Genomic DNA, 144179 nt, shown 5'->3' with positions numbered 1-144179 from the left:
AGTATTAGACTGAATAATCTTGGGAAAAACAGAATCTTTTGTATTTGGGAAGAGTAGGGATTATTAGCAAAATCCTTGGAAATTCTTCCCAAGTCCAACTTTAGGAAATTGGTCATGTTAAGTCCATTAGTTCTTCTGAATCTATCTTTCCAAAGAACCATTAGTTCTTCTGAATCTATCTTTCCTTTACCCCGTAGATGGTGGCCACAGGATTGTGTCAGACAGACAACCACGTGGTTACTGGAAACTTTGTCACTCCTCTACCTGCGATCTTAGGCCATGAGGCAGCCGGCATTGTGGAGAGCATTGGAGAAGGGGTGACTACAGTTAAACCAGGTACAGAATTCACACTTGGAGAATGTACCTTTGTTCAGGACCCCAAGATCATCCAGCCTGGATGATGAAACTGAAGCAGTGCAAGATGAAAGACCTTGCTGAGGATGCAGCAGAGCTGGGACTTAAAGAGAGGTGTCTTCCTCTTCTTTCTGCCTCAGGTGTGCGTGCATTCATGCACTCATGGATTCTCTCCTTCAGCAAGCATTTGTTGAATACCTGCTAGATGTCAAGCACCTGGCCATAAAAAAGAGACCCACTGCTTGAGAGTGTTTACAACCAAGTAACCTATTTTAGTGTTGCTGAGAACTGTCTTTTCTCAGGTCCAAGAAGAAATAGAAATAGGACAAGGAAAAAAACTTTCGTCTATGTCCTGGGCCTATAGATCAGTGAATGGAAACTGTTTTTTGCTGACTTTACAGAATAGGGACCTTGAGGCTCTGACTGAATCAACATGATCTCCTCTTAGGTGGGAAGTAAAACTTGTTTACTGATTTTTCTTTTCCAGTGTGACCCCCCTTCTTGAATACAGAATGAAACAGACTACTTAGAAGGAAAGGAGAAACCTACCACCCTGCATGAACTATATCTGTTTAATTATACTTAACCATAGTTACAAAGTACTAGTTTATCTTCAATACTTATTTTGTCTTGATCTTATTGTGTATTAATGTAGATAAATATTTTTAGAGGTAAAGAATGATTAAATACAAAATGTTCATGCTGTCATCTCCATATAAAGTTTATCTAACAGATGTTATAGAGAAAAATGGCCCAACCATTTTTATGGGTTCCATAGATGAGTAGAATAGATCATTTAAAATAAAAATTATATTTAATTATAAAACAAAGCACTGTAGCCAGTAAATTCAATCTCCCCCATTATCAAATACTTAAGTAACCTAAGGACAGAAAATATTAAAATAAGTGGTTTTATTTGAGTTTCAGTTCTTAGTATTTTCTTTAGTTAGAAATAAATTAATAATAAATGATACCCTTATTTTTCACCATGCCTCCCTCCACCACAGCAGGGAAAATAAATAATTCAGCTAAAAACATTTGAAAGTTTGTTCTTATCCTAAAAGAAAGCTCCTAACTCATTAGCGAGGATTGAGATTCCCAAAGAAATTTCTTGAATTCATTTTTCCCATTATTGTTGCTTTTTCTTTAAAAAAAACTAAAATTTAAAAAAATAGGCACTCTGGGATGCTGGGAAGATGGCAACAGAGTAGGACAGAGCAGATTCTAGCTCCTGTATTCATGGGTGAAAATCCCGGCAGATCTATAAAGAAACAGCACAATAAACCATCGGTTACCCAGCATTTATGAAATTAAAAGACCAGAGATTGTGACCAATGCTGAAACACCAGACAGCAGCAGAGTCAGCTACGGGAGCTGGGACACAAGAGGCCCCTATGCCACTGCCATAGCAATGGGCCTGGGAGCCGGGGAGTCAGCTACGGGAGCCGGGACATTCTTGGCCCCTGTGACTGACCTGGTCACCGGGGAGTCAGGTACAGGAGCCGGGACACTCGAGGCCCCTGTGACGGCACCATAGCAAGAGACCTGGGGGCTAGAGAGCCAGCTGCAGGAGCCGGGACACTGGAGGCCCCTGTGATGGGCCTGGGTACCAGAGGAGTCAGCTACGGGAGGTGGGACACTTGAGGCCCCCGTGCTGCTGCCATAGCTACAGGCCGGGTCTCTGGGGAGTCAGCTATGGGAACCGGAACACTCACCAGTAGTACGCAACCAGCGCAGGGACCAGTGCAAGGACCAGCGTGAGAGCAGGTGGACACGGAGAACATCAAGATACCTGAAGGTGTCTGCACCACTGAACTTCACAAGTATCATACCACAGAAGTTCACACCATAAACCCAGAAAGTCAAAACAGATCAATTTTAGAAGCTGAGACTAACAAGAAGAGTCTCAAACAATGGGAAGACAAAGAACCAATCCCCAAATGAAAAAAAAAGCAGAAACTTCAGAAAAAATATTAGATGAAATAGAGGCTAATCAACCATCAGATAGTGAATTCAAAGCACTGGTAGTCACGAAGTTCAAAGAGCTCACAATGAGCTATCAAAAACTACAGGGGAACTACAATGATCTCTCTGCAATCTACGTCAACATGAAAACGGAAATAGAAAATATCAGCAGGGACAAGAGGAAATGAAGAATACAATTTCTGAATTGAAGAACACAGTAGAAAGATTCAAAAGTAGGATAAATGAGGCAAGGAGTCACATCAGTGAGTTGGAGGACAAAGTAGAAATCATCTCACAGAAAGAGCAAGAAAAGGAAAAGAGGCTCAGAAAGAATGAAGAGGGATAAAAAGAAATGCAGGACAATATGAAAAGTAATAATATACAAATAATAGGAATACCAGAAGGAGAAGAAGAAGAACAAGGGATAGAAAGTGTATTCGAAAAAGTAATGAGAGAAAATTTCCCTAATTTGATGAGAGAAAAAGTCACACAAATTCAGGAGTCACAGAGAGTCCCAATCAAGAGGAACCCAACCAAGAAGGCCCACTTCAAGACACATCAGCATCAAAATGGCAAAATTCCAAGACAAAGAAAGAATCTTAAAGGCAGCAAGGGAGAAAAAAGAAGTAACATACAAGGGAGCCCCAATAAGGTTAGCTACTGACTTCTCAATGGAAACACTCCAAGCAAGAAGAGAATGGCAAGAAATATTCCAAGTAATGAGAACCAAAGGCCTACAACCAAGGCTGCTTTACCCAGCAAGGCTCTCAATCAAGATAGAAGGCCAAATAAAGAGCTTCCAAGACAAAAGAAATCTAAAAGAATATGCCTCCAGCAAACCAGCTCTACAAGAAATATTAAAAGGACTGCTTTAAGGAAAGGGAGGAAAAGAGACAGACAAAGAGGAACACAGGTGCAAAAATGGCAATGAATAAGTACCTATCAATAATAACCTTAACTGTAAATGGATTAAATGCTTCAATCAAAAGACACAGAATAGCTGAATGGATAAGAAAGCATGACCCACACATATGCTGCCTACAAGAGACCCACTTCGGGAAAAAAGACCATCACAGACTAAAAGTGAAAGGCTGGAAACAACTTTTCCAAGCAAAAACACAAGATAAAAAAGCTGGGGTAGCAATTCTCTATCGGACAAAATGGACTTCAAAAAAGGGCCATAAAGATGAACCCAGAAGGTCACTTCATTATACTCAAAGGAAGAATCAACCAAGAAGACATTAACATCATAAACATATATGCACCAAACATAGGGACACCAAAATATATCAGGACAATCTTAGAGGACTTCAAGAAAAATATTGACAGCAACACAATTATAGTAGGGGATTTTAACACCCCACTATCAAAAATGGACAGATCTTCCAAACAAAATATCAACAAAGATATTGCAGCATTAAACAACACCCTAGATGAAATGGACTTAACTGATATATATAGAGCCCTTCATCCCAAAGAAGCTAAATACACATTCTTTTCAAATGCCACACGGAACATTTTCAATGATAGACCACATGATAGGACACAAAATGAGCCTCAAAAAGTTCAAGAAAATTGAAATCATACCAAGCATCTTCTCTGACCACAAGGGACTGAAATTGGAAACCAACCCCAGAGGAAAAAACCCAAAGAACCCAAAATCATGGAGACTGAATGGTACGCTATTAAACAACGAATGGGTCAAGAATGAAATTAGGGGAGAAGTCAAAACGTTTCTGGAAACAAATGAAAACGAACTCACAACAAACCAAAACTTATGGGACACAGCGAAGGCAGTCCTGAGAGGGAAGTTTATAGCAATACAGGCCTACCTAAAGAAGATAGAAACATTTCAAACAAACAACCTAACCCTACACCTGCAAGAACTCAAAGAACAACAACAAAGACAGCCCAGAGCAAGCAGAAGGAAGGAAATAACCAAGATTAGAGCAGAACTTAATGACATAGAGATTAAAAGCACAATTCTAAGGATCAACGAATCCAGGAGTTGGTTTTTTTGAGAAGATAAACAAAATAGACAAGCCTTTAAGTAGGCTCATTAAGAAAAGAAGAGAGAGGACTCAAATAAACACAATCAGAAATGAAAGAGGAGAGATTACAACTGATACCACAGAAATAGAAGGGATTGTTAGAAATTACTGTGAAGAACTGTATGCCAAGAAATTTAAAAACCCAGGGGAAATGGACACATTTCTAGAAAAATATAATCTTCCAAAACTTAATGAAAATGAAACAGAAAATCTGAACACACCAATAACAGCAAAAGAAATTGAAGCAGTAATCAAAAACCTCCCATCACACAAAAGCCCTGGACCAGATGGTTTCACAGAAGAATTCTACAAAGCATTTAAGGAAGAGCTAACCCCTATTCTCCACAGACTATTCCAAAACATGCAGAAGGATGGAAAACTCCCAGATTCTTTTTATGAAGCAAGCGTCATCTTAATTCCAAAACCAGATACAGACGCAACAAATAAAGAAAACTTCAGGCCAATATCGCTGATGAACATAGACACTAAAATCCTCAACAAAATATTGGCAAATCGCATCCAACAATATATCAAAAAGATCATACACCATGACCAAGTGGGATTCATCCCAGGGATGCAAGGATGGTTCGATATTCGCAAATCAGTAAATGTAATACATCACATAAACAAAACCAAAGACAAAAACCACATGATCGTATCAGTAGACGCAGAAAAAGCTTTTGATAAAGTACAACACCCAATTTATGATAAAAACACTCAGCAAAGTAGGAATAGAGGGAGCATTCCTCAATATAATAAAGCCATATATGAGAGACCTACAGCCAATATCATACTCAATAGGCAAAAATTAAAACCTTTTCCACTAAGATCAGGAACAAGACAAGGGTGTCCACTTTCACCACTTCTATTCAATATAGTTTTGGAAGTTTTGGCCACAGCGATCAGGCAAGAAAAGGAAATAAAAGGCATCCAAATAGGAAAGGAGGAAGCAAAACTGTCACTGTTTGCAGATGACATGATAGTGTACATGGAAAATCCTATAGACTCTACCCAAAAACTGCTCAAACTAATTAATGAATTTGGCAAAACAGCGGGTTACAAAGTCAATATCTGGAAATCAAAGGCATTTTTTGTGTACCAACAATGAATCAGAAGAAGCAGAAATCAAAGAAAAAATCCCATTTGATATAGCAAAAAGAAAAATAAAATATCTGGGAATAAACCTAACCAAGGAGGTAAAAGACCTGTATGCAGAAAACTACACAGCCCTGAAGAAAGAAATCAGGGAAGATACAAACAAATGGAAACATATACCGTGTTCATGGATTGGAAGAATTAACATCATCAAAATGTCCATACCACCCAAAGCAATATACAGACTCAATGCAATACCTATTAAAGTACCAATGGCATATTTCACAGACATAGAACAAACACTTCAAAAATTTATATGGAACCATAAACGACCCCAAATAGCAGCTGCACTTTTGAGAAAGAAGAACAAAGTAGGATGGATCACAATACCTGATATCAAACTGTATTACAAGGCCACTGTAATCAAAACAGCCTGGTACTGGCATAAAAACAGGCACATAGACCAATGAATGAAACAGAACAGAGAGCCCAGAAATCAACCCAACTCTCTACAGTCAATTAATATTCCACAAAGGGGGCAATAACATAAAATGGAGTAAAGATAGCCTCTTCAACAAATGGTGTTGGGAGAACTGGACAGCTACATGCAAAAAAATAAAACTTGAGCACCAATTTACACCGTACACCAAAATAAATTCAAGGTGGATAAAAGACTTAAATATAAGCAGTTTCCTCTAGAACATTATTAAAGTTCTAGAGGAAAACATCAGAAAGAAAATCTCAGATATTTCACGCAGCAACATTTGTACTGATATGTCCTCTAGAGCAAGGAATATAAAGGAAAGAATAAACAAATGGGATCTCATCAAAGTAAAAAGCTTCTGCATGGCTAAAGAAAACAGTATTAAATTAAAAAGACAACCAACTGTATGGGAAAACATATTTGCCAATGATACCTCAGACAAAGGTTTAATCTCCAAAATATACAAAGAACTTACACGACTCCACTCTAAGAAGACATCTAACCCAATTAAAAAATGGGAAAAGGACTTGAACAGACACTTCTCCAAGGAGGACATACAGAATATCCAGAGACACATGAAGAGATGATCAATATCACTAGCTATCAGAGAGATGCAAATTAAAACCACAATGAGATACCACTTTACACCAGTCAGGATGGCTATCATAAACAAAGCAACAAACAACAAATGTTGGAGAGGTTGTGGAGAAAGGGGGTCCTTAGTTCACTGTTGGTGGGATTGCAGACTGGTACAACCATTATGGAAAACAGTATGGAATTTTCTCAGAAAAAGAAAAATCGACCTGCCTTTTGACCCAGCAATCCCACTGCTAGGATTATATCCTAAGAATCCTAAAACATCATTTTCAAAGAGAGAGAATATAACTAGATGAAAATTTTTTAAAATAGGCACACATTTTATAGTAAAATAAACAGTCACTTTGAAAAACAAAGAAATGTTTATCAAAATCCTTATTTTTACTATATCCCAAACTATTACAAATTGTTGACTAACCCCAACAACTAACGAAACTACAGCTGCCTCTCACAACTAAAATTTATAAATACTTACAGTAAGAATATTTAAGATTTGATTATTTTTAAATTATTTTTTACTTAGTTATTTTCAACTACAGGTTTTTGTCTATTTCTCCCAACCCAGCTGCCCCCCATCCCGTGCTCCCCACCACCCTCTCATCTCCCCCCCAGCTCTCGTCCCTGTGTCCTTCATATTTGTTCCTCCAAATCCTTCCCCCTTTTCCCCCTTAAATTCTCTTCCCTCTCCCCTCTGGTCACTGTCCCCTTGTTCTCTATTTCAGTGTCTTTGTTTTTATTCTGCTTGCTTGTTAGTTTTGTTGTTTAGCTTTCTGTTAAAGGTGAGATCATGTGGTATTTGTCTTTCAACCCCTGGCCTATTTCACTCAGCATAATGCTTTCCAGTTCCATCCATGTCGTTGCAAAGGGTAGTAGCTCCTTCTTTCTCTCTGCTGCATAGAATTTCATTGTGTACGTGTACCACAATTTTTTGATCCATTCATTTACTGACGGGCACCTAGGTTGCTTCCAACTCTTGGCTATTGTAAATTGTGCTGCTATGAACATTGTGGTGCATAGGTGTTTTGACATTGATGTTTTAGGATTCTTAGGATATAATCCTAGCAGTGGGATTGCTGGGTCAAAAGGCAGGTCGATTTTTATTTTTCTGAGAAAATTCCATACTGTTTTCCATAATGGTTGTACCAGTCTGCAGTCCCACCAACAGTGAACTAAGGACCCCCTTTCTCCACAACCTCTCCAACATTTGTTGTTTGTTGCTTTTTTTTATGATAGCCATCCTGACTGGTGTAAAGTGGTATCTCATTGTGGTTTTAATTTGCATCTCTCTGATAGCTAGCGATATTGAGCATCTCTTCATGTGTCTCTGGATATTCTGTATGTCCTCCTTGGAGAAGTGTCTGTTCAAGTCCTTTTCCCATTTTTTAATTGGGTTAGATGTCTTCTTAGAGTGGAGTCGTGTAAGTTCTTTGTATATTTTGGAGATTAAACCTTTGTCTGAGGTATCATTGGCAAATATGTTTTCCCATACAGTTGGTTGTCTTTTTAATTTAATACTGTTTTCTTTAGCCATGCAGAAGCTTTTTACTTTGATGAGATCCCATTTGTTTATTCTTTCCTTTATATTCCTTGCTCTAGAGGACATATCAGTACAAATGTTGCTGCGTGAAATATCTGAGATTTTCTTTCTGATGTTTTCCTCTAGAACTTTAATAATGTTCTAGAGGAAACTGCTTATATTTAAGTCTTTTATCCACCTTGAATTTATTTTGGTGTACGGTGTAAATTGGTGCTCAAGTTTTATTTTTTTGCATGTAGCTGTCCAGTTCTCCCAACACCATTTGTTGAAGAGGCTATCTTTACTCCATTTTATGTTATTGCCCCCCTTTGTGGAATATTAATTGACTGTAGAGAGTTGGGTTTATTTCTGGGCTCTCTGTTCTGTTTCATTCATTGGTCTATGTGCCTGTTTTTATGCCAGTACCAGGCTGTTTTGATTACAGTGGCCTTGTAATACAGTTTGATATCGGTATTGTGATCCATCCTACTTTGTTCTTCTTTCTCAAAAGTGCAGCTGCTATTCGGGGTCATTTATGGTTCCATATAAATTTTTGAAGTGTTTGTTCTATGTCTGTGAAATATGCCATTGGTACTTTAATAGGTATTGCATTGAGTCTGTATATTGCTTTGGGTGGTATGGACATTTTGATGATGTTAATTCTTCCAATCCATGAACACGGTATATGTTTCCATTTGTTTGTATCTTCCCTGATTTCTTTCTTCAGGGCTGTGTAGTTTTCTGCATACAGGTCTTTTACCTCCTTGGTTAGGTTTATTCCCAGATATTTTATTTTTCTTTTTGCTATATCGAATGGGATTTTTTTCTTGATTTCTGCTTCTTCTGATTCATTGTTGGTACACAAAAAAATGCCTTTGATTTCCAGATATTGACTTTGTAACCCGCTGTTTTGCCAAATTCATTAATTAGTTTGAGCAGTTTTTGGGTAGAGTCTATAGGATTTTCCATGTACACTATCATGTCATCTGCAAACAGTGACAGTTTTGCTTCCTCCTTTCCTATTTGGATGCCTTTTATTTCCTTTTCTTGCCTGATCGCTGTGGCCAAAACTTCCAAAACTATATTGAATAGAAGTGGTGAAAGTGGACACCCTTGTCTTGTTCCTGATCTTAGTGGAAAAGGTTTTAATTTTTGCCTATTGAGTATGATATTGGCTGTAGGTCTCTCATATATGGCTTTATTATATTGAGGAATGCTCCCTCTATTCCTACTTTGCTGAGTGTTTTTATCATAAATTGGGTGTTGTACTTTATCAAAAGCTTTTTCTGCGTCTACTGATACGATCATGTGGTTTTTGTCTTTGGTTTTGTTTATGTGATGTATTACATTTACTGATTTGCGAATATCGAACCATCCTTGCATCCCTGGGATGAATCCCACTTGGTCATGGTGTATGATCTTTTTGATATATTGTTGGATGCGATTTGCCAATATTTTGTTGAGGATTTTAGTGTCTATGTTCATCAGCGATATTGGCCTGAAGTTTTCTTTATTTGTTGCGTCTGTATCTGGTTTTGGAATTAAGATGACGCTTGCTTCATAAAAAGAATCTGGGAGTTTTCCATCCTTCTGCATGTTTTGGAATAGTCTGTGGAGAATAGGGGTTAGCTCTTCCTTAAATGCTTTGTAGAATTCTTCTGTGAAACCATCTGGTCCAGGGCTTTTGTGTGATGGGAGGTTTTTGATTACTGCTTCAATTTCTTTTGCTGTTATTGGTGTGTTCAGATTTTCTGTTTCGTTTTCATTAAGTTTTGGAAGATTATATTTTTCTAGAAATGTGTCCATTTCCCCTGGGTTTTTAAATTTCTTGGCATACAGTTCTTCACAGTAATTTCTAACAATCCCTTCTATTTCTGTGGTATCAGTTGTAATCTCTCCTCTTTCATTTCTGATTGTGTTTATTTGAGTCCTCTCTCTTCTTTTCTTAATGAGCCTACTTAAAGGCTTGTCTATTTTGTTTATCTTCTCAAAAAACCAACTCCTGGATTTGTTGATCCTTAGAATTGTGCTTTTAATCTCTATGTCATTAAGTTCTGCTCTAATCTTGGTTATTTCCTTCCTTCTGCTTGCTCTGGGCTGTCTTTGTTGTTGTTCTTTGAGTTCTTGCAGGTGTAGGGTTAGGTTGTTTGTTTGAAATGTTTCTATCTTCTTTAGGTAGGCCTGTATTGCTATAAACTTCCCTCTCAGGACTGCCTTCGCTGTGTCCCATAAGTTTTGGTTTGTTGTGAGTTCGTTTTCATTTGTTTCCAGAAATGTTTTGACTTCTTCCCTAATTTCATTCTTGACCCATTCGTTGTTTAATAGCGTACCATTCAGTCTCCATGATTTTGGGTTCTTTGGGTTTTTTCCTTTGGGGTTGGTTTCCAATTTCAGTCCCTTGTGGTCAGAGAAGATGCTTGGTATGATTTCAATTTTCTTGAACTTTTTGAGGCTCATTTTGTGTCCTATCATGTGGTCTATCATTGAAAATGTTCCATGTGCATTTGAAAAGAATGGGTATTTAGCTTCTTTGGGATGAAGGGCTCTATATATATCAGTTAAGTCCATTTCATCTAGGGTGTTGTTTAATGAGGTTTGATTATTAAGTGTGAAATGAGATATATATAAAACCATGAAGAGAAAAAAACACGGGATAAAAGATAACTATTAATGCATTAAAGACATTTGAAAATGCATGGTGTTTCGTACACATGCATTGCCTTTTGAGCAATCTGCAGGCACTTATAAACCCCAACCAATCACAATGCTGCCAGGCACTGACCAATGGCATCATGGCGACTAGATTGTATTTCTTAGACCCAATTCAAAGGCAACCACCTGTAATACATACCCATTAGCTTTAGGTTCTTGCTATATTAATTCCTGGGCAGAGATTTAACAAGAATTTGTTTTATTTCCCTCCAGGTGATAAAGTCATCCCACTCTTCGTTCCCCAGTGTGGGAAATGCAGTGTCTGTAAACACCCAGAAGGCAACTTGTGCTTGAAAAATGAGTAAGTTTCTGATACTCTCTTTACATAGCCAATGAATTTACACTGTGGTTATACTCTTGTCTCATGCTCTGTGTGTCTCTGTGTTGTACTGGCCAGGTTAATCATGCCTAAGGGGACCATGGAGGATGGTACCAGCAGGTTCACCTGCCGAGGAAAGACCATCAACCACTACCTTAGCACCAGCACCTTCTCCCAGTACACAGTGGTGAACGAGAACTCAGTGGCCAAGATTGATGCAGCCGCACCACTAGAGAAAGTCTGTCTCATTGGCTGTGGATTCACTACCGGTTATGGATCTGCAGTCAAAGTTGCCAAGGTGGGAATGAACAATGCATGATAAAACCAGTTGTACTTGGACAGTCAGGAACCAAAAGGAAAGTGGGTTTTTTTAATTGTTCAAGTACAGTGGTCTCCGTTTTCCTGCCACCACAGGAAAGTGGTTTCTCACAGCAATTAAAGATAATTCTTCATAGATTTACTGGTAGCTTCCCCCTCACTACCACAATAACATTAATATACTCCTTAGAATTTAAGTCGTTGATTATGAGTAGAAAAATGTCTTCAGGGAGAATTAAGAGCATATCCTAGAAAATGTATCTGTTTAGAACAAGTGAAAAACTGTTGACAATTAGTGAAGAAAAAGTAAAGATGCCATTTTCAATCATTATTTGTTTCTATTTGTTCTTTATGAGATTACTAAATTTTCAAGCTGAGACCTCATTTAGTCATTTATTCTCTGATGAGTCAGCAGAAACATAACACCAGGCACAGTAGGTTCTGCTAGTTTTTGAGGCAGCCAAAGTAAATGAAATGAAAGAGTTGCCTTTGAGCAGAATCTAGTCCATGAATCCTCTACTCCCAGAATTAGCATTAACAGTAGATTCCAAAGTCTTATCTGCTACACCTCCAGACCAAGCAGCACCAACATAACTGCTTTGTAGATGGCTATGAGGAAAGCAATGAAGTTTCAGTAATGTGTTTTGCATTTATTCCACTCATTAGGGGATTTCACTGCTGCTACTCCTCCCCTGTCATGAACATGCACACATGCACAAACACACACGCACACACACACTCAGAGGTGGTAGGTTTGAAAAAGAAATTCTTTAAGGTCCCTCTTCCCAAAAGTTTGAAACTCTAGGAGGCCCAGATACCTAAAGCTATTTGCCCAAAATCTTATGGCAGGTTAGAATGAAAGCTGTGACTAGCATCTTTCTCCAAATCCCTGCTGAATCTGAAACCATTACATATTATTACCTACATTTTAAAATTACAATCACAAGCGCCATACTTTTCTAAGTAAAGTAAAAAGTGATGAAGTGCCCCAGAGAATGGCTAGGTACAGAAGGAATATTTTACCCATACTGAAGGCTGACTCCTAAAGCAGAGTAGATATATTAAAGTCATTAGCTGATTTCAACAACTGACAGCACTAAGTCTGTGACTGTAGCACTAAGTCCCTTGTGCAATTGCATCATCTGTTTGAGCAGATGATCTAACTGAGCCTACACACAGAGCAGAAGCCGAGGGCACTCATGATAATGAATTTTAACCATTATTGAAATGTAGAGCAACTTTTTACTAAATTATTATTCATTAGTATATTTTTAAAAAGCAAAGGTAAAAACCTACTAAGATTACACTGGTCTTAAGCGGTATTACCTTAAAGTTTTGAGTTAATTTCCCCAGTCATTAGGTTTGGTTTTAAGCTGAGAATAACTTTTCTACCTCACAGCTAATTTCTGCTCTCATTATACTAGTAATGACTACTGAAAGTTAATGAACCGGGGAGTTAATCATTGTGGGTTTGGTTAGATTAATTTTGGCCTCCTGGAATACCTTTTCCACTTATTTAATTTCTCCAAAATTGTTTTGCGTGTGTACAATTTACTGGAGCCTGTCAATGGATTGCCGTCACTAGGTTCTCTACAAGATAGGAGTCATTGGCATTTAGAGCTCTGAGATCCTCTAGTCCCTGGCTCCCAGCCTCTGCTTCCTATTGGAGTCACCTGGGAACTGTGTCCTACCTGCAGAGATAGAATTGGTTATGGGCTGTGACCTGGGCACTGAGAAGTTTTAAAGCTCCCTAGGTGATTCTAATGTCTGCAAAGTTTGAGAACCACTGATCTAGTTCAAAGCCTTCAATTTAAACATGAACCAGCCCTGGCTGGTGTAGTTCAGTGGATTGAGTGCGGGCCTGTGAACCAGAGTATTGAGGTTCGATTCCCAGTCAGGGCACATGCCTGGGTTGCAGGCCAGTTCCCAGCAGGGGACCCATAAGAGGCAACCACACATTGATGTTTCTCTCCCACTCTTTCTCCTTCCCTTCCCCTCTCTCGAAAAATAAATTAAAAAAAAATATTTTAAACATGAACCAACAGAAGCCAAAAGAGGTTTGAGAGCAAGTTGGACAGAAGAATCTGAATAGTACTGATAATGGATAAGATATGGCACTTCATACAGTTTAGTTACTTTCCAACAATAATTACTTAATCCATCTTCACATTTTCTGAAACATAGGTCACCCCAGGCTCCACCTGTGTGGTGTTTGGCCTCGGAGGAGTCGGCCTATCTGTGATCATGGGCTGTAAAGTGGCTGGAGCGGCCAGGATCATTGGGGTGGACATCAACAAAAGCAAATTTGAGAAGGCAAAGGAATTGGGTGCCACTGAGTGTATCAGCCCACAGGACTTCAAGAAACCCATCGAGGAGGTGCTGAGGGAAATGAGCAATGGAGGTGTAGATTTTTCATTTGAAGTCGTTGGTTTACTTGACACCATGGTATGTACTGTGAAATGCTTTGAAATATGTGTTTCTGCATTCTAGAGTAGGTTTTAGGCAGCAGAATATAGATATTATATGTGCAGAATATTTTTAAACTATGAATGGTGTTTTTTCTATCTCCTATTTGATACCTGGATTGTTTAATTTATTACTATAAGAAAAGTTTCATTTTGTCACCTAAGCAAACTACTTCCACTTTAGAGAGTGAAGACAGGTTTTTTTATTGAGCCATTTTTAACTTTCTTTGTTAATTTTTAGTTTAAAAATTCAAACTCAAATAAATATAAATAATACAAATTCACAAACCATTATCAATTACCATGCAAAAGACATCTCCAGCTATATTTCTTCCAGCTTCTCATGTGGAATTGGATTGTTACTTTAATTAAAGACACCAAATATCTAATAGCCACATGTTCTGGGCTTACCTGGTTTTCCAAATGCCATACTTCATAATCAAAGGACTAATCATTATGTATACTTCTGGGGACCCTAAATTTTTTTTCCTACTACAAAAATATTTAAAACATTGACTGGGTCAGAGATACTCTCTTTCGAAGTTCTAGAATAATAGGTATGGTTTAAAATAAAATCAATGTATATTTTGGGAAGGCAAAAGCACATTTCAAACATGTTCATTTCAGTCCAATAGGTATGTCCATTTGTACTCATCGTCATTAATTATCAGGGCAGTGTAAATCAAAACTATAATGAGATAACACCTCATCACTCCTCTTAAGATGACTGCTATCAAAAGGTCCAAGACATGGCCTTGGCAAGGTTGTGGTGCACTGTCAGAGGGGACGTAAATTGGCTCAACCATTACAAAAAGCATTGTAGAACTATCATATAACCTAGCAATTCTACTTCTAGGTATATATCCAAATAAAGTGAAATCACTACCTCAAGTAGCTATGTGCACCCCTATGTTTACTGAAGCATTATTCGCAGCAGCCAAGATGTGGAAACAAGCTAAGTATCTATCAACTGATGGCCAAATAAAGAAATTTTCACCCTGGCTGGTGTGGCCCAGTGGATTGAGGGCTGGCCTGCAAAACAAGGGGTCGCCAGTTTGATTCCCAGTCAGGGCGCATGCCTGGGTTGCAGGTCAGGCCCCCAGTAGGAGGCTCACAAGAGGCAACCACACATTGATGTTTCTCTTCCTCTCATTCTCCCTCCCTTCCTCTCTAAAAATAAACAGATAAATAAGATCTTTAAAAAAAGAAATTGTGATATGTGTATAGTGGAATATTATTCAACCATAACATCAGAAAAATTCTGCCATTTGCAACAATATAAATAAAACTAGAGGAAAGTATGCTAAGTAAAATAAGCTAGACAGATAAATACTTTGTGATCTCCCTTATATGTGAAGTCTAATAAAGCTGAAGTCTTAGAACCATTGAGTACAATGGTGGTTGGCATAAGTAATGGGGGGATGTTGGTAAAAGGGTACAAACTTTCAGTTATAAAATGAGTAAATTCTGAAAATCTAATCTACAGCACGGTGATTATGGTCATTAATACCATATTCTATACTTCAAGTTTGCTAAGGGAATAAACATCAAGTGTTCTCACCACAAAACAAAAGAAAATGGTAACCATATGAGGGATGTGTTAATTTGACTGTGGTAATCACTTCATATTGCATATGTATATTAAATAATTACATAGTATGCCCTAAGGAAACATATTTTATAACCTGACTATATGCAGATTTTATTTGGTAATTATACCTTAACAAAGCTGGATAAATACATAAATCAGAAAAAGTATCCACATTAGAAATGGACAGTAGTATATGGAACCATTAAAAAGGGAGACCATCAAGTGGACCAGAGACAAATTATGATGATGTAATTACCTTATATCTCACTCACCATCAAAACACCTGGTTCAAAGTACTGAGTTCAAAATATCTATTTAATAAACAAAAAGAAAATAAGTTAACCCACTCAGATTGCCAGTGAGTTGTGTGATGACAAAATATTACTTGTATTTAAGGAATCAGACTTTTTACAGGTATGTTTGTAATGATGTTCGCCTCTTCATTATTTTTAAAAAGAATTATGAATACACAAATTCATTCATCCATTGTCTTATTCAAAACATATTTCCTGGGTTTTTTCTAAAGCCACAGCACTATCCTAGGCATAATGGGGAATGAAGATGCCAAAGATATAACCTCTTCCCTCCACATGTTCACAGTCTAGCTAGATCAATATTACATGATACTGTAGATCGTGAGTGAGGACTATCATAGAATCCACTTTAATGATGCCAAATATTAATTTTATTCCAGGTGGCTGCTTTGTCATGCTGTCAAGATGCATATGGTGTCAGCGTCATTGTAGGAGTACCTCCTAATTCCAAAAATCTCTCCATGGACCCCATGTTGCTATTGACTGGGCGTACCTGGAAAGGAGCATTTTTTGGTGGTATGTGTTTAGGTTCAAGAGCTGAATTTTTTTTAACCTCAGGACTTCTTCCCCTCATCAAGTTCCAAGGCCAGGTTTTAAAGATCAACATGGTTAAAATAAATGTAAAATCCTTTGCATCTATAGGTTCCAAATCAACCACATGTGGAACTAATGCACAAGTTCCCGAGACAGATTTTTCTCGTGTCCCGATAAACTAGGGTATTTCATCACCACTTCTTTTTATACATGTGACTCCACAAGGCACTGAATATACCTACTAGGATCCATGAAATCCAGAGTAACCATCCATGTCTGCTTTCATTACCCAAATTTAGACAATTGTGCAATTTGCTCCTTGACTTTGGAAATAACCATCCATACTATAATTTCTTTGTGAGAGAGCTAATAACTAAGGACCCTTGATTATCTAGGCAGATTTTTTAAGTAAAAAAAAAAAGTCTAACCACTACTAGAGGATATTGAAGCAATCTGTCTCTTATTAACCTCAGTAATAGTACTCTGAGTAGAACTTTCATTTTAACTCTATTAGGAAAGTCTCCTATCCAGTTCTCTTACCCCTAGCTGCATCTAACAATTGTGTCATTTTCTTTTCAGGTTTTAAGAGCAAAGAGTCTGTCCCCAAACTTGTGGCTGACTTTATGGCTAAGAAATTTTCATTTGATCCATTAATAACCCATGTTTTACCTTTTGAAAAAATAAATGAAGGATATGAACTGCTTCGCAGTGGAAAGAGGTAGTTTTTAAGTTTCCTTTTAGAATAGGGTTTTGGTTAACAGAAAGAAGGTGAAAATAGGAGAAAAGCATTGGAGTGCCTTGGTTTTCCATTACTAATTCAGTCTTTTCATGCAAGACCATATTGTAAGAAACTAGGAATAATAGCTTTGCATTTTGTGTTCTGCTGAAATGAAATTACATATGTTGGTTATGGTGAGTCCAAATTATAAAAGCCACTGACCTTTATTTACAAGAGAACACTCACCCTTGCAAGGAAAAAAATCAGAGTCATAATCATAACCTGGAGCTCCTGCAGCCTCTGCCTGGCCACCTAAAAAGATTGACCATTAGTGGCCGTAAATTTAAATTATATATGGGAGTAGGTGGAGCTCCATTGGGATTGTTTTCTATGCAGATATCACAATAATTTCTTTAAAAAACTGTTATCTTTTTTCAATATACAAAGAATTTTTCACAAATAAGAATGGTAGTAAAGAAGAATGTTCTTGTAAATGTTTGTCTTAATTTTTTTCATAGCTTAGCAAAACAAGCCAATTTCACTTCATAGCCCTAAAGTTTAACTCCACAACCACCTACAAAGAAAAAAATTGTTGTTTGCATTATAGATGAGGCACAACTAGCAATAGGCAGTTATACCTAACTTCCACCTTCTAGTTTCATAGCCCAAACTTTTTCTACTACTTCACACTTCTTCTCATGAGGTTTTCAATTTTAAGTTGAAAGTTTAATTATTTCTTAAGTACCCACACACTTAACATATTATACTAGACATTTAGTCTGATAAGTATTATTGAAGAGGGAAAGAAACTAGCATCACAGAGCATCAGATTACACCCTTTCTAGAAAGCAATTTGGTAATTTGTATCAGGGGAAAAAAAACCTGACATGCTTTGTCTGGACAATTCTATTTCTGGGAATCTATTCTAAAAAATAATCAGATAATGCAAATACCTCTATTTAAGCATAGTCATCTGTTATATATAACAACAAAATTGTAACTATCCTAAAAGTTCAACATTACAGAGATGGTTTCAAGAGCTTCCAACATGTACTAAAAACCAAAGAAGTCATTAATAAGAAATGGTTTCATAATATAATTTCAGATTATAGAGTAAAGAATATAAACTTGTATGTACAATATGATCCCAAGTTCTCAACAAGCACAATAAAAAATGTACATATGTCTAGAAAAAAAGTTGATCAAAATGCAAGAAAATATTAACACTGATTATCTCTTAGTTGTGGGATAACAGGCTATTTTAATTATATTTACTCTGTCCTTTAACTTCTAAATTATCTAGATATTTTCTTGTGTATATATATAATATATATGTACACACACACGTGTATGTATATAAAATTATATATGTATAATTTTTGTAGGCATGAAGACCTTCTTTTCCTAAAAGCATTTATACATCAGAAGATGATTTTTAGAAGGAACATTAGTTTCAGTGTAAATGTTATGTTTCTGATCTTTCCAAGAGCAGAGTGTCCCTAAATACAAATCATCTTTTTCTACTTCCAAGGCTCCTTAAGCACTGCTTTATCAAGGCCCCATTAAACCTTCAACATGGTCGTAACTATTACATTATTACTTCTTTTAATGAAGTTACATGTCATCTTGCAATTTGTGTAATTTTGTATTTGGGTTTAAATCCCAGAACTTCACACTAGATATGTGACCTAGGGCACATTACAAATCTCTCCAAACCTCAGTATTTTCATCTCTAAACTAGAAATAACATTAGAACCTGCCTCATAGCATTGTTAAAAATTAGTTTACTCCTCAATAATGCCTAAATGGCAGTCATGTTCAGGCTGTTATGTTTGAGTTTAAGGTTGGAGAAAATACAAGACCAAACTTGGAAAAAGTGAACTGCTGCTCTTTGACTTGAATTTAGTGCAAAGGGTTGTGAATGGAGTGGCAGGAAACACAAAGCTGTTCACTGACACACATCAGATGCTCCTTAGGCTCTCACGCAGAAGAGTGAATCATCTAAACATTAAAACAATTAACACTCTATATTTTCTACTTCAGTATCCGCACCATCCTGACGTTTTGAGACCATGCAAATGCTTCACTTGCAGCAGTCTTCTGGCTCCTTCACCATCTGGCACATCAGCCAAACATCCATTCTTCAGAGATGCTGTGAATAAATTACACATGGGAACTCTTCCAAAGAAACAAAAACTGATGTGAAATCATTTTTCAAGCAAATGTTTAAAGTTTAAGTGACAGCTAGGTGAACCATCAGCTGTGTAACTGACTTCAATAAGCTTTCCTTCTTAATCACTCTACTTGTGTTGAATCATGTCATCTTTCCCATCCAGGAAAAATAATTCTTTTGACTTCTTGCCCTTTTTGTATCTTAGCCACCCTTAGTCACTGAAGCTCAGTGGAAGAGGTCCTCGTTATACTTGCCTCTAACACTCACATGATGGGCTGTTGTGCTTGAAGCCTTGTACTTCTGCCTCCACACTCACTGTCTATACTTTCCTTTTTATGAAATGCACCAATACCTTAAGGTAAGAACTATGTGTGGAAAAAAATATGCTAAGACTCTTAAGGAGAAAAGGTCCGGAGCATCTAAGTGCAGAGGGTTTCTTAGGGAAATGTTGCATACACATTTTTATATGATGCAGTAAAGTCATATTTATTGCTTTTATACTCTTGGCACTGAATATATAATTATTCTTTTAAATAAAAAGTTACCTATGACAAATGTATGGTTCAGATAGTAAATGTGAAAACTATACTATTTCTGGAAACATATTTTAAAAATCTGGAATTTTTACTCATAAAAGTGCTTTATTGGTTAAACCACCTTAATTATTACAATTCACTGAAATGAGTCATAGACAATTAAAAAGTAATATGGTGACTTAAAGTGTAGGGATGAAGCAGATGTGGACACAGCATGTAAAATGGTAACTAAGAAATAGCACAAACATCCAAACCAATGTTTTCTAACTATATATGTATATTTATACATATTTATACATTTTTAAAAATTTATTTATAATCTAGAACTTGTCTTAAGTCAAGACTATAACCCTGGGATTAGTTTTAATTTTTTTAAATATGTGAAAGCCCGTAGTACATTAACACTTTCCCAATCAGGAGAAGATTTGCATTTTGAACTTTATCTCTAAATGAGTAATGAAAAATTTGTTCCTTTAAGGAATTTTAGCTTTCTCCAAAAGTGTATTTGTTTCCGTGTCTATAATTTGTTTAGTAATGTGAAAAGGATCCTATATTTAGAGCAAGTCATCTCCCACTTACTTGTGACCTCCTATAAGTTACACATCCTCTCTGAGCCTATTTGGTCCTTTGATTTAAAAAATTACATACCCATTACTGCTTCAGGATGATTAGATGGGATGATGCTAAGTGAGAAAGCTTTTGTCATCTATGAAGTGCCATGTAAATGTAAGAAGCAGTATAATTGTTTTGTAAGAGGATGAAGAAGATACCGAGAGTCCAGGGGGCTTCAGAATGCTCCTATGAGAACATCATGGAAGACTATGGACCCATGCTGCTGAGTCCTCCAATGTTTTTATATTGATCATGATGATGTGAGACCCAGGGAAGAAGGAGATGGTTCTAAATAACTACATCACAAAAGTCAGCATAAAGTTCTGCTGGTTGCACAGAGGCCTACCTTCCGCTTCATCTCTCCTTCCTCCCAGCTTGTGGGGAGCAGGCAGAGACCAGGGTATAGGTGGGCATGTCAGTGCTCTCACAGAGTGGCACCATCCTCCTCCACGGGGCGGGGGGTGAGGTTGAGGGTACGTGCTTTTTGCATCCAACACTGGCTGTCTATTCACATTGACATCAGTGGGGAAGGAGGTAGGTGTACTCAATACATAAAAATACACCACAGGGTGGTTGGTATCCTGATAGGCCCGTAATGGTGTACATGGTCAGGGTGTCCCATGGGCCTCCAGCATTGAAAATTCTTATCCTAGCATCAAGAGTTTCCATATTTGCTGGTTTTCTTTTTAAAAATGTAGATGGACATGGCTTGCACTCACTTTTAGCTTCATAAAGCTTAGTCAAAATCAAGAAAATTTTCAGTTTGAAGAAAAAGACTTTTATGTTGATAGTTTAGCTAATAGCTCTCATACAATGACTTAGCTTTTTCAGAAACAGTAAATAAACAAAAAGTGGTAATATAATTGAACTCTGAATTAGCCTTTTATTGCTTTACAAATCACACAAGAGTGTCTAAGATCAGAAAGTCATTTTGACATAATCATTAAAAAATTACTCAGAATGTAAAGTAAGAGCAAGTTGTATCTAATAATTACATTCTTAGATACCTGACTACTTAATTTGGTTAGCAAATGATTATTGTACAAGTAATCTCAAAATGTATTCTCTGAAAATTCTAAAGTAATAGTTTTCTTGAAGTATATTATATTCTATTTGTTAAATACCTAGCAATTGTCATGAAATGGGCCATTGCACAAAAAGAGAGACCAATGTTAGTGGGACAAGAATAAAAATAAAATGGGAGCACTTTAGTGGAGGCCAGGCAGTATTCATATGAGATTAATGGGCAGATGTGAGGACTTGGTTTCCTCCTTTCATTCACTTGGGACCTGGGGTCTGGAAAACGATCTACACAGCCTTATCACAATCATCGAGAGAACCCAAAAGTTGCTTAATTACTCACAAACAAAGCTAACTCATGAGAAAGATAGCTAGAGAGAGAAAGCATCTGGTTTCCTTGTCTGGATTTTGCCTTTGAGGTATTGGGTGTGTCAACAAACAAGTTAATAGATTTAATATTAGAGAAAGCAAGTTCAAAGAGCTCGCCAGATAATACTTATCTAACTCTGCTGTTTATACACTACCACTGACCCAGAAACCAATCATTTACAGTGTTTTTGAAGCTTTGAGATGATAAGGAAAATGAGGAACATATGTATGATCAATCGTCCCCATAATTTATGCATATGGGGACCTGTAAATATTGATTTTTCCAATTTACACATTTGCAATCAGCAATAAATCACATTAGTGTAGAGTAATCCAGTTTCATCATGTCCAGTAAAGCTCAGGCCAGTCTTGAAGCCTATGGGTAAATCTTGCTGCTGACCTGGGGTCTATATTACCATTCAGTTCACTGGTTCTCCACACATCATTAATGGTACAATAATTCTTGTGAAATAAACAAACTTTTTTTTCTCCAAGACAGTTGTCAAAAGGAATTACATTTCTGTCTACTTTGATAAGGGAAGAAAAATTGAAGAATTCTAACTAAATGATAGTTTATACACAGAAATTTAGTACTACATAAAGAAGGAATGGTAATATTGAAACTGATTACATTTTTTGTTATGAGCTAGTCTACCATCTGGACAATTGGGAAATTGGAAGATAAAAAAAATGATTCATGAAAGAGTGTTCTGACCAGTGCCAAAATTAAACATGAAATGATAAGTAAATCATAATATGCCTGAAAGATGTTACTAACTATATTCAGCTATTTCCCTGAGATTGGGGGGGGGCAATTTATATAATAGACTTTTGTAATTTGAGAGTTTATAATATCTTGGGACTTTGCTATCATGAATATATAATGTGCATTACTCACAAAAGTGGATATCTCTCTAACTCTCTGGAAGAGCAGATGTCTTGTAGCTTTTCCCACAGGCTGGGAAAGGAAAAAGGAAGAAAGGAAAGAGCTACAATGCTTACCACTGGGACAAAAACTCATGACTCTGACTATTTCCCTTTCCCCTTGCTTAGTCTTTTAGACTGACTGGGGGAATGAGAGGAATAATTGTTGTGCGGCCAAGCATTAATAATCTTTATTTTTTAATTTAGTTGGTATTATATATATTTTTACATTACTTTTTAGTCCCCTATATCACCACAGCAATCACCTCTAGCAATTACCGCACATTTGTCCATGTCCATGAGTCCTTTTTCTTTTTGCTCAATCCCTCCATCCACTAACCTACCACTCAACTAGCTGTCATCCTGCTCTCCATCTCTGGGTCTGTCCCCACTTTCTTTGTTAGTTCAATTTGTTCATTAGATTCCATATTTGAATGAAATCATATTGTATTTGTCTTTCTCTGAAGGACTTATTTCACTTAGCATAATGTTCTCCAGATCTACCCATACTATTGCAAAGGGGAAAAAATTCTTTTTTATGGCCAAGTAGTATTCTATTGTGTAAATGTCCCAGAGTTATTTTATCAACTCATCTACTGATGGACACTTGGGCTGCTTCCATATCTTGGCAATTGTAAATAACTCTTCAATGAACATAGGGGTATTTATGTTCTTCCAAATTAGTGTTTTGGGTTCCTTCTGATAAATTCCCAGAAGTGGGATCACTGATTCAAATAGAAGATTCGCTCTTCATTTTTTGAGGTATCTCCATACTGTTTTCCACATTGGCTGTACCAGTCTGTATTTCCACCAACAGTGCAAAAGAGTTCCCCTTTCTCTACATCCTCAACAGCACCTGTGGTTTCTTGATTTATTGATGATAGCCATTCTGACAGGTGTGAAATGGTACCTTATTGTGGTTTTTATTTGCATTTCTCTAGTGATTAGTGACATTGAGTATCTTTTCATATGTCTATTGGCCATCTGTATGTCCTCTTGGGAGAAGCATGTATTCAGGTCCTTCATCCTTTCTTAAAAGGGTTGTTTATTTGGCGTTGAGTTTTGTAAGTACTTTGTGAATTTTGGATGTTAACCCATTAACAGATGTATAGGTGAATATGTTCTCCCATTATGTGGGTTATCTTTATATTTTGCTCATGATTTCCTTTGCTATGCAAAAATTTTTAGTTTGATGTAGTCCCAATTGTTTATTATTTTCTTGAGTTTCCCCTGCCTGGGGAGATATATCCAATAAAAAATTGCCAGAAGCAATGTCCAAGATTTTGCTGCCAATGTTTCTTAAAGGATTTTTATCGTTTTGGGTCTAACATTTAAGTTTTTGATCCATTTTGAGTTTATTTTTGTATGTGGTGTAAGAAGGTGGCTATTTTCCTTTTTCTTCACATATCTGTCCAATTTTTCCAACACCATTTATCAAATAAACTCTCTTTAGCTCATTGTATTTGCTTCCTTCCTCTGTTGAATATTAATTGAATATAAAAGTGTAGGTTTATTTCTGGGCTCTCTATGCTGTTCCATTGACTTATGTGTCTGTTGTTATGCCAGTACCATGCTGTTTTGATTATTATGACCTTATAATAGAGTTTTATATTAACTAGTGTGATTCCTCCAACTTTGTTTTTCATTCTCAGGATAACTGTTGCTATGTGGAGCCTTTTGTGGTCCCATATAAGTTTTCAAAATATTTGTTCTAGTTCTATGAAATATGTCATTGGATTCTTGATAGGAATTGCACTGAGTCTATAGATTGCTTTGGGTAGTATGGACATTTTAATGATGTTAATTCATCCTATCCATGAACATGGTCTGTGCTTCCACTTACTTGTATCTTCTTCAATTTCCTTTTTTCACTGTTTTATAATTTTCCAAGTACAAGTCTATTACATCCTTGGTTAGGTTTATTCCTAGGTATTTTATTCTTTTTGAAGCAGTTGTGAATGGGATTGTTTTCTTGATTTCCCTTTCAGTTAGTTCATTGTTGGAATATAAAAATTTCTGAGTATTAATTTTATATCCTCCTACTTTGCTAAATTCATTTACCAGTTCTAGTAGTTTCATGGTGGAATATTTGGGGTTCTCTGTGTACAGAATTATTCATTTCGGAATAAAGACAGTTCTACTACTTCTTTCCAATTTGCATAACTTTCATTTCTTCTTCTTGTTTGATTACTGTGGCTAGAATTTTCAGCACTATGTTAAATAAGAGAAGTGGAAGTGGACATCCCATCTTGTTCCCAATCTTAAGGGGAATGCTTGTAGTTTTTGCCTGTCAAGGGTGATGCTGGCCATGGGCTCATTTTACATGGCCTTTATTATGTTTAGGTATTTTTTTACCTGTATTCCCACATTGCTGAGATTTTTAATCATAAATAGATGCTAAATTTTATCAAATGCTTTTTCTGCATCTATTAATATAATAATGTGTTTTTTATCCTTTCTTTTGTTTATGTGGTGAACCATATTTATTGATTTGCAAATGTTGTACTTTCATTCCTGGAATACATTCCACTTGATCATGATGTATGATCTTTTTTAATGAATTTCTGTAATTGGTTTACTAATATTTTGTTGAAGATTTTAGCATCTATGTTCACCAGAGCTATAGTCCTATAATTGTCTTTCTTTGTAGTATCTTTATCTGGTTTTGGAATTAGGATAATGCTACCTTCCCCAAATAAGTTAAGGAGCCTTCCCTCCTCTTGAATTTTATGAAATAGTTTGAGAAGTAGAGGTGTTAGTTCTTCTTGGAATGTTTGTTGAATCTCCCCTGTTAAGCCATCCAGGCTTTGTTTGTTAGGAGTTTTTCTTTTTTTACTGCTGCTTTGTAGGGGACCGGTTTGTCTTGGCCTGGCAAATGTGATTCAGCTCTGTATGGAAAACCTACAGGTGTAGTAAAGTGGTGGGCAGGAGCCAGACCCTCAAACCAAGTTTTCCCATGGGAATCAGGCCTAGAAAATACTTACAGACTGTTATGGCTTGCTCTTGCTAAAACTTCCTCACCCTGGTCTAAAGCAACAAATGTATATTGTCTATTTTCAAAGTAACTTCCAAAGCCTGTGTGAGCTCTCCCAAGGACAGAGCTAATCAGCTCATTGCCACCCCCCTCTGCATGTTATTTTTATTTCCTTGATTGTACCTAGAATGTAGACAATAATGTTCTATGTGATAGATAATAAATCTTTCTATGATGTAAGACCCAAGGAAAACAATAAAAGCCTATCTAGGCAGGGGTTGGGGCGCTCCCCTCTTGAGGGAGTGGCTGAGGCACCATAGGCACTCTCCCCTTGAGAGAGTAGTCGTGCCTGTTCCCTTTTACCACACAGGGTTGTTGTTGCCTGTGCATTGATTCTCATCGTCAACCACAACAGGCAGACTCTGCTGGACAGGATCTGAAACACTGCTTCAGTTTCACTAGGTGTGATGTGTTTATTCACATTCTCTGATTTTTCCACATCTAATTTTGGAAGATTGTATGTTTCTAGGAATTTATCCATTTCATCCAGGTTGTCCAGTTTGTTGGCATATAGTTGTTCACAATATTTTCACACAATCCTTCCTATTTCTTTGGTGTCACTTGCTATTTCTTCTCTTTCATTTCTGATTTTATTTATTTGGGTACTTTCTCTTTTGTTTTTTGAGTAGGCTGGTTGAAGTTTTGTCAATCTTATTTATCTTCTCAAAGAACCAGTTCTTGGATTCATTGATCTTTTTAATTATTTTTTTGGACTCTATTTCATTTATTTCTGCTCTGATCTTAATTATTTCCTTCCTTCTACTCATATTAGGCTTTGTTTGTTGTTCTTTCTCAGTTCCTTTAAGTGTGAATTTAGATTGTTTATTGGAGTTATTTCTTATCTTTTGAGATATGCTCATAATGCTATGAATTTCCCTCTTAGGATTGCTTTCCCAGTGTCTCACAGAATTTGGATTGCTCTGTCCTCACTTTCATTTGTTTCAAGGTATCGTTTGATTTCTTCCTTGATCTTGTTATTGACCCACTCATTAATAAATAACATGTTATTTTGCTTCCATGTCTTTGTGTGTTTTTCAGTGTTCTTGTGTTTGATTTCTAGTTTCATAGCATTGTGGTTAGAGAAGATGCTTGATATGGTTTCAATCTTTGTAAATTTTTGAGACTTGTTTTGTATCCTATCATGTAGTCTATCTTAAATAATATTTTATGTTATAGGAGACCATTTTGTGTGGTGTGGGCCCAGACAGAACCCACTCCCACAGATAGGTTCTCCCATGGGAAATCAGGCCTGCAAGGTACCTAGGCTGCTTTGAGACTTGCTTTTGCTAAAACTCCCTCACCCTGAATTGAAGCACAACTGCTTACTGTCACTTCCTCAAATCTGTGCTAAACCTCCTCAGTATGGAGTATAACCAGTTCAAACACTTTTCCCTTTGCATTTGCAAATATCCTTCTTCTGTGATGTGATTAGCAGCAGCATCTCCTTTGTTTCCAGGAACCACCTGGAACAAAGATAACCACCTAAAGCGAACCTGTGCATAGTAAACAAGGACCATCATGTAATGTGCTCAGAAAAGCAATAAAAGTTTGTCAAGGCACGGGCTGAGGCTTTTTCTCCTCTTGAGAGAGAATTCATGCCATTTTTTTTCCTTCACAGGACTCAGAAGTTCATGTGAATTTCTTGTATCTCATCCACAATGTCAAGGACCCCACAAGCCAGTATCCGTAACACCATGTGTACTTGAAAAGTATGTCTATTCTGCTGCTCTGGAGTAAAATGCTTGAAGGTATTAAGTAAATCCATTGGCTCTGGTGTGTTGGTTAAGGCCACTGTCTCTGTTGATTTTCTGCTTTAGGATATATCTTTTAGAGATATATCCATTGAAGTGAACAGGGTGCTAAAATCCTTAACTATGACTGTATTTCTAGCTCTCCCTTTATGTCCATTAAGATTTGCTTTACATTTTCAGTGTTACTTTGTTAGGTGCATAAATGTTTATTAGGGTTATATCCTCTTGTTGGATTGTTCCCCTTATCATTATGTGCTGTCCTTTTTCTCTTTCCATATAGCTTTGGTTTTACACCGATCAGAATGGCCATCATATAGCCTTGGTTTTAACATCTATTGTCAGATATACGTACTGCTGCTCTAGCTTTTTTTTCTTTTCCATTTCCATGAAATATGTTTTTTCATACCTTTATTTTAGTCCATGTGCATCTTTCAATCTGAAGTGGGTCTCTTGGAGGCAGCATTTATATGGGTTTTGTTTTCTTACACATTCAGCTATCCTAATGACTTTTGTTGGAGCATTTAAGCCATTTACACTTAAGATGATTATTGATAGATACATATGTAGTGCCATTTTATTGTTAGACAGTTTTCCTCTTTATTTCTTTCTCCTCCTCTTCCTCCTCCTTCTTCTCCTTCTCCTTCTTCTAGCAAGCCCTTTAACATTTGTTGCAGTGATGATTTAGTGTTAACAAACTACTTTAGGTTTTTCTCATCTGAGAAGCTCCTTATTTCTCCTTTGAATTTAAAATGATAGCCATGCTGGATAAAGTAGTCTTGGTTGTAGGTCTTTGCTTTACATCACCTTGAATTTTTCATTCCACTTCCTTCTGGCCTTACATGTTTCTGTTCAGTAATCAGATGACAGTTTAATTGGTGCTTCCTTGTATGTAACTACCTGCTTTCCTCTTCTGGCTTTTAGGATTCTCTCCTTGTCTTTAAGCCTTGTCATTTTAATTATCATATCTTAGTGTAGGCCTCTTTGGTTCCAACTTGTTTGGGACTCTCTAAGCTCCCTAAACTAGTGTGTCTTTTTCCTTCACCAGATTAAGGAAGTTTTCTGTCATTATTTCTTCAAATAGGTTCTCGATCCCTTGCTCACTCTCTTCTCCTTCTGGCATTTGCATGATGTGGACATTGTTCTGTTGCACATCCAGAATATTTCTTAATCTCTCCTCATTTCTTAAATTCTTTTTTTTTTCTTCTCAGCCTGATTTTTTTTTTGTACCTTGTCTTCCAAATCACTGATGTGATCCTCTGGTTCAATTAACCTACAGTTTATTCCTTCCAGTGTATTGTTTATTTGAGATATTGCATTCTTTGTTTCTGAATGGTCCTTTTTATAATGGTTTCTATGTCTTTTTTCATGCTTTTGGGTATCTTTATAATCATTACTTTAAACTCTATCTGATAAATTGTTTGCCTCCATTTCATTTAGTCCTTCTTCTGGAAAATTCTCTTTTTCTTTTATTTAGGGTCTGTTTCTTTCTTTTCTAATTTTGGCTGCTTCTTTGTATTTTCTTCCATGGTTATAAAACTGACCAGCTGTTGTACTGATCAGTTTGTTAAACTAATCAAGTTGTAGTCAGCAGCCTGGCTTAAGCTCCACAGGTTGGGGCAGAGTAATTCCTATGAGAATGGCTATTGCGTCCCCTCAGGCTGTTGCCATTCTGAGAGGAGTACCTTGCCTGAGAAAGATGACTTCTTCAGTATGGTCAACGACATAGCACAGGAATTCTGGTGGACATTTCTTCAGAGCCACCAACTCCAGACTCTTCTTAAGCGTCTCTAGTCCACTCTGCCCCCTGGGGTTAGTGGCTGCAAATGAAATTTTGTGCACTGGCCCTATAAGAGGCTCTCTGCATCTCCAGCTGTCACTCTCTGGCAGATAGAAACCCTGCTGCTTTCCACAGCTGGATATTTTCTGGATTCATTTCCAGTTCTGGTGCTGTAGGCTGGGGAACCCACCTTTGGTTTTAGACCTCACACTTCTCAGGGGGAATACCCCAGCCACTGTAATATTCCTCTGGATCTTCATCTTCCACCCATGGGAGCCCAGCCAACCCTCTCACATCTCCACACTCCCTGAAAGTCATGTTGTGGTGAATCAGTTTCTTCTGTCTGCCCGTGGTTATAAGGCTTCACTCCAGCTAGTTTTCAGTTGCTTATTCATGATGCTTTCTCTACAATTTAGTTGTAATTCCATACTGGTCCTGGGAGGAGGTTAGTGTAGCTTCCACTTTCTCCTTCACCATTGTGGCTCTCTCCCATTAATAATCTTTAAAAGGAAGGGACCTCCAGCCCTAATTGTTAATGGAGTCCTTAGGATCTACTTATTACACTTTCAGGACTATAAAAATTGTTGATTAATACTATACTTAAAACTCTTTTATGTATGCATCAGAAGTAGAAATAAATAATTTTAACATTTAGCCAGCATATAAGATTTTCTATATTGTGCTTTTTTCTATTCTTGTATTATAATCTTTTCTATTTTATTGTTTGGGTGCTTTCTATTTTTATTTATTTTTTTACAGGAAACTTTTTTATTTTTTCCATTGCTATTTATTCCCCCTATATCCTCTTCCACCTCCACCATTCCCCCTCCCTCCCACAATAATTTTTTTCTATTTTAACTTAACTTTCTACTAAAAAAGTTGTTTGGCAACAAGTATTCTGCTATCAATTTCTCCTATGTCTTCCTACAAGTCAAAATCTTACACCGAATGACTTTCATATCTCTACTCACATTCTTTCATATCATTCCTAAAGTTCCCAGAACACCCTCTTCTCTCTGAAGCCTGTTTTTACTTTTACTAACTAAAAGAGATCCCATTCTAAACGTCTCCCTTGATTACACATAAAAGGTTACTCTAAATGTGCAAAAATGTACTTAACATGAACACTGATGTATGTGCCTAATAATTACATAAAACATTTTTTCACATGTGTACTAATTTTCTATTGCCCAGTAATAAGTTACCACAAAATCAGTGGCTTGAAAGAATGTCCACTCATTATACCACAGTTTCTGGAGGTCAAAAGTCTGGCCAGGGTTAAACTGGTCTCTCTGCTCAGGGTTCCTCAAAGTTGAAATCCAAGTGTCAGCCAGGCTTCCTTTCTGAAATTTGGGGTCCTCTTCTATGTTCACATTATTGTTGACTGAGTTCAGTTCCCTGTGGTTGGAGGACTAATATTTCTGTTATGTTGAAGGTTGTAGTCTGGGAACAATCTCAGCATGGCTTACTCCATAGCCTCTCACACTTCCAGTCTCCTGACTTCCAATGCCCCTCCAGTCTTATATAACACAGTCATGAGAGTGAGTAACCCATTTGCCATATAACATAACCTAATACACCCTAATCAAGGTAGTGACTAGCCCATTATATTAGAAGGGTCCATCTCCACTTAAGCGTAGATCATAGGAGGCATGTACCCCAGGGGGTGGGAATCTTAAAAATCATCTGGGAATTCTGTCTACCATAACAGGACAATAGAATTCAGAGTTTAAAACTCCCTTCAAGTACTTATAAATTACTAAACAATGTAATTAACTACAGTCCCATTACCATGTATTTCTTCAAGACTTTCCATAATATTGGATAAAGGAATTTTTTATGGGCAAATTGATTAAATAGGTCAAGTGATTATATTTATATATAAACATGTATTTGAGCACAGATGTTATAGACTAGGTCTGTAATCAAGTATTTCCACAGAAAGAAAGCTGAAGTAGGCTGATGTCATAGGTTTTGTAAACAGGACTATATAGAAGAAACAGAGGAATGGGCAAAGAGGATAGAGGACAAAATGTACATGGTATGTGAGAATGCATTGCTTTGTTCCTTCCTTTGACTTCCCATAAAAGATATAAATTCAAATAAGGTGGGAGGTTCACTTTAATAAATTCATGAAAGGGTTTAAAATCAAATTCTTAGCATGAAGAAAAATTTAAATTTTATATTAATAAATCAAATCAAAAAGAAAATAATATAAAGAAAAATACTTGTAACATATGTGATTGACAAAATATTAATATTTCTAATATTTTAGTGTTTATTTAGAAAAACTAACAGCTCAACAGGAAAATTAGAAATAATGAAAATGCATAACAGATGAAATAAAATGGCCAGGAAGTATGTGAAATGGTGCCAAACCTTGATAGTGGCCAGCAAACTATAAAAATTTAAAAATGAGATATTATTATTAACCTATTAGCTTCTGCTGGTAAAATGTGAATTGTTACAGGTTTTTGAAAAGCAATTGGCAATATTTATTACAATTTAAAAACATATATGTGTTTTCCACCACAAATACAACACTTGGAAATAAACTCCATAAAAATAGAGGTATCTGTGTGTAATGATGTAAAGGTAAAGCTATTTGCTGCAGCCTCATATGTAGAAAAAAATCTTTAAACAGTCTGAAACAATAAGAAATGATTAACCCCTACTTTGAATGTTAAATTGATATTTAAAATAACTAATTATATCTCTTACAAAAGATGACTATGATGCATCATTACATGTATAAAGCAAAATACAAAATAATATGCATTGTATAATTCAATATTTGTGAAACACAGAACAAAGCAAAAATATCCCCACTTATTAGTATATAAGTTTATATGAGCTTGGAGGAAGGGCTGGGAATGTACAAAAACAGGCTATTTACCTCAGAAACCTGGGAATGAAGAAAGTTGGAGAACTGAAGTTAACTTTTCACTGGCACTGTTTGGTTGTACTTGTTACTGTGAGATTTATAACTTTATTACCTATAAAGAAACTGTAAAAAAATTAAGATTTCAAGTGCAATATTCATATATAATTGTCAAATAACTTGAAGTTCCCGTGATTTTTATTTTTATTTCAGAAAAATACCTTGGAAAAACAATTGTCAAAATGATATAAATTGTTCTAAAATGTCTTTGAAACCTTCAGGAGATTTCCAAACTCCTTGTCCATTTTTCACATTACTTATAAACTAATAGATGTATTTTGCTCACTCATTCATTTAGGAGCCTGAGATTATCACAGGCAGATATGTAAGGCTACATATAAGGAAATTTTCACAGGCCTTAAAAGGATTCTTCCTCTTAAGGACCTTCATTTGTCCTCTTGGATTCCAGAAAAGTGGCAACTGAGTATGTATCTTCCACACCAAGAACCAGAAGTTCCTTTTCTGAAAAAACTGACCAGCCCAAAGAGGAAAGACCTGGGCATAGGGACATTACAGTTTCCTGAACAATAACACCCATAGTCAACAAATGTCATCCATGTGTTCAAAGATTTCCAACTGAAGCACAAAACCAAGACATCTGAGATGATTCTAGATTTCTAATATGAGAGAGGACAAAGCAAAAAATTTGGAAGAAATAATCAATGGAAAAAAATTTTTAATCTTCAAAAGAGCTGTTACTAATATCCGGAAAGAGACAAGGCATCACATGCATAAAATAAGAATAGGTTGTAATTTAAAAATAAAAAATCTCCTGATAATTAAATATTGTCATAGCAGAAATAAAAATCTAACAGAAACATAACAGGTCTCAAAAAATTATCCCCCCGTGCTCACTTCCGCAACACATATACTAAAATTGGAACGATCAGAGAAGATTAGCATAGCCCCTGCGCAAGAATGACACACAAATTTGTGAAGCATTCCATATTTTAAAAAGAAGAGAGAGGACTCAAATAAACACAATCAGAAATGAAAGAGGAGAGATTACAACCGATACCACAGAAATAGAAGGGATTGTTAGAAATTACTATGAAGAACTGTACGCCAAAAAAATTGAAAACCTAGGGGAAATGGACACATTTCTAGAAAAATACAATCTTTCAAAACTCAATGAAAAAGAAACAGAAAATCTGAACACGCCAATAACAGCAAAAGAAATTGAAGCAGTAATCAAAAACCTCCCATCACAAAAAAGCCCTGGACCAGATGGTTTCACAGGAGAATTCTACAAAACATTTAAGGAAGAGCTAACCCCTATTCTCCACAGACTATTCAAAAATATTCAGAAGGATGGAAAACTCCCAAATTCTTTTTATGAAGCCAGCATCATCCTAATTCCAAAACCAGATACAGACAAAACAAAGAAAGAGAACTTCAGGCCAATATCGCTCATGAACATAGATGCTAAAATCCTCAACAAAATATTGGAAAATCACATCCAACAATATGTCAAAAAGATTATACACCATGACAAAGTGGGATTCATCCCATAGATGCAAGGGTGGTTCAATATTCACAAATCAGTAAATGTAATACATCACATAAACAAAACCAAAGACAAAAACCACATGATCGTATCAGTAGATGCATAAAAAGCTTTTGATAAAGTACAACACCCAATTTATGATAAAAACACTCAGCAAAGTAGGAATAGAGGGAGCATTCCTCAATATAATAAAGCCATATATGAGAGACCTACAGCCAATATCATACTCAATAAGCAAAAATTAAAACCTTTTCCACTAAGATCAGGAACAAGACAAGGATGTCTACTTTCACCACTTCTATTCAATATGCTTTTGGAAGTTTTGGCCACAGCAATTAGGCAAGAAAAGGAAATAAAAGGAATCCAAATAGGAAAAGAGGAAGCAAAACTGTCACTGTTTGCAGATGACATGATAGTGTACATGGAAAATCCTATAGACTCTGCCCCAAAACTGCTCAAACTAATTAATGAATTTGGCAAAACAGCAGGATACAAAGTCAATATCTGGAAATCAAAGGCATTTTTGTATACTAACAATGAATCAGCAGAAGCAGAAATCAAGAAAAAAAATCCCATTCAATATAGCAAAAAGAAAAATAAAATATCTGGGAATAAACCTAACCAAGGAGGTAAAAGACCTGTATGCAGAAAACTACACAGCCCTGAAGAAAGAAATCAGGGAAGATACAAACAAATGGAAATATATACCGTGTTCATGGATTGGAAGAATTAACATCATCAAAATGTCCATACTACCCAAAGCAATATACAGACTCAATGCAATACCTATTAAAGTACCAATGGCATATTTCACAGACATAGAGCAAACACTTCAAAAATTTATATGGAACCATAAATGACCCCAAATAGCAGTTGCAATTTTGAGAAAGAAGAACAAAGTAGGATGGATCACAATACCTGATATCAAACTGTATTACAAGGCCACTGTAACCAAAACAGCCTGGTACTGGCATAAGAACAGACACATAGACCAATGGAACAGAACAGAGAGCCCAGAAATAAACCCAACTCTCTACAGTCAATTAATATTCGACAAAGGGGGCAGTAACATAAAATGGAGTAAAGATAGCCTCTTCAACAAATGGTGTTGGGAGAACTGGACAGCTACATGCAAAAAAATGATACTTGAGCACCAACTTACACCGTACACCAAAATAAATTCAAGGTGGATAAAAGACTTAAATATAAGCAGTGACACCATTAAAGTCCTAGAGGAGAACATCGGCAAGAAAATCTCAGATATTCCAGGCAGCAACATTTTTACTGATATGTCCCCTAGAGCTAGGAATATAAAGGAAAGAATAAACAAATGGAATGTCATCAAAATAAAAAGCTTCTGCATGGCTAAAGAAAACAGTATTAAATTAAAAAGACAACAAACTGTATGGGAAAATATATTTGCCAATGATACTTCAGACAAAGGTTTAATCTCCAAAATATACAAAGAACTTACATGACTCCACTCTAACCAACCCAATTAAAAAATGGGAAAAGGACTTGAACAGACACTTCTCCAAGGAGGACATACAGAGGATCCAGAGACACATGAAGAGATGCTCAATATCGTTAGCTATCAGAGAGATGCAAATTAAAACCACAAGGAGATACCACTTTACACCAGTCAGGATGGCTATCATAAACAAAGCAACAAACAACAAATGTTGGAGAGGTTGTGGAGAAAAGGGGTCCTTAGTTCACTGTTGGTGGGATTGCAGACTGGTACAACCATTATGGAAAACAGTATGAAATTTTCTCAGAAAAAGAAAAATTGACCTGCCTTTTGACCCAGCAATCCCACTGCTAGGATTATATCCTAAGAATCCTAAAACATCAATTTCAAAGAACCTATGCACCACAATGTTCATAGCAGCACAATTTACAATAGCCAAGAGTTGGAAACAACCTAAGTGCCCGACAGTGAATGAATGGATCAAAAAATTGTGGTACGTATACACAATGAAATTCTGTGCAGCAGAGAGAAAGAAGGAGCTACTACCTTTTGCAACAACATGGATGGAACTGGAAAGCATTATGCTGAGTGAAATAGGCCAGGGGTTGAAAGACAAATACCATATGATCTCACATTTATCAGGAAGCTAAACAACAAAACAAACAAGGAAGCAGAATAAAAACAAAGACACTGAAATAGAGAACAAGGGGACAGTGACCAGAAGGGAGAGGGAAGGGAATTTAAGGGGGGAAAAGGGGAGGGATTTGGAGGAACAAATAGGAAGGACACAGGGACAAGAACTAAAGGGGGTGGAAATGGGAGGGAGGTGGGTGGGGAGCATGGGCCAGGGTGGGCTGGGATGGGAGAAATAGACAAAAAACTGTAATTGAAAAATAACTAAATAAATTTATTTTTTTAAAAAAGAATGTCTCCAAAGGCCTCCAGGAACTTTGATTATCTATATCCATATGGACATCTATACAGTATATATATATATATTTCCAATGACATGATTTAAATAGATATCAATTTAAATTTTCAAAAAAAAATTATCCCCCACTGCACCTTTTCCTGAAAAGCCAGGTGTTGAAATTCTCCAACAATTATTTTTAAATATATATTTTATTAATTATGCCATTACAGTTGTTCTAATTCCCCCTTCATTCCCTTCCACCCTGCACACCCCGTCCTCCACCATTCCCTCCTTTTAGTTTATGACCAAATGTCTCAAGTTCTTTAGATTCTATATTTCCCATACTATTCTTGCCCTGCCCCCAACAATGATTAATTTTTTTTTGTTTTGTGTTATTTTTTCATTGTTGTTCAAGCACAATTGTCTCCATTTTCCCCCTACCACTCCCACCCACCCTAGCTACCTCCGCCTCCCACCCTCAATCCTACCTCCCTTTAGCTTTGTCAATGTGTCCTTTATACATGGTCCTTGATGACCCTTCCCCCTTTTCCCCCATTTTCCTCTCCCACCTCCATTCTGGTTACTGTCAGTTTGTTCTTTATATCAATACCTCTGGTTATATTTTGCTTGCTTGTTTTCTTGATTAGGTTCCACTTATAGGTGAAATCATATGATATGTCTTTTTAAAAAAATTTTAATTTCTTTTTTTATTGATTATGCCATTACAGTTGTTCTATTCCCCCCTTCATTCCCCTCTACCCTACCCCCCCTTCCCCACCATTACCCCCCTTTAGTTTATGACCATGTGTCTCAAGTTCTTTAGATTCTATATTTCCCATGCTATTCTTGCCCCCCATCTATTTTCTATCTACTGTCTATGCTACTTATTTTCTGTACCTTCTCCCCCTTTCTCCTCCTCCCACTCCCCTGTTGCTAACCCTCCTTGAGATCTTCATTTCTATGTTTCCACTCCTGATCTAGCTGTCCTTTTAGTTTGCTTTTGTTTTAGGTGTGGTTGTTAATAACTGTGAGTTTGCTGTCCTTTCACTGTTCATGTTTTTTTAACTTTTTTCCCTTAGGTAAGTCCCTTTAACATTTCATATAATAAGGGCTTGGTGATGATGAACTCCTTAAATTGGATCTTATCTGAGAAGCACCTTATCTGTCCTTCCATTCTAAATGAAAGTTTTGCTGGATAGAGCAATCTTGGATGTAGGTCTTTGGATTTTATGACTTGGAATACCTCTTTCCAGCCCCTTCTTGCCTGGAAGGTCTCTTTTGAGAAATCCGCTGACAGTCTGATGGGAACTCCTTTGTAGGTGACTGTCCCCTTATCTCTTGCTGCTTCTAGGATTCTCTCCTTCATTTTAATTTTGGCTAATATAATTATGATGTGCCTTAGTGTGTTTTTCTTGGGTCCAACTTCTTTGGGACTCTCTGAGCTTCCTGGATTTCCTGGAAGTCTATTGCCTTTGCCAGATTGGGGAAATTCTCCTTTATTATTTGTTCAAATAAGTCTTCCACTGGTGGCTGTTCCTTTCCCCCTTCTGGTACCCCTATAATTCGGATGTTGGAGTGTTTAAAGATGTCCTGGAGGTTCCTAAGACTCTCCTCATTTTTTTTTTGAATTCTTTCTTCTTCACTCTTTTCTGTTTGGCCATTATTTGCTTTCTTCTGGTCCACTCCATTGATTTGAGTCCCAGTTTCCTTTTCATTGCTATTGGTTTCTTGTGCAATTCCATTCATTTCAATTAGTTTCGCCTTCATATGTTTGTCTAATTTGTGACTAAAATCAACCAGTTCTGTGAGGATCCTGATCACCAGTGTTTTAAACTGTGGGTCTGAGAGTTTTGCTATTTCTTCATCACTTAGATTTATAGGCTCTGGGGCTTTGAGTTCTTCTTGAGCCATTTTTGGTCTGTTCGCGCCTATTAAGTGTGAGGAGCGGAACCTGGGACTCCTAGGTCGCTGGGTTGTGACACTGTATGTGGGGGTGTGGTCAGAGTGGGGAAATGGCGGCCCCCTCTGCTGCTTCCTGCTACTGCTGGGTGAGAGCAGAACCTTTGGTGGTTCACCAGGGCCGGGCCACTCACAGTTGCTGAGTTATGACATTGTATGTGGAGGTGGGGTCAGAGCAGGGAAATGGAGGTGCCCTCTGCTGCCGCTGGATCCAGGCCCAATGGCCCACTCCCTCACTTGTCTGTCCACGCATGAACGCGCTACCACAGTCAACCTGCAGCTCTGCTCCCTCACTGTTTCCCCGAGGTCGCTGGGTCTCTCACTAGGTCCAACCCTGTCCCTGGAATCCGCGTACCTGAGTCGGTCTGACTGAGTTTTCCTGTGCTAGCTCGCTCCACCAGGGGCCGGTTTTGCCCCTTACCGGTCAGGCTGAAGAATTTGTTGTTAACAGACTTCCGAAAAGTTCAATTTTCTGTTTTCTGTGTTTTCTGTTGCTAATATTTAGTTGTCTTTAAACTTGGTTGTGTGAGAAGGCATGGCACATCCACCTATGTCTCCATCTTGGTGGAAGTCCTCACGATGATTAATTTAATTCAAGAGAAAGCCAGTGCTTTCATCCTGGTGAGAGTGAAGGGATTCCCTGGGACTAGGGTCAAGAAGCAGGAAGGCAGGTATGCTCAGATGCAGAGTACCCCCAGCCAGTTCTGGAGTAAGCCAAAGACTTCAGCAGGGAATGTGTCTAGGGATAAGCGTTCCATTCCTGGCCCTAGCCGGGGTGGCTCAGTTGGTTGGGCCCCTCCCATGAAGCAAAATGTTGCCAGTTTAATTCCTGGTTGGAGCACATGCCTGGGTTCTGAGCCAGGTCCCCACTTGGGGCACATGAGAGAGGCAACCAATCAACCAACTGATGTTTCTCTCCCTCCCTTTCTCCCTACCTTCCCCTGTCTCTAGATAGATAAATAAAATCTTTTTTTTTAAGGTGCTGCATCTCAAGCAACTTAGATGGAATAAAATTGACATTTTGGAATAACATACTATGAAAATCAGAAAGTGACATTAATGATGGCAAAGATATTAATGAAAATATGAAGCTTTAAAACAGGGATAACAGTGAATCTACCACAGAGTTATGGTGAGGATTAAATGTGTTGATAAATGTAAAACACTTAGAACAGTCCCTGGAACATAGGGAGAGTGACAAAGATATTAGCCATTATTATCATTGCTAAGCAGGTTATTAAACTCTGGAATTAGGCCCCACGGAATACTGGCTCTACAGTGCACTAGTGGTTTCACCTGGGGAAGTTTACTCTGTAGGCCTCAGTGACTTCCTCTATAAGATGTTCGTGATTATGATACCCTCACTCATTCATTTAAAGATAGAATTCAATGAGACAAAGTATGTGTGCAAAGTAGCTAGCAAATTAAGCACTCTATGAATATTAGATATTGAAAGTAATAATTTGTGCTTTTCGTGGGAAATAACAATATTTTAAATTTTGAGAAGAAATCTCTCTATCATTAAATAATTAGTTTTAGTTTTTAAGATATTTTCATTTTCTAGCAACCACAGAATTCTGCCATGATAACAATCTCTCTTAGTTTCTTATCAATTATGAGACCTTTAGGTAATAAGGAGACAGTTAGGTCTCTTGTATAGATTCTGGTTCTTTCCTCCTAAGCTTTGCAGTCAGATGCCAGCACTACTTATTATTAGCTCTGTAACTCTGTATTAGAGATTCCAGTCTTTGTTTTCCTGGAAAGAGCCTTAAGTGTTCACCAGGGCAGGGCCACCCAGGTTGCTGATTTGTGAGGCTATATGTGGGGGTGAGGTCAGAGAGGAACAATAGTGGTCCCCTCTGCCACCTCCCACCACTGGGGCCTGCACGGTATGTCTCACCGCTCGCTCCTTCACCAGTTTATCTGCGCGCAAATGTGTGACCGTGGTCAGCGCTCAGTGACACCACCGCCTTGCGCCCTCAGTGGGTCCGCCCACTATTCCACACCTGGGATCCGCCCACGGCTGCCAGTGTGCCTGGGTTGTGCACCTGAGTCGGTCCAGTGGCTCTTTCCTGCCTGACCCCGCTCTGCTGCTGGCTCTGCCCTTCTTACCAGTTTGGCTGAAGGGTTCGTTGTTGTCAGACTTCCATGTAGTTCAATTTTCTGTGGTTTGGCTGCATTTTTGTTGCTAAAACTTTGTTGTTTTTAAACTTGGTTGTGTGAGAAGGCACAGTGCTTCCACCTACGCCTCCATCTTGGCAGAAGTCCGAGAGAGAGCAAATTACTATAATTTTTAACTAGTATATTTTAGTACATCTTGTGAGACTTGCACTGTTCCAAGGTATTTGCATACTTTGTCCCATTTATTCTTCCCATTTTATGAATTAAGTACTAATCCCCACTTTAAAGATTCAACAACTTCATTGTGATTAAGTTAAAGCAATTTGGCTAAGACCTTAAGGGTATGTATGGGGTGACGGAAGAGACTACAACCTATTACTCTCTTCTATAATTTCTTTCTCTCACATAGTGCCCCTGAAAATAGGTTTTAGGATTGTGAGTCAGCTGAGATGCTACTCATACTATTGCTGAAATCAGGTAGAGGCTTTAGAGTCGTGGCCTTAGAGCTATGGAGCATGCATAATTATGGGAGTAGCCCCCAGATGCACAAATCTCCTTTTGCACACAGATCATTAACTCAAGGAGAGCTCTGAAAGGCAGCTTTATGGGAGGTAGGTCTATGATTTCACCCCATCTTTTCCAGAAACCTGGTCATTTTGCACTGTCCTTGGCAAGAAATGGAGGAATGAGAAAGAAAAAAAAAACATTCCTATATGAAAGGAAATAGGAGACATATTAAAATAGTAAAGCATGTCTTTACCCTCCCCACAGGTATTTATTACCTGTTGGGGCAAAAACAGATTAATGTTTTGATATTATTAAGATATAGAATAGGTTCAGGATTCCATTCCCAGGCAGGGCACATACCTAGGTTGCAGGTTCAAGCACCAGCTGGGGCATGTACAAGAAGCAACCAATGGATATTTCTCTGTCACATTTCTCTCTCTCTCTCTCTCTCTCTCTCTCTCTCTCAAACTAATAAATATAACCTTGGGTGAGGATTAAAATACAAAATTAGTCACATTTCAGGGTGCTCGCTGGCACCCAGACAATCCATAATTGGTGGGAAGTCAATGTATATCTCTGGACTGGTCTCCAGCATAGGAAAAGACTAGAAGAAAAGCTCAATGTATTAGTTCTCAATTTTCACCATAACAATCACCCTGACTTGTTATCTAAGAACAAAACAGACCACTCTCTTGTCGTATATTTGAATCTCTTTTCCCTAAACAACAGCTTCAAATCCCTGTCTTGGCATGCTTCACACCCATGCATTCTTCCGGACCAGCACTGACCAAGATTTTCTGCATGTGATAAAAATACTCGAAGCCGTGCTGACCAATCAAATAGCCACAAGCTGTATGTAGCAACTGAACATCTAAAGCATGTCCAGTGCAACTAGAAAACTAACTTCTTTGCTATATTTAATTTTGAGTAGTTTAAATTTAAATAACAACATATGGCTAGTGGATACTTCATTAGACAACACAGTTGTGATTAGCTTATTCTCTGACTTTAGCTAAGAGGCTCAGATAAAATTAATCTGAGGGAACATTGGCCTAGAATAAAAACAAAGGCTTTGTTCTCAGAACACCAGATAGGTGCCTTAGCAATTTATTTAAGCTCAATAATTGCCAATCCTATCATCTGAAAAATAGGTTAAATAATAGTATCTTTCTTACATAATGTTGTGAGAACTAAATGAGAAGGTGCAGGTAAAGTGCCTGGCAAAAAAGCTGACACATAACAGGTACAAATTAATGTTAAACTGTAACAGTAACGAAAATGATGACAGTAGCTTTGGGCCCAGACAAAAGAGGAGGAAGACACATAGAATGCAAAAGATAACTGAAGGGTATTTTGGGGGGGGTTTTTTGCTGTCTTAAAATATCTGGACACTCTTTCCTTCCTTTTTTTATTTAGCTTTTCATGAGTTGATTGAATGTAAATAAAACTGAATTAGCACTTAGACGTCAAATACTAGAAGAAAGTTCTCATTGACCAACCTCCTATTATGAAAGCTTCTTTTTTAGAAAGTCTAAGTGTCTGAATTTTCCAATTTGAATAAATACTCAAGTTAAAAATTGAACTATTTTAAAAGTGAATAGGTGAAGCATAATTGACACTGATCTTTTTTTTCAGCGCTAGTCATCCTCGGCTTCATTGGAGAAATTTATTCCCATTTTCTCACACTCCTCATTAAGTATCTGCTATGTGTCCTTCCTTCCTCACTAAATGCAAACACACTGAGCGAAATCTCACACAATGAAACTCTCATTCTGGATGGAAAAATCTGTGAGTGATGTTTTTTTTTCCTTTTACTTCCCTACTAACAAGTTTCTCAGTGACTCAAAATCCTGCATACCATACCATTCACCTAATACCCAAATATTTTATTACAATTTTTTCTTTAAGAAACAAAAATATCTGACAAAAAATGCCAACTATCAAAAAATACCCTCAACCTTTTTGTTTTTCTAATTATATCTTGGTAGCCTAAATGCAATGTTACATGGCACTTATGAAGAACACAATATCATAGAAATAGAACTCTGCTAGGAACATAAAGACCTGGATTCTGGGTTCAGCTTTGCCCACTTCTAGATGTGAATCAGTGTTTTAAAAGAGTATTTGATTTCATCATATATGGTAAGATGACAGTCACAGAGACAATTGCCTTGAAAGAAGAGTTTATTATGCTTACTTCCTGAGAGAAAGGGACAAGCCACACCATGTGGGCCCCAATGGGGAAGCACGAGGGCCAGTCAGGAGGCAGGAAGAGCTAGGGAAAAGCATGGGCCAGAGACTTATTGTGGTTTTTCATGAGAAGGAACAAGCAAGGTGCATAGGAAAGCTAAGCAAGTTTCAACTGGCTATAGGCTATTAGGGTGGTCCCTAGTTATCAGGTAATTGAGTCTGGGGTGGTTTGGAGTACAGGAATCGTGTTCCAAACTGTTGGGGCCTGATAAAAAGAGGTGAATGGGAAATATGGACTCAAGATTGGTTGGTTTGCCAATCAAAGGTGTACTAAAGTAAGGTGTTTGTCATCTCTAGAAATTGGTGAAACTTGGGACATGAAGTCTCTCCCCAACTCTAAAAGGTCCCAAAATATCAAAGCATCATAAAATATAGGTAGTGAAAAAACATAATAAATACAATCGATGAAAAATATTTAACATCTCTAAACCTCAGTCCCCTCAAAGTTATAAAAATGGGGAAAATAATGCCTGCATCAGCTTCTTCACAGTGATCAAATAGTAAATGGGATCTAGGCAGGGTGCACCAGCATCTTCCACAACTACACTATGAAACTACTCCCCGAAACACTACTAGAGAAGTAGAAAAATTTATTTCTGAGGTTGAAATGTTGTTTTTGAAGAAGATCTATCTAGAGCCTCCGGTGGAGGGAGAATGTGGTAACTGAAACCAAACCAGCTGGGAGGTAAGCAGTTATAAGAAATTACTGATGCCCTGAAGGCAAGAGCACTGTGGTGTGCTGGGCTGTGACCAGGACAGTGCTGGGTCTTTCCCAGAGTCTGTCACAGCCCTGCCACCGTGCTCCCGCAGTGCTGGGTGGTCATGGCACTCCTGAGTGATGGCAGAATTCTGCAGTGGAATAAATCGCTTTACTTTTGATGATTAGGAAAATGATCAGGAGTTAAATGGTTCACTACCTCCCATGAATGCTTTTGCCAGTTTTACACACAAACAATTTTTTGAGCCTTTGGTTAGTTTTTAGTTTTTTTATGTCTCTTTATTATTGTCCTTCCATTTTATGAGTATATAACAAGAGATTGTGTTCCTAAACTTGTAGCTGACTACCTGCAAAAAAATAAAATCAACATAGATCCACTTGTGAACCATATATTCCTTTTTGAAAGAATAAATGGGGCATTTGAAGTAGTCCTAGATGCACCTGGAAAACCAGTATCTCAAAGCTAAAGGGGAGAACAATAACTTGAGGCTTATTTAAAAATGAAAAAGAGCTAGGGACAAATAAGCAGCCTTGGCTTTTTTTCAACTAGACAAAAGTTTTTATTAACCTTTGTTTCAAACTTTATTCCCAGGCTTCTTCAGCTTAATTAGGTACAAAAAATGATTGTGTATAAGTAAAAACTGAAAAGAGCTATAGGATCCAAGGTACTTGGGCTTTAAAATATTAGAGATCTAGATTTTATCAGATGCCAGAACAAAATTTGAAAAACCAGTCATAGTATAAAATAGCTCCCAGTAACTTCTTCAAGTTTTATCTTCTTTAGAAGTTGACTCAATTCAGTTAGCATCATTCTTAGAAGACTCATCAGAATTCTCCACAAGATCTGGAACTTCAGTGTCATCATCCTGTCTGGTAGCAGGTGGTGCTTCACCAGAGGTTTGGGCAGAACTGCAGCCAGTCTCGGTAAAGCAGTCCAACTGCACAGAGCTGGGTGGAGATGCTACACAGCCTTTCTTCTGTCAGCTGCTTTGTCTCTGCCTGGCCTGTAATGATCAAAGTGTTCCCCTCCAGAGATGCCTGAACTTTAGGGCTATTACAGTGAATCAATGTTCCTTGGCTTGTGAACATATTTACCTCTTTGATACCTGAGATATTGTTTACTCCTAACTTCTTTGAGGAGAACTGAAGCTTTTATCATCTGTTGTAGCTTCTCTATGAACCTCCTTCTTTCTGAGAGCAGTTCCTTTCCCATCAATGTGCAGTTGTACCTGTAGTTTGGTGAGTTTCTCCCAATTCATGATAGTTTCTTTTATCTTGTTGGAGAGGAAAGGAGCCATGCATGGGACCCAGGCTGGCGCTCAGGGAGTGTTGAACAGACCAGTTGAGAAGAAGCGCTCAGGTGCAAGGACGCAGGATGGCAGCTCAGGCCTTTCAGGTTTTAATGCTACATCACAGACGAGGATAGAGGAAGAGAAAGGAGCAGATACAGAAACTGGATCCATGTAATTTTAATGTGTCTCACAACTTTTCAATAAGAAAAACTCTGGTAAGTCAACAATGGGTAGATAACATTGGTAAGAAAGAGTGAATCCGAACACAGGCCAAACGGTAGTAAGATAGCAAGTGGCAGGACTGGATGCTACCAAATATCAGCAGGGACACTGAAAGAATGTGTGCTCGTGATTGTTGACAGCTGAGGATGAAGAGAGTTGCCTAAATAAAGGAAATGGACAACTACCACCCCTTTTCTGAAAGGGCAATGGGCTGTCTTGTCTGAGGTCACCTTTCTGCTCACGGAAGAATTAATGTAGCAACAGCGAGCTTGCTCTACATAGAGGCAGGATTAGATCATCTTAGAGGCTCTCTCCCAAATGAGAGGCTGCTAAAAGCCAAACTCCACCAAGAATTTTTTAATTGAGATATAATTGACATGTAACATTGTATTAGTTTCAGGTGTACAACAAAATGATTTATCAATATATGTATATATTGCAAAATGATCACTACAGTAAGTTTAGTCAACATCCGTCACCTTACATAGTTACAATTCTTTTCTTGTGATGAGGGCTTTTCAGTTCTACTCTCTTAGCAACTTTCAAATATACAATATAGTCACCATGCTGTAAATTATATCCCTTGGACTTATTTATTTTATAACTGGAAGTTTGGACCTTTTGACACCTTCACCTATTTTGCCCACTCCCTATGCCCTGCCACTGGCAACCACTAATCTGCTCTCTGTATCTGTGGTATTTGATTTAAGGTGGCACATATAAGTAGGAAGAGTACAAACTAAAATAACAATATAAAGTATAGTATAGAAAAAATATAAACCAGTAACATAGTCATTTATTATCATTACCAATATTATGTGCTGTACATAATTGTATATGCTATAATTTTTCATTAACAGGTTTATTTTATTTTATTAATTATTTTATTGTTGTTCAATTACAGTTGTCTGCATTTTTCCCCTATCACTCCTTACTACCCCAGACAAACCCGCCTCCCTCCCTTGTTTCCACCCTCCCCCTCGGTTTTGTCCATGTGTCCTTTATAGTAGTTCCTGAAAACCCTTCTCCCCACTATCCCCTCCCCTCTGATTATTGTTAGATTGTTCTTAATTTCAATGTCTCTAGTTATATTTTGTTTGCTTTTTTCTTTTGTTGATAATGTTCCAGTTAAAGGGGAGATCATATGGTATTTGTCCCTCACCACCTGGCTTATTTCACTTAGCATAATGCTCTCCAGTTCTATCCATGCTGTTGCAAAGAGCAGGAGCTCCTGCTTTCTCTCTGCTGTGTAAGTATTCCATTGTGTAAATGTATCATAGTTTTTTGATCTCTTCATTTACTGGTGGGCACTTAGGTTGTTTCCAGCACTTGGCTATTGTAAATTGTGCTGCTATGATGTATGTGCTATAATTTTATGTGACTGCAGCACAGTAGGCTTATCTACACCAGCATCACCACAAGTACGTGAAGTCTGTGTTAAGCTATGATATTATGATGGCTACAAAGTCACTAAGCAATGGGAATTATTCAGCTTCTTATAATCTTATAGGAGCACCATCATATATGCAGTCTGTCATTGACAAAAATGCTATACAGCTCATGACTGCATTTCCTAATACAGTCTTGTGTTATCTAACCACAACTATGGGTTAGTGCATGAAGTTCTGTATCTATATTTGGTCAATGAAAAGATGTGTTTGTATAATCTCTATCACCCCCTTACTCAATTGCCTGCTTAGACAAACCAGTCTGTGTTTATTGTTCTGTGTGCTTCCTATTTCCCTGCTTCTCTTTCTCGCTCCTGTCTGACTGAGAAGATTTCTCCTTCACTCTATGTCTCCTCCACTCTTGTTATTCCCTCTCTCCATATCATGAGTGAAGGAATGTTTGTTTGTGTAATTCCCTTGGAATAACCTTGGATTTGGCCTGTACATCCTCTTTGTTGTCTGCTTTATATGTAGAGACTGCTTTCTCAGTTGCATTTGATCCAGAAGTGCAAAAATAAAAAATGCCAAGTAGAATTTTTCTTTTTCTACTTCCCCATTTTCTTCTTCCTCTTCCTCTTTTATGTGGGAGAACTGGGTTTGAATCTGTATCAAAGGCAGTTATTTTTTTTAATATATTTTATTGATTATGCTATTACAGTTGTCCCATTTCTCCCTCTTTATTCCCCTCCACCCTGCACACCCCCTCCCAGCCACATTCCCCCCATTTTAGTTCATGTCCATGAGTCATACATATAAGTTCTTAGGCTTCTACATTTCCTATACTATTCTTAACCTACCTCTGTCTATTTTCTACCTACCATGTATGCTACTTATTTTCTGTACCTTTTCCCCCTCTCTTCCCCTCCTACTCCCCTGTTGATAAGCCTACAGGTGATCTCCATTTCTGTGGTTCTGTTTCTGTTCTAGTTGTTTGCTTAGTTTGCTTTTGTTTTTATTTGAGGTGTGATTGTTAATAACTGTGAGTTTGCTGTCATTTTACTGTTCATATTTTTGATCATCTTCTTTTTCTTAAAGAAATTCCTTTAACATTTTATATAATAATGGCTTGGTGATAATGAACTTCCTTAACTTGACCTTACCTGAGAAGCACTTTTATCTTCCTTTTCATTCTAAATAATAGCTTTGCTGGATAGAGTAATCTTGGATGTAGTTCCTTGCCTTTCACAACTTGGAATACTTCTTTCCAGCCCCTTCTTGCTTGTAAGGTCTCTTTGGAGAAATCAACTGACAGTCTGATGGGAACTCCTTTACAGGTAACTGTCTCCTTATCTCTTTCTGCTTCTAAGATTCTCTCCTTATTTTTTATCTTGGCTAATGTAATTATGATGTGTCTTGGTGTGTTCCTCCTTGGGTCCAACTTCTGTGGGACTCTCTGAGCTTCCTGGACTTACTGAAAGTCTATTTCCTTTGCCAGATTGGGAAAGTTCTTCTTCATTATTTGTTCAAATAAATTTTCAATTTGTTGCTCTTCCTCTGCTCCTTCTGGCACCCCTATAATTTGGATGTTGTAACATTTAAAGATGTCCTAGAGGTTCCTAAGCTTCTCCTCATTTTTTGAATTCTTGTTTCTTCATTATGTTCTTGCTGAATGTTTCTTTCTTTCTTCTGACCCACACCATTGATTTGAGTTCCAGTTTCCCCCCATCACTGTTGGTTCCCTGTACATTTTCCTTTATCCTACTTAGCATAGCCTTCATTTTTCATCTAATCTGTGACCAAATTCAACCAATTCTGTGAGCACCTGATTACCAGTGTTTTGAACTGTGCATCTGATAGATTGGCTATCTCTTCATTGCTTGGTTGTATTTTTTCTGGAGCTTTGATCTGTTCTTTTATTTGGGTCATTTTTTGTCCTGGTGTGCCTGTAATGTAGTAAGGAGCAGAGCCTTAGATGTTCACCAGGGCAGGTTTATCTACATCACTGCAATGTGACTCTGTTTGTGGGGGAGGGGTCTGAGAGGAAACATTGGTGCTTGATCCACTCTCTGACAGTTTTCAGCCACTTCCCCCACTATCCACAAGCAAACTGGGCCCTTCTGGTGCTGATTCCCTGGTGGGTGGCTTTGAGTACACTCTAGGACCCTGTGGGTCTCTTCAACAAACTCTACTGTGAAGCTGGGAGTTTCTCGCACTGCTGCCTCAACCCCCACAGGCATTTTCAATCGGTGGTTTGAAGCTTTATTTCCCCACTGGAATCCTAGTTTTTGAGGTCTGTTTTACTCTCCAGTTGTTCCTCCTGGTTTATCTTGCACGCAAATGTGGGGCCACCCACTCTACCAGCTACTGCCTCTCTTAGTCCCCCAGCTACCACCTTGCCATGAGTCTTCTCCAACCAGCTGCCAGTCTCCGTCCCTCCTACCGGTATGGATGAATCTGTCTTCTTTAACTCCTTGGTTGTTGGACTTCCATGCAGTTCAATTTTCTGTCAGTTCTAGTTGTTTTTTGTTTTTAAATTGTTATTTAAAACATAAATAACATATCATAAGTACCATCCCATCCTTCTTTTGGTTGTGCAAGGAGGCAAAGTGTGTCTACCTATGCCTCCATAGGCATGGCCAGAAACCTGAATCTGTACCAAAGGCAGCTTAAGAATTGTTATTATGAAGGGTCAAATTTGCTTAGCTATTTTAGATATATATCAACCCCTATTTTATTAGTTGTAGAGCTACTACCAGTCAACACATTTCTGTACAGACTGACATATGCTCTAGTGCTCTCCCCTTCTTTACAGCAGAGAAGTCAGATATCAATCAGTCACCACAAAGATACCCACCCATGACTCCAGCATTTCTGCTCCATGCATCACCATTTAGCATAGACTGAGCAGCTCCCTCTTCCAGGATCTCAGCTGGATACAGTGGGGGGCAATGAGAGATCAGAGGCCTCTAACTCTGCCAAGAGGCAGGATGGGGTGGTACTTATGATATGACCTTGGATTGAGGCAGACCCTACCTTACTAGCTGTGGGAACTTGGGCTGATCATTTAAGTTTCCTTATCTGTAAAATGAGGATGAATAATAGCACCACCTCAAAGGGTTATCTAATGAGAAAATGAGATAAGTCTTTTGAAGCACTTTTCAGGGAGCCTGACAGAAAAAAAAAACTTCCAAAAACGTTCACTGCAATAATTACATATAAAAGCAAGTTCACAATCTATGGTACAAAAGAACTACAGTCTTGTTAGCCTATCTAAAGTGTCATAACACAGATGTAAGTTAATGATTTGGAGCAGAGAAGGAGATGCCCTTCTGAATGAAGAACTCACAGGAAGCTTTGTAGATGAGCAGGCATTTAAGGCCAACCTTAAGTAATCCTGGGAAATAGAGAAAAGTCTTCACTGTCATTTCTGGTGTCCTTTGTTCAGTATAACTAGTATGTTTATAGTTTCCAGGAAAGAGGAGTTTGACTTTTCTTCTATCCACATTTGGAGGCCTCCTAAAATCTATTGTAAAGTCAGCTATTTAATTAGATGTAGACTGTCAAAACACCCAATAACAAGGCAGACAAATTAACATAAAGGACTTTTTTCTCTAGAATTGCCAATGGAATATTACATGGCTAGTTCATGTTGCGTCAGTAAGCTTTAATTAAACACAGGGTGAGACAAAGTGGATTTACAGTTGTGAGTTTATGAAACTCAAAGTTTAATTCTTATATTATTATTTATTAATTACTGTATTACTTTTGTCCAACCCTGTACTTACTGAGAAACAACTAAGAACTGAGAAACATTCACCTACCAGAGAGGCCAAGGAGGGCCTATGATTTCCAGTTTGGAAAGTACTGAAGGAAAGAAGAAAGTCCCACATCTCGTATCTGGCAGTCAAGACTCTACATTACCTGACTCTATCTAGCCTTCTCCTCCACCTCAGTTCTCCATATTCCCCAATAAAGGGCCAATGTTCTTTAAAAGCTTGTGTCCACATTCTCCCCCAAATAGAAATAAATCCATTCCTCATTCAGTCCTTGCTCATCATGTTCCTTTTTCCCCTTCTGTCTTCTTGGCCCCTGCAAATCCTGCCTAAACCTTGAGATCCAGGCCATAGTGCCCCACTGTGGAGATGCGTTAGCTCCATCTAATCTATCTCACAGTCAACTCTGTGAGTCAACCTCACAGTAACATATCTCACATCAACGTTAGCTTCATCTCAGTCAACCTTTCAGTGCCCATACGGCTCCTGTGGCATTAGGGACCCACCCTCTTAGCTGCTCTCTGTTTCCAGTGCAGAGATCAATCTCTCAAATTCTATTGGAAGTCCCTGGTTACAGACCTTCTCAAATGCCATTACTGTTCTCAACTGCATGTTGTGCCATGTATACAGTAGGTGTTAATAAGCAGTTGTTGGATTCTTGTGCTCATTTCCCTCAGGGCAGGCACATGCTGACCATGAGGAGTCCCATACTGAACACGATTCAGCACTTCCTCTTTCAGAGCTGGCAGATTAGCAGTGTGGCCAGCACTGGTCAGGTCGACAGGACAGAGAAACTCTCACATGAGGTAGGAAGTGGCCATTGCCCTAGATTTTCCAAGTGGAATTCAAAGGAGGGAGACTCAACTTTGTCTTTTCATTTGTGCATTGTCAGCACCTAACTCAATGCCTGGCACATAATGAATGCTCAGATAATTGGCAATGGAACCAAGGAGTGACTTCTACTTACAGAGTAGAGAGAAACTTTTAAAGAAAGATATTTTATTAAAACTTATTTGGAAAGATGAGTCAGAATGTAGATGTATAGATGGAACTAACAACATGGAGAAATAACCTTAAAAATGATTTTCTCTTAACATCCACTTTTACACATTTTTCCATTTACTCATCTTCCACATCCAATGACCTAGAATTTGAGGGGATTACAGCCATTGCCACCTTGTTTTCCAGGTCCCAGTGCATTTGGAGCCCTGACACCTAATGATGATCTTCCATCACTCCATGTACACATGGCTCCACACACTACCAACAGCACATTGTACACACTTCATAGAGTCAGGGCATCTTTCTTTTTTTTTAATTTTTAAATTTTAAACTTTTATTTTTTATTTTAATTGTTGTTCAAGTACAGTTTTGTATTTTATTCCCATCCCAGCCTACCCCCCAGCCCTCCCCACCTCCCTCCCATTTCCACCACCACCCCTAGTTTTTGTCCTTTTGTCCTTTATACTTGTTCCTGTAAACCCATCCCCTGTACCCCTGAAATTCACTTCCCTCTCCCCTCTGGTCACTGTCAGCCTGTTCTGTATTTCAGTGTCTTTGGTTATATTTTGCTTGTTTGTTTGTTTGTTTTGTTCTTTAGCTTCCTGTTAAAGGTGAGATCATATGGTATTTGTCTTTCACTGCCTGGCTTATTTCGCTTGGCATAATGCTTTCCAGTTCCATCCATGCTGTTGCAAAGGGTAGGAGTTCCCTCTTTCTTTCTGCTGAGTAGAATTCCATTGTGTAAATGTACCATCGTTTTTGGATCCATTCATTTAGTGACGGGCACCTAGATTGCTTCCAGCTCTTGGCTATTGTAAATTGTGCTGCTATGAACATTGGGGTGCATAGGTTCTTTGAAATTGATGTTTTAGGAATTGCTGGGTCAATAGGCAGGTCGATTTTTATTTTTCTGAGAAAATTCCATACTGTTTTCCATAATGGTTGTACCAGTCTGCAATCCCACCAACAGTGAACTAAGGACCCCTTTTCCCCACAACCTCTCCAACATTTGTTGTTTGTTGCTTTGTTTATGATAGCCATCCTGACTGGTGTAAAGTGGTATCTCATTGTGGTTTTAATTTGCATCTGTCTGATAGCTAACGATATTGAGCATCTCTTCATGTGTCTCTGGATCTTCTGTATGTCCTCCTTGGAGAAGTGTCTGTTCAAGTCCTTTGACCATTTTTTTTTTTTAAAGTCATCTTTCAGGTTTTTTTTTTTTAAGATTTTTTTTTACAAGATTTTATTTATTTATCTTTAGAGGGGAAGGTGAGAAGGAGAGAGGGAGAGAAACATCAATGTATGGTTGCCTTTTGTGCGTCCCCTGCTGGGAATTGGCCTGCAGGGAACCAGCCTGCAACCCAGGCATGTGCCCTGACTGGGAATCGAACCGCAATCGTGTGGTTTGCAGGCCCGCGCTCAATCCACTGAGCTACACCAGCCAGGGCTTCCTTTGACCATTTTTAATTGGGTTATATGTCTTCTTAGAGTAGAGTTGTGTAAGTTCTTTGTATATTTTGGAGATTAAACCTTTGTCTGAAGTATCATTGGCAAATATGTTTTCCCATACAGTTTGTTGTTTTTTAATTTAATACCATTTTCTTTAGCCATGCAGAAGCTTTTTATTTTGATGATATTCCATTTGTTTATTCTTTCCTTTATATTCCTAGCTCTAGGGGACATATCAGTAAAAATGTTGCTGTGTGAAATATCTGAGATTTTCTTGCTGATGTTGTTCTCCTCTAGGACTTTAATGGTGTCACAGCTTATATTTAAGTCTTTTATCAACCTTGAATTTATTTTGGTGTATGGTGTAAGTTTGTGCTCATTTCATTTTTTTGCACGTAGCTAAAAATATGGAACACTTCACAAATTTGTGTGTCATCCTTGTGCAGGGGCCATGGTAATTTTCTCTGTATTGTTCCAATTTTAGTATATGTGCTGCCGAAACAAGCACAGGGCATCTTTCTTAATACCATGTGTCAAGTGTCCACTCTCACCCCTTGCCCTGCCCTCTAGAAGTTTAGGTTTGTGAGTGGAAGAGCAGGTGACAAATGACTGTGTATCAGTTTCATTAACAAGAGGGACATAACTGTCTTGGAACCACACTAGGAGTGTTCAGAGGTAACCCTATCAACCTCTAAAGGGTCATAGAATATAACTCGCCTCTACTTTTCTCTTTTTCTTTTATTCTTTTACTTGCTGTAACCCAGCCCAACTCTACATAATATTTTAATCCAAGCACCATCTCCTGAATACAGATTCATCCTGCAGAGGATGTTATTTGGTCAGATTAGGTTAGGGCTCCCCCCGTGGCTGGTAGCATAATGGCCCCCCAAAATGTCCACTTCTAATCTCAGGAACTTGTGCATATATTGCTTTATGTGGAAAAAGGGATTGTGCAGGTGTTACTAAATTCAAGGTCTTGAGATAAAAAGATTTTCCTGGATTATCTAGGGAGATATAATCTAATCCTGTGGGCTCTCAAAAATAAGAGGGCCTTTCCAGTCTGGGGTCAAAGAGAGCAATGTGACTTACCCACAGCCTTCACATGGGCATAGCACAACAGTGGGGTGCATTCGTTTTCTATTGCTATTGTAAGAAATCACTACAAACTCACTTGGAAGATCAACAGCATGGCAAGGACTAAAATCTCTAATACAGAGTTACAGACCTAATAATGAGCAATGCTGGCATTTGACTCCAAAGCTTAGGAGGGAAAAACCAGCATCTCTACAAGAGACCTAACTGTTTCTTTGTTACCTAGAGGCCTTATAATTGATAAGAAGCTAAGATTATTATAAATGGCAGAAATCATGCTCAATCCAAATCTTTCATTTCTAGAGGGTTAAATTACTTAGAAAGCTGATGAAATTAACATTATTATTTTTTTAGAAAAAGCAAAATAGAGAAAAAGTCAATTTGTTGTTTCACTTATTTATGCATTCATTGGTTGATTCTTGTATGAACCCTGACCAGGGATTGAACCTGAAACCTTGGTGTATTGGGATGATGCTGTAACCAACTGAGCTACCCGGCCAGGGGAACTAACATTATTTTTTAAATAAGAAGAAAAAAATGAACAGCAAAAATGTACATAAGTAGTCTGAAAATTTGAAAGCATGTTGAGGGTCAAGGTGCAAAGTGAAGAGCAGGGAGGAAATTTAGCATGAGTACATAGAACTCCAGACCAAGATTTTAAATTCCTTGAACAATTTTGAAAAATAACCATATTAACTACTATTAATTACTATACAATTAGTATTTTATTTTTATTTTAATAATGGAGCCAATGTTGGGGGGTCAAAATGCTGGCCGGTATTGCTGTGGCTGTGGAGCCAGGAACCTGGCCATAAAAACCATTGTGGGGGAGTTTGTTTGCATGTGTCCCTGAGGGTCTTGGGAACAAGAGTAAGAGAAGCCTAAATCCAAAACCACAATGATGTACACTTTAGTCTTTGGTGAGAGCCAAGCTACAAACATTCTGAATGTCCCACAAGTGTTTTGTAGACTTATTTCAAATCATTTTCAGAGACTGAAGATGGAGGCAAGGTAGGAGGGAGCAGATTCCACTTCCCCCTACACATGGGAGAAAAACCTAGCCAATCTATGGAGGAACAGAGCAAACAGCCAATAGCACCACAGCACATGTGAAGATAGGAGACCAAAAATTGTTGAGGACATTGAAAAACCAGATGGTTAGGATAGTGCTTCAGGACAATAAGGTCCCTGGGATTAGCACAAGGACCAGGGTGGCTGCAGCCCCAGGCCCAGCACCTGCCAGGTCTGCCACAGGGTTCTTGGGAGAGACCTGGGTCAACGACCCCCTCCCTGGCCAAACAAGATTTGAGCAGCAGCAGGAGAGACCTGGTTGCTTGAAGTAGCAAGGTACAGCACCCGCTGATGATAAAAACACTTAGCAAAGTAGGACTAGAGGGAGCATTCCTCAACACAGTAAAGGCCATATATAAGAGACCTACAGCCATCATACTCAATGGGCAAAAACTAAAATTTTTTCACTAAGATCAGGAACAAAACAAGGTTGTCCACTTTCACCACCTCTATTCAATATAATATTGGAAGTTTTAGCCACAGTGATCAGACAAGAAAAAAAAATAAAAGGCATCTAAATCAGAAAGGAGGAAACACAAAACTGTCATTGTTTGCAGATGACATGATAGTGTACACAGAATGTCCTATAGACTCTACCCAAAAACTGCTTGACCTAGTAAGTAAATTTGGCAAAACAGCAGGATACAAAGTCAATATCCAGAAATCAAAGGCATTTTTGTATAACAACAATGAAACAGCAGAAGCAGAAACCAAGAAAAAAATCCCATTCGATATAGCAAAAAGAAAAATAAAATACCTAGGAATAAACCTAATCAAGGAGGTAAAAGACCTGTAAGCAGAAAACTACACAACACTGAAGAAAGAAATCAAGGAAGACACAAACAAATGGAAACATATACCTTTTTCATGGATTGGAAGAATTAACATCATCAAAATGTCCATACTACCCAAAGCAATTTATAGATTCAATGCAATACCTATTAAAGTAGCAATGTCATACTTCACAGACATAGAACAAACACTTCAAAAACTTATATGGAATCATAAACGACCTCCAATAGCAGCTGCAATTTTGAGAAAGAAGAACAAAGTAGGAGGGATCACAATACCTGATACCAAACTGTATTACAAGGCCACTGTAATCAAAACAGCCTGGTACTGGCATAAAAACAGGCACATAGGCCAATGGAACAAAACAGAGAGCCCAGAAATAAACCCAAGTCCCTATGGTATATTAATATTTAATTTAAATATGGTAATTTAATATTTAAATTAAATATTAATATACCATATTAAACAAAAGGGGCAGCAACATAAAATGGAGTAAAGATAGCCTCTTCAACAAATGGTGTTGGAAGAACTAGACAGCCACGTGCAAAAAAAAAAAAAGAAAAAGAAACTTGAGCACCAACTTACACCATACTCATAAATAAATTCAAGGTGGATAAAAGATTTAAATACAATCGTGACACCATTTAAGTCCTAGAGGAGAACAAAGGTAGGAAAATCTCAGACATTTCACGCAGCAATATTTTCACTGATATGTCGCCTAGAGCAAGGGACATAAAGGAAAGAATAAACAAATGGGATCTCATCAAAATTAAAGGCTTCTGCACAGCTAAAGAAAACAGTATTAAATTAAAAAGACAACCAACTGTATGGGAAAACATATTTGCCAATGATACCTTAGACAAGGGCTTAATCTCCAAAATATACAAAGAACTCACACGACTCCACTCTAGAAAGACAAGCAACCCAGCTAAAAAATGGTCAAAGGACTTGAACAGACATTTCTCCAAGGAGGACATACAGAGGATCCAGAGACACATGAAAAAAGGTTTAATATGGCTAGCTATCAGACAGATGCAAATTAAAACCACAATGAGATACCACTTTACACCAGTCAGAATGGCCATCATAAACAAAGCAACAAACAAGTGTTGGAGAGGTAGCAGAGAAGAGGGGACCCTAATCCATTGTTGGTGGGATTGCAGACTGGTACAACCACTATGGAAAACAGTATGGAATTTTCTAAAAAAAACTAAAAATGGACCTGCCATTTGACCCAGCAATTCCACTGCTAGGATTATATCCTAAGAACCCTAAAACGCCAATCCAAAAGAACCCATGCACCCCAATGTTCATAGCAGCACAATTTAATATAGCCAAGAGCTGGAAGCGACCTAGGTGCCCGTCAGTAAATGAATGGATCAAAAAATTGTGGTACATATACACAATGGAATTCTATGCAGCAGAAAGAAAGAAGGAGCTCCTACCCTTTGCAACAGCATGGATGAAACTGGAAAGCATTATGCTGAGTGAAATAGGCCAGGCGTTGAAAGACAAATACCATATGATCTCACCTTTAACAGGAAGTTAAACAACAAAACAAACAAACAAGCAAAATATAACCAAAGACACTGAAAATGAAAACAGGCTGAAAGTGACCAGAGAGGAGAAGGGAAGGAATTTCAGGGGAAAAGGGGAAAGGTTTGCAGGAACAAGTATAAAACACATGTGGACAATAACAAGGGGGGTGAAAATGGGAGGGAGGTGGGGAGGGCTGGGGGATTAGGCTGGGATGGGGTAAAAGACAGAAAACTGTACTTGAACAACAATTAAAATAAAAAAGTAACTGGAATATGCATTTTGTAAGACAGAAAAAATTATTTTCATATATGCTTGGCAGATGGAAATGAAATCACTGAGATAATGTAGAAATACCAAATGTTTATAGTACATTAAAATAATACATAGTAATAAAAATTTCACAGTTGCAACAAAATTAAAATGTCTTAAAATTAAAAATAATATTTTAATGATGGTGAAATTTTGCCTCAAAATTTAAAAATATTGTTACTATCCATGAAATGCACAAGTTATTACTATCAATATCTAATATTCATGGAGCACATAATTTGCTATACACTTTGCACACTTTGGTTTCATCAAATTCAATTTTTTAATTAACATATAGCCTTGAACTATTTAATCAATTTGCCCCATAGTAAAAGTAGCTTTATGCAATATACTAGAAAGTCCTCATGAGAGATTTGGCAATCAAGTTGTTTTTAATCATACATGACTTCTATGATCTCCTACACTTAAGTGGAGATGGACCCTTCGAATATAATGGGCTGGTCACTACGTTGATTAGGTTGTATTAGGTTATGTTATATGGCAAATGGTAATAGATTAGTCACTCCCATGACTGTGTTATATAAGACTGGAGGGGGATTGGAAGTCAGGAGACTGGAAGTGTGAGAGGCTATGGAATGAGCCATGCTGAGATTGTTCCCAGCCCACAGCCTTCAACAGAACAGAAGTATTAGTCATCTTACCACAAGGAACTGAACTTAGTCAACAATAATGTGAACATTGAAGAGGACCCCAAACTTCAGAAAGGAAACCTGGCTGACACTTGGATTTCAACCTTGAGGAACCCTGAGCAGAGAAACCAGTTTAACCCTGGCCAGACTTTTGACCTCCAGAAACTGTGAGTTAATAGATGGATATTCTTTCAAGCAACTGATTTCGTGGTAACCTGTTAACTGGGCAATAGAAAAGTAATATGCATGTAAAGAAATATTTCATGTAATTATTAGGTACCTACAACTATGTTCATTTTTCAAGTACATTTTCACACATTTAGAGAAAACTTTCATGTGTAATCCAGGGAGAGGATCACTGTCAGGTAGTAAAAACAGACTTCAGAGAGGAGAGGGTGTTCGAGAACTTTGAGAATGATGTGAAGCAGACGCAGGTAGAGATGGGTAGATCGTCTGGGATAGGATTTTGACATGCAGAAAGGGTGGCATAGGAGAAAAAAGACAATGGAATACTACTTACTAAACAAATTTTTAATGTAAAATTTAGTTTTAAGTAGAGTGTTTAGTTAACAATTTTTATAGTTCTGAAAATGTAACGTAGAGACTCTAAAGACTCCATAAAAGCCAGAAGCCCCTCCCTCCCAAAGGTTACCAATGGGTGGCCCCAAAGCAAACATTCTCCATCCCCCCAGTGTATCTAGGAGATTGGGGAGGAAACAGGAGGAATTATCAGCCATGAGTTTTTGTCCCAGTGGGAGAGCACTGAAGTCCTTTTCTTTCTTCCTCTTTCTTTCCCAGCCTGTGGGGAAAGCCAGAAGACACTTACTCTTCCAATTTCCCTGGGAGAGAAATCAATTTGATTCATATACACACATAAATGACTAATATAAAACTGGCAAAGAACAGCCCTTAAGGGAGGAAACAGTGAAAAGCTAAAGGCAAGGTAATTTATTTTCTAGATCCTGTTAGTTTGTGCCTATAGTCAGCATATTTATTAATAATGCTGCCTTCCTTTCACTCTTAAAATTATGCTGGTTTTGGATAATAAAGTGTACAGTCACCTACTAATGCTGGTATGATGCAGGAATGGGACAAAAGAAGCAGAATGAACCCCTGGGAAACACACATGCCAAAGACTTCTCTACCTCAGAGCTGCCTGAATCCTCTGTTTCCATATCAACCCATCTATGAACATTGTGGGTATAGTCCTAACTTCTGCTACATATGGAGAAGGGCAGACTGTGGTGAAGGAAAAGATGCCAACTCCACAAAGAAGCAGATAAACAGATAAAGGGGGAAGTCTACTCTGAGACTAAGTTCTGTTCACGGGTTCCCTTTTAGCTGAGGCTCAGGTTCATTGTTTTGTTGTTCATCCTTCTTTGAATTCCATGAGTTAATACATTTTCAATTCGTCATTCCTTCTTTTTAAATTAAGTTGTCTTCATTTGGGAGTCACTCTTCCCTGACTCCATGTTTGTCCAATGGAGCTGCCTCTGCCACCCATTGGCCCTGGGGGTGAGCACTAGACTCAGACCTGCCAATCATAGTATCACAGCCCCTGGTCCAAAAGGTTGGCCTTAAAAAGGGTACATGACCCCAGACACACTTTGGGATTTCTAAGCAAAGATATTTAGAGAGGAAGGTTTTCTTTTTTCTGGTTCTGCTATGCTGGAACAACCTGAGTCCTGAGCCGTCAGTATCAGAATCACTCACTGCTCAGGGAAAGTATGCCTGCAACAGGAAGGAATGACAGCCATAGATGCAGAGTTGGTAAGTGGATGCTGAGAGTGGTTTCTCTCACTTGCAGCTACGAAGACCTCACTGTCTTGGTAGGTCATCATTAAAATGCTACACAATAGTTATTATCATAGTCCTCTTTCACACATTTGGAAGCTGAAGCTAACAGAGTTTAAATAACTGTTCCAAGGGTTAAACAGGGAAGAATTTGAACTTCAGCACCACAATTTTCTTATCATACTACCTTGTTTCCCACAAAAAGTTCATTCTAGATGAACAAATAGAGTGCACAATACACTCTGGACTCTGCTCTAGGAAAAATCCCTATTCCCATGTGGCTTACATTCAGTGAGGGCTTACAGAGAATAATCAAAATAAGCCTGTTCTTAGTATGTCTGATACATGCTAAGAAGACAAATAAAAGGTTGGAAGGAACATGGAATTTCCTAAGAAAGGTTGTGTACACAGTTTCAAATAGGGTGGTTAGGGAAGGCATCAGTTTTGGTGTAGACATGAGAGAGCTGAGAGAAACAGACACAAGCTGTCTAAGGGGCGAGAGTCTGTCTGGAGGCCCAAGGCTCAGAGGAAACCCATGTTGATTAGGCACAGTATACAAGACAAGAGTGAAGATGGGATGTCAGGGAAGCAATGGGTGGCAAAGCCATTAGAGTGTTGAGGCCATTTTGAGAAGATTACAGTTTTTATTTTAATTGAGATAGAAAGCCACAGGAAGGTTCTGAGCAGAGGCATGACGTGATCTGACAGGTATTTTAACAGGATCCTTCTGTCTTTTGGTTGAGAATAGAGTGCACATGTGGTATAAGACATGAGTTAGGAAATTAAAACACAAGAGAGTTGGAGCATCTGGGCAGCTATTCCCAATACTTAGAGAGTTAATCCAAATGGGTAAGATCAAAATGCCCAGCTATTCTTAGGACAAAGTAGTAGAACGTGGACTCTTGGGGAAATTTTTACTGTGTAAATTTAAAAAATGAAATAAATACTCTTGGTTGAAGTTAGAGACTTCATATTAGTGGTCTCCTAAGTGAGGTGGGGAGACATCAGGCAATGATTAGTTGTTTCTCCTTTTAGGGACTCTTATTATTCCTACAAATATTACCCAATGCACTGATGTCAAAGGACCATGCCTGACCTCCTCTGTGAATGTCCTCAGTCTGGTCACCAGGGACTAATTGAGCCTCTGAAATAGACCTACGTTATAGAGAAATAGCCCATTTTCTTCATTTTTCTCTTTCTACAATTAGAGAACATAGTTAGAATAAAATAAGATATTTCCCATGGTTTAATCACTTAATGAAACAACTGGAGCAAAAAGTTAATGACATTCTTTTCACAATATGGGGAAATTGACTTTTACAAAAATGACACATGATATATATATATTGTGAATTACCTTTTTCCATCACTACTGATCACCTTTTAACCCTCCCTTGCCTCCCTCTGGTAATCCCATGCTGTTGTCTATGAGGTTTGGGTTTTTTATGTTTTTGGCTTGCCTAACCCCTTTACCTTCTTCACCTAGCTCCCTTACCTCCTCCCCTCCGACAGCTATGAGTCTGTTTCTATTTTGTTTGTTGTAGTTTATTTTGTTCATCAAATTCTACATATAGATAAAATCATATGATATTTGTCTTTCTGTGACTGGTTTATTTCACTTAGTGTAATACTCTCCAGGTCCATCCATGCTCTCACTAAAAGTAAGAGTTTCTTCTTCTTTTTTTTTTTTATGGCCGAGTGGTAGTCCACTGTGTAAACGTTCCACAGCTTTTTTTATCTGATTATCTACTGATGGGCATTTGGGCTGCTTCCAAACACAGTTCACAGTTCAAATTTGTCCCACATCATAATTTATAACTAGAAGCATAGAATGAATTGGAGGAGTGGCTTTATTCGAAACTATAATGTCAAACTATCACTTTATATCATATACTTTGAATGTCTATTAAAAGGTATTACACTAAAAATAAAAGAATCAGATACTATTATGATTCTCAGTTGTACTTTCACAATTAAAATTACTGACCATGAAATTGTTTAATTTTCCAAAATATTCCAAAAGAATAATCAGGGGGAAAAAAGAATAAATAAAACTTTATAGGCAGGTTTCCTTGGCAACATGATGGAAGTAATTTCTGATTCCACAAAGTTTTACAACAAATATTAATTATATAAAACTGTGACATATGTGACATTTATAAAAATAGAATTTATAGGAAGCTCTAGGCATAAAGTGGAGCTCATTTCAAAAAATGTGATCTGAGAATATAAATATTTATTCTTTATTAGATTTATTTCTTTTGATGTAACTATATTTATATATATCTTTATGTAATTTTTTTGAAATTTCAGATAAAAAGTAAACATTAATTGGTTTTTATTTTTCAAGTCAAAAATTCTTTGGGCAGGAGGGTGGTAGGGGCAGTTTTTGCTGCATTAATTAGGTCCTAGGTTTCTAACTACAAACATTGCTAATGGATGAGGAAAATGTCTTCAAATGATTCTTAGCTGGAGAGTATATATATATTTATAAATTGTGACTATGTGTAAGTGCTTTGAGGATTCCCATAGCTAAACTTCACTGATACTAAAGTTACTTCGGAAATAAATTCCATATACTTTTCAAGTATTTCAGCTTCTTTTTTTTCCCACAAACCTAGATTAAGCTTAGATCAACAAACTGGTAAAAAGAAAATCTTTCACCCTTGGGTTCAAGCCATTATTCATTGGGAAATACTCATTGTGCAAAAGTGTTTCATAATTACATGAAGTTTTTGCAATCTACCAAGGCAGAACTGCCCAAGCTATATTACAACCTTATATTGAAACCCCTATTTCTGCTTACCTTGCTTATTTTCCTTATAATGTATTTTATATATTTTTTCAGGTGCTTTAATACTTTATCCATAGCCAATAAAAGTTTAATAGCAAAAATGAAATTGACTCTTCAAACAAACTATATCACCACAAAACAGTTTATAAAATATTGAAACTTCATTAAGAATTTACACCAGCCCTGGCTGGTGTAGCTCAGTGGATTGAGCATGGGCCTGCGGACCAGAGGATTGTGGTTCGGTTCTCAGTCAGGGCACATGCCTGGGTTGCAGGCCAGTCCCCAGCAGGGGACCCACGAGATGCAACCATACATTGATATTCTCTCCCTCTCTCCTTCCCTTCCCCTCTAAAGATAAATAAATAAAATCTTTAAAAAAAGAATTTACATTAAATTATATATAGACATGATAAATAGCAATCCCAGTTCAGTTATACCAAATTAAAAACACCTTTTGCTAAATGGAGTCATTACTAAGCACACAGGGCCTTAGGGACTTACAGTTCTACTTTATTGAACTGAACATTGTGGTATACATTGCAATGTGATTCTGGCTGCAATTTTGTATTGAAGTAGTATTATTAAAAGGCATCATTTCTGCAGTATTAGTGCACAGGGCAACAGCCTCGTACACCCTGATGGTATGTTGTTTCAGGTCCACCCAGTTGTGCAATGATAAACTTAAAGTTAATCATTGAAAATGTGGCCTTCAAATTCCGTACTGCTTTCCTAATCTAACCAACTTGTCTATGACATTTTAAAATCTAATACAAGTTAATTTACAACAAGGATTTTAAAATATGTCTATTTACAATTGAATCCCAAAAAGAATGTTTACAATTTTGTAAAGACCACCCTCAATTCATTTCACTGAATTTATAATATTCACTATAATGAATATTACTTTAAGAAGTATATATGTCATCTTTACATGCTAAATCTGCTCTAAGTAATAGAAGCTGGTTAAAACACTTTTTTATTTTATTTATTTTATTTTTTTAATTTAATTGTTGTTCAAGTACAGTTTTCTGTCTTTTACTCCCATCCCAGCCCACCCCCCCAGTGCTGCCCACCTCCCTCCCATTTCCACCCCCCTTAGTTGTTGTCCCTGTGTCCTTTATACTAGTTCCTATAAAACACTTTAAAAAATCTCTACTCTAATATAAAAGTTCAAGTACTCAAGGTCTGTGCAGAAAGTATCCAGCCATGTAATATGAAAAATAGAAACATTTACTGAAGAAGATACATGAAACATTGTACATGGGACAATAATGCCTCAGTCCTCCTTGAAGTAGGCTTTTGGGACCTCACACATTTTCCCAATTGCCATCAACTGCCTCATAGTATGTTTCTGAATCTCATCAATGGTCTGAAATCTCTTCCCTTTCTAAGGTGATTTTAATTTTGGGAAAAGCCAGAAGTCACAAGTTGCCAACTCTGGGCCATAGGGTGGCTGAGTCACCTGAGTGAATTGATGTTTCTCTAAAAAGCTCTACATAAGCTACAATGCATGAGCAGGCGTATTGCCATGATGAAGCTGCTGATCACCAGTTGCCCAGAGCTGCAGCCTTCTGAATCATCCAAATAGTTTCTGCAGAGAAATGTTTAAGTTAATAGAAAATTTGATGCAGATTCATTGCTCTACTCACTCAGTCATTTAGAAAGTGATGACCACACAGTATACATGATCACTCAACAGCATTTACCACCCCCACTGACTAGTACAGTGAAGTTGTTATTGTTTATGTATGCACATTGCAGTCCACTTTTCTTGGCTGCCAGGACAAATCAATGTTGCCCAAAGAGTTCTTGTTATATTAACAATGGCTGCACTTTCTCCAGACAGACCTCATATGTATTTTTCAAAATGTATGTTTAGCTCTGACTGGTGTGGCTCAGCGGATTAGGAACTGCCCTGTGAACCAAAAGGTTGCCAGTTCAATTCCCAGTCAGGGCACATGCCTGGGTTGCAGGCCAGGTTTCCCAGTTCTGGGTGTGTGAGAGGCAACTTTTCAATGTATCCCATGCACATTGATGTTTCGCTCTTTCACTTTCTCCCTCTCCTCCCCTTTCTCTAAAAAGTAAATAAATAAAATATTTTGAAAAAAGTACTATTACAACCTTAGAAAATATATATTGAAATGTTAATATTGTTGACCCAAACTCCCTGCTAATTCCAAGTTACTCATACAACTGTAAATATTTATTTCACAAAGATCCTATATCTTTGCCAAATCATCTGTTCCTGCTTGTATTTATGAAGCAGCTCCACGGTCTCAGCTGAGGGATGTGTGAAAGGGAAGCTGCAGGTCACCGTCACACAACACAGACCTGAACTAGGTAATGCTCTGGGAAATAGAGGAGGCAAGGGAGGAGACCCTGGGATTTGCATCTTCGGGGCTCGGCATCAGTTTCCATGTGGTCGGCAATACCAAAGAAATCAAATGTGATGCTCTGTTTGTAAAAGCAGAAATGTAACATTATTTGCTAAGATAACAGTTACTGGTGGAGGAATCATTTGGGGTCAAGTTAATGCAAGTATAGCACTCCAGTGAAGCTAGGCAGGAAGCAGTTGAAAATGAAGCTCTTAGGTTTACAAGTATAAAGGTCAGCTTGGGATACTGGAAGCAAATTTCTGAGAGCAGACTTTGTGTCTTTGGGCATTAGTTAGTAACTATTGTCAAACTGGCCAATTTGTTTTGCTGAACTGAGTGAAGGTTGTTTTGATAGTCTAACCCATTGTTTTCTTGCTTCAAAAAAGTTTGAATGTATGTTCACAATACAATGACCTGGCAGTCTGTAACAGTTGTAGAGACAGGAGACAACGTTGAAAAAGCACTCAGGGGAAAACTTACTGAGAATTTGGATCTCAGGTCAAGAGCTCCTTTTGCTAATGAAACCCAAATCTTTGGCACATCACAGTTGTTCAATAAATATTAACAGACCCCAGTGAGTAAAATTTCATGTCATCTTTGTAGAAGGCTCTCTGATTGCTCTTCCCAACATCCCAGTTGACATTTGTGTGAATTTTCCATATTCTACATCTACCCCTGCTCCACCCTCAGAAGCAGTAAGAGTAGTGACAAGAACGCCCATGTTTGCTGGGCTTGGACAGAGGAATTCGGGGTGTGGTGAGAAGAACACAGGCTTTGCATTGATTTTGCATCCTGGTGCTGCCTCAACAAGGTCTAGCAAGTTATTGATTTGTTTTTCACAGTCTCAGTTTGTTCAACTACAAATGGGAGAAATAACATGTGACCTTTAAAGAATGAAAGAAAGCACATTTAAAAAAGCACTTGGCAACTGTAAAGAAAATTTTGTGGCATTACTTGAAGAAGTTAGCATCTTTATAATGAAATAAAAATAGCTATAATGAAATCAATCCAGTGTAGAAAACCAAGGCCCAGAGGATTTTTAAAAATTAGTTAATATAGGACAATGTTATACTAAGTCTTAAAAAAGTAATCAGCTGTATAAATCTTGCAAGGGTAAAAAATCAGAAACAGGGGAATAATGAGGGCCATCTGTAATAGCATCAACAATACAAAGATCAGAAATAAAATGCAAGAGAAATGGGTACATTTATAAGTATCAAAATTTAGAAGTAGCCTCCGTAATGAAGACAAAATCACCATAAAAAGCCAGGTAAATTTGCCCTGAATAGAGCAGTTCAAATCTTTCCTGGATTTTTTTAAAAGATAAACCATGGGTTATCAATTGGTCTAGATCAAATTTCCTTGCTAGGAAGTCAGTCACTATTTTTGGGACATCATCTCTGCTTTTCCAACCTGTAAATAAACACATATTTTCTCTTTAGTCTTTATTACATAATATTTATGTGTATTATATTTGTATCTTCTCTCTTTCGCATTTTTACCTTTTCCCCATGTTGAACTCTTCTCAACATCACACAAATAGGCTATTCTTCCATTCTAAGAATCTATTCTCAATCACACACCAATAACCTGTTCTCCGAAAGGCAAAAAAAATAACCCATAAAAAAACCTTTCATGACCTCATATCTCCTTCTGGCTGCTCCAAATTTCTGTTGCATTTTTACGAGTGACTTCTTTATTTTAGAGAAAAAGATTATCTCTGGTTTGTTGCTTCCAGTTCCTCTGCCCACCCTGCCATTCCCACTTGTGCCCTCTGGGCATCTGCAGCTGCAACTCTCCTCAAGGTCACAGGGACAGGGGTGAGGCCCAGTGGGAGGCTGAAGCTTGTTCTCTTCCCACATTGTTATCTGGGGAACACAATGAGAGGCTACTTGGTACTTAGGTGGTTCTTTAGGGCTGGCTCCTTAGAGGTAAATGACTTGAACTGACACACAAACAATAAGAGATATAAGTTCAGACACCTCACTTTGACTATTTGTGTGATGTCGGGAGAGTACAAATTATCAGGATATTAAAAATAAAATGCAGTTATTCCGTGAATATCTATTGAGCGTACAGGCACCAGGCTGGGAATATAGCAAAGTAAAACATACCAGGCCCCTGCCAGCAGGAAGCATGGGGACCGTCTCACTTTACTGCAGAGACTGACATGAGCAACCCAATGCAGAGGACTTTGTCCAGGATGGCACGAGGAGAAAAATAGAGTAAGGGTCATGGGCCCTGCTGGAGGGACAGAACAGGTGGAGAGCAGGGAGGGGATGCTATTTTGTAAAGCTGAAGGAAGGCCAGCTGGATTAGATGACATTTGTACAAAAACATAAAGGAAATGAGCTAGGCAGGAATCTTGGGAAAGAACATTTTGGGGAGAGAGCAGAGTAAATGTGAAGGCATTGAGGTGGAGACTTGGCAAGTGAGAAGGGCACGGAGGCCAGAGTGGCTGGAGCAGAGTGAGAACAGGAGTAGCAGCTGGGGTCAGAGAGCCAGGTCATATGAGACTCTGGCCAGTGCATGTTTGGGGATTTTTTTCTGAACAGGAAAAGCAGCCATTAGAGGAGCAATTTTCAAACTTTTTCCTATCATGGCACACATAAACTAATTACTAAAATTCTGCAGCACACCCCGAAGTACCTATCTAAAAAATATATAGATATAATTTTGACAGATGTACAAGAAAAAAGTAATAATAGTAATTACCTACCCTTTTGCTCTAAAGTGACTTTTTAAAATATCAGCTCCTTGTACTCATATATAGGATTTCTGGTACCAAAAAAGACCTTCTAATCAGATGCAACCTTCTTATGCAGCATGTCCAATAAGAACCAATTCTGTTATATGACAGCTATTGTGTTGGTCATTGTCATTTTTCTGACAGTCTAAGGGAAAAGAAGTCAGTGCCTCTGACTACATAGTCAGGTATTGCATGTTTTAAAAATTCTTGCAGTACACCAGTGTGCCACACACACTGGTTGAAAATCATTGCATTAGAGAATTTTGAGAGAGGTATGACCTAATCTGACTTCTGAAACAGTCATACTCTAGTTGCTCTGTGGGGAATGTTCTATTTAGGGGACAAGGGCAAGTGCAGGAAGACCATTTAAGAAGTTACTATGACAAAGGAAGGAGCTGATGGGGACAAGTGATGGTGAGAAATGGTCAGGTCCTGGGTAAACTTTGAAGATAAGGCCAATGGGATTCACTGAACTATTCACTGCATGAGAGAAATAGTGCAATCCAAGGTTTGGGGCCTGATCAGTGGGAAAGATGGGGCCATCATTTACTGAGATGGGAACACTGGGGGAGGAGTAAGTTGGGGGCAGGGGTGGAGGTGGTGGCAGCAAGAGAGGTTTGGGACAGGTTAGGCTTTCACGTCTATCAACTATGCAAGTGGATATGTCAGGTGGGAAATTGGGTACATGAGTCTGTAGCTCAGGTGGAGGTCTAGGCAGAAGATATAAACTTACAGCCATGAGACCAGATGAGATTACCTTGCAAATACATGTAAGTAAGGAAAAGTTCTGAGGACTGAGCCCTAGGACACACAAAAGTTGTAGATCTGAAGATGTGGAGGCTCCAGCAAATATTCCTGGAAGCAGTGACAATCTAAGTGAAGCAAATAAATCCTATTTTTCATACATGTTCTTGCACATATTGAGAAAATGGACTTAATCAACATTCCTGTCCCCTAATATCATTCCCATAGAAAGATTGCTGATCCCTATCATTCAGGTCTTAGAGAAACTTGAGTTGCAAGTGCTACTATTAAAAATGTGCCCACCAATATTAGCCTTAACTCAAGGTGAGGAGGGATGGGCAATCATCTTTTGTGTCATTGTGGTCACAGTCTCGTGTTAGATCACTTCATACCAATCCTTGGAACAAAGAACTTTAAGGGGCATATGATGAGATAATAGGCTTCTCTCACTGTGATAGCAACAGTTAAAGCAGCCTTCCTGGGCCAGAGGCTCTGCCACACTACCTCCAAAATGCACCCCTTCCATGTATGTCCAGTGAGGAGCAGCATAGGGTCATAGGTGAGCATCTTGGCTGATGGAGGAGTGCCTACCACCACACTAGACCCATAGTTCATGTGGCAGGATGTGAGGACATCAACCTAAGTTTAAAATGAAAGAGGGTATTTGTTTCTTCTGTCTCATAATATCTCATGGGCTCATAAGTGCCTATATACTCTCACAGTTCTAGTAGTTAGTTCAAGATTCCAAGTCATGAGGCTAAATTAGGCCCACATGCTTTTTGTTTCAAAATTCTCAACATAACTCTGGCTGGTGTAGCTCAATTGATTGGAGTGTTGTTCTATAGACCAAAAGGTTGTAAGTTTGATTTCTAGTCAGGGCACATACCTGGGTTGTAGGTTCAATTCCCTGGTTGGGGGTGTGTACAGGAAAGCAACCACTCAATGTTTCTCTCTCTGTCTGTCTATCACTCTAAAAGCAATGAAAAAAAAAATGTCCTTGCGTGAGGATAAAAAATCTTAAAAAATAAAATTCTCAACACAATTCTAGTCTTAATTTAGTTTTTTATATATTTGTACTTTAAGGCAGACAGCAGAAATTCTTGTGGTCAGTGTTCATGGCATTTTTAGTGTGTCATGGATCAAAGCTCAGGGGAAATTTCTGTGAAATTTTCAGACAAATACCACTATTTCAGATAAGCCTTGGAAAATCATTTGATCTAAACTCAATGAGATTAACTATACTAAAACAATTAATTTAATTTTTAAGTTTAGTGTGAAAATTAAATAAAATACTAAAATGTGAAACAAGGGAGTCACTTTTTTTTTTGGTGGCATCTCTGAAACTAACCCTACATTTTCTTGTCATTCATCCATCTGGATTTTCATTAATACAACAAATACATTAATCATGTCATTTCATTCAATGTTGTTTCATTATACTGTTTTTAACATATTTTATTGATTATGCCATTAATTAGAGTTGTTTCCTTTCCCCCCTTCATTCCCCTCCACCCTGCACACTCCTCCCCCACTCATCCCCTTTAGTTCATCAACTGCCTCATAGTATGTTTATCCATGTGTCACAAGCTCTTTAGATTCTATATTTCCCATACTATTCTTGCCCTCCCCCTGTCTATTTTCTACCTACCGTCTATGCTACTTATTCTCTGTACCTTCTCCCCCATTCTCCTCCTCCTACTCCCCTCTTGATAACCCTCCTTGTAATCTCCATTTCTATGATCCTGCTCCTGATCTAGTTGTCCTCTTAGTTTGCTTTTGTTTTAGGTGTGGTTGTTAATAACTGTGAGTTTGCTGTCCTTTCACTGTTCATCTTTTTTATCTTCTTTTTCTTAGATAAGTCCCTTTAACATTTCATATAGTAAGGGCTTGGTGATGATGAACTCCTTAAAGTTGACCTTATCTGAGAAGCGCTTTATCTGCCCTTCCATTCTAAATGAAAGCTTTGCTGGATAGAGCAATTTTGGGTGTAGGTCCTTGCATTTCATGACTTGGAATACTTCTTTCCAGCCCCTGCTTGCCTGTAAGGTCTCTTTTGAGAAATCAGCTGACAGTCTGATGAGAACTCCTTTGTAGGTGGCTGTCCCCTTATCTCTTGCTGCTTCTAGGATTCTCTCCATTTTAATCTGGCTAATGTAATGATGATGTGCCTTGGTGTGTTCCTTCTTGTGTCCAACTTCTTTGGGACTCTCTGAGCTTCCTGGATTTCCTGGAAGTTTATTGCCTTTACCAGATTGGGGATATTCTCCTTTATTATTTGTTCAAATAAGTCTTCCACTTGTTGCTCTTCCTCTTCCCCTTCTGGTACCCCTATAATTAGGATGTTGGAACGTTTAAAGATGTCCTGGAGGTTCCTAAGCCTCTCCTCATTTATTTGAATTCTTGTTTCTTCATTCTTTTCTGGTTGGATGTTTCTTTCTTCCTTCTGGTCCACTCCATTAATTTTGAGTCCCAGTTTCCTTCCCATCACTATTGGTTCCCTATGCATTTTTCTTCATTTCACTTAGTGTGGCCTTCATTTTTTCATCTAATTTGCGACTATAATCAACCAGTTCTGTGAGCATCCTGATCACTAGTGTTTTGAACTGTGCATTTGATAGGTTGGTTATCTCTTTGTCACTTAGAAGTATTGACTCTGGGGCTTTGATTTGTTCTTCTTCTTGAGCCATTATGTTTTGGTCTATTTGCGCCAGTTACATATGAGGGGCAGAGGCTTAGTTGTTCACCAGGGCGGATCAATCTAGTCCCTGGGTTGTGACTGGGGGCAGATCGGAGAAGGAGAAATGGCATTTGTTCAGCTCTCTCTCAGATTTTGGTCCCCTCTGCCACTTCCCACAAGCAAATTGGGCTCTTGTGGTGCTGGTTCCCAGCTGGGTGGGCTTGTGTACATTCTAGGACCCTGTGGGTCTCTCCAACTCTCCTGTGAGGCTGGGAGTCTCTCCTGGCACCTCAACCCCTGAAAGTTTTTTCAATTGGTGCTTTTAGGCTTTATTTCCCCACACTGGGGCCCTGGGTTCGCAATCAGTCTCATGCTGGGTTGTTTTTTTTTTTTTGCCTCGTTTATCTGCATGGCAATGTGTGACCGTGTTCAGCCAGCCACCTTGTGCCCTCACTGGGTCTGCCTGTTGCCACCCACACCTGGGATCTGCCATCTGCTGCCTGCACACCTGGGTCGGTCCAGCAGCCACAGCTTTTCCCTGCCACCACCCCTCTCAGCTGGCAGCTGACTTCACCCCTCTTACTGGTCTGGATGAATGGCTTGTTGTTGTCGGACTTCCGTACAGTTCAATTTTCTGTCTGTTTTGGTTGTGTTTTTGTTTCTAAATCTTTGTTGTCCTTAAATTTGGTTGTGCAAGGAGGTACAGTATTTCTACCCATGTCTCCATCTTGGCCCTCATTATAATGTTGATAAGAAAAAAAATTGCTTCCTGGCCAGGGCCAATGTCTGTGCCTATGGACTTTGTATGTTCTCTCTGTGTCTGTGTGGATTTTTTCCAGGGACTCCGGTTTCCTCCCATGTCCCACAGATGTGCTTCTAAGGTGAATGGTGTGTATGCATTGTGCTCTGTGTATGTTTGTGAGTGCCCTCTATTGGAAGAACACCCTGACCAGGGTGTGACCCACCTTCTGCCAAGCTGCCAGGATGGACTATGGGCACCTGAGACCCTAAATTGGAATAAACCAATGGGAAAATAATTAGCTTATTTGTTTTTATTAATCTTTTTAAAATGTATTCACATTTCACATTTATTTCAGTGTTTAATATTATACATGTTTTGAGTCTTTATTTAGAATTTTGGTAATGTTTTCTGTTACCAGAAATATGCCATAATAACTTGACTCTTGATTATATCAATTAGCCTGCAATAACACTGGTTTTGTTATGTCTTTCCACTTGAAGTTGCAGTTTCCAGAACCTATACAGAACATTTAATGAGGACTTACTGTATTTTTTTTGACTAGTGGCTAGATTGTAGTAAGAGATGTTGAATTTTTCAGATATAAATATTCCTCAGTATATTACCTGTAAGTCAACAGGCACTAACAATATATCCAATATTGCATGTTGGCTCTGTAAACATACAACATAGAATACTATTTGCTGGTATAGAGTAATTGTAAGTGGCACTAGGAAAGGAGTATAATAGCAATGGTAAATTAAAGACTAATTATTCATAAATTACCAATGGTACTAAAGTGAATCAAATCTTCTACTCAGTCATGAGCAGGATTGGATTTTTTTCATTTTTTTTATTTTTTATTTTTAGAGAGAGGGGAAGAGAAGGAGCGAGTGAGAGAAACATTAATGTGTGGTTGCCTCTTGTGCACCCCCTTCTGGGAACCTGGACCACAACCCAGGAATATGCCCTGACTGGGAATCAAACCATCAACCCTTTGGTTTGCAGGCTCGCACTCAGTCCACTGAGCAACACCAGCCAGGGGAGCAGGATTGGTTTTGTCTCACATTTCCAAGTCTCCTTTCCCTCCCCAGGCTGGGGCTTCCTTATCCTGAAACTCTGCACCTGGTTCTACATGGAGGCTGGGGCTGCTGGCTGCCACAGTGGAGCCATGTTTGAGAAGTTGAAGGCTCCTGCTCCAAGGGAATTCAGACAAAATGAAACTCAGGTGTAAAGAGTGAGAAGTGGGCTCCATCACAGATTTGGGGGAAGAGACTGACAATTTGGAATAGTCTCTTTCCCCCTGGGTGTCCTTATTTCTCTTTGGGAAGTCACTTTGTGCTGTTTGGCTTGCTAAAGTATAACAGGTGGGATTGCCTTTGCCAATACATTCCCGTACACGCAGAAGGAACTGAACACACAAAAAAATTGTTTAGATAGTTGATTACTTTGAACGCCAATCACATTATACTGGTGTGATGGGACACTTTGGTCACTCAGACCTGCTCGCTCAGACCTGCTCATAGGCTTTTGATTTTTTTCAGCAAAAATGGCTTCATGATTACCAGTTTTCACCTAAGAGCTATTTCCACAGTTATTTGTTAATAAAGCTATGGAAAATGAGTTTTACCTGGTGTGATTAAATAGCTTGTGTATTGTGTGGCTCCCCTAATCTTGGTTCTTACCATTGTATCAAGACGCCCAATAACTTCAAAACTGAAGCTCACATTGTTGCCTGTCATTTCTGACAGCACCTCATTGATGAGCTTGGTAAAGTCCTTGGGGCTGATGCACTCCGTGGCCCCTACAGCCATGGCCTTCTCAAATTTGCCTTTGTTGAGGTCAATTCCAATGATCCTGGAAGCACCAGCTGACTTACAGCCTATGACGACTGAAAAGCCAACTCCTCTCAGGCCAAAGACAGCACAGGTGAGAACCTGGGATTACCTGTGGACAGAAAAGTGTTTCCTCCAACTCCTTACCTGAGACCTCTATTTGGATATCTCACAGGTATCTTAGGCTGAATATGTATAAAACTGAACTCTTAATTTTCTTATTGCCTGCCCCTCGAACATATTTGTGCTCACTCCAATTTTCTTCATTCATGACCTTCCCTCTCCATTACCTTGTATGCAAGCCAACAGGAAGTCCTGTTAACTTTACCTACAAGGTATATTTTAAATCTCTCCAGGTGCAAACTTCAGTTGTTTTCTCCTGGCGGTGTCCCATGGACAGAGCTTAACTCTCTCAGGAACAATGCATGACAACACATATTTGTCAACCAGGAACATTAACTCAAGTCTTGGTGTCAGGGTTTCTTTGGGGGGATGCAGGCATACAGCACTCCCATGACTGACCTCAACACTCAGACCCTGGCACCACCAGAAGTCAAGCTGATGGCTCAAAGCCCCAGGCTTCCATTCACCATAAACCACAGTGTTCACATAAACTGTCTGGCACAGCACAGGTTGCAGGCACACAAAGACTCTTGCATCAGGCAGGATGTTCTGAAGAGCCCAAAGCTATCTCCCAGGAGCCCATGAGGACCAGTCCTGAAGACCTCTGGAATGGTGACACAGACCATTATTAAAGAATACTAAGGGAATCATAACAGGGAAGAAAAGCAATAGCAAAGGGTAAGAAAATATTTTTAAATAATATATGTTTAACACTTATTTTAGACTGTGGCTTTCTTTGCTAATAATGATATGGAAAATTTACTATAGATATTAATTTCTAGTTCCTATTCCTTAGAACAGGAAGGTGGATAAAAGAAGAAAATTTGTTGGTTTGTTGCTGTTGTTGGTTTTGATTATTGGTATTTTGATTTTTGCTGTTGCTGGGTTAGCAGAGACTAGCGCCATGATCCACTCAAAGGCTCAGAGGTAGGGTGACAGGAGGGTTAAGAAACTATCACTTTTCAGAGGGGAGCCTGGGATATAAGGAGAGGTACAGTTCCTTAATGATTAAAAATATCACACTTCATAGCCACCACCGTTTGGGGCTTACTAGAGATTAAATAAAGAAGTATTGTAGTGCATAAAGGAGACGTGTTGTGTAGGTTCCTGGAGATTATTGTCTAATGAGTAACACTAAAGACGTGAAACTTTGAGAGTTGGGACACATACTATTAATAAGGCAGTCATGTTTCCTTGAAAAATGGAAGAAGTTCCTATTTAGATGCAGTGGACAGAAAAACAAGAATTTCTCTGAGCATGGAGGTGACTTCAAACTGAGAGTGATGTTAAGGAACCAACCACAGGAGTGCTCAGGAGATAAGTGCCTCAGAGAGTAAGACTTGCATGTATAGAGGTCTTCATGCAGAAGCAGCTCAGCAGGCTTGTAAATGCTAAAAGAGGCAAGTCAGGCTGGCTTACATGATATTGTTCCAAGTGTGAAAACTACTGAAGGATTTCTGGGAAAAAACTAACATGGTCTGGTTTATGCATTATGAAATTACTTTGGCTTGTAAGTGGAGAATTATTGGAGATGGTCAAGATGAGTAATGAGGACAGCAGAAGAAAGTCCGTAACATCTGCTTAGTCAAGAGACTTATGTCCCCACTCCGAAATTCATATGTTGAAGTCTTAATCCCTAGTACCTCAGGACATGATCTTATTTGGACATAGGGTTTCTGCATAGGTAATCAAGTTAAAATAAAGTGATTAGGGTGGACCCTAATCCAGTATTACTGGTGTCCTTATAAAAAGAGGAATTTAGACACAAAGACTGACATACATGGAAGATGATATGAAGGGACATAATGAGAAGACGGCCAAGGAGAGCTGTCTGGAATAGACCCTTCACTCACAGACCTGAGAAATCCAGTCCTGCCAGCAACTTGATTCTAGTCTCCAGAATGTGAGAAAATAAATTTTTGTTTAAACCGCTCAACACAGTCTTAAACTCACAGAAGATTCTGAGCCTAATACTAAGCATCGTGTATGATCCTTCACATCAAGGGGTTTACAACAATGCTGCCTCTGGCCCTACTTTGAATCTAAGTGCCTTTGTAAAGTAAACTGGTGTTGTTATGATGAAAACAGAATGCATATTTACCATGCAGCCAACACAAAACTAGACTTGTAGAGCCAGGCCCTCCTAAAACTCTGTTAATGAAAGGTAGAGGGAATGGCATGCACAAAGGTAGGTGCAAAGCAAAATCTGTTAACTATAGCACACAGGTAACAGGAGAAGATCAAAGAAGGACTGGTAGCAACACCTACCAGTGGTTAGGCTCGTTCAATAAGTTGGTAAACAAACTAGTGGTTAGGCTATATCTAAAGGATTCAGAGAAGCACTCCAGGAAGCTGTCATTCTCCAGGCACAGATGAGTTTCTCATTTTGGGGGAAAAGTAATCTCAATACTATCTGACTTCTAGAATATTTTTAAAAAGTTATTAGTCATGATTACTAACATTTTTTTAAATCAGAAGCATGTCAACAAACAATAGTTTTAATAGAGCAGATTAGTAGTTTTTAATGAATAAAGTCATAAATTTAATATCCAGTGTGACAAGATCCTTAAGAATAAACAAGAACCAGTAACAGAATTAATATACAAAAGTCAGGAAGTATCTCTTTATTTAAGAATCCATCCTCACAATGATGATATACTCAATATAGGTGTGCTAAACACGTTAGGCTTGTGTAATCTAAGGCTCATTACCTTAACACAAACTTCTTTACCCTTTGGTGAGGCAACTTCTATTTCCTCAATGGAAAGGGGATTATTCAGCTCCCATTACACAGCTGCCTTGCATTTAATAACCTAAGAAATTGATGAGAGTTATAATGAGTTGTAAGTATGTCTTCACAAATACAGATTCCACAAATAATAAAAATATGGACAATTTGACATTCTAATTTGACCAGGATGATTTTCACTGAAGACTAGAATTGTAATCCTTAGAGATCATCTTGTGTGCAACCATGTTTGATATATGAGAAATGTGGCCCAAATGATCGATCCATGGCCACGTGGCACCTGAGAAGCAGAGCTGGACTAGACCTGAGCCACAGCCTTTTGCCTTTTTTGCTTGTGGTCACATAATATTTCACTAAATTAGGTTTTTGTACTATTGTTTCAAATTAACATAACTATCATCTTTGTATCATTTATCCACAAGGGCAAATTTATACAACCAAAGATGCTGCTGATTTTTCTGCAAGAATGTAAGCCAATATTTAAGTGCTATATAACATGTAGCAAAGGGGAGGGAATTAAAAATTAGCATGGTAAAGATGAAGGGAACCTTGAATGTCATGAAGTGTAATAGACTGGGAGTACCTAGATGACTCAGTCTGGGTTTTGCATTTCTGTATCCTTATTTTTTTTCACCTAGCCCAGTTTTTGCATCTCGTTAGGTCTTAAGAGTTAGGCAGGTTAAAACTTCTCATGTTACAGAAGAAGAAATTAAGTTATGGAGATACTCAGAAACTAGCCTTCAGTGGTTTTGCTGAGACTGTCATATTCTGAGCAGCGGAGCGGGTCGGGCAAAAAAGATCCCTTGACCCAGAGATACTCTGGGAGAGATATCTCTGAGAAAGATACTCTTCCTGTCTTTTCATGTGCAAATCTGTCAAGGAGTCCTATAAAATATTGTAAATAATTTGTTCAGACACAAAATGAGTTATCCCTTATCTTACTTGTCAACTAAAGTAATATTCTAGCAGAGCCCCTGTAGATGGTTGTGTGGCTCTTTTACAAAGAGATTAATATGAAAACTCATATGCTATAAACAGATGGATGGTTGAAAGCCATCTATGACTCAAGCCACTAATATTTGCCCTCAGTCTTTCTCAGGAAAACGTGATGGGTCAGAATGTACTGTAGTCCATTGTTGAAATTAGAATCGCACACTACAATTCCACACAAATTCCAACTACATAAAGAGTTGAGGTTTAGTTTTTTTAAAAATTGTATTTATTTACCGTTAGAGCTAGGTGAAGGGAAGGAGAAAAAGGGGGAGAGAACCATCAATGTGTGAGAAATACATCAATCGATTGCCTCTCACATGCCCCCTGATGGGGACCTAGTCTACATCCCAGGCGTGTGCCCTGACTAAGAATCAAACCTGTGACCTTTTGTTTCACAGGCCAGCGTTCAATCCACTGAGCAACACCAGCCAGGGCAAAATTTACTTTTTAAATAAACTATTTTATCAATCAATAAAGGTTTAAATATCAAATATATGGAACATGTAGGAAGTTTTATGCTAAGAATAATAAGTCATAAAGAAATCTAAAAATGAAAATTTTGTGTATTGAGAAACAGTAACTAAATCTTCCAAATTTAACTAATTTAAGCCAGAGTCTGAAGGAAAAAGGCTTACTGAAAAATGACAAAAGTAGGACTTCTGCCAAGATGGAGGCATAGGTGGAAACATTGTGCCTTCTCGCACAACCAAGTCTAAAAACAACAAAGTTTTAGCAAAAAAAAATGCAGCCAAACTGCAGAAAATTGAACAATACGGGAGTCCGACAATAACGAACCCTTCAGCCAGACTGGTAAGAGGGGCAGAGCCAGCAGCGGAGCCCGTCTGGCAAAAAAGATCCCCTGACCCAGATGTGCAGGCAGCAAAGGGCAGATCCCAGATGTGGGGTAGTGAGGGGAGGACCCAGTGAAGGGGTAAGGCAGGCAGGCTGACTGCAGTCACACATTTGCGCACAGATAAACCAGCAAAGGAGCAAGCAGTGAGACACACCAGGCAGGCCCCAGAAGCGGGAAGCAGCAGAGGGGACCACTATTGCTCCCTCTCTGACCCTGCTCCCACATATAGCTTCACCAACCAGCGACCTGGGTGGCCTGTCCTGGTGAACACTTAAGGCTCCACTCCTCATACGTAACAGGCACAAACAGATCAAAACATGGCTCAAGAAGAACTCAGAGCCCCAAAGCCAAAAAATCTAAGTGAACAAGAAATTGCCAACTTACCAGAGGCACAGTTCAAAACATGTGATCAGGATGCTCACAGACCTGGTTGATTTTAGCCACAAATTAGAGAAACACGTGAAGTCTAAACTAATGGAAATGATAGGAAATGCACAGGAAACCAATAGTGATGGGAAAGAAACTGGGACTTAAATCAAGGGAGTGGACCAGAAGGAAGAAAAAATGACCAAACAGAAAAATATGAAGAAACAAGAATTCAAAAAAAATGAGGAGAGGCTTAGGAACCTCCAGGACATCTTTAAATGCTCAAACATTCGAATTATAGGGGTACCAGAAGGGGAAGAGAAAGAGCAAGTAGAAATCTTATCTGAACAAATAATAAAAAAAAGAACTTCTTCAATCTGGCAAAGGCAATAGACTTCCAGGAAATCCAGGAAGCTCAGAGAGTCCCAAAGAAGTTGGACACAAGAAGGAACACACCAAGGCACATCACCATTATATTAGCCAAGATTAAAATGAAGGAGAGAATCTAGAAGCAGCAACAGATAAGGGGACAGCCACCTACAAAGGAGTTCTCATCAGACTGTCAGCTGATTTCTCAAAAGAGACCTTACAGGCAAGAAGGGGCTGCAAAGAAATATTCCCAGTCATGAAATCCAAAGACCTACATCCAAGATTGCTCTATCCAGCAAAGCTTTCATTTAGAATGGAAGGGCAGATAAAGTGCTTCTCAGATAAGATCAAATTCAAGGAGTTCATCATCACCAAGCCCTTACTATATGAAATGTTAAAGGGACTTACCTAAGAAAAAGAAGATAAAAAATATGAACAGTGAAAGGACAGCAAACTCAAGTTATTAACAACCACACCTAAAACAAAAGCAAATTAAGAGGACAGCTAGATCAGGAGTGGAAACATAGAAATGAAGATCACATGGAGGGTTAGCAACAGGGGAGTGGGAGGAGGAGAAGGGGGGAGAAGGTACAGAAAATAAATATCATAGACAGTAGGTAGTAAATAGATAGGGGGAGGGTAAGAATAGTAGAGGAAATATAGAATCTAAAGAACTTGAGACATGTGGTCATAAACTAAAGGGGGGGAATGGTGGGGGAGGGGTGTGCAGGGTGGAGGGGGTATGAAGAGGGGAAATAGAACAACTGTAATGGCATAATCAATAAAATATATTTTTTAAAAATGACAAATGTAAACATTTTTGAGACATACAATGCTTAATCAAATTTATAAGGAAAGCAGAAAGGCACCCATCCTCTCCTACTACTCCTGCCCTCCAGCACACCACACTCACACCCAGAGATTTGTGCAAACAACATAAGTAGGGAAATTCAAGTTAATGAATATATCACTAAGTGGTTGCTCTCCTCTGCTATAAAAAGGCCTTGTTAATGAAAATAATGACATAACTCTCTACTGAAAGTCGATACTGATTTCTTACTTACAGAGAGTACAAAATAGTGTCAAAGGGGTGGTGAAAAGGCAATGTTATTTATATAAATACTTTTGAAAAATAATTTGCAGTATTTATCAGAATAATTAGAATTTTTTCCTGCAGGTAGTCACATTTTTCGCAAATTTTCGAGATATCTTTGAGATATAGAAATTGTACATATTTACAAAATATAACTTGATGTTTTGATATATGTATATATTGTCAAAAGATCACCACAATCAAGTTAAATAACATACCCATCACCTCTATCTAGTTACTATGGTGTAGTGTTTGTGTGTGTGTGTGTTGAGATATAATTGAAGATTTATCTCTTAGCAAATTTCAATTATACAATATAATATTAACTATAATCACCATGCTGTACATTAGACTTCCAGAACATATCATCTTGCATAGCCAAAACTTTGTACCCTACTTACTATTTTAACCCTTTCACCCTATAGTTCTATATTTAAAACTCTACTTTAATGAAATATTAAATTCAAAAAATATTAATATAGATTAGAGGTCATCACAGCACTATTTATGAAGGAAAATATGTAACCGATGTGTATAAACAAACGTAAATAATAATAAAAATGATGAAATAAATTGTGGAAAATCTTGGTGTAGTATAGTAATGCAGTAAGTCCAATTTAACATATATTTACACCTAATTTAGAGCTGGAAGTTAGAGTTATTTATTCTAACTCGTAGCCAAATTACATACACCAGGTGAAAGTACTGCCAGTCTGTGAGGCTTGAGTGTGAGCCATTGTTTTAGCTGCAAACACTGATGAAATTGGCACATTTTATTCTGCATCCCAATCTTTAAACCAAAGAAACCAGTTTGTCTCAGCAATGAAAAGTCGTTTACTTATGGACAAGGGCAAAAGAGTACCAACATAGGCAGTGCCAGAACAAACACAAAAATACTCGTTTGGAGAACTTGCTCTCAAGGCCTTGGCACAACCTTTTATGACATTAATATAAAAAAACAAAGTTTTACAAAAAATAGTGTTATTGAGTGAGATTTCACATCTCTATAAATTTTTATGATCTAAATCCCTTCTCAAGGAGAACTGATTGAATGATATACATGTCAAAAGCTGCAACTTGGAAAGTAACTTTTTTTAAAGCTGAGCTAAAAAAGTTCACTGTCATTTGGATAATATAGCATGTCGGTCCTAATTTTGGGTTTGCAGAAATTACCAGCTGACTACCTCTTGCAAACCTTTTCACAGTTTCCATGAAATTCTGGGGCCAAATCTCCCAGGGTACTGAATCTCCTAAAGCTGTGAGCCTGATGCCACTCCAAAAATCTCCAACAGTCTTCAAAGAAATGTGCAAATCTCAAAGTACCCATGGAACTCTAATTTTCTCTGGACAGAACACACCAGGAAGGACTTTGAGAAGTATGCTGCAGGAGTAAGAACTGTGGTGTCAGATACACCTGGTTCAGGACCTGGAACATGCATGCCCTCAGCAGCCCACATTTATAAGATGGGAATAATGATCTGTAGGTTGAATGTGTGTCCTGGGGATCATGGTGAGGATCATAAAGCACTTCCTATTCTGCCTCGTTCAGTAGCAAATAGGATTATCATTAACTTGGTGCCCATCAGTAACCAAAGGTTCAGATTTATTTTCTCAAGTGTTCACATTTATTTTTTTACCCATTATCCTATTTTTTAATTTAGTTTTTTACAGTTGTCCCAGTGTTTCCCTATTGCTCTCCCCTACCCTGCCCAACCCTGCTCCCCCAGTCAATCCCCACCTTGTCGTCCATGTCTATGGGACATTTATACATGATCCTTGACTAGAATCTTCCCCTTTTTTCCCCCACTATCCACCTCTTCCCACCCCTTTAGTTACAGTCAGTTTGTTCCTTATTCAATGTCTTTGGTTCGATTTTGCTCATTTGTTTGTTTTGTTCATTAGGTGCCTCTTATAGGTGAGATTGTATATTTGTCTTTCACCACCTGGCTTATTTCACTTAGCATAATGTTCTCTGGATCCATCCATGCTGTCTCAAAGGATAGGAGTTCCTTCTTTCTTTCTGCTACATAGTATTCCATTGTGTGCATGTACTGTAGTTTTTTTGATCCACTCATTTACTGATGGGCACTTAGGTTGTTTCTGCCACTTCGATATTATAAATATCGCTGCTATGAACATTGGGGTACACAGGTTCTTTTGAATTGGTGTTTCAGGGTTCTTAGGGTATAATTCTAGCAGTGGGATCACTGGATCAAAAGGCAGTTCCATTTTTAGATTTCTGAGGAAATTTCATACTGTTGTCCTCAGTGGCTGCACCAGTCTGCATTCCCACCAACAGTGTATTTGTGCTCCCTTTTCTCCACATCCTCACCAGAACTTCTTGTTAGTCGATTTATTAACGGTGGCCATTCTGACTGGTGTGAAGTGGTATCTCATTGTGGTTTTCATTTGCATCTCTCTGACAGCTAGTGATGTTGAGCATTCTTTTATATGTTTATGGGCCCACTGTATGTCCTCCTAGGAGAAGTGTCTGTCTGTTCAGGCCCTTTGGTCATTTCTTAAAATATATATTTTATTGATTATGCTATTAGAGTTGTCCCATTTTTTCTCCCTTTTATTCCCCTCTGCCCTGCACACCCCTCCCACCAGTATTACCCCACCTTAGTTCATGTCCACGGATCATACAAATAAGTTATTTGGCTTCTCCATTTCCTATAATATTCTTAACCTCCCCCTGTCTATTTTTTACCTACCATTTGAGCTTCTTATTCCTTATTCCTTGTAACTTTTTAAAGTATATTTTATTGATTATGCTATTACAGTTTTTCCAATTTTCCCCCTTTATCCCCACTCTGCCCTGCACCCCCCAACTATCCAGCATTCTCCCCCCCATTAGTTCATGTTCATGGGTTGTACATATAAGTTCTTTGACTTCTGTTTCCTATACCATTCTTAGCCCCTCCCTGACTATTTTATGCCTACCAATTAAGCTTACTTTCTGTACTTTTCTGCCCCGTTCTTCCCCCCCCCTTTCCTTCCCCACTGAAAACCCTCCATGTGATGTTTATTTCCTCTGATTCTGTTCCTATTCCAGTTTGCTTAGTTTTTGTTTTCATTGTTGTTGGGGTATTTTTTTTAAGGTTCAGTTGTTGATAGTTGTGAGTTTGTTGTCATTTTACTGTTTGGAGTTTCTGATCTTCTTCTACTTCTTAGATGAGTCCCTTTAACATTTCATATAATAAGGGCTTGGTGATTAACTCTTCTAACTTGACCTTATCTGGGAAACACTTCATCTGTCCTTCCATTCTAAATGATAGCTTTGCTGGATAGAACAATCTTGGATGTAGGTCTTTGCTTTTCATGACTTAAAATACTTCTTTCCAGCCCCTTCTTGCCTGCAAGGTTTCTTTGGAGAAATCAGCCAACAGTCTGATGGGAACTCCTTTGTAGGTGACTGTCCCCTTTTCTCTTGCTTCTTTTAGAATTCTCTGTTTATATTTAATCTGGGGTAACTTAATGATGATGCGCCTTGGTGTGTTCCTCTTTGGGTCCAATTTCTTTGGGACTCTCTGGGCTCCCTGGACTTCCTGGAAGTCTATTTTCTTTGCCAAATTGAGGAATTTTTCCTTCATTATTTATTCAAGTAAGTTTTTTATTTCTTGCTCTTGTTCTCCTTCTGACACTCCTGTAATTCAGATTTTACAACATTTAAAGTTGTTCCAGAGGTTCCTAAGCTTTTCCTCATTTTTTGAATTCTTCTTTCTTCATTCTGTTCCAGTTGGATGTTTATTTCTTCCTTTTGTTCTAAATTATTGATTTGAGTCCCAGTTTCCTGCCCATCACTGTTGGCTCCCTAAATATGTTTTATTTATTTCACTTTATGTAGCCTTCATTTGTTCTTTCATTTTGTGATTGAGCTTTCAGAAGCTCAATCAGTTCTGTGAGTATCCCATTTACCAGTGTTTTAAACTCTACATCAGGTAGGTTGGCTGTGTCCTCCTTGCTTAGCTCTTTTTCTGGAGTTTTGGTCAGTTCTTTCATTCCGGCCATATTTCTTTATCTCAGCATACCTGTTAAGTTGTAAGGGGGCAGGGCCTTAGGCATTCACCAGGGTCAGGCAACCCTCTTTGCTGCATTATGGCATTGCAAGTGGGGAGGGGTCAGAGAGGGAACAATGCAGCTCTCTTGTTTGGCTCTAGCCCTACTTTCCAACAAGGTTGCATGTGAGACTGGGAGTTTCTCTTGCCGTGACACCCCTGACGTAGTGTACAGCCAGCTCTGAGTCTCAGTTTTCCATTCAGCCAGCCCCACCCTCGTGGTCCACCACCTTACTGTGGGTTCTTTCTGCCCGCAGGGCTGCCTATCTCCCTCCTACGGGTCAGATCGGTCTGATCGACTGTTTCTTTATTTCTTTGGTTGTCAGAGTTTCATGCAGTTTGATTTTCTGGCACTTCTGGTTATTTTTTAGATTTGTTGTTGTACTCCTTTTGGTTGTATGAGGAAGTGAAGGGTTTCTACCTACACTTGCATGTTGGCCTGAACTCTCCTTTTGCTCATTTTTCATTGAATTGTTTGTCTTCCTGGTGTTCATTCATATGTGTTCTTTATATATATTGGAGATCAAACCCTTGTCCAAGGTATCATTGCCAAATATATTTTCCCATATGGTTGGTTCCCTTTTCATTTTGCTGATGTTTTCTTCACCATGCAGAAGCTTTTAAATTTGATATAGTCACACTTGTTTATTTTTTCATTTATATCCCTCGCCCTAGGAAATATTTTGACAAAAATATTGCTGCGTGGGATATCTGAAATTTTTCTGCCTATGTTTACTCTAGAATTTTTATGGTGTTGCAACTTATAATCAAGTCTTTTATCCATCTTGTATTTATTTTTCTGTATGGTATAAGCTGGTGATCAAGTTTCATTTCTTTGCATGTAGCTATCCAGATCTCTCAGCATGGTTTATTGGAGAGGTTATATTTACTCCATTTTATGTTCTTGCCCACTTTGTCAATATTAATTGACCATAGAGACATCAGTTTATTTCTGGGCTCTCTTTTCTGTTCCATGGCCTGTGAGTCTGTTCTTATGCCAGTACCAGACTGTTTTGATTACCATGGTCTTGTAACATAGTTTGATGTCAGGCATGGTGATGCCACCTACTTTGTTCTTCTTTCTTAAAATTGCTGAAGCAATTCATGGTCATTTATGGTCCCATATAAATTGTTCAAATATTTGTTGTATATCTGTGACATATGTCATTGGTATATTAATAGGGATTGTATTGAATCTATAGATTGCCTTAGGTAGTATGGATATTTTAATGACAAAAATTCTTCTAATCCATTAGCACAGTATATGCTGTGGGGTTTTTTTTGTCTTTTTCTTAATGTCTTTCTTTAGTGTTGTGTAGTTTTCAGAGTACAGGTCATTTACCACCTTGGTTAAGTTTATTCCTAGGTACTTTATTTTTTGTGTTGCTATAGTAAATAGAAATTTTTTCCTAGTTTCTATTTCTGCTATTTCATTGTTGGTGTACGAAAATGCCACTGACATCTAAATATTGACTTTGTATCCATTATTTGCCAAATTCACTTATTAGGTTGAGTAGTTCTTTGTTGGAGCTTATAGGGTTTTCTATGTACACTATCATGTTATTTGGAAATAATGACAGTTTTACTTCCTGCTTTCTGATTTGGACACGTTTTATTTCTTTTTCTTCTCTGGTCACTGTGGCTAGATGTTCCAATACTTGGTTGAATGGAAGTTGTGAAAGTGGACACCCTTGTCTTGTGCCTGATCTCAGGCGGAAAGCTTTTAGTTTTTGCCTGATGATGTTGGCTGTAAGTTTCTCATACATGGCTTTTATTATGTTGAAGTGTGCTCCCTCTACTCCCACTTTGCTGAGTGATTTTATCATAAGTGGGTGCTATACTTTATCAAATGCTTTTCAGCACCTATTGATATGATCATATGAACTTTATCTATTATTTTATTTATGTGATGTATTATGTTCATTGATTTGCTAATATTGTACCATCCTTACATCCCTGGGAAGAATCATACACTTCACCACATGTGATCTTTCTAATGTATTGCTTGATCCAGTTTGCCAATATTTTGTTGAGGATTTTAGCATCTGTGTTTATCAACCATATTGGCCTGTGATTTTCTTTTTTTGTTGTTGTATCTTTATTTGGTTTTACATTAGGATAATACTCTCCTCATATAATGAGTTTGGGATACTTCCTTCTTCTTGAATTTTTAGAATTATTTGAGAATGATAGGAATTACCTCTTCCCTAAATGTTTGGTAAAATTTACCTGTGAAGCCATCTGCTCTAGGGCTTTTGTGTGCCAGGAGTTTTTTTGGTTGCTGCATCAATTTCACTAGCTGTTATTGGTTTATTCAGGCTTTCTGCTTTTCTTGATTCAGTTTTGGTAGATTATATTTTTCTAGAAATTTGTCCATTTTGCCTAGGTTTTTCAATTTCTTGGCATATAGTTTTTCATAGTAGTTTCTTATGATCCTTTGCATTTCTGTGCTATCAGTTGTAATTTCTCCCCTTTCATTTCTGATTGTATTTGGATCCTCTCTCTTTTTTTCTTGATGAAGCGGGTTAAAGGCTCTCAATTTTGCTTTTCTCTTCAGAGAAGCTCCTGGGTTTATTGATCCTTTGAATTGTTCTTTTAGCCTTTATGTCATTTAATTCTGCTCTGATCTTGACTATTTCCCTCCTCTACTTGCTCTGGGCCACCTTTTTTGTTGCTCCTCTATTTCTTGTAGATGTAGGGTTAGGTTGCTTATCTTTTCTAGGTAGGCCTGTATTGCTCTAAACTTCCCTCTCAGGACTGCCTTCACTGTGTTCCATAAGTTATGGGCTGCTGCATGTTCATTTTCATGTGTTTCCAGAAGCCTTTTGATTTCTTCTTTGAGATCATTGTTGAAACATTCATTGTTTAATAGCATGTTATTCATTCTCCATGAAAATAATTTTTTTTAGTTTTTTCTTGGGATTGGTTTCTAGTTATGATCCAAGACATTGTGATCCAAGAAGATGCTTGATATGATTTTAACTTTCTTGAATGTGTTGAGGCTTGTTTTGTGTCCTATCATGTGGTCTATCTTTGACAATATTTCATGTGTATTTGAAATGAATGTTTCTTAGGGTTGAAATGTATATATAAATTAAGTCAGTTTGGTCTAGTATCATTTAGTGCCACAATGTCCTTGTTGATTCTTTGTTTGGAAGATGTATCCATTTTTGACAGTGGGGTGTTAAAATTTCCTTCTATAAGTGTGTTGCTATCTATATCTTTCTTGAAGTCCTCCAAGATTTTTCTTATATATTTGGATCTCCTATGTTGGGTGCATATATGTTTACAATGTTTATGTCTTCTTGACAGATTATACCCTTGGGTGTTATGAAGTGCCCTTCTGTGTGTCTTTTTATGGCCTTTTAAAAAAATTTTTGCTTTGTCTGATATAAGTATTTCAACCCTGGCTTTTTTCCCCTGTCCTTTGCTTTGAATATTTTTTTCCAACCCTTCACTTTCCATCTGTGTTCTTTGGTCTTTTGTAGGTAGCATATGTGTGGGTCATGTTTTCCTATCCATTCAGCTGCCCTATGTCTTTTGATTGGAGCATTTAATTCATTTATGCTTAAGTAGCTATTCATAGTTACTTATTCCTTGCCATTTTCTCCTTTATACCTCTCTCTCGCTCTCTCTCTCTCTCTCTCTCTCAGTTTTTTTCATCATTTTCTTAAAGCAATCCCTTTAGCATATCTTGCAATGCTGTCTTAGTGGAAGTGTATTTTTTAGCCTTCTTTTGTCTGGGAAATTATTTTATCTTCCATGTTAAAGGGGAGCTTTGCTGGGTAGAGTAGTTTTGATTGCCAGCTTTTGCTTTTCATTACTTGCAATATTTCTTGTCATTTCCTTCAGGCTTGTAGTGTTGCTGTTGAGAAGTCAGATGCTAGCCTTATCAGGGCTCCCTTGTATGTTACTTCCTGTATCTTCTTTACTGTCTTCAAGATTCTCTCTTTGTCTTAGAATTTTGCCATTTTAATTATGATGTGTCTTGGAGCAGGACTCTGGGTTCAACTTAATTGGGATATTCTGTGCTTCCTGAATTTGCATGACTTTTTCTTTCATCAAGTTGGGATGTTTTCTGTCATTACTTTTCCAAACAGGTTTTCTGTTCCTTGATCCTCTTCTTCTCCTTCTGGCGTCCATGTGATATTCATATTCATACATTTTATGTTGTCCTTAACTTCTCTTATTTGTGTGTCCTTTTTCATTTCATTGCTCTCTCTGGTAATTTTTTTCTACTTTGTCCTCCAGCTCACTGATTTGATCCTCTGCTTCATCTAACCTTCTTTTAATTTCTTCTACTCTGTTGTTCATTTAAGATATTGTATTCTTCATTTCCTCCTGGCTCTTATTTATAGCTTCTAAGTCCTTTTTCATGCTTGTGTAGCTCACAATAAGTTTCTTATAGCTTCATTAGAGTTCATTGTAGTTGTCACATGTAGTAGACCACTCTGCCTAGTTTTTGGAATTGTATCTCTACGCCTTGTGGCTTAGGGTGAGAGACAACCTTTGGAATGCCAGCCACAGGAGACAAAGCCTGTCTCTGGTAGCAAATGCTGCCTCGGCTCCTCTCCCTGCCCCCAGAGCTTGGTCGGAAGTCAATGATGGGTAAGACCCCTCACAGCAGGGGGCAACCTAAGCCAGACTCCATCACCTGGGAGGCTTTCATGGAAGGACTCGGGGGGCTGAAACAAAGAGCAATGGACTCTCACCCCCCGGCTTTGTCAAAGCCCGAGTCCTCATGTTCTCTGGGAGAAGTGCTTCCTGGCTTTAATCCCCATAAGCCTGAATACCTGTTGGGGAGAGGTGCAGCTCCTTGCCTTGCTAGAGCACGTCCTGGGGAACAATCTGGCATCACAAAGACTTGCTGATTAACCTGTGAAATCTGCTCTGCTAAGAGTGCTTTCATTCATATGATAAGGGTCCGAGAGGAAATGAGTATGTCTCCCAAAGTTTCTGCAAGTCTCTTCCTGACAGACACTGACTCAGATCTCTTTATAATGTTATCTACTGTTTGATCCTTGTCACCCTGTCTTCCTATGTATTACCACCCCATAAAAGGCTATGGAAGAGGGTGCTCGGGCCTTTTTCTCCTTGGAGAAACTGGCTACTGCTGGCCTTTGTCTCCCCTGAGAAACTGGCCACAGCCTACTCTTCATACCCCAAACAGATCTCATCTTGTCTCGGCCATATTTATTCATTCACGTATGTCCGTGGCACGGGGGGAGGGACTCGTGGAGAAGTCACCCCCACATCCACAGAACTCCTTGAGCATCCTTATAACCATTATTTTGAACTTGATGTCTGTTATTTTGCTCTCCTCAATTTCATTTAGCAGCTTTTCTGGGGATTCCTTTTTTCCTTTCATTTTCAGGTTGTTTCTTTGTTTTCCCACTTTAGGTGACTCTTCTTGTTTGTTTCTCCTTCTTAGATTGATCTGCTTTGACTTCCTGTCTTCATGGTATGAACTTCTGTGGTAGGAGACCTGTGAGACTCAATGGTGCAGTCTCCTTGATCTCCTAAACTTTATGCTATTTATGTGGGCTCTCTGCTTGTAATTGTGTTTTGGTTGTTTGGGGGCCATTCTTTGGTGAGTCTTCCCTCCAGCTGGCTGACTGAGAGTCACTCCACCCACCTCGTCTTACATACTGTTGTACAGCTGCTGCCAGAACAAAACCGATATGCCCAAGAAAAAAACCCATACCTGAAAAATAATCCCCACCCACAATCACACTATCAACAGCAAATGAGCCAATATTATTAAAGTTATAAATAGATTAAGACTATTGTAAGAAAGGAAAATCAAAAATGAGATGACAAACTGCAAGAAAGGTGCTTTGTGAGGGTACAGGGAAGAGCAATAATAAGGGTAGGTAATAAAGACAAATTGAAGAGAGAAAGAATATGAAATTTACATGATAAAGAAAAAGGGGAGGAGGGAAGGCAGAATGTAGTAAGAGAAGGGAAGCATATAGTGTGTGTGTGTGTATATATATATATATATATATATATATAATGTGTGTTTGTTTGTATAGAGAGAGAGAGGGAGAGAGAAAGAGAGAAGAACAAAAAAGAATATATAAAAACAATAATAGGGACCAAATTGGAGAAAAAGACCCACCTCAGCGATATCAACAACAAATGAGCTAAGATTTATATAGGTGGGATGGGAATAAAAGGGAAGAAGAAAAGAAAGAAAGAGCTCACAAGATGTCTAGAGGAAAGAGAAATGATATTGAGAGGATATAGGGAGAAGGGATACTAAGAGTGAAGAATGAGAATGAGGCTAAGACAGGGGAAAATTAATCTTTAAAATAAGCCAAAAAAAGGGGGACAGGAGGAAAGCAAAATGGAGTAGGAGAGGAGAATGATAAAATTTGAGATTTGAAATTCAAAAATAGTGACTATCTAGAAATAAGACTGAAGAAATGCAATAACAACCACCTTATACACAATTAACAAACAAATATTGATAGAGGTGGAGAGAGAACAAGGGTGTTTTAAGAATGGGAACAAGAATGTGAGATGACTAATGACAATTATGAGTGGTTTTGAGAGGCTGGAAGGGGCAGAAATAGTAAGAGTGCAGAATAGAAATGAGTCATGGATAAGGAGAAAGTGGAATTTAAAACAAAAATAAGAAGAGGGAGGAAGAAGGTAAAATGGAGTAGGAAAAGGAAAGAGTAAAATATGGAATTTGAAATGAACTATTATATAAAACCTGGTGACATATTAGGCCCAAGCTTGAAATATAGGACATGAATGTTAAGCAGCTATGAGGGAGAGAATACAGCACCTTAATGTGCCTGTCTCTATCCTCTATGCTCTGCTGGGTTTAGTAGAATCAGGGCCTGAGGAACTGTGTAGCTCACAATGTCTGAGCTACAGACATTAGTAGTGAAGGGCCCTTCCAGAGCTTTTTCTTCTTTCTTCTGCAGAAATGTACCCAGCAGGAAACTCCTGAGCCTGGTCTCACGGATCTGCAGGGCCAGTAATCCCACAGATGAGGGGGTGGGCTCACCTGTCTGTGAGGGAATCTAACTGGATGCAACAAATCTCAGGCATTCAGCTCCTGCCTTCCAGACCTGAGGCTGCTGCTCCCTCACAGGAGATTTGGCCTGATATCTCCACTCTGAACAGCCCTCTGTTCATGAGCTGTGCTGGGTCAAGTCCTACTATTTCTTCAGTGTACTTTAACCTTCTGAGTTTTTGGTTAGCAGAGACACTGCACTCATGCACACAGGTGCACACGCAGATATGGGAAAACCAGGTCCCTAAAGAGTCTCAGGTCTTGCTTCACCTGACCTTTTAAATGAGTTTCTGTGTGGCCTCCATACTGTAGCACCAGTCCCTGAGGGGACCTATTCTTCACATGCTTTCCCTCCCAAAAATCACACAGTCTCTCATGGTCAGGGCTGGCCACCACCTTTCAGAGCCTCCAACAGTTTTAGATAAAGTTTCTCTTTGCCTCTTTCACAGATGGTGTTGGGAAGAAGCCCGCAGCTATATTATAGCCCAGGGCAGTAGCAGAGTGCTGATCCTGCTCCCTCCAAAGATTTTTAGCCTCAGGCAGGCCTTCTCCTGCCGTGGTGTTTCTCAGCCCACACCACCCAGGCCTTCTCTCTCCATTTCTGGTGGCTTGTGGTTACTGAGTTGATCTGCCCCTGACCTAATTCTGTGCAGCCAGAAGTGCTGTACTGGGTTGGGAAGCTGTGGCAACACCACTTAGAGTGCCCAGGCCACTGGCTCCTGGGTGCCCAGAAGGTGGCTGAATTTTTGCCAACTGCCACACAGTCCCTAAGCTCTCATCTATGTACACACTCACTCACAGATATTCTCAGTTACTCTCCACTCTGTTTTTTTTATTTAATTGTTGTTCAAGTACACTTTTCTGTCTTTTACTTCCATCCCAGCCCACCCACCCCCGTGCTCCCTACCTCCCTCCCATTTCCACCCCCCTTAGTTGTTGTCCCTGTGTCCTTTATACTTGTTCCTGTAAATCCTCCCCCTTTTCCCCTGAAATTCCATCCCCTCTCCCATCTGGTCCCTGTCAGCCTGTTCTCTATTTCAGTGTCTTTGGTTATATTTTGCTTGTTTCTTTGATTTGTTGTTTAGCTTCCTGTTAAAGGTGAGATCATATGGTATTTGTCTTTTGACACCTGGCTTATTTCACTCAGCATAATGCTTTCCAGTTCCATCTATGCTGTTGCAAAAGGTAGGAGCTCCTTTCTTTCTGCTGCATAGAATTCCATTGTGTATATGTACCATAGCTTTTGGATCCATTCATTTACTGATGGGCATCTAGGTTGCTTCCAACTCCTGGCTATTGTAAATTGTGCTGCTATGAACATTGGGGTGCATAGGTTCTTTTAGATTGGTGTTTTAGGGTACTTAGGATATAATCCTAGCAGTGGAATTGCTGGGTCAAATAGCAGGTTCATTTTTAGTTTTCTGAGAAAATTCCACTGTTTTCCATAATGGTTTTACCAGTCTGCAATCCCACCAACAGTGCACTAGGCTTCCCTCTTCTCCACAACCTCTCCAACATTTGTCATTTGCTGTTTTGCTTATGATGGCCATTCTGACTGGTGTGAAGTGGTATCTCATTGTGGTTTTAATTTGCATCTGTCTGATAGCTAGCCATATTAAACCTCTTTTCATGTGTCTCTGGATCCTCTGTACATCTTCCTTGGAGAAGTGTCTGTTCAAGCCCTTTGCCCACCTTTTAACTGGGTTGCTTGTCTTCTTAGAGTGGAGTCGTGTAACTTCTTTGTATATTTTGGAGATTAAACCCTTGTCTGAGGTATCATTGGCTAATATGTTTTCCCATATAGTTGGTTCTCTTTTTATTTTAATACTATTTTCTTTAGCCATGCAAAAGTTTTTAATTTTGATGAAATACCATTTGTTTATTATTTCCTTTATATTCCTTGCTCTAGGGGACATACCAGTAAAAATGTTGCTGCGGGAAATATCTGAGATTTTCTTGTCAATGTTCTCCTCTAGGACTTAAATGGTGTCATGACTTATATTTAATTTTTTATCCACCTTGAATTTATTTTTGAGTATGGTGTAAGTCAGTGCTCAAGTTTCTTTTTTTTTTTTTTTTTTTTTGCACATAGCTGTTCAGTTCTCCCAACACCATTTGTTGAAGAGGCTATCTTTACTCCATTTTATGTTGCTGCCCCCTTTGTCAAATATTAATTGACTGTAGAGAGTTGGGTTGATTTCTGGGCTCTCTGTTCTGTTGCATTGGTCTATATGCCTGTTTTTATGCCAACATCAGACTATTTTGATTACAGTGGCCTTGTAATACAGTTTGGTATCAGGTATTGTGATCCCTCCTACTTTGTTCTTCTTTCTCAAAATTGCAGCTGCTATTCGAGGTTGGTTATGGTTCCATATAAATTTTTAAAGTGTTTGTTCTATGTCTGTGAAGTATGTCATTGATACTTTAATAGGTATTCCATTGGATCTGTAAATTGCTTTGGGTAGTATGGACATTTTGATAATGTTAATTCTTCCTATCAATGAACATGGTATATGTTCCCATTTGTTTGTGTCTTCCTTGATTTCTTTCTTCAGTGTTGTGTAGTTTTCTGCATACAGGTCTTTTCCCTCCTTGGTTAGGTTTATTCCCAGATATTTTATTTTTCTTTTTGCTATATTGAATGGGATTTTCCCCTTGATTTCTGCTTCTGCTGTTTCCTTGCTAGTATACAAAAATGCCTTTGATTTCTGGATATTGACTTTGTATCCCGCTGTTTTGCAAAATTCATTTATTAGGTTGAGCAGTTTTTGGGTAGAGTCTATAGGATTTCCCATGTACACTATCATGTCATCTGCAAACAATGACAGTTTTGCTTCCTCCTTTTCGATTTGGATGCCTTCTATTTTCTTTTCTTGTCTGATCGCTGTGGCTAAAACTTCCAATACTATATTGAATAGAAGTAGTGAAAGTGGACATCCTTGTCTTGTTCCTGATCTTAGTGGAAAAGCTTTTAGTTTTTTCCCATTGAGTATGATGTTGGCTGTAGGTCTCTCATATATGGCTTTTATTATATTGAGGAATGCTCCCTCTATTCCCACTTTGCTGAGTGCCTTTATCATAAATAGGTGCTGTACCTTATCAAAAGCTTTTTTCGTGTCTATTGATATAATCATGTGGTTTTTGTATTTGCTTTTGTTTATGTGATGAATCACATTTACCGATTTGCAAATATCGAACCATCCTTGCATCCCTGGGATGAATCCCACTGGTCATGGTGTATGATCTTTTTATTGTATTGTTGGATACGGTTTGCCAATATTTTGTTGAGGATTTTAGCATCTGTGTTCATCAGCAACATTGGCCTGAAGTTTTCTTTCTTCTTTGTGTCTTTATCTGGTTTTGGAATTAGGATGATCCTGGACTCATAAAAAGAGATTGGGAGTCTTCCATTAATAGCATGCTATTTATTTTAGATTTTTTGGAATAGTCTGTGAAGAATAAGAATTAGCTCTTCCTTAAATGCTTTATAGAATACTGCTGTGAAACCATCTGGGTCAGGGCTTTTGTGTGTCGGGAGTTTTTTGATTACTGATTCAATTTCATTAGCTGTTATTGGTCTATTCAGGCATTCTGCTGCTTCTTCATTAAGTTTTGGAAGAATATTTTTCTAGAAATTTGTCCATTTCACCTAAGTTTTTTAATTTCTTGGCCTACAGTTCTTCATAGTAATATCTTACAATCCTTTGTATTTCTGTGGTATCAGTTGTAATCTCTCCTCTTTCATTTCTGATTGTGTTTATTTGTGTCCTCTCTTCTTTTCTTGATGACCCTGCTTAAAGGCTTGTCTATTTTGTTTATCTTTTCAAAAAACCAACTCCAGGTTTTTTATCATTATAATTATTCTTTTAGTCTCTACATCATTTAATTCTGATCTGATCTTAGTTATTTCCTTCCTTCTACTTGCTCTGGGCTGTCTTTGTTGTTGTTGCTCGAGTTCTTGTAGGTGTAGGATTAGGTTGTTTGTTTAAAATGTGTCTATCTTTTTTAGGTATGTCTGTATTGCACTTGATCTTAGCCAAAAGGCCGAGAAGCGATTAGGTACATCTGTATTGCTATGACCTTCCCTCTCAGAACTACCTTCGCTGTGTCCCATAAGTTTTGGGTTGTTGTGAGTTCATTTTCATTTGTTTCCAGAAAGTTTTTGATCTCTTCCCTAGTTTCATTCTTGACCCATTCATTGTTTAATAGTATGCTATTCAATCTCCATGATTTTGAGTGTTTTGGGTCTTTCTTCTTGGGGTTGGTTTCCAGTTTCAGTCCCTTGTGGTCAGAGAAAATGCTCGGGGTGATTTCAATTTTCTTGAATTTGTTGGGGCTTGTTTTGTGTTCTATCATATGGTCTACCTTTGAAAATGTTCCATGTGCATTTGAAAAGAATGCGTATTTAGCTTCTTTGGGATATATCAGTTAAGTCCATTTTATGTAGGGTGTTGTTCAATGCTACAATATCTTTTTTGATATTTTGTTTGGAAGATCTGTCCATTTTTGACAGTGGGGTGTTAAAGTCCCCAACTATAATTATGTTGCTCTCAATATCTTTCTTGAAGTCCTCTAAGATTTTCTTTATGTATTTGGGTGCTCCTATGTTGGGTGCATATATATTTGACAATGTTTATTTCTTCTTGGTGGATTCTTCCCTTGAGTATTATGAAGTGACCTTCTGGGTATCTCTTTATGGCCCTTTTTTTGAAGACTATTTTGTTTGATATGACTATTGCTACTCTGACTTTTTTTTCCTGGCCGTTGGTTGAAAAATTTGTTTCCAGCCTTTCACTTTTAGTCTGTGATGGTCTTTTGTCCTGAGGTGGGTCTCTGCTAGGCAGCATATGTGTGGGTCATGCTTTCTTATCCATTCAGCTATTCTATGTCTTTTGATTGGAGCATTTAATCCATTTACATTTAAGTTTATTACTGATAGGTACTTATTCATTGTCGTTTTTATACCTGTGTTTCTCTTTGTCACTCTCTTTTTCTTCCTTTCCTTAAAGCAGTCCTTTTAGTATTTCTTTCAGAGCTGGTTTGGTGGAGGTGTATTTTTTTAGACTTCTTTTGTCTTGGAAGCTCTTTATTTGGCCTTCTATCTTGATTGAGAGCCTTGCTGGGTAAAGTAGCCCTGGCTGCAGAACTCTGGTTCTCATTAGTTGGAATATTTCTTGCCATTCTCTTCTGGCTTAGAAAGTTTCCATTGGGAAATAAGCTGCTAGTCTTATTGGGGCTCCCTTGTATGTTACTTCCTTTTTCTTCCTTGCTGCTTTTAAAATTCTCTCTTTGCCTTGAAATTTTGCCATTTTAATGATGATGTGTCTTGAAGTGGGCCTCTTTGGGTTCCTCTTGATTGGGACTCTCTGTGATTCCTGGATTTGTGTGACTTTTTCTCTCATCAAATTAGGAAAGTTTTCCATCATTACTTTTTCAAATAGATTTTCGATCCCTTGCTCTTCTTCTTCTCCTTCTGGTATCCCTATTATTCAGATATTATTACATTTCATATTGTCCTCTTGCATTTCTCTTAATCGCTCTTCATTCTTTCTGAGCCTTTTTTCCTTTTCTTGCTCTTTCTGGGAGTTTTTTTCTACTTTGTCCTCCAACTCGCTGATCCAATCTTCTGCTTCATCCATCCTGCTTTTGATTCTTTCCACTGTGTTCTTCAGTTCAGAAATTGTGTTCTTCATTTCCTCTCAGCCCTTGCTGATAATTTCTATTTCCTTTTTCATGTTGATATAGTTTGTAGTGAGTTCATTGTAATTCCCCTGTAGTTTCTTGTAGCTCATCGTGAGCTCTTTGAATTTCTTGATAATCATTGCTTTGAACTCAATATCTGATAGCTGACTTGCCTCTATTTCATCTAGCATTCTGTCTGAGGCTTCCTTCTCTCCTTGCATTTGGGGATTGTTTCTTTCTCTTCCAATTGTTTGTGAGACTCTTCTTGTTAGCTTCAGCTTCTTAAATTGATTTGTTCTGGGTTCCTGGGTTTATGGTGTAAACTTCTGTGATATAATACATGTGAGATTCAGTGGTGTAGTCTCCTTGATCTCCCCAGCTCACTGGTCTTGGGCTGTCCTTTACATTGGCTCTGAGTTTGTCTTTGTGTTTTGGTTGTTTTGGGGTCTTTCTTTTGTGGGTCCTTCCCACCAGCTGGTGAAATGATGGTCCCTCTGTCCACTACCCATTTTAATTTGTTTTGCTGGTGAGGGTGAGTTGTGTTGAAGCTAGTTCTTCTGTGTGTACAGGGTTTTGAAGATTCTCTTTTGCTCTTGTTCAGTTGTTTGCACTGGGTAGTTTCTCCACTGTTTAGCTGTATTTCCAGATAGGTCTTGGATTGAGGTTTGTGTGGTTTCTGTTCTCTCCTTCACCTTCTTCTGTTGTTATATGTTGGTGGTTCCTTTGTTGGTGGGTTTCGTCTTCCAGCAGGTATCCTAATGTTGGCAGCTTCCACCTACTAGGATTTGCTTCCCACATAACAGTGGTGAAATAGAGTGGAGAGAGCCTGGTGGAAGGAGCTAGCCACAGGTCTGAGGTGTTGGTTTTTTCCTAGGGTGCCTGGGAATGAAGGGATGGAGAGGCAAAATTTATGCAGGCCTTCCTTCTCCCCACCCTTTCCTAAGCCAGCGTCTCCACTCTGTGTTTTGACTGCAAGTCTGGTCCAGGTCTCAGAGTAAGCAGACAGAGCTTCCAGGTACCATGCTGCCAGGATCTCCTAGATTTTTCAAATAATTAAAATGTAAAACCTGGAGTTCAGGCTCAGTAGAACTGTCTTACAGGAATTGACTCTGCGGCCCCAGAGCCTCCAGGGTTTCCTAAGAGTGTGAGACTAAGAATCTTTTGCACCTGCAAACAGGTGGAATCAAAGTGGCAGAATATGATCCACACATGTGTTTGCCCGGGCCTGAGGGCATTCCCAGGATGCAGGAAAGTCAGTGCTAAACCCAGGAGAGTCTCAGCAAATGGGGACCTATCATCCTATGCACACTCTGCTTCACCTCAAGTCCGTGAATCTGTGTGGTCCACAGGGTCATGTCAGCTTCAAGTGCTGGCCCTCTCCATTCACAGCCCTGATCCTTCACCCTCAGTAACAAACAGCCTTCCATCATGAACACCAACCAGGACTCTATTCACCCTGGCCTCAGGATGACAGCAGGGAAGAGAGATGGTCACTGGAGTCAGAAGAACTAGGTGAAACATCAGTTCCAGCAGTGACCAGGAAGAACTAATAGCAACACACTAAGAGCTCAAAACTTCACAACTTGAAGGTTTGTCATGAGCCTAAGTGAGGTCATGTGTGCCAACCTGCTTATTACACTGTCACACAGTCAGAAAGCAAAAATACAATCATATCCTCAAGACTCAGTGAGTAGGAAAATGTCTTTTGTGTCACAGGAAAATGAATTTAGTTTATTGCTGAATCATTCTTAGTAGCAGAAAGTGTTATGCAACTGTAATGCTAAAGAGCATTCAACTGCTAGTCGTCCAGGATCACCACGAACACTAACAACTGTTGATCTGCCTCAGCCAATGCCAAACAAACAGGGTGAGGTTGTATTCTGGCCTTTCTTCCTAAAATTTTCTCTCTCCAACCCTGCAGCTTAGCTGGTTGCAAGCTGAAACCCATCCTTTGATCCTTGCACTCTGCCAAGCCCTGTGAGGGTGGGGCCTTTTTTTACTGGAAAGAAGGGTCAGGATGGGGTTTCCACAGCTCTGCCCTGACAGATTTTTCTAATCCTTCAGGTCCCCTGCACCAGCTTTCGGAACTGCTGCATGTGAGATTGTACTGGGCAGTTTCAGAAAATTTTCTTGTGCACACACACCTGCCCATGAAGAGAATCCAAAGCAGAGTTTTCCTAAATCAGAGAGCTTCATCTCTGCTTTTGTGAACTCTCCATTGTGCTCAGCCCTCCACCTGAGTGTGCTGGCTGATGAGAGTTTCCATTCAAGATCAGAATTGTGGAAAAATATGAATCCCAGTTATTTTGTTCCCCCATGACCTCCATGAGGATGCATGGAAAGTAAGTCAAGGCAGCAGGGCTGGACATTGGTTCTTGGTTACAGAGAGGAGCCTCAGAGCTGTTCCTCACAGAGTAGGTCAGGCAACAAACTATCACAACTGGGAGTGTGGCTAAGGACTGGAAGGCAGAGGCCTTGGGAAGAAGGCAGAAATGGCTCTGGAAGGCACTGCATGTCTCAAACAAGTTGTGATCTGTTCTCTCTTGACATCTATTTCCAGAGCTCCCCTCAGCGCTTGTCTCAGTAGAACATAAAGGAGACTGCAGAAGATCAGTTCAAAGTGGATGCAGACCATGTCTCCACTGCAGAGGTCCCTGTGGAGTCAAATAGCTCTTCCAGAAGTCCCTGGGGCAGCAGCAGTGTGGCGAGTCAGGGCAGGCTTACAGGCAGGCTGCTTAGCCCCCATGCCATCCCAACTCGCAGGGATGCCTTAAGCTGGTTTGTATTGGCAAGCCTTTGGGAAGAAGAGTGTTCTCTGGGCCTGTGTGGGAGGTGGAAAGAACTTCCTTGCATTTCTAGAGCACAGAAGTAGAAACATGAGTGAAACTCTTCAGAATCCTTGGTCTCAGTAGAAGGAAGAATTTTCCAACATTAAATGGGTTAACTTACAAAGCTTTTGAGCTGCTTATTGTTAAAAGAGCAGAACCACCTGCTAGTAACAGTAGAAAGCAAACTCCTGCATTGTTGGGGAAGCTAGACTAGCCTTAGTATCAGCTAAGACAGGAACATAAGAACTGATCATGGGAAATGCAAGGACCTGCAAAGACAGCACATAGCAGGGCTCCAGCCCCTGGAGGTCACTGTGAATCCTTCCTTCCTTCACTCTGACGCGCTGCTGTTTCTGCTGCTAGAAATGGGAAGCCACATTTGGATCAACATATCTCTCAAGTGAACTGCAGCGTCCTTGGGATCTAAGTCCTCTAAAACAGTCACATGACATTAACCTTGGAATGTAGCCTTGTTTCCAAGGATGGGTGAGCAAAGTGAAAGAAGGGAAGATGAGGTACAAAGAATCTTAAATTGTATAAAACCCACAAAGTCTTTAACTTCTCCACCATTTCTTCCATTTCACTGAACCAGTGAGAGCTTCCCTGCTGTCCTGGCCTTCCAGGCACAGTGCGAATGCTGCTCTCATAGTGAGTCAGCTGTTTTTGTGTTCGTGCCTCCACCCCACTGCTCCTTCTGCTCCTCGTGTTTCCTATTATCTTTAGAAAATTAGAGAGCAGATCCAGGATCATGTTGAATCTCACCTACATGGGAGTCTGTAATATGATGAAGTCATCTTGGCTCTATGTATGTCTCTACTTTGCAAGTTCAAGAACTTAATTGGTGTGGCTTAGATTGATTAGATTCCGAAGGCTGATTCACATGAATGACACTGATGAAATTTGATAAAGTGAATACTAATTCACTAATTTATAACTTATTAATATATAATGCCAAGCACTATAACTCTGAATGAAATCTGCATCAGGATCATGGTGGACAGATGCAATATTCAAAATATTTATCAGCCTGAAAGGCATGGGCATCAATTAATCAAATGGTTCCACAATCCATTAGAGTAGATGCCAGTTGATTTGCTATTTTAGGTCATATAAGGGAGATGTCAGCCCTGAAATAGGGGCAAAAGTTAACATTTGAGTAACTCTACTACATGCCAGACACTACCATAATATTTTTTAATTAATTTTGGTCATGTTTGCATATATCTGTGAATATACAAAAAATTGAATGATACCCTTTAAAGGAATGAATGGTATAGTAGGTGAATTATATATCAATAAAACTTTTCTTAAAGACTGAAATCGGCAGAGTAGATTTAAATTGACTCACTGTATGTTGTCTATTAAAAAAACTCACTGTGTATATCATTATCAGACAGGGGCCAGGCCAAGAGCAGGTCTGCCGTGGGCCTGCTGGTAGTGTGTGGATTCTTGAATACCTGTAGGAAAGATTTCACAGCACAAATCTAGGTGATTTTGAGAGTATGTTTATTAATGCTCAGGACAGTAAAACAAAGGAAAGGTTTATGGTAAAGGAAGCAACAGGAGAGAGAAAGCCAGATAACAAGAGGGGACTTGAAGGCAGGTTGAGGGGGTAAGCCTGGCACAAGCTATAGCTGCCTGCTGCTCCCCTGGTTACAACTCTCATGGGGACCCTTAGAATTTAGGAGAAAGACAACAGAGATATAAGTCATGGGCATGTTCTATCAAGAGCACACTGTGGGTCCTTTGTCTTGAGGTCTTTTCTCTTTTTTTGTCTGGCCAGATCTTAGGAGAGGTTTCAGTAGAGGATCTTAACAGAATATTCATTAACTTTTCAGGTGTGTCCTTCAATAGGTTAATTTATCAGAAATGTGTGTGTAAAAGTGTCAGGGGTTATTTAATAGTTAGTTTATTTTCATCATTGCTGTGGAACTGGTACCAAGGTCGGTCTGTCCCAAGACCGTCTGAAGTGTGTAAACCATTTGCTCCTAAGTGTCCTTGGTTAGGGGAGGTAAAACCTTATGATTTATTAGCTGGCTGAAAATTGCTCAAATCATTTGGCCTCATTTAATTATTTGTCTCAGTTTTCTTTATTCCACTTGTCAAGGAATTTTCCCAGCTTCTTACTATCCTGCCTCATTCTCCTCCCCGCTCCCTTAGAGAATTCCATCCCTAAAATCTTTTAGTGTTGAGAAGGAAGGATGGTATGTCTTCAGTGACTGCTTCCTGCTGACAAGGATTGTGGTTTCTGCCTGCAGTAAGGTATGGAAGTCTGTCCCTGCCTGGTCTAAGGGAGACAAGGGAATGGGATCTGAGGCTGGAACAGAAAGGCCATTGGGTGATTCGTTGAAAGTGGGGATGGTTTGGATTCCCCGAAGTGTCATCATCTTGACGTGGAATTGTTGTATCCTAGAGGTGACAAATTCAACAAGAAGGTTAATGGAGTGGAGGACCCGGGACTTTATCTGATAAGGGTTAAATCCAACAGGGACAGAAAAATTCCTTTTCTAGGGGAGGATCCAGAGCATATCAACAGACTGGTAGAAAGTGTCAGAAAGATGAGAAAGACAATTCTAGCCATTATACTAGTTGTGTGTAACAGATTCTTGCTTCTTGGAGGGAAGCTTGATATCCTCAATGGATTTACAAGAATAAGTCTCAGATTGTGTTTCCTCTAGGGACTCACAAAAAACAGGTTAAATTTGAGATAAATGAACCCAGTTGGGTACCCCTGTGAGCTTCACTGAAGTTGGGGTACTTACAGGACTTGTTCAGTCTCTTCCATCTGGATTGTAGTTGGGACTCAGGACAGTTGTCCCTCAGGCTTTTAAATAGACCTCGTCTCCTGGTTTAACTTGTTTGTGTTGGTGTCTTTATTGGGGAGCAGATAGAATTTTGTTTCCATATTCCTGTAATGCTTTCTGTACCTGCCCTCATCCATTAGCAGGTCAAATCTGAGAAAAGGCCTGACATAGGTGAGTTCAAAGGGGCTAACTTGTCAATTTTCTTTAGGTGCAGCTGTCATTGTCATGAGACTTGTGGGTAACATAAACACCAAGGCTCTGAGGTTTGTTGACATAGCCTGGCTAGAGTCCTTTTTAGTGTTTGACTGGCTCTTCCTGCCTTACCTGAGGGCTGATGTCTCCATGATGAATGTGAGTAATAGTCCATTTCCAAAGCTTGAGCCAGCTGCTGTGTAAACTTTGCTACAAAAGAGGATCCACTGACACTCTGTAAGCTTCTTGGTAGTTCAAACCTAGGTAAAATTTCCTTTAGTAACTACCTGGCTGCCTCAGTAGCTTTTTCTGTTCTGGTAGGAAAGGTTTTGATCCATCCTGTGAAAGTATCTACAAATACTAGCAAATATTTAAATCCATCTTTGGGGGACATCTTAGTAAAACCAATTTGCCAGTCATCCCCAGGGTATGTGCCTGGTGTTTTTTGTTTTTGTTTGTTTGTTTGTTTTACTTCTAGAGAGAGAGGAAGGAAGAGAGATAAAGAGATGGAGAGAAACATCAACCACATTGAGTAGGGTTGTTTCTTATGCACCCCCTACTGGGGACCCGACCCATAACCCAGGCTTGTGCCCTGACTGGGAATCAAACTGGCAACCCTTTGGTTCACAGGCCCGCACTCAATCCACTGAGCTACACCAGCCAGGGCTGTTCCTCATGTTGTACTAATGTCAGGAGGAGAGGAGGAAAGAGGTAATTCTGGGGTTTATTTTGAAGCAGAGCACATACCCTTGGGTCACTTCCTTTATAGAGTATGAAGCCCTTGGGCCATGAATAGCTGGGAGGCAAGGCTGGTAAGGTGTCTCTCCCCAAGTGAGTGCCATCGTAGAGCATTTTGATGTATTTCCATTTTAAGATCTGAGGTGATCAAAGTTCATTCTTCTTTGACATCTAGCCTGCCAGGTTTCTAGAGAATCCATTTTCTAAAGCCCAGGAGATCTCCTCCATGATACAGGAGGGGCCTTCTGGGGGATGAGGGTAGGGAACAAAGCTGACTCTAGGGTGATTGATGAAGACCGTTCTGTATCTTACTTGCCCTATTGGCCAATGTATTGTCTTTGATTATGTCTGTGTTTCCCTCTTAGTGGCCCTGGCAATGTGTACTGCCACTTGCTGAGAGAGCATTACCGCTGTCAGGAGTTCTGAAATATCTTTGAGGTGTTTTATGGGGGAATTTATCACTATTAGATGTTTTGTTTTCTTCCCAAATAGCAGGATAGGCATGTAATATTAGAAACCCATATTTTGAGTCAGTAGAGATACTAACCCAGAGGCTTTCCCCCAATTGTAAGGCCCTAGTGAGTGCTATGAGTTCAGCTTTTTTGGCTAAAGTAATAGGGAGCAGGGGCTTTGCCTCTACTGTTTCCTGAAGACTGACAGTGGCATATCCTGCCTGTGCGACCCCATCTGGTACAAACTGCTGTCATCCAAAACCATTCTACTTCAGGGTTAGGTAAAGATTCATCATCTAGGTCAGGCCTGCTTGACCTAGAATATGCTTGTTCAATAGTTTCTATGTGTTGGTGTGTAGCCTGCGTTTCTGCATTGACTTGTAGGAGGGTGGCAGGACTGAGAGTTTGACAGACTTTCAGGGTCAATATAGGAGAGTCTAGGAAGAGAGCCTGATGTTTACTCAGCCTTCCCCTGTGAGCCTTTGATGTCCCTTCATTTCTAGCACACCTCCGACTCGTTGGGGACTTTGTACCGCTAGTGGCTTCCCTGGGATACGTTCCTTGGCCTCTCCTACCAGGAGAGCAGTGGCTGCTGAGGCTGGTAGACAATGTGGCCAGCCAACTGCTATAGTATCTAATCGTGTTTGAAAAGTACGCTACTGGCCTTGGAGTCAGACTAGTTTCTGGGTGAGGACTCTAAGTGCTATTCCTTGTCTTTCTGCTGTACATAGGGCAAATGGTTTTTATAGATTTGGCAGGCCTAAGGTGGGCGCTCTGTTCGGTTTGACTTTTAACTCCTCAAAGGTGTGGTGGCATTCAGGTTTCTTGTCTGCAGGCCTTTGCTGTCTCCTTTTAAAGCCTTACATAGAGATTTAGCAATTAGCCCACAACCTGGCATCCACAGACAGCAGAAGCCAGTTATTTCTAAAAATCCTCAAAGTGGTTCTTTACTTCGTGCGCCCCCAAGAGTCAGTATGGCCTGTTTTCTTTGGAGTAACAGGGTCCCAGATCCTGGGGTTAAATACCCCAGGTAATGGACCTGATGAGAGGTTATTTGAGCCTTATTTAGAGAGACTTTATATCTTTCATCAATGAGGAATTTGAAAACCAGAATGGAATTTTTATCTGAATCCTGTTTGTTGGTGCTAGAAATTAATATGTCATCCATCAACATATTATAGGAGAGTACTGTTGGTTAATTGGAGTTCTTTTCACTCCTTGGCTAAAGCATTTCCAAGCAAATGGGACTGTCCCTAAAGCCCTGAGGAATCAGCAAGTTTTCTTAGTTTGGGGTTAGTCCATTCAAATGAGAACAATTACTGGGAGTCAGGATGAAGGGGGGTTACAGAAAAAGGCATCTGTTCTTTAAATCTAATACAGTAAAATATTTGGCTTCTCCTGGGATTTAAGATAGTGTAGGTGCTTGGAACTACAAGATGTACCAGAATTATAGCCTCATTTACTGCTCTCAGGTCTTGTACAAACCAATATTCTCCATCTGGTGTTTCTGCCAGGAGACCTGCGTGGGGACTGGCAGAGCCTGAGAAGCTTTAAGTATTTTTCAATGGGAGATTCAACCCCTTTTATGTCCTCAGGCTTTGGAAGGTATTGTCTTTAGTCATGGTGGGGTATCCCTGGTTTTAAAGGTATCTTGACAGGGGTATGTTTGTTGCCCTGCTTGGTATTCTAATTTCCTGTACCTCGGGGTTGACTTGGATGAGGACGGATTCTGGAATATTACTAACTTCTGGTTCAGGGCGAGAAGTTAGTTTGGCTACCAGGCATAACAATGCGCATTCATTATTTTCTTTTTTATATATAATAAATTTTATTTAGTTACTTTTCAAGTACATTTTTTTTATCTATTTCTCCCATCCCATCCCCCTTCCTGTCTCCCCCCTCCCTCCAATTCCCCCCCCCCCAGTCCTCATCCCTGTGTCTTTCATACTTGTTCCTCAAAATCCCTCCCCCTTTTTCCCCTTAAATTCCCTTCCCTCTCCCCTCTGGTCGCTGCCCACTTGTTCTCTATTTTCTACGGCTGACGCTCCTCAGGCTATGATAGCTCCTAAACTAGACAAGATGCCCCTCCCTAATAAGGAGGTGGGGTATCCTGAAACTATAAGAAAGGCATGAGTGAAAGTGAGATTCCTGAGGATGCAGCCAATGTGCTGAGTGAAATTGTAGTGTCGAGGACACCTATTTACCCCAGAGATCAAACAGGTTTTAGAAGAAAGAGGCCCTGATGAATGAGTCAGAGCAGAGCAATCAGCCCTCGTGTCTAATAAAAATGTAATAGGCTCACTTGCCACATCAAGGGTCACCCAGGGCTCCTCTGGCGTGATGCTCAGATGCTCAGTGGGGGTGGGAGGGGGCCTCAGGCACTGTCAATTCTCACGTATTTCAACCATCACTGCTTTGGAGATACTAGGCTTCCTTCAGAGCCTAGGACACTTGCTTTTCCAATGGCCTTCTCTCTTGCAGAGGTCCTGGAGGTAGGTGACCCTGAGTCCGGTGTGGGCACTCCTTCTTTATGTGTCCTTTTTGCCCATAAGAATAGCATTGCCCCTTTGAGGTCCACCGTAGTCCAGGGGCTGGGTAGCCCTGAGGTGGCATAGGACTTAAAGCTGCAGCTAACATGAGAAACTTTGCTTCCATCGGTGTCATTCTGCTCTTCTTCTGCCCTGCCTAGGTTGTTAAAAATACTGAAAGCTATCTCTACCAGTTGTTCAGGGGGCATCTGGGATGCCAAGGCTAGTTTTTATAGCTTTCTCCTGATGTCTGGGGTTGTCTGCTGGATAAAATGCACCCCGAAAGTGCAGGTTGAGGTTGATGTTTGTGGATTTTCACAAAGCTTCCGTTAATCACCCCCGAAAAAAAAAAACCCTGGGGTTTTTATCCTTTTATTTTGACTAACCTGTTTTATTTTGCCATAATTAACAGGATCAATGGTACATTTTTTCATCTCTTCTATGAGACAAGTAACCAGATGGGTATGGCAGTCCCTTCCCTCTCATCCTCTGTCTGTCCCAGTTTGATAGACCCAGTTAGGGTCCTGGTCTGGAATGGCATCTCCCTCTGGTGGATACATGTGATACTGAGCATGACAACCAGCTAGTTCATTAGCGTAAGCTCTACAGGCTTCTATCATGTGCTGCTTTTCATCTGCTGTATGGCAGTGGGAGAAAACAACCTGTAAGTCACTCCAAGTCAGGTCATAAGGCAGCGTTACGTGATTAAAACCCTCTGTGAGTTTGCTAAGGTCTTCAGAAAACTGACAGGAGTTTTTCTTTGCAAAGGACCTGGTCAGACTTAGAGAATGGAACTTATACCTGAATAATTCCTCCACCAGGATCCCCATTTGCTACTTCCCCCAGAGGTAACCTGTTAGGGCTTGGATGATATTTTGTTTCGATCCTTGTAGTAACCAGACCACAAGCAGGGGCAGATGCTGCAGTGGGGGAGGGGTTACATAGAGGTAGTACCTTGGGAGACAGAGTGGGCTGGGAAGCAGGCTGCTCCACCCTCAGGGTGGGTTCCTCTTGACCAACTAGGGAAAGGGGCCAGCATCTTGCCAGGACTGTGAGGAAGGTGTCCTCTAATTCATCTGAAGTGACAACACACATCTTACAAGACTTTTTACATCTTTATCTTGATAAAGGGCCATAAACAAGTGAATATAAGGTATTTCACTCCATTTGCTTTCACTTTTGCAAAACAAATCTACAGTAAAATAAGCACTTCACTTCACGCTCTATGAGCCTTTCCTTTTCTTTCTTATTTCTTTTTTCTCCTTTCCATTTCCCTTAGTGAGTTTCCTTCTCCAATGTCCTTCCTCCTTGTATTATGTATATCCTTCTTTTATCCTTTGTCACCTTTTTCACTTCCTCAATGGTTTCTCTTTTTGCTTCCTCCCCCTACACAATCCTTCTTCATCCTACACAGTCCCTCTGTGACTTGTGTGAACCTTCTGCCATGTACTCAAACCTTCTACAGCTTGCCTGGTCCCTTTTTAGTTTGCTTCTTTTTTAAGTCATTCAGAACTAACCAACTTTAGAACAACCTGCTTTCAATTCTGTTTCCTTGCATCTTTTGTTACTAAAACCATATGCTTTTCCCAACTTAATCAGCATCTGTAATTCTTAGAAACTTTAATTTTTTAGTGACAGCTAGAAGTAATTAGCATTCTTAAGATTGATACCTTTATGAACACATTTTACAAGTTCTAGAAATAGGTTCTTTTTATTGTCAAATACACTTTACCCTTTTTAAGAGGCATAACAGAGATAACATGAATCTTTTTTTGGTAAACCCAGGCAAAACAAACATATATCCTATGTTAATAACTTTAAAAGATATTAACTAAACCTAAACTACCCGTTTGGATTCTTGGTGATTATAGTATTTCTTTAGTGTGCTCAAAAGTGAACTGTTTAATTATTTACTGTCCTTGACAACTTTTAGGGAGGCTGGAGAAGAGCAAGGGAGATACCTGGCTCGGACAACTTCAGCCTCTTGAATGTAAATGCCATTTTTTTCTTTTCACATCAAGGTGGGGCAATCACCCCTGCTCGCACACGATTTGGGGGTGGCATGAATTCCCCCTATTGTCTCCAGGACCTCAGGACTCCCAGGCCTCTAGCAAGAGGATTTACAGTGTTTAAAAAGAGTCTTTTTTTAAAAATTTTCCTTCAGTTACTTTAGCCTCGTTTACATTTCTAATTACCCAGTAGGAAGACTTATTGAGACCCTCAATGAAAACTTCCAAGGCTGTGAATGAGCTATGGAAACAAAGAAAATCTCAACCCCAATTCAAGGAATTATATATCTAGTGTCCCAAAGAGTTGTTTAAACAGGAGAAAGAGGGTGAATGCTTTACAGAGGACCAGGAGATAGTGTATGACTGGAGAATTGTGCTGTGGACATGTGTACCTCGTGCCCTGAGGGTGGTCTTCCCAATGACTAGGATGTCGGTCAGATGCTGCGGGGATGCCTTTGCCCCACTCAGACAGGGGACTCGGCTCCACAGTGGCAGAGAGAGAGATACGAAGAGAACACACATTTGACCTGGGAATGTGTTTACCCCATGTCCTGAGAGTATCCTTACCGATGACCAGAACATTGGTCATTGTCCAGGGAGGGAATTACCCCACTCACCTCCATGCCAGCCAAACAAGAAGGGAAGGGGTCATTTTAGATGTTTGGGGTGATCAGGTCCTGACTCACCAGACCCTGTTGTTACCGAACAAGAGGTCTAAGGGAGGGGCAATACAATATTCAGCCCACCTAGGGATGCCCAAAACTGCTATACAACAGGGGCCCCTCCCCCAAAAAAGCAAAATACTAGTATCTATTGGGCTCTTCTGTCCGCCACCAATTGAAAAGACATCTCTCAATGCCAGAGATTTGTGAAAAGGAAACAAAATGTTTATTTAATGCTATTCAGGCCTAATGCCTCCACTAAAATATCAAAGTCCTTTAGGGTATACACCTACACCCACACAGCTCCTGATTCTCCCACTGTCCCAACTCCGGGTACCGTAAATCAGGAAAAGAGCACACGTCTGTGTTGCAGGCCGCTGGCACCGTCAGCTGTGTCACTGTGCAGGCAGGATCTCGAGTTAATCCAAAGTACTGTGGTACCCTCTCATGGTCCACTGGCAAGAGTCCTTTGTACCTAGTTCCAGTCAAAGTCTCTCTTGCTTTTCAGGCCCCGCGGCCAAAGGGGGAACCCCAAAGCTGCGTGAGCCTTTTCTACCAAAGCCGCAGGAGTCGGCACTCCACCAAAAGCATGTGGCTTTCTTCTTCACCTGGCTGCAGGGATCTCCATTCTGGCAAAGCTGGGTGGTTTTTCCCTTTCACCTGGAAAAGAGGGGGTCCACACCCTGCCCAAACCACGTGGCTCCCTCTTTCACCTCACCAAGAGGGGGTCCTCACTCTGCTGAAACTGCATGGCTCTCCCTTCACCTGGGCAGTTATCCCCTCATGTCCCGGAGCCAGTCTCTTCCAAGCTCTCACACCGGCCCTTCCATTCAGGGGCCCAGCCCCTAGTTACATCCTCCTGAGTCCCAAGTCCTTCTCACTCAGGAGTCCAGCCCCTAGTTCCATCCTTGGGAAGGGAGTCCCAAACTACTCCCTTCTCCCTGGCTCCAAACTTGGCCACTCCTATTTAACATATCTATGAAACCAGTTAAGGGTTATAGATATGTTAAATAACTATTCCAGAGGTTAGCTCCAAAACTGTTGCTATGCAAAACAGTTCTCAATGGCCTGGCTCCATTCGTTTCGTCCCCCTGGGGGGAGGGGTGAGGACATCTTATATGTCTCTCCAATATTTCTATACACTTTGAATTCTGGACACCATTCCAAATCTTTTTTTGGGGGCCCCCCCACCCTGGCTGCACCCTGTATCACTGTCACCCAGGTAACATCTAGGAATGGTCATGCGGGTGGGTGACTCTGTGTTTAGAAAGCAGGTCAAAAAAAAAAATCATTGCTCAAATATATGTTGTATGAAGCTTCTCAAACCTCATTCCAACTTTTCCTGCATTACCAGTCTTTGTATTCAGATTAGGTTTATAATGCGAATTATATTTTATATGACTGAGGGGAAAATAATAATAATAACTAAAACTGTGGATTTGTCTATTTTTCTTATTGTCTCATCAGATTTTGCTTCACAACTTTGCAATTCTGGTGAACACACATTTAGGATTGCTGTCTCTTTTTGGTACATTGCCCTTTTATCATTATAAAGGGTAGAAGATTAGGTTTACAGTCACTTGTATGGAAAATAATACAATAATTAATAAACTCTGTGAAATCTTTTCTACACAAAGTCAAGAACCCCCAGGCTACCAGCAGGCCTGAGGCAGACTTGCTCCAAGTCCAGTTTCCTTCTGGTAACAGTTTGGCACCCAACGTGGGATCTAAAGTCATTTTTCCTTCCTTACTCTCTTTCTAACTCATCTTTCCTGTTACTTCTCATCATTGGTATGGGGGAAACCTACCTGTCAGCTGTGGAATAAACCCTTCAACAAAACTTTCCGTGTACTTTTACTGAGCCAATTTTATTTCAGGTAAGAAACAGGACAATCTGAATTTCGGGGTATTCATTAGCAGATTATACAAAAGAGTACAGGACCCAGACTATTAGCCAAGTACTGACCTATGTACCCTTGGACTTTCCAGAGTGGAAGTGACAAACAGAATCTCCCCTTCTCAGTATATTCACTTGTGGCAAGAAGAACACGACAAGTCAGCATGAGTACTACAGGGAAGGTAAGTACAGTTTATTTTCTTTCTGTGACATGACCTGCCCCAGGTCATGTCACAGTTGTGTCAGCTTGTGTGCTTGTCTACCTAATAACACCTCATCATCCAACTCGTCTCTGCACTCCTAAAAGAGGGAGACTGTCTTAATCTTAGTTCTCCTTTTCCTTTACTCCCTTTATGTGTTTTACCTTTCCTCGGTTGTTTTAGTCCTTTAATAAGCAATATATCAAGCCCTGTATCAAACTCTTCAGAATTGAGGATACCTCTCCTCCTTCAAAGATTTCACAGAGAGAGAGTAATTATAGAAGAGTGGGCAAGTGTTTTCTACAGCAATGCCCTGGACAACTTGTTGCTGGTGCCCCCACCTCTACCCCCAGGTGTAATTAAGTCAGTAAGTTTAAGGGTGGGGCCCAATACTGAGCATTTCTGACAAGTGAGCAAATATTGACATCACTGGTCTGGGACCACACTTTCAGCACCACTGCTTTGCCATAATACCCTGCTTATTTTGCTAAGACTTCAAAAACATTTTTGTTAAACCAGCAAAGGAAGACAATTATAAAATTTATCCTCTAAAAATAAAGTGCCTTATATTACTAAAAAAAAAAGAGAGAGAGAGCATGCAGGGGTACTAAAGGAGAGGGAGAGAAATGCTCCTAACCTGTTTAGCCTTTCCAGAGAAGGGAACACTTAGCATAAGGGAGAAACATAGGAGAAAGAAAAATATCCCATATGAGAATCTCCAGAGTAAAGTCAGAGACCAGATGTGAACAGAAATAAGGCTGGAGAGACTGATATGAAGAAGACAATGGAGAGTCTTATAGACCACGTCAACAGACACTGGTAAAAAATTGGTAACCATATCATTTTTAGGTAGGGGAATAGCATGGTCAGGATTACAGTTCAGATGGCAATAATATAGAGAATGGATTTGAAAGTGATGGACCCAAGCCAGGTAAAAGGCAAGGTGAGGACCTGGATCACACAGTAGCAGCAAAAATGGAGAAGAGGGGTCAGATTCCAGAAAGTTTTAGATTGCAACAAGGTAAAAATTAAGGCTACTTTCCAGGTTTTTTTCTTGGGTGAGTGAATTAGTTACATGGCCACTCACTGGAACAGAGAATGTGGGCTGCGGGGCAGATTGTGTGTTATGTCCACCACTGGCAGGAAGGGGCGGGAACAGGAGGAAGAAATAATGATGTGTTCATGTGTTGAGTTTAAGATGCCTGAGGACTTTCTAATAGCAGATGAATAAATGAGTCTAAAACTTAGAGAGACAAGTCTGTCCGTAGCTACGAATTGTCAAAGTCATCTACATAAAGGTAATAGTGAAATCTATAAAAATAAGTGAGATCACATAAGAAAAAAATTTTAGTGAGAACAGAAAATTTCAGTGGGCTGAAATCAGAACCCTTAAGAATTCCCTTGCCACCAAAAACCTCTCCAACCTGAGCCTGCCTGTCACCACCACCATTTGATGAATTGCTACAACTAGATGTTCTCCATTCCCTGCTCCATAGCATATCCCTCCACCCCCAAACTGATTCCTTCTCACACCTATGACCACAAATAGCCCTCACACTGCCAATTCCAATCCTACCCTGAAGCAGCCACTATATAACTTCATTCATGGTAAGATCAGAGGTATAACATCTATCCTCTTGATTGTGCAGCATTATGTAAATATAATTAATACCGCAAAACTAATCGGAATGAAGAGAGTGATAGTACAAGGAAAGTTGGACTGGGGTCCAAGAGGCTACACCCAGAAAATATTTAAGCAATGACTCTTTTTTTTTCCTTTTGATTTGAGTGTGGAAGAACTGGACTTAACCTTCTAAAATCATTAATACAAGAATCCATCTCCCAAGCCTAAGCAGTTTCCCTTTATTCCCCATATTCTCTTTCCTAGGTTATCAAATGCAGAGCAGCCATACTCTGGAAGCCTAATGCACCATTTTCCATTGAGGAGGTAGAAGTGGCCCCACCAAAGGCAAAGGAAGTTCGCATAAAGGTAAAAAAAACAGCAACGACAACAAAAATAAAACCTTTTCCACACCAAAAATCAAATTTAGAAAGAAAACTGCACGCTCTTCTATTTCCTATTCATGAAACACATCCATTTGTCTTTAAATCTTTAAATCCAGCCAGAGAAAACACGAGGGAAGTACGGCACAGGCTAAATGCCCAAAGGATACTTACTCACAGCGGTAGTACTAAATACTAACTAAAAGAAGTTTCTACACTGAACCATACTTTAACCTGTACTTTTAAAATTTATTATGTTCTTCATGATATTTAAGTTATCTTGAAATATGATATATAAAAATTGTTTGATTATAGATAAATCAAGCCTAAATCCTAGAAAGTCAGGCTAGGAATACCTGTTATTTTACAGATGAGATCATTAAAAATCCACTGAGGTATAGTGACTGGTCACACAACTAAGTAGAGTGAGAACAATTTGCCACAATCTTGGTTACCCATTTGGAAGCACCTGGGATCTTTGAAAAATGCTGATAACTTGGTCCCACCCCCGGACATTCTGAATTTGTGATTTAATTGCTCTGGGGTGCAATATGGTCATGAGAGTTTTTAAATCTCCCCCAGGTGATTCTAACAGGGACCACCAGACCAGAACATTGTTCACCTGACTTGTAGTTCAGGGTCCTTTCATTGTTATTATTTAATTTCCATAATGATGAATAACTACTGCTTAGAACGGATTGCAAAGAGGCAGTCATTTTCTACATTAGCTTACCTGTGCAATCCAAGCCCTCTTTTCAGAGTCTTCTCAGCCTGCATCCCACACAGAGTGCACAGGGGCCTGCTTGTCTCTCCGCATTTGTTCCTCCCCACAGGGTCCCCACTCATGCAGCCAGACTGAGACACTGACTCAAAGATATACAACCATTATCTGACAAGCTACAAATGTGAATCTTTCGCCCCTGAATTTTAACAAGATACAGAACCTGAGTGGAACAGGAAATGATGGGAACTGCAGAGACAGGGTAGACTAGAGTTGCTAGCCATTTTTAACCACATAATCATGAGAAATAAGAAAAGGCATGTCTTTAGAAAATAACTGGAAACTTCATCTGTGCACATGATGAATCAGAGTACTGAAATGAAGATAAAGTCTACTTGATGAATTTCTAGATTCATGAGGCTTGGCTACTCTTCCTACAGTTGAGTTGTAAGCTATTTTATAGTATTCTTTCAATAATCCCTCTTTTACATAAGTAAATTTCAAAATTTCTCAATTCTTTTTTATCCTCACTTGAGGATATTTCTTTTTCATTTTTTTTAAAGAGACAGGAAGGGAGAGAGGAAGGGAAAGAGAGAGAGAGAGAAACATCAATGTAAGAGAGAAGCATCGATTAATTGGTCTGGGACTGAATCCTGGATGGGGATCATATGTGTGGAACTGAGTGACCAGGATTCACTCACACCCAGACCAGGGATTGAACCCACAGCTAAGGCATGTGCCCTGACTAGAATCTAACTTGTGACCTTTGTAAGATGACACACAACCAACTGAGCCATAGCTGTCAAGGCAGATGTCAGCCTCTGTTAATCAATGCTCTAGAGTGCCTCCATTTTAAACTGTCTGGCCAACTTACAACAAATGTGAAATTACAATTTGTACCAGTAATACAACTATAAAGCCCTTGTGTAAAATAAATTAAGGCTTCATGTGGGGGCAACTTTCATTACAAGTTGTCCCCCTGACCCCGCCTCGTGGGCCACAGATGAAAGTAAACACTACCAAGACATGATCTGCTTGGGGATGAAAGGTGGCTGATCCCTCAAAGGGGAAGGGCCAAGACCCCCCTGCTTAAGGGGCTTTTTACTGGGTTCATTTGCACAATACAGGTAAGGATCAAACAATAGATAGCATTCAAAGACCTATGAGTGCTTATTCTCAGTCAGGGTCAGATAGCTAACGAGCCATTAAACTTTGAGGAACAAACTTCTTGCTTGGACCCTTATCGTTTAAATGAGAGCATTCTAAACAAAGCAGGTTTCACAGGATTTTTACATATTCTTTCTTATGCCTGATTTACCCTGGTACAGGGCTGCACCACCCCCTGGGCTGCACAGCCTTCCCCATCATAGGTTTTTAGGCTTAAGTGGATTAGAGCCAGGCAGCACTTCTCCCAGGTGGAAATGGGGACTCAAGCTATGTCACAGTAGCAGGGGGAATGAGGGTCTATTGCTCCCTCTTTGTCGCAGCCCCCCTAGTCCTTCCATGATGGCCACCCAAGTGATCATGTCTGGCCTAGGTTGCCCCTCTCTGAGGACTTGTACCTGCCATAGACATCGACCATGCTTTGGGGGCAGGGGAAGAAGCAGAAGCAGCGCTTGCTGCCAGAGACAAGCTTTGTCTCCTGTGGCCTGCATTCCAGAGGTTGCTCACTTAGCCATGGGAGGCAGTTACAATTCCTGAAACCAGGCAGGGCAGTTCCCAACAGCTTCAATTATAATACGAGATAGTAATATCTTTTTTCTTCCTGTGTTCCATTTCCTTCATTACTATATTTGGTCTTTCTCCTCCACACTCCCACCCAGAAACTCCAATGAAGAACAAAGTAAGATCTTTGATGTCACACTGTGGTTTTACAATTGTCTCTTCGGAACTCATTCTGACATTCTCAATAAGTTTTAAAATCATTATTTTATTCTGAAATTAACTAATGAAAAATATTGCATTGCTTTAAATAAATTATTGGTACTTCTCTAGAAATAAAACTAAGAAATAAATGCATTAATATTAACGTGGCACATCAAATTAGCAAAAATATTTAAAATATTACCAATTCTAAAACACCTCTAGCTAATACAGAGAAAAATGTATTGCTCTTTGCCTTCCATACAGATCGTGGCCACAGGGCTCTGTGGTACAGAGATGAATGTGTTGGAGAGTAATACCTGTTATCCCATCATTCTGGGCCATGAAGGGGCTGGAATAGTTGAGAGTGTGGGAGAAGGAGTGAGCACCATAAAAACAGGTATGAATTGGCACCTGGAGTTAGGAAATAGCAGCAACTTAGAACCCACATCGAGAAAATATAAGATAAGGTGAAATAAAATGTGAAATGTTGCACAAGAAAAGAAATAATTATACATGATACAAAAATACTAAATGTATTATCACATTTTTCAGACCATAAAACACACCCAGGTTTTAGAGGAGGAAAATAGTAAAAAAAAAAATTTTGAAGCAAAAAATATGGATGGACATGGAGGACATTATGCAAAGTAAAATATGCTAAGCCAATCAGAGAAAGACAAATACCATATGATTTCACTCATATGTGGACTTGAATGAACAAACTGAACCAACAAGTAAAATAGAGTCAGACTCATACAGAGGAGACCAACAGCTCTGCGGGGGTAAGGGGATGGAGGGAAGGAGCAAATAAGAAAAAGAACTCATGGACATGGACAACAGTGTGGTGATAGGGAGGGTGTGGTGGTGTAAGAAGGTATAGGAGGATAATGTGATGGAAAATACAAAGTAAAAAATGAAATACTAAAAAAAATTTTAGTAAAGAAAAAGATAGGAAATAACATAAATATTTATAAATGTCCAGGAGACCAGGTAAATTAATTATGATATATCTATACAGCAGAATATTACATAACTACTAAACAAAATGAAAGCATGCTATATGTGCTAGAACAAGAAATCTCCAAGATATGTTGTTAAATAGAATACCAAGGCCTACTACAGGGTAAATAGAATGCTAGCCTTTATATTGTTAAAGGAGTTATATCTCTGAAAGATACCATTGAGTGAGAAGAGTAATTGTCTCTAGGGTGGGGACTGGAGACTAGGGGGCTAATTTTCATGCTTGTGCAGTTCAGTTGTTACCATATGTCTACATTACTTTTTTAAATATATTTTATTGATTATGCTATTACAGTTGTCCCATTTTTTTACCACTTCATTTTCCTCTACCCTGTAACTCCCCTCCCACCATCATTCCCTTACCTTAGTTCATGTCCATAGGTCATAAATGTAAGTTCTTTGGCTTCTCCATTCCCCATACTATTCTTATCCTCCCCCTGTCTATTTTAGAAGAAGTAGTTATGCTTCTTATTCCCTGTACCTTTTCCCCCATTATACCCCCTTCCCATCCCCACTGATAACCCTCCATGTGATCCCTATTTCTGTGAATCTATTCCTGTTCTAGTTGTTTGCTTAGTTCATTTTTTGGTTTTGGTTTTGTTCCTTCAGGTTCAGTTGCTGATATTTGTGAGTTTGTTGTCATTTTACTGTTCATAATTTTTATCTTCTTCTTTTTCTTAGATAAGTCCCTTTAAAATTTCATATAATAAGGGCTGAGTAATGATGTCCTCTTTTAATTTGACCTTATCTGGGAAGCACTATATCTGCCCTTCCATTCTTAATGATAGCTTTTCTGGATAGAGTAATCTTGGATGTAGGTCCTTGCCTTTCATGACTCAGAATACTTCTTTTCAGCCCCTTCTTGCCTACAAGGTTTCTTTTGAGAAAGCAGCTGATAGTCTAATGAGAACTCCTTTGTAGGTAACTGTCTCCTTTTCTCTTGCTGCTTTTAAGATTCTAGCCTTATCTTTAATCTTGGGTAATATAATTATAATGTGTCTTGGTGTATGCTTCCTTGAGTCCAACTTGTTTGGAACTCTCCGAGTTTCCTGGACTTCCTGGAAGTCTAGGGAAGTTCTCCTTCACTATTTTTTAAAATAAGTTTTCAATTTCTTGCTCTTCCTCTTCTCTTTCTGGCACACCTATGATCTGAATGTTGGAACGTTTAAAGTTGTCCTGGAGGTTTCCAATCCTCTCCCTATTTTTTTGAATTTTTATTTCTTCATTCTGTTCTGGTTGAATATTTACTTCTTCATTCTGCTCCAAATCATTGATTTCAGTCCCAGTCTCCTTCCTGTCACTGTTGGTTCCTGTACATTTTCCTTTATTTCACTTTTCATAGCCTTTATTTTTCCTTCTAATTTTTTACTATACTCAACTCTTTCTGTGAGCATCCTGATTACCAGTGTTTTGAACTGTGCGTCTGATAGGTTGGCTATCTCTTCATTGCTTAGTTGTATTTTTTTCTGGTTCTCTGATCTGTTCTTTCATTTGGGCCATAATATTTGTCTCAGAACACCTGTTAGGTAGTAAGGGGTAGAGCCTTAGGTATTCGCCAGTGCTGGGCAACCCACATGTGTGTGTTATAGCACTCTATGTGGGGGTGGTCCAAGAGGAAACAATGCCGCTTGCTCAGTTCTCTGCCAACTTTCAGTCACTTCCTCTGCTACCCACAAACAAATTGGGCCCTTCTGGTGCCGAATCCAGGGGTGGTGGGTTCATGTGCATTCTAGGACCCTGTGGGTTTTTCCAATGAACTGTAGTTTCTCCCGCCACCGCAACTCCCACTGATTTTTTCAGTCAAAGGTTATGAGGCTTTATTTCCCCATGCTGAAACCCTGGGTTGCGCTGTTTGCGTCACTCCCCAGTTGTTCCTCCCAGTTTATCTTCATACAAATGTGGGACCACCTGCTCCATTGGCCACTGCCTTGCTGTAGGTCCTCTCTGCCCAGCTGCCCATCTCCACTCCTCCTACCAGTCTGGATGAATGTTTCTTCTTAACTCAGTGGTTGTTGGACTTCCATACAGTTCAATTTTTCTGACAGTTCTGTTTTTTGTGTGTGTTTTTAAATTTGTTGTTGTCCTTCTTTTGGTTGTGCAAGGAAGCAAAGTGTACCTACCTATACCTCCATCTTGGCTGGAAGTCTCTACATTATTTTTTAAAAACTAAAAATAAATTTTAAATGAACCTAAATTCTACAAAGGTTTTTTTACTAAAAATATGAAATGAATTGCTCTAGTTTACAGTGATAGACAGTGGGCAGTCACACTCCATCACAGGCTTTGAACACTTGACTATTGTAAATTGTGCTGCTATGAACATTGGGTGCATAGGTTTTTTTGAATTGGTGTTTCAGGATTCCTAGGGTATAGTCCCAGCAGTACAATTGCTGAGTAATAGTGAAGTTCCATTTTTAGTTCTCTGAAGAAATTCCATATTGTTTTCTGTGGCTACACCAGTGGCTATACCAGTCTATATTCACAACAGTGTACTAGGTTCCCTTTTCTCCACAACCTCACCTTGTTGTATCTTGATTTGGTTATGATGGCCATTCTGGCTGGTGTGAAATGGTATCTCATTGTGGTTTTAATTTGCATCTCTCTGATGGCTAGTGATGCTGAATATCCTTTCATATGTCTCTGGACCCTCTGTATGTCCTTCTTGGAGAAATGTTTGCTCAGGTCCTTTGCCCATTCATTAATTGGATTGTCTTCCTGGAGTGGAGTCATGAGAGTTCTTCATATATTTTGGAGATCAAACCCTTTTCTGAGGTATTATTTGCAAATTTATTTTTTCATACAGTTGGTTCCCTTTTCATGTTGCTGATGTTTTCTTTAGCCGTGCAGAAGCTTTTTATTTTGATGAGATCCCATTTGTTTATTCTTTCCTTTATGTCCTTTGCTCTAGGAGATATATCAGTGAAAATATTGCTTAAAGAATATCTGAAATTTTCCTCCCGCTATTCTTCTCTAGGACTTTTATGATGTCATGACTTAGAGTTAAGTCTTTTATCCACCTTGAGTTTATTTTTGCATCTGTTGTAAGTTGGTGGTCAAGTTTCACTTTTTTTTTTTTTTGCTTGTAGCTGTACAAATCTCCCAACACCATTTGTTGAAGAGGTTATCTTTACTCATTTTATGCTTCTGCCCTCTTCATCAAATATTAATTGACCGTAGAGACAGATTTATTTCTGGGCTCCCTATTCTGTTCCATTCACCTATATGCCTGTTCTTATCAAAACAAGACAGGTTTGATTACAGCGGTCTTGTAATACAGTTTAATATCAGGTTTTGTAATCCCTCCTACTTTGTTCTTCTTTCTCAAAATTGCTGCTGCCATTCAGGGTCATTAGTAGTTCCATATAAATTTTTAAAAAGTTATTCTATACCTGAGAAATATGTCATTGGTATTTTGATAGGGATTGCTTTGAATCTATAAATTGCTCTGGGTAGTATGGACATCTTGATGATGTTATTTCTTCCAATCCATGAACACTGTACATGCTTCCATTTATTTGTATCTTCCTTAATTTCTTTCTTCAGTGTTGTGTAGCTTTCTGAATATAGGTCTTTTACCTCCCTGGTTAGGTTTATTCCTAGGTACTTTATTTTTCTTGTTGCTATAGCAAATGAGATTTTTTTACTGCTATTTCATTGTTGGTGTACAAAAATGCCTTTAATTTCTGAATATTGGCCTTGTATCCCACTATTTTGCCAAATTCACTTACTAGATTGAGTAATTTTTTGATAGAGTCTATAGGATTTTCTGAGTATGCAATCATGTCATCTGCGAACAATGACAGTTTTGCTTTCTACTTTCCAATCTGGATGTATTTTATTTCTTTTTCTTGTCTGAATGCTTTGGCTGGGACTTCCAATACTATATTGAATAGAAGTGGTGAAGGTAGACACCTTTGTCTTACTCCTGATCTTAGTGGAAAAGCTTTCAGTTTTTGCCTATTGAGTATGATGTTGGCTGTCAATCTCTCATATACAATCTTAATTATGTTGAGGAATGCTCTCTCTACTTCCACTTTGCTAAGTGTTTTTATTATAAATGGGTGTAGTACCTTATCAAATGCTTTTTCTGTATCTATTGATATGACCATGTGATTTTTGTCTTTCCTTTTGTTTATGTGATGTTATTATGTTTATTGATTTGCTAATATTGTACCATCCATGCATCCCTGAGATGAATCCCACTTGATCATGGTGCTTAATCTTTTTTGATGTATTGCTGGCTGTGGCTTGCCAGTATTTTAGCATCTATGTTCATCAGCAACATTAGCCTGTAGTTTTCTTTCTTTGTTTTGTCTTTGTCTGGTTTTGGGATTAGGATGATGCTGGTTTCATACAAAGAGTTTGGGAGTCTTCTCCTTCTTGGATTTTTTTTTGGAAAGTCTAGAAGAATAGGGCTTAGCTCTTTCTTAAGTATTTTGTAAAATTCTCCAGTCAGGTCTGGGGATTTTGTAGGCTGGGAGTTTTTTGATTACTGCTTCAATTTCATCAGCTGTTGTTGGTCTGTTCAGACTTTCTGCTTCTTCTTCATTGAATTTTGGAAGATTATATTTTTCTAAAAATTTGTCCATTTCACCTAGGTTTTCAAATTTCTTGGCATGTAGTTTTTTTTTTGGTCAAAAACAAAGTGTTTTAAAATAAGATTATTCTTCCTTAATCATCTCATACCCTCAGGGGTTTTTTTTTGCTTTATATATATATTTATTTAATTATTGTTCAAGTACAGTTCTCTGTCTTTTGCTCCTTTCCCATCCCACCCCCTGGTGCTCCCCACCTTCCTCCCATTTCCACCCCCCTTAGTTTTTGTCCAGGTGTCCTTTATACTTGTTCCTGTAAACCCTTCCCCTTTTCCCCTGAAATTCCCTCCCCTCTCCCTCTGGTCCCTGTCAGCCTGTTCTCTATTTCAGTGTCTTTGGTTATATTTTGCTTGCTTGCTTGTTTTTTTGTTTGGCTTCCTGTTAAAGGTGAGATCATATGGTATTTGTCTTTCACTGCATGGCTTATTTCACACAGCATAATGCTTTCCAGTTCCATCCATGCTGTTGCAAAGGATAGGAGCTCCTTATTTCTTTCTGCTGCATAGAATTCCATTGTGTATATGTACCATAGCTTCTGGATCCATTCATTTATTGATAGGTACCTACGTTGCTTCCACCTCTTGGCTATTGTAAATTGTGCTGCTATGAACATTGGGGTGTACAGGTTTTTTTGGATTGGTGTTTCAGGAAATTTTCTAAGAAAACTAAAAATGAGTATGCCTTTTGACCCAGTAATTCCATTGCTAGGATTATATTCTAAGAACCCTGGCATACAGTTCTTCATAGTAATTTCTTACAATCTTTTGTATTTCTGTGGTATCAGTTGTAATCTCTCCTCTTTCATTTCTGATTGTTTATTTGGGTCCTCTCTCTTTTTTTCTTGATGAGCTTGCTTGAAGGTTTGTTGATTTTGTTTATCTTTTCAGAGAACCAGCTCCTGGATTTATTGATCCTCAGAATTGTGCTTTTAGTCTCTATGTTGTTTAATTCTGCTCTCCCCTCGGTTATTTCTTTCCTTCTACTTCCTCTGGGCTATCTTTGATGTTTTTCTTCGAGTTCTTGTAGGCATAGGGTTAGGTTGTTTATTTGAAATGTTTCTATCTTTTTTTAGCTAGACCATGAACTTCCTTCTCAGGATTGCCTTCACTGTGTCCCATAAGTTTTGAACTGTTGTGAGTTCATTTTAATTTGTTTCCAGAAACTTTTTGATTTCTTTTTTGATCTCATTCTTAGCCCATTCCTTGTTTAATCACATGCTCTTCAGTCTCTATGAATTTAAATGTTTTTGAGTTTTTTCCTTGAGGTTCATTTCTAGTTTCAGTCCCCTGTGGTCTGAGAAAATGCTTGATATGATCTTAATTTTCTTGAATATGTTGTGGCTTGTTGTGTGTCCTGTCAAGAGGTCTATCTTGGAAAATGTTCCATGTGCTTTGGAAAAAAAAGTGTATTTTGCTTCTTTAGGATGAAAGGCTCTATATATATCAGTTAAGTCCATTTGATCTAGTACATTGTTCAATGCTGCAATATTCTTGCCGATATTTTGTTTGGAAGATCTATTCATTTTTGACAGCGGGATGTTAAAATTTCCTACTATGCCCTGGCTGGTGTAGCTCAGTGGATTGAGTGCAGGCCTGTGAACCAAAGGATCAGAGTTTGATCTCCAGTCAGGGCACATGCCTGGGTTGCAGGCCAGTTCCCAGAAGTGAATAGCAACCATACATTGATATTTCTCTCCCTCTCTCCTTCCCTTCCCCTCTAAAGAGAAATAAATAAAATCTTTTTTAAAAATCTTAAAATTTTCTACTATAATTGTGTTGCTGTCTGTACCTTTCTTGAAGCCCTTCAAAATTTTCCTTATATATTTGGGTGCTCCTATGTTGGGTGCATATGTTTACAATGTTTATATCTTCTTGATGGATTCTTCCCTTGAGTATTATCAAGTGTCTTTCTGGGTCTCTTTTTATGGCCCTTGTTTTGCAGTTTACTTTGTCTGATATAAGTATCAGTCATTTTTTTCCCTGTCCATTCGCGTGGAATATTTGTTTCTACCCCTTCACTTTCAGTCTGTGTAGGTCTTTTGTTCTGAGGTGGGTCTCTTGTAGGCAGCATATGTGTGGGTCATGTTTTCTTATTCATTCAGCTATTCTGTGTCTTTTGATTGGAGCACTTAACCCATTTACATTTTAAGGTTATTATTGATAGGTACTTATTCATTTCCATTTTACTGCCTTTATTCCTTTGTCTCTCTCTCCCTCACTCTTTTTCTTTCTTTTCTTAAAGCAGTCCCTTTATCATATCTTACAGAACTGGTTTAGTGGAGGTGTGTCCTTTTAGCCTTGTTTTGTCTGGGAAACTCCTTATTTTGCCTTCCATTTTAATTGAGAGCCTTGCTAGATAGAGTAGCCTTGGTTGCAGGTCTTTGTTTTTTATTACTTGGAATATTTCCTGCCATTCCCTTCTTGCTTGTAGCAATTCCATTGAGAAGTCAGATGCTAGCCTTATCTGGGCTCCCTTGTTTGTTACCTTCTATTTCTCCCTTGCTGCCTTTAAAATTCACTTTTTGTCTTGGAATTTTGCCATTATAATTATCATGTGTCTTCCTGTGAGCCTCTTTGGGTTCCTCTTGATTGAGACCCTCTCTGCCTCCTGGATTTGTGTGACTTTTTCTCTCATCAAATTAGGGAAGTTTTCCATCATTGTTCCACTTGTTCAAGCAGGTTTTCTATACATTGCTCTTCTTCTTCTCCTTCTGGTATCCCTATCATATGGATATTTTTGTGTTTCATGTTGTCCTGCATGTCCCTTTGAACTCAATATCTGATAGCTGACTTCCCTCTATTTCATTGAGCATTCTTTCTGAGGATTCCTCTTTTTCTTTCATCTGGGGTTTGTTTATTTGTCTTCCCTTTGTTTGTGAGACTTTTCTTGTTAACCTCTGCTCCTTAAATTGATCTGTTCTGACTCCCTGAGTTTGTGGTCTGAACTTCTATGGTAGGAGACCTGTGTGATTCAGTGGTATAGTCTCCTTGATCTCCTGAACCTAATGCTCTTGTGATGCCGTTTATGTTGGCTCTCTGGTTGTATTTGAGTTTTGATTGTTGTTAGTTCCTTCTTTGGTAGATTCTTCCCTCCAGCTGGTTGAGTAAGGGTCACTCTGCCCACCATATTTTGTACACTGTTGTCTCTTTACTTTAAAAGATAACATGTCATTAAATGATATTTTTTTCTCTCAGGTGATAGCGTTATCACACTCTTTCTACCACAGTGTGGAGAATGTGCCTCTTGCCTTAATTCCAAGGGCAATTGTTGTGTGCAAATGAAGTAAGTTTTCTAAAATTTTCTTTTTGAAAAATTAATTCAGTGTCCTTGGCAGGAATCTGAGTTTTCTTATTCAAAATAAAATTTTTTGTTTGTTTTTTTGTTCTATAAAAGACAGTCATACACCCACGTGATGTCTGACGGTACCAGTAGGTTTACCTGCAAGGGAAAACCAGTATATCACTTTGCAAATACAAGCACCTTCTCTGAATACACAGTAATAAGAGAAATATCAGTTGCCAAGATTGATAAAGTTGCACCTCTGGAGAAAGTATGCCTAATTAGCTGTGGTTTTTCCACTGGGTATGGTGCTGCAATCAATACTGCCAAGGTGAGAAGCATTTACACCATTTATAAATGAAATTCTTTGGGTATGGTTTGGGTATGGTTGAAATTCCTTGTGTATCTGGACCATTCCTGATCATACAAGCTGAGGAAGGCTCACAAACTTGCCTTTGAACATCCTTATATCCTCTTTAAAGTCTTTCCCATTATCTCTTGGTCAATAGTAAATGACAAATTATTTCTGAATGCCATTCACAAGTTGAGACATCAGGAATTCCTGGGAGTTAAACATAATACATTTACAAAATGACTATGTGTCCTTCCACATTTCAGTTCAGTGCAGGGATTCAGCAGCTAACAAAACTCACTGACCCTCTATTCTGTTGTATAATTAATCAGGTGGTGATTATTGCTCATTAAAAAAAAAAAGGAGAGTAACAAGACCAACTGAGAAAAGGGTGGTGATGCTATATAGAACAGGTTGGCTAAGCAATGCCACCATGACTGAGTGGAATACTATTATACTTCTGTTTTGGAACATCACCCAGCCCTGCCCAGCTCCATTCTTTAATTGTCTGTTGAATTTTAGTTCTTTATCTTTCCCAATTTCTATTAGTTCCAATACTGTATACATAGATAACATGAAATTTAATTTGAGACCCAATAAAAAGTCTCATTTGAGACCCAATAAAAAAATAAACCTTTGTACCAGACAACTGTACTTGAACAACAATAAAACATGTGAAAAAATTAAATTAAATTTTAAAAAATAAGGCTTTGCCTTCATAAGATGTTCACAGGAAAAGAGAAAGGAAGAGTTGCAATAAGATGGAGATGGTTTTTAAAGAACTCAAAAATATCTGGAATTAAATAAATACTGTGCTAAATAAGTCTTGAGACTCAATGAAAGTTTATTAAACTGCTTCTACCCATGCTAATTCCTGGGTTGAAACTCTCTATTTGCAGGTAGCTTTTTGCTCCTCTGGCAAAAAGTATCCCATATTTAGAAATACCTTGAGAAACTACATCTTTAGTTGTTTCATTTAAAAATACACTTTGCTTATGTATCAGATGGTGTATACAGAGTTGATTTTTCCAACTGAGTAAATGTGCATATTCTCTTGTTTTTATACTTTTATGTGCTCAGGTGACCCCGGGCTCCACCTGTGCGGTGTTTGGCCTTGGCGGAGTCGGCCTGTCTGTGATCATGGGCTGTAAAGTGGCTGGAGCAGCCAGGATCATTGGGGTGGACATCAACAAAAGCAAATTTGAGAAGGCAAAGGAATTGGGTGCCACTGAGTGTATCAGCCCACAGGACTTCAAGAAACCTATCCAAGAAGTTTTAGTTGATATGATAGGAGCTGGTGTGGAATTTTGCTTTGAGGTCATTGGGAATCCAGAAACAGTGGTATGTGATCCTGTGGAGTAAAAATTACCGGTATTTCTACCACTCATCACTATAGATTTTAACTAAATGAAAATTCTAAAATTTCTTCCATATTCATTTTTTAAATTTTATTGTGCCCCATGACATCCCACTTGATACCCTCTGTCCACTCCTACAAACCTGTTTATTACCCTAGACACTGAACTCCTCATAAGGTTTCTTCTCCCTCTGTTCCATGATGCTATTCCTTCAAATAAGCAGATGACCTCTAATTAGCAGGACAGAAAGACTTTATAAACAATTCTCACTGGATTATTTATAACAAGAGAAAGCTCAGTAATTAATTTCCAAGCCAGGAGATTTAGGCAAGTTAAGGCCAATATTGGATTAATGATCTTATAAAGGAATGAGCTTTGTTTGCACTTTCAACAAAGTCTTTCAGGTTGGATCTGAGAAGCTTCCAAGGAAAATATTTACCATTCTTGGTTAAGTAGATTCATTCATTTCAAAAATAAAGAAAAAAGTTCCCTAACCACTTTGGCTCATTTGGCTGGGCATCTTCCCACAAAGTGAAAGATCACAGGTTGAGTTCCTGGTCGGGGCATGTGCCTGGACTGTGGGTTCAGTCCCTAGTCAGAGGCAATGGATTAATGTTTCTCTCCCTCTCTTCTTTCCTCCCTTCCCCTTTCTTTGAACATAAAAAATAATATAATTTTTTTAAAAAACTAAATTAAAAGTTTAACCAAAAAATAAATAAATAATAAAGGAAAAGAGTTGTTGCTTCTCTGGCCAACCATGGTTTACATAAGAGAATATAAATGGAGGAGAATTTATTTCAATTTATTTCAATTTTAGACTTGCTTTCTTAGGGGATTTGTAGAAACAATGTATTATTGGGCTGCATGGCTCTCTCTTCTAGTCAGCTATATGAGAACTCAAGAACTGAGTCCTCCAGTCTAAGTCCTTTCTTCAGCTTACAAAATCTTTTCATTCCTCACTACACATAAACCTCCTCTTCTGTTAAAAGATATAGGAAAACCTTTCTCATGGTCTTTCCTATAGATGGTCTGGTTCTGATAAATAGCCTTCAAAAATAACTAATGGAAACATTAGTTTATTGCTTTGCTAATAATACAAAATGATAAACAAATATCCAATTGTACTTTTTAAAAAATATTTTATTTATTTATTTTCAGAGAGGGAAAGGGAAGGAGAGAGGGAGAGAAATATCAATGTGTGGTTGCCTCTCATGTGTCCCCCACTGGGAACTGGCCTGCAACCCAGGCATGTGTCCTGACTGGGAATTGAACTGTGATCCTTTGCTTCACAGGCCCGCGCTCAATCCACTGAGCTACACCAGCCAGGGCCCAATTGTACTTTTTGATATCTAAAAGAACATGTCAACTTTAACCATCAGTATCAGTAATGGTCTTATAAAAATTAGCAGCAGCAGCAGCAGCAGTAGTAGTAGTAGTAGTACCATGGGTACCTTCAGTATTTTCATTTTTTAATTTCCATCTATTGAATCTAAAATGCCAATGTGTGTGTGTGTGTGTGTGTGTGTGTGTGGCAGTACACAATATCTTATTTATGTTTCTGCATATCTTTATATAAGAAATGTTATTTGAAATGAGGACAAAGAGAAACAGAAAAGGTCACAGACCATTCAGCAGTCAAGCTGAGATTTAGACTTTGGTCTTCACCTCTGAAGTACATGTCTTAACCCCTGTGTTGTCTTGCATTGCTCTCCAACAGGCAGCTGCGCTGGCTTCCTGCCATGAGAGCCATGGGGTCTGTGTGATTGTTGGGCTCCTCAAGTATGGTGTCCAACTCAAAATCGATGGCTTCTTGTTCTTATCAGGACGCACTTTGAAAGGAACTGTTTTGGGAGGTATGGATCAAGCAGGGAAGAATGAAAATCTGTGGGGGTTTGAAGTTGGGGTAATAGAGAATTGTATCATAAACGCTTGAGGAGGCACATAAAGCAAGACCTTTAGACTAAAGTATTTGTTTCAACACATAAATGTCCAAGATGAGGGGGTTGATATTTTATGTCTACAGTTGCTAGTTGGTAAGATTTTTCTCATACAAAGGTAGAAAAGAGACTTAAAAACTGGTAAAGAAACCACTGTCCAATTTTAATGCAAATTTAAAAATTGAAAAAGAATGGCAAATTTATGATCAATAACTATACTTCACTTGGATTATAATACCTGCCAACTGGGGTTCTTTGTAGGACAGAAGTATATTGAACCATTAGTAGTCATTGTTCAACAATGTAAACCTCATCTGAAAGAAATGAATTGTCACTATACCAACTCAAAGATATTAAACATAATAGATTCATGATTTTAAAAATACTACTGATAAGAAGACAAATGAGAATTATTTTTCAAGAGAAAAAATTTATAAAATACTTTGATTTTTCATGTTTTCAATTTGTGTTAGAAATGTTTTTATAAACTTTAGAAGTCCTGTACTAAAAGTGTTTTGAGTGGGGTAGAGGAAGTGATGAGGGGGAAAGAGACAACTGTACTTGAACAACAATAAAAAAAGGAAAAACAGGGCTTTAAAAAATTAAATAAATCTGCTTAGGATCCTTGGCTTATAAGCAAGTCATTTGTTATTTAAGAAGAAATGTATTTAGGCAGAGATTTTATGCAATCTGAATTCTTGAGCAAAAGAGATGAGAATTTGGAGTTATATAAATTATTTGAGCTAGTGCGCTAGCTGTGGTCTTCAAATTAGCTACATGTGAAGACCAATTAGATACATTTTTGTAGGTATAAAGAGTCTCACCCTATTCATTCACAAAAAGTAGGTAGAAGACAGACAGAAAAAAAATAATACTCCAGTTTAAACTATAGTTTTCACTTCTCCCATTCGGGATAATTTAACATGCCCGTTGTTGCTTCCCTCTGTGTGTTTATAGACCATAACTGTTGGTTCCATATACATATACTCAGCCAACTTTTATAAAATGCGATCAGCAATATTTTAAATAATCCTCATAAAGAAACTATTTCACCCACCACTTAAACATCCTTGTAGTGATCATTAAGTACATTTCCTCCTCTGGTTCAACATTTTCAATTAAGGACAGCATTTAATGGGTGTTGGACAGGTCTGCTAAACCTTCTGCAATGCACACAATGAAGAATTTTCCCACCCAAAATGCTATTAGTGGTCTTGTTAAGAAACACCACTGAGCCTAGACTGTGGTACTTGAGCCTTTCTTTTTAGAATGTTTGGTTAAAATAAGAAACAAAAAAATGAGCGAAAGTATTTCATATATATATATATACATGTATGTATACATATATATATATGTATATATAAAAATGCTTTATCAGATAACCAGTCAAAAAATAAAAACAGCCCCAACTGGTGTGGTTCAATGAGTTGGGCATCATATTGTGGATTGAAAGGTCATTGGTTCAATTTTCAGTCAGGGCACATGTCTGGGTTGCAGGCCAGGTCCCCAGTTCAGGGCAAAAGGCAACCAACTGACGTTTCTTTCACGCATCAACATTTCTCTCCCTCTTTTACTCTCCCTTTCCCCTCTCTAAAAATAAATAAATAAAATATTTTAAAATAGACAAACATATAAAACAAAGAAAGTAGATCTTAAAATTTGTCATCACAAGAAAAAATGTATAACCATGTGTCATGATGAATGTTAATTTAATAATAATTATTTTAGAATATATACATACATCAAATCATTGTTATATAATGAAAACTAATATAATGATATTTCTAAACTTAGTTTAATAGTAATTATTTCCAAATATATACATACATCAAATTATTATATTGTACAATGAATATAATACAACCATATCACAAGTTTTGAAAAAACAAATAGAAAAATACACTAACCCTTTATATCATGACTTATAGCATGTTAGAATTATTGATAACATATAACAGAAACCAACTTATATGCAAAATATATTCATTGGAATAGTTTTAGGTAATTTTGAGAATAATTGGGAAGACTGAAGAATATGCCCCAGGCTAATACCAAGAAAAACAAATAACTGCCAAGATCTTGTCACAGAATAAGCTGTTCAAGACACTGTTGCCCCCTTGCATAATTACAGCACACTCACCCTTTCCAGAAACAAGCAGGTCACCAATTCTGTGTGGTGACTTGCTGAGTATGTTGCTTACCACAGTTCTAATGTAAAAATAAAAGTTCATGAAAATTATGAAAACAGAAAATATAATGTTAAGCTTCTGTTCACTTGGCTGAGCTCATCTTTCCCTATTCAATTCTTACTTCCAGAAAGCACATTTTACTCTTATCTTGTTTTGTACACATTTTTTCCCAAAGTTGTTGCTGAGACCATTGCCATGGGGAAAATTCTTCTCTTCCTTTAAGATATTTGGTTCTTCCATGAAACTACAGATCAAACACACACACACACACACACACACCATGTCCTTCTAAACTTTGAATTGCTTCATTTCATGGTTCCCAAGGCTTTGCCTTTTTTATATGTTAGATGTAGGTTTACAGCTCCCCAGACAGTGCAACCTGACACCAAGAACATATAAGACAAGGTCAACAGTGCACTTGCTTTAAGTAAATCCCTGTAGTAGCAGGGGTCTCAAGATTTTCAGAACAGCCTTCTATACAAGTTATACTGTTGGTACAGGCATTCTCCTGATGACTGAGAGACTTCCTCAGTCAAAGCCAACACCTCCAGCAGTTAACCTATATGGCCTTCTTGTAGAGTAAGTCTCATGAACAGAATCTGTTGTTAATCTGTTCTATTTCCAGGCTGGAAAAGCAGAGAAAATGTCTCTCAACTGGTTTCTGAATATATGGCAAAGAAGTTTAATTTAGATCCACTAATTACTCATAACCTGAAACTTGAGAAAATCAATGAAGCAGTTGAATTAATGAAAACTGGAAAATGGTAAGTTCCTCCAGTAATTTTTACGCATGGGTGGGATGAAGAGAAAGGGTGTGTAGAAGTCAGGGATGATGGGGGAGGGGGCATCATGGCTGGAGAAGCCACCTACAGACAACAGAAGAAGGTTTCAGGAATTTGTAAAGCATATCCTTCCCCTCTTTATTTTATTTCCAGTTTTTAGAAAATGTAATCCTGAAAATATTTAAGTGTTCACCTACCCTTACCATTGGTATTTTATTTCCAATTTTGCATTGTTATATGATGCATTAACTAATGATGTTAGACCATAAAATTTTAACTCAAGTTTAAATTCATAGCTTATAAAAAGGTAATTGTTTTGTTCTATTTCATTGCTTTGTTCAATTACCCCTAGAATTCCAAATTCTGACACCTATATTTGGCCCACAAACCAAACACCAACTGTAAATTGGACACTGGCATTCCCCACAATGGTATAAGCCTGCTTAAATATTTCTTACTCTTGGAGCTTCGTGTCATTTTGAAAAAATCTCTCAACGATTTAATCTGCCCATTCTTTCACAGAATATGAAAAGAACCTACCTTACTTACTGGCCTACAAACTAAAAATTTGAATCCAAAACACAAACGTTGCTTTGGAAATTTTCAACTTACTTTTTTTTCCCTTCCTTTTTTTTTTTTTTTTCAGTATCCGCTGTGTCCTAATACTTTAAGTGCAATGTAATGAAAATGCAAGATCTGCAGGATATTTCGCCAACTGAATTGCATTCTGCATAATTTCCATGATTTAGAAGAATTATCGCACAATACTGTTGCTATCTTCCTGCCTCTAATGAATTTAGTAGTGAGCTTATGTCTGACTTCTGCTCTCACCACCTCATCGAAATTTATCTCATGTGACCCAGTCTCACCCAGGGATACCCTCCCTTTTAGAGCTAGATCAATGTTAATTTGAACCACTAAATTCCAAACACTTCAAACAACACAGTCACCCCCAAAATACTCCCATTTTCATAGTTGTCTCTACCTCTGGGCCCGTGTTTCTTTTCACACTATATTTCTCAACCGCTTGATGATCGCTTATTTCATGCCAAAGAATCAAAACTCACCATTCATGAGTTTATTGAACATTCAGTTTGAAGCAAGCTGATGGAAGTGGAGGTGGGGTCTTTATTACATCAACTTAAATAAATTCCAATTAAACATTAAGTATTTCATTCTTTTTTAACATATTTTATTGATTATGCCATTACAGTTGACCTATTTCCCCCCTTCATTCCCCTCCACCCTGCACACCCCCTCCCCCACCATTTCCCCCCTTTTAGTTTATGACCATGTGTCTCAAGTTCTTTAAATTCTATATTTCCCCTACTATTCTTGCCCGCCCCCCATCTGTTTTCTACCTACCATCTATGCTACTTATTCTGTGTTCCTCCTCCTTCTCCTTCTCCCACTCCCCTGTTGCTAACCCTCCATGTGATCTTCATTTCTATGGTTCCGCTCCTGATCTAGCTGTCCTCTTAGTTTGCTTTTGTTTAGTTGTGGTTGTTAATAACTGTGAGTTTGCTGTCCCTTCACTGTTCATACTTTTTATGTTCTTTCTCTTAGGTAAATCCCTTTAACATTTCATATAATAAGGGCTTGGTGATGATGAACTCCTTGAACATGACCTTATCTGAGAAGCACTTTATCTGCCCTTCCATTCTAAATGAAAGTTTTGCTGGATAGATCAATCTTGGATGTAGGTATTTGGATTTCATGACTTGGAATACTTCTTTTCATCCCCTTCTTGCCTGTAAGGTCTCTTTTGAGAAATCAGCTCACAGTCTGATAGGAACTCCTTTGTAGGTGACTATCCCCTTATCTCTTGCTGCTTCTAGAATTCTCTTCTTCATTTTAATCTTGGGTAATGTAATTATGATGTTCCTTGGTGTGTTCCTCCTTGGGTCCACCTTCTTTGGGACTCTCTGAGCTTCCTGGACTTCCTGGAAGTCTATTTCCTTTGCCAGATTGGTGAAGTTCTCCTTTATTATTTGTTCAAATAAGTTTTCCACTTGTTGCTGTTCCTTTTCCCCTTCTGGTACCCCTATAATTCGAATGTTGGAACATTTAAAGATGTCCTGGAGGTTCCTAAGCCTCTCCTCATTTTTTTGAATTCTTGCTTCTTCACTCTTTTCTGTTTGGCCATTATTTGCTTTCTTCTGGTCCACTCCATTGACTTGAGTCCCAGTTTTCTTTCCATCACTATTGGTTTCCTGTACATTTCCCATCATTTCAATTAGTTTAGCCTTCATTTGTTTCTCTAATTTGTGACTAAAATCAACCAGTTCTGTGAGCACCCTGATCACCAATGTTTTGAACTGTGCATCTGATAGGTTGGTTATATCTTAGTCACTTAGAGTTATAGGCTCTCAGACTTTGAGTTCTTCTTGAGCCATGTTTTGGTCTGTTCGTGCCTGTTATGTACGAGGAGCGGAGCCTTAGGTGTTCACCACGGAAGTGCCACCCAGGTCACTGGGTTGTGATGCTGTATGTGGGAGTGGGGTCAAAGAGGGGCAATAGTGGTCCCCTCTGCTGCTTCCTGCTGCTGGGGCCTGCGCAGTCTTGTCTCACTGCTTGCTCCTTTGCTGGTTTATCTGCGTGCGAATGTGTGACCACAGTCAGCCTGCCATCTTGTGCCCTCACTGGGTTTTCTCGTTGCTACCTCACACCTGGGATCCGCCCATGGCTGCCTGCATGCCTGCATCAGGGGACCTTTCCTGCCCAACCATGCTCCACCTCTCCTACTGGTTTGGCTGAATGGTTCGTTGTTGTCAGACTTCCATATAGTTCAATTTTCTGTGTTTTGGCAAGGTTTTTGTTACTAAAACTTTATTGTCTTTAAACTTGGTTGTGTGAGAAGGCACAATGTTTCTACCTACACCTCCATCTTGGCAGAAGTCCAAGTATTTCATTCTTAATATTACTCACCCCAGAAAAACTTCAACTGGTATTTCACCTTATATAACCTGGCCTGAAACCATCACTTATAATATCTCTGTGGTACTCACCTTTTCTCTTGTGGATTGCCATAGGAACTTCAAATTGCTCTTTAATTGGCCAAGACAATTTAGCTCTCAGAAGTTCATATTACCTGGCTTCATAACCAAGCCATCTGGAATTCAACAGAAAGAGAAAAGGGCTTGAGGGGAAGCCCTTTTGCTTTAAACCCTATTGCTTAAAACCACATCTGCCTCCTATACTTCCTGGGATGCAGCTGTGGTTTTAAGCAATAAAACTGGCTATTATTCCACTCTCTAAGGAAATAGAGGATACTTGCATAGTTCAATACAAAGGTGTGTCACAGAGTCTTTTCTCCAAGAATAGGATGAGAGAAAGACAAGATCCAACAGTGATTTGTGGCATCCAATTCTTTTCCATCCATGCCCCAACCCCTCTGCCCTAATCACTCTTAATTCTCCTAGAATCTGGGGTAATATCAAACCCTCTTGGGATATGGCTTCTTTCCTATCCCCTGATATAGATTGGGTCTCTTTCTAACCTTCTCCCCCAGTACGCACACCAGGAGCTTCCTTCCTATTTAAAGTCTCTTCTGCTGCATCTTGGGCTTCCCTACATCTAAACCCACTGGATTAGACAGGGATCCAACAAGGAAAAAATGGTTAACTTAAATTTCAGCTAATACTTTTTTGATTTGCTGTTTACTGTCAACACTTTGTACAAACACAGTTGTCCTTAGGGCCTTTCCCCCTCCAACCTACAAATTTTAAAAAATGGCTTCTACATTTATTTAGTTCAACCTGCTATCTCTATTAAAATCAGAGAAGGGGCCTGGGTCCCTGTGGACTGCCACTAACAACTGCCTCCGCTCTGATTCATTATAAAGAGTATTTTGATAAAGACAGAGGGCTCAGGATAGGGTACACCCTATCAGGGTTGCTGCTGCCAACAAGAATGAAGACTTTTCCTTCTCCATTTTCCCAAGTCTGAGCTGGAATTCCCATGCCCAATGCTGCTCTGGTCTTCTGTTCCCTGAGGAGCAGCTAAAGTGTGCTCCTACTCTGCTTGTCAAATTAACCTTACTAACAGTGAGTACTTAGAGAAGTCTTCAGATCTTGTGAGGTCTGAGTTTGCCCCAAAATGTTTTGCTGTAAACAGCACCTACACGCTGCTTCAATAAAGCCTAATTTTTTAATATTTCTTTTTTATTTTTTTATTTAGTTATTTTCAAGTACAGTTTTTTGTCTATTTCTTCCATCCCAGCCCCCCCGTCCCCGTGCTCCCCACTTCCCTCCCATCTCTACCCCCCCCCAGCTCTTGTCCCTGCATCCCTCATATTTGTTCCTCCAAATCCCTCCCCCTTCCCCCTTAAACTCCCTTCCCTCTCCCCTCTGGTCACCATCCCCATGTCCTCTATTTCAGTGTCTTTGTTTTTATTCTGCTTGCTTGTTCGTTTTGTTGTTTAGCTTCCTGTTAAAGGTTAGATCATATGGTATTTGTCTTTCAACCCCTGGCCTATTTCACTCAGCACAATGCTTTCCAGTTCCATCCATGTTGTTGCAAAGGGTAGGAGCTCCTTCTTTCTCTCTGCTGCATAGAATTCCATTGTGTATATGTACCACAATTTTTTTATCCATTCATTTACTGTTGGGCACCTAGGTTGCTTCCAACTCTTGGCTATTGTAAATTGTGCTGCTATGAACATTGTGGTGCATAGGTTCTTTGAAATTGATGTTTTGGGGTTCTTAGGATATAATCCTAGTAGTGGAATTGCTGGGTCAAAAGGCAGGCCGATTTTTATTTTTCTGAGAAAAGTCCATACTGTTTTCCACAATGGTTGTACCAGTCTGCAATCCCATCAACAGTGAACTAAGGACTCCTTTTCTCCACAACCTCTCCAACACTTGTTGTTTGTTGCTTTATTTATGATAGCCATCCTGACTGGTGTAAAGTGGTATCTCATTGTGGTTTTAATTTGCATCTCTCTGATAGCTAACGATATTGAGCATATCTTCATGTGTCTATGGATATTCTGTATGTCATCCTTGGAGAATGGTCTGTTCAAGTCCTTTTCCCATTTTTTAATTGGGTTAGGTGTCTTCTTAGAGTGGAGTCATGTAAGTTCTTTGTATAGTTTGGAAATTAAACCTTTGTGTGAGGTATCATTGGCAAATATATTTTCCCATACAGTTTGTTCTCTTTTTAATTTAATAGTTTTCTTTAGCCATGCAGAAGCTTTTTATTTTGATGAGATCCCATTTGTTTATTCTTTCCTTTATATTCCTTGCTCTAGGGACATATCAGTAAAAATGTTGCTGCATGAAATATCAGAGATTTTCTTGCCAATGTTTTCCTCTAAAACTTTAATACTTTCACAGTTTATATTTAAGTCTTTTAGCCACCTTGAATTTATTTTGGTGTATGGTGTAAGTTTGTGCTCAAGTTTCATTTTTTTGCATGTAGCTGTCCAGTTCTCCCAACACCATTTGTTGAAGAGGCTATCTTTACTCCATTTTATGTTATTGCCCCCTTTGTGGAATATTAATTGACTGTAGAGAGTTGGGTTTATTTGGGGGCTCTCTGTTCTGTTCCATTGGTCTATGTGCCTGTTTTTATGCCAGTACCAGGCTGTTTTGATTACAGTGGCCTTGTAATACAGTTTGATATCAGGTATTGTGATCCCTCCTACTTTGTTCTTCTTTCTCAAAATTGTAGCTGCTATTCGAGGTTGTTTATGGTTCCATATAAATTTTTGAAGTGTTTGTTCTATGTCTGTGAAGTATGCCATTGGTACTTTATTTTTTTTAAAGAGTTATTTATTTATCTTTAGAGGGGAAGGGAAGGAGAGAGGGAGAGAAATATCAATGTATGGTTGCCTCTAGTGCATCCCCTGCAGGGAACTGGCCTGCAGGGAACCTGCCTGCAACCCAGGCATGTGCCCTGACTGGGAATCGAACCGCGATCCTCTGGTTCACAGGCCCGTGCTCAATCCACCATTGGTACTTTAATAGGTATTGCATTGAATCTGTATATTGCTTTGGGTAGTATGGACATTTTGATGATGTTAATTCTTCCAATCCATGAACAAGGTATATGTTTCCATTTGTTTGTGTCTTCCCTGATTTCTTTCTTCAGTGTTGTGTAGTTTTCTGCATACAGGTCTTTTACATCCTTGGTTAGGTTTATTCCCAGATATTTTATTTTTCTTTTTGCTATATTGAATGAGATTTTTTTTCTTGATTTCTGCTTCTGCTGATTCATTGTTAGTATACAAAAATGCCTTTGATTTCTGGATATTGACTTTGTATCCTGCTGTTTTGCCAAATTCATTAATTAGTTCGAGCAGTTTTTTGGTAGAGTCTATAGGATTTTCCATGTACACTATCATGTCATCTGCAAACAGTGACAGTTTTCTTTCCTTTTTTCCTATTTGGATGCCTTTTATTTCCTTTCCTTGCCTAATCACTGTGGCCAAAACTTCCAATACTATATTGAATAGAAGTGGTGAAAATGGACATCCTTGTCTTGTTCCTGATCTTAGTAGAAAAGCTTTTAGTTTTTGCCCATTGAGTATGATGTTGGCTGTAGGTCTCTCATATATGGCCTTTATTATATTGAGGAATGCTCCCTCTATTCCCACTTTGCTGAGTATTTTTATCATAAATGGGTGTTGTACCTTATCAAAAGCTTTTTTCATGTCTATTGATATGATCATGTGGTTTTTGTCTTTGCTTTTGTTTGTGTGATGTATTACATTTACTGTTTTGCGAATGTTGAACCATCCTTGCATCCCTGGGATGAATCCCACTTGGTCATGGTGTATGATCTTCTTGATATATTGTTGGATGCGATTTGCCAATATTTTGTTGAGGATTTTAGCATCTATGTTCATGAGCGATATTGGCCTGAAGTTCTCTTTCTTTGTTGTGTCTCCATCTGGTTTTGGAATTAGGATGATGCTGGCTTCATAAAAAGAATCTGGGAGTTTTCCATCCTTCTTCATGTTTTGGAATATTCTGTGAAGAATAGGGGTTAGTTCTTCCTTAAATGCATTGTAGAATTCTCCTGTGAAACCATCTGGTCCAGGGCTTTTGTGTGATGGGAGTTTTTTGATTACTGCTTCAATTTCTTTTGCTGTTATTGGTGTGTTCAGATTTTCTGTTTCTTTTTCATTAAGTTTTGGAAGATGGTATTTTTCTAGAAATGTGTCCATTTCCCCTAGGTTTTCAAATTTCTTGGCGTACAGTTCTTCATAGTAATTTCTAGCAATCCCTTCTATTTCTGTGGTATCAGTTGTAATCTCTCCTCTTTCATTTCTGATTGTGTTTGTTTGAGTCCTCTCTCTTCTGTTCTTGATGAGCCTACTTAAAGGCTTGTCTATTTTCTTGATCTTTTCAAAAAACCAACTCCTGGATTCGTTGATCCTTAGAATTGTGTTTTTAATCTCTATGTCATTAAGTTCTGCTCTAATCTTGGTTATTTCCTTCTTTCTGCTTGCTGTGGGCTGTCTTTGTTGTTATTCCTTGAGTTCTTGCAGGTGTAGGGTTAGGTTGTTTGTTTGAAATGTCTCTATCTTCTTTAGGTAGGCCTGTATTGCTACAAACTTCCCTCTCGGGACTGCCTTCGCTGTGTCCCATAAGTTCTGGGTTTTTGTGAGTTCGTTTTCATTTGTTTCCAGAAACGTTTTGATTTCTTCCCTAGTTTCATTCTTGACCCATTCATTGTTTAATAGCATACCATTCAGTCTCCATGATTTTTGGTGCTTTGGGTTTTTTCCTCTGGGGTTGGTTTCCAATTTCAGTCCCTTGTGGTCAGAGAAGATGCTTGGTATGATTTCAATTTTCTTGAATTTGTTGAGGCTCGTTTTGTGTCCTATCATGTGGTCTATCTTTGAAAATGTTCCATGTGCATTTGAAAAGAATGTGTATTTAGCTTCTTTTGGATGAAGGGCTCTCTATATATCAGTTAAGTCCATTTTATCTAAGGTGTTCTTTAATGCCACAATATCTTTGTTGATAATTTGTTTGGAAGATCTGTCCATTTTTGATAGTGGGGTGTTAAAATTCCCTACTATAATTGTGTTGCTGTCAATATCATTCTTGAAGTCCTCTAAGATTTTCTTGATATATTTTGGTGCTTCTATGTTGGGTGCATATATATTTACGATGTTAATGTCTTCTTGGTGGATTCTTCCCTTGAGTATTATGAAGTGACCTTCTGGGTCTCTCTTATGGCCCTCTTTTTGAAGTCTATTTTGTCTGATATGAGAATTGCTACCCCAGCTTTTTTTTCTTGCCCGTTTGCTTGGCAAATTTGTTTACAGCCTTTCACTTTTAGTGTGTGATGGTCTTTTGTCCTGAAGTGGGTCTCTTGTAGAAAACATTTGTGATGGTCATGCTTTCTTATCCATTCAGCTATTCTGTGTCTTTTGATTGAACCATTTAATCCATTTACATTTAAGGTTATTATTGATAGATACTTATTCATTGCCATTTTTGTACCTGTGATCCTCTATGTCTCTCACTTTTCCTTCCTTTCCTTAAAGTAGTCCTTTTAGTGTTTCTTGTAGGACTGGTTTGGTGGACACATATTCTTTTAGACTTCTTTTGTCTTGGAAGCTCTTTATTTGGCCTTCTATCTTGATCAAGAGCCTTGCCGGGTAAAGTAGCCTTGGTTGTAGGCCTCTGGTTCTCATTACTTGGAATATTTCTTGCCATTCTCTTCTTGCTTGGAGTGTTTCCATTGAGAAGTTAGTAGCTAACATTGGGGCTCCCTTGTATGTTACTTCTTTTTTCTCCCTTGCTGCCTTTAATATTTTCTCTTTGTCTTGGAATTTTGCCATTTTGATGATGATGTGTCTTGAAGTGGGCCTCCTTGGGTTTCTCTTGATTGGGACTCTCTGTGACTCCTGGATTTGTGTGACTTTTTCTCTCATCAAATTAGGGAAATTTTCTCTCATTACTCTTTCAAATACGTTTTCTATCCCTTGTTCTTCTTCTTCTCCTTCTGGTATCCCTATTATTCAGATATTATTATGTTTCATATTGTCTTATATTTCTCTTAATCCCTCTTCATTCTGAGTTTCTTTTCCTTTTCCTGCTCTTTCTGTGAGATGCTTTCTACTTTGTCCTCCAGCTCGCTAATCCGATCCTCCGCTTCATCTATCCTACTTTTGAAACTATCTACTGTGTTCTTCAATTCAGAAATTGTAGTCTTCATTTCCTCTTGTCCCTTGCTGATAGTTTCTATTTCCTTTTTCATGTTGATATAGTTCGCAGTGAGATCATTGTAGCTCCCCTGTAGTTTTTGGTAGCTCATTGTGAGCTCTTTGAACTTCGTGATAACCAGTGCTTTGAATTCACTATCTGATAGTTGATTAGCCTCTATTTCATCTAACATTCTTTCTGAAGCCTCTGCTTTTTCTTTTATTTGGGGATTGTTTCTTTGTCTTCCATTGTTTGTGAGACTCTTCTTTTTAGCCTCAGCTTCTAAAATTGATCTGTTCTGGCTCCCTGGGTTTATGCTGTGAACCTCTGTGGTATAATACCTATGAATTTCAGTGGTGCAGACTCCTTCAGGTATCTTGATGTTGTCTGTTTCCACCTACTCCTTTAATTGTGTATGTGTAATCAGTTGTAGGAGGAGGCAAAACGGTTTATGACAGCAGAAGAGTTTTTTATGATATTTATAGTCACAGCCGGTAGAGAGAAGATAGGCGATCTTTAGACTATATATTGTGTTAACCGTATTCTTCGGCCCAACTTGACACTTTTATGAGAGAATGGACAAAAGATAAGCCTCTTGTTGGGGAGGGAAGTCTTGTTAGTTGTAACTAGAAAGCAGTGAGGTTTTAGATGGTCAGATTATGAGGTAAGGTGAGTGTAAGGAACAGTAAATAGATGTAGTGTGTGAGCAAATAGAGTTAATCACTACAGTGATAGAATTCAGGGACCTGTACAATGGACTAAGATCCAGGAGATGTGTTGTGAAGTATTTACTGTTGTATAGATCAGCTATTATTTACACTAATATTAGAGCAGCACTCATATAACAATCTCTATGTGATCTGAGTAGGGGGTATAGAGCTTTAGGTAGTGTGCTAAAGGAAAACAAGTGGCTTGGGATTCAGAGGATTAGCAAAGCACTGTGGAGGAAAGGACAGGGGGAGCCTGTCTAATAATACAATATAACTACTCGAGACTGAGAAGCCTCTACAGAAAGAGGAGGAATACAGAGATATTATTAAAATATAAAAGAGGTGGAAATAATGAAAAAAATGTGCAACTTCTCGTGGCTTCTCTGCTACAGGAAAGTGGAATTTGTTTCTCTGTCTCTACTGTTGAGATGCCTCCTCTCTGGGTCCCATTCTGGTCCTTTCACAGTTCCTAGTTGTTTGTGTCTCTTGTGGGTAAAAGGAAATGAAGCAACAAACAAACAAAAAGGCAGGAGAAGGGAGGCGAAAGCAATGAGTTTAAGAGGAAAGGAAGAAGGACTAAAACACGGAAAAAGAAAGGAGAGGAACAAAGTATAGAAAGATAAAGCAGTGATAATATTTAAAAATATATAAGGTTACTAAACTGATGCACAAAAAAGTTACTAAAAAAAGGAAAAAAAACGGAAAAAATTTAAAAAACCCAAAAAACAAACAAGCAAACAGAAAAAATAAATAAATAACAACAACAGAGAAACCCTTCCCTTGTTGGTTTCAAACTGTCCAGACTGGTTTTTCTAGTTGCAGCAAGATCTCTCTGTGTTCTGGGATGCCGGCACAAGTGCGTGCACCAGCCAGGCTACCAGATTGGGGTGTGGGCGCCCGCACACTCACCGGGAAGTCTGGGACTGCGAAACTGGTAGTGCACTTCCCAGTCCCCTTGATGTGGCTCAGAGGCCTCTGCTTCCACCAGGCCGTCTGAGACCCGAGAAACTGGCAGGGCGCTTCCTGGTCCTGTGGTTAGTCCCCAAATGCCTCCACTTCCCCCCTGGCTTGCTGCAAGGCTGGATGGGAAGCAAGCCAAGCTGCCCTGGCAGGAGAACCCCTCAGTCCACTTTCAATAAAAACAAAACAAAACAAAACTCTCCAGACAGCCTGTCTCTCAGTCCAGCTCAGTTCCCAACCAGACCCATGAGGCCAACGCATCTCTCGATACTCCCAGGCTTGCGATCACAGAGTCTGCAGTTGAATCGAGCCCTGTGTCTTTGTACCCCTCCCTGATAATGCAAGCCAGCCAGCAGACAGGTCTCTGCCCAGTGTTGTCCAGTTTTGCTTATACAGGAAGCGGGGGTGCTGCTGGCCTGCGCTGATGGCCACTGGGGCCGCTGGGTGCCGGGGTTCCTGTGGTAGACCCCTCTGGTGTTGGTCTGAGACCAATGGCTCTGTACCCTGGCCATAGAGGCAGCACCGGGGCCACCTGGCCGGGGGCACCAGCCCCTGCCGCTGCTTTGTCTTTACTCCGGTCCCCAAGACCCCACTGACCTGCCGCTTTCTGGTGTTTCAGTGTCCATCACAGTCTCTGTTCTTTTAATTTCACAAATGCTGGATAACTGATGAATTAGTGCGCTGCTTTTCTATGGATCTGCCAGGATTTTCACCCATGAGTACGGGAGCTAAAATCTGCTCCACCCTACTCCATCGCCATCTTGAGAGTTCTCCAAGCCTGATTTTTTTAAATCATTTATTTTTATTGTATTTTTCCATGACCTTTGTCCCCCTTACACCCTCTTCCACTTCCACCCACCTTAAAACCCAATTATTTAAGCACCTTTGAATATCTCTTTGTGTTGTAGCTCATTGTAAAACTCTCTCATCCAATCACAAAGACAGACTTTCTCTCCTTTCTGTTGATACACAGCCAAAAACATTACATAATTACCAGCGACTATCTACATTACTGAATACCCATTCACTGTTGTTTCTGGGCACATTTAAGTGTCCTGTTCCAACCACAAGCCAAAATCCTTCTTTCCTTCCTGGGTACTGTACTTCCTCAGATGGGCACTCACATGGACAGTTATGGCACCTAGTCCCCAGACCCACAGTGGGAGCCCCGCTGCCAGGGAGAACTACAGTCCACATCTCTTGCCTACATAATGGGAAACTTTAAGTATTTTTAGATTTTTACCTGCAAACAAGAATAATTATATTCTGGGCTATCACCCAAACATTAATAAAACTAAGTATGTCCATATAGTATAGAAGCCATCTATTTAATACATGATGTACACCCTGATATGTGATTATAGCACTATTGATAATTAATTTTCCCTGATAATGCACAAGTGACACCATCACCTCCTGACTATTCACTAAAAAACCTTCATATTGGTGTTGGCCCCAGCTGCTGAAAATGTTTTCATATCCTATACACAAACATATACTTAAATTTCCTATTAAATGTTGTAAGTTAACATTAGCAGTGAAAATTTACATAGACCTACATTATGATTTCAAAAGAACTTGAATTTTGCCATGGCTGGTGTAGCCCAGTGTATTGGGCATGGGCCTGCAAACGAAAGGACTGTGGTTCGATTCCCAGGCAGGGCACATGCCTGGATTGCAGGCTAGTTCTCAGGAGGGAACACAGGAGAAGCAA

General features: G+C 38.9%; 3 protein-coding genes, 2 non-coding genes and 1 pseudogene across 7 annotated transcripts in view; 3 read left to right on the top strand and 3 right to left on the bottom strand.

Moving 5' to 3' along the window:
• The window catches only part of ADH1C (alcohol dehydrogenase 1C (class I), gamma polypeptide), a 22725-nt gene extending 3389 nt beyond the window's left edge, over positions 1-19336 (top strand). For 2 of the 3 annotated variants that reach the window (XM_053666412.1, XM_053666411.1), the window contains 7 exons: positions 198-336; positions 10988-11075; positions 11172-11391; positions 13596-13856; positions 16162-16297; positions 16895-17033; positions 19077-19336. In XM_053666412.1, the coding sequence (XP_053522387.1) occupies positions 198-336; positions 10988-11075; positions 11172-11391; positions 13596-13856; positions 16162-16297; positions 16895-17033; positions 19077-19101 (1008 nt within the window). In that variant the 3' untranslated portion in view covers positions 19102-19336. The remainder of the gene's footprint in view (positions 1-197; positions 337-10987; positions 11076-11171; positions 11392-13595; positions 13857-16161; positions 16298-16894; positions 17034-19076) is intronic. The other variant, XM_053666413.1, reaches the window with a different exon arrangement.
• A 13681-nt stretch (positions 19337-33017) lies between these two features.
• On the top strand, positions 33018-33123 carry LOC119063866 (U6 spliceosomal RNA). The gene has a single exon (XR_005085260.2). It is a non-coding gene; the product is annotated as a U6 spliceosomal RNA (small nuclear RNA).
• An 11290-nt stretch (positions 33124-44413) lies between these two features.
• Positions 44414-44875, bottom strand: LOC128627591 (transcription factor BTF3-like; annotated as a pseudogene).
• Positions 44876-53143: 8268 nt separating this feature from the next.
• Positions 53144-53250, bottom strand: LOC119063865 (U6 spliceosomal RNA). Its single transcript, XR_005085259.1, has one exon. It is a non-coding gene; the product is annotated as a U6 spliceosomal RNA (small nuclear RNA).
• A 13479-nt stretch (positions 53251-66729) lies between these two features.
• Positions 66730-74010, bottom strand: LOC128627581 (all-trans-retinol dehydrogenase [NAD(+)] ADH7-like; the record flags this gene model as incomplete). Its single annotated transcript, XM_053666341.1, has 3 exons — positions 66730-67026; positions 69156-69290; positions 73753-74010. Coding segments are annotated over 3 exons (690 nt in total), but the record flags the coding sequence as incomplete, so codon positions are not given.
• Positions 73961-136329, top strand: ADH6 (alcohol dehydrogenase 6 (class V)). The gene is made up of 10 exons (XM_053666404.1): positions 73961-73996; positions 111421-111510; positions 113417-113518; positions 116384-116516; positions 124929-125016; positions 125128-125344; positions 126446-126706; positions 128441-128576; positions 131475-131613; positions 132278-136329. Exons 2-10 carry the CDS (start codon positions 111493-111495, stop codon positions 132300-132302), a joined length of 1119 nt encoding a protein of 372 aa, XP_053522379.1. The 5' UTR covers positions 73961-73996; positions 111421-111492; the 3' UTR covers positions 132303-136329.
• Positions 136330-144179: the final 7850 nt, after the last annotated feature.

Source organism: Artibeus jamaicensis, unplaced genomic scaffold, assembly GCF_021234435.1.
Source record: "Artibeus jamaicensis isolate MK-2021 breed Jamaican fruit bat unplaced genomic scaffold, CSHL_Jam_final contig_452, whole genome shotgun sequence".
In the NCBI taxonomy this organism is placed as follows: Eukaryota; Metazoa; Chordata; class Mammalia; order Chiroptera; family Phyllostomidae; genus Artibeus; species Artibeus jamaicensis.
The sequence above is the reverse complement of the archived record's forward strand: the minus strand, read 5'-3'. Positions and strand labels throughout refer to the sequence as shown.

Excerpts from the sequence above, each read along its gene's own strand:
- ADH6 (XM_053666404.1), top strand. Across the intron at positions 113,519-116,383 it reads CAAAGGAAGTTCGCATAAAG|ATCGTGGCCACAGGGCTCTG; the intron begins GTAAAAAAAACA and ends CCTTCCATACAG. Across the intron at positions 126,707-128,440 it reads TTGGGAATCCAGAAACAGTG|GCAGCTGCGCTGGCTTCCTG; the intron begins GTATGTGATCCT and ends GCTCTCCAACAG.